This window comes from Heloderma suspectum, chromosome 4 (genome assembly GCF_057233095.1).
Source record: "Heloderma suspectum isolate Gila_16-S chromosome 4, 16-S_ref, whole genome shotgun sequence".
Classification (NCBI taxonomy): domain Eukaryota; kingdom Metazoa; phylum Chordata; class Lepidosauria; order Squamata; family Helodermatidae; genus Heloderma; species Heloderma suspectum.
Genome location: NC_139461.1, coordinates 302372219 through 302516397, shown reverse-complemented (window position 1 = coordinate 302516397; position 144179 = coordinate 302372219). Strand labels below are relative to the sequence as shown.

Below are 144179 nucleotides of genomic sequence, written 5' to 3'. Positions count from 1 at the left end.
AGAGATCTCTAGTCTTCCCCATTCTGTTGTTTTCCTCGATTTCTTTGCATTGTTCATTTAAGAAGGCCTTCTTGTCTCTCCTTGCTATTCTCTGGAACTCTGCATTCAGTTGGGTATATCTTCCCCTTTCTCCCTTGCTTTTCGCTTCCCTTCTTTCCTCAGCTACTTGTAAAGCCTCATCAGACAGCCACTTGGCTTTCTTGCATTTCTTTTTCTTTGGGACGGATTTTGTTGCTGCCTCCTGAACAATGTTACGGACCTCCGTCCATAGTTCCTCAGGCACTCTGTCTATCAGGTCTAATCCCTTAAATCTATTCCTCACCTCCACTGTATATTCAGAAGGGATATGACTGAGGTCATACCTGAACGGTTTAGTGGTTTTCCCGACGTTCTTCAATTTAAGCCGAAATTTTGCAAGAAGCAGCTCATGATCTGAGCCACAGTCAGCTCCAGGTCTTGTTTTGACTGACTGTATGGAGCTTCTCCATCTTTGGCTGCAAAGGACATAATCAATCTGATTTCGATATTGATCATCTGGTGACATCCATGTGTAGAGTCGCCTCTTGTGCTGTTGGAAAAGAGTGTTTGCTATGATCAGCATGTTCTCTTGGCAAAACTCTATTAGCTTTTGTCCTGCTTCATTTTGTACACCAAGGCCATGCCTGCCTGTTATCCCGGTGATTTCTTGACTTCCTACTTTAGCATTCCAATCCCCTATGATGAAGAGGACATCTTTTTTTGGTGTTAGTTCTAGAAGGTGTTGTAGGTCTTCATAGAACCGATCAACCTCAGCTTCTTCGGCCTCAGTGGTTGGGGCATAGACTTGAATTACTGTGATGTTGAATGGTTTGCCTTGGATTCGTACTGAGATCATTCTATCATTTTTCAGATTGTACCCCAGTACTGCTTTTCCCACCCTTTTGTTGACTATGAGTGCTACTCCATTTCTTCTAAGGGATTCTTGCCCACAATAGTAGATATGATGGTCACCTGAATTAAATTCGCCCATGCCTGTCCATTTGAGTTCACTGATTCCCAAGATGTCGATGTTCAATCTTGCCATCTCATGTTTGACCACCTCCAGCTTACCTTGATTCATTGATCTGACATTCCAGGTTCCTAAACAATATTGTTCTTTACAGCATCGGATTTTCTTTTCACCGCCAGACACATCCACAGCTGAGTGTCCTTTCGGGTTTGGCCCAGCCGCTTCACTCTTTCTGGCGCTACTTGGAAATACCCTCTGCTCTTCCCCAGTAGCATATTGGACACCTTCCGACCTGAGGGGCTCATCTTCCGGCGTCATATCTTTTAGCCTTGTGATACGTTCCATGGGGTTTTCTTGGCAAGAATACTGGAGTGGGTTGCCATTTCCTTCTCCAGTGGACCACATTTTGTCAGAACCCTCTGCCATGACCTGTCCGTCTTGGGTGGCCCTGCACGGCATAGCTTATGGCTTCACTGAGTTACGCAAGCCCCTTCGCCACAACAAGGCAGTGATCCATGAAGGGGAAAGAAAAGTAATTTGCCCCAAAACCTAGGTACAAAGCAGAGGTGTGGTCTCAGCTTCAAAACACAAAACCACTCTTACAAACCCAAATGAAGACAGCGCAGGGGGAAGGGGGGGTAGCCCTTCACTTTGCAGCATACCAGTTTTTAAAAAATAATTTTAAAAACTTAAGAAATAAAATGAAAACCAGGAGGGGAAGGCCTGGCAGGCACCAAGAAGCATCAGCAGACAATTAGTGCCCACAGGCACCACACTGCGGACCCCAGCCGAGTCCATTTCACTCCTACAGGAAAGCCTTGGATTGCGGTTTTCTTTTTAGAGGGCTGAAACAAAGCCAACAGCTGAGCTATGCATGATTGGTTTATTTACTCCAGAGTAAGCATGTATGGCCTCACTTCGGATCAGGGCTGCCGTGCTCCGGGAGGGAGTGTTTAAGCTTCCCTCCACTCTGTTTTTGACCTGGAGTTCCTCACACACACACATACACCCCACAGGGGTTTGAAGAAAAGGAAAAAAACACTTTTATTGCCTCCAATCAAAGCATAGTTTCTACCTCCACCCCACCTTGTGGGGGATGGAATTTCAGGACAAAAGCAGGTGGGGAAAACTTAACCCTGGACTTTCCCAGAACACCATGGTCCCGTTCTGAACTGGAGTCGTGCATGCTTACTTTGGAATTAATAAACCAATCATACAAAGCTCAGCTATGCATGATTACAAGAGCATTTAGTTTGGCCCCAAACTGCCTTCAGTACTTAAGACCTGGCAGCATCCAGGCCTTGAGTAGGCTTACCAAAATTAATAAGCATACAGAAGGGCAAGGCCTGCTGAAAAAGAATCAACATGGCTTCTGCAAAGGTAAGTCCTGTCTCACTAACCTTTTAGAGTTCTTTGAGAGTGCCAATAAACAAGTGGACAGGAGTGATCCAGTAGACACTAAACAATGTTAGCAAATGTAACATTTCTACAGCTTTTCAGAGCATTCAGAGCATTTCACATATATTATCCTGTTGTAACCCTTATTACAACACAGTAAGATAGCTCAGTATTATCTCCATATTAGAAGTGGGAGGCTGAGAGAGATTGGCTGGCCTGTGGTCACCTTGTGACTTCACAGCAGAGGCAAGATTTGAACCAAGGACTGCTTTATTCACAGCTGATCGTCACAACCATGGCATGATAGCCATTAAACAAATGTGTGATCCAGGGATGTGCAAGTATTGTTGTGGTCACATTTGGAAGATATTAAAGCCACCAGGCAAGCTAAGCCAAGAGCCCAACATAGGCTGAGTCTTTGGATCATGGGCAGGGGGATACAGTAGGGATGGCAAACCCCCTGAAGTCCAGACTGGGTTTGGGGGTCCAATCCGGGCCGCTTGGGCTTACCAGATTTCCCCAAAGGGGGCGCCTTTCTGGTTTTAAAAAGACAAGGTCCGCGAACGGCAGCTGCCATTCACAGACCTTGGGAAAATCATACACATAAAATGCAGTTTCATGCCATTTGCAGACATAATGCACTTACATCTACGTAAATTGCAGCCTTAAAAACACTTTTGCAGTTGCAATTTACATAGATGTAAGTGCTTTATGGCTGCAAATGGTCTACAATATGCAATTTACAGCCATGATTTTCCCAAGGTCCGCACATGGCAGCTGCCATGCATGGACCTTGCCTTTCCAAAACCTGGAAGCCATCCTGTGCAGATGTAAGGGGAGCTGGTCTGCTGTGGACTTTGCAGGTTGGATTCCTGGGAATCCGGCCTTATTTGAGTCCACAGTGGATTTCTCCAGCACCCCTAGAAACAAGCACAGTCCCAGGAATAAGGGAAGGGACTACAGCTCAATAATATAACACAGTCAAGAGCCAGTGTGGTACAGTGGTTAGAGTGTTGGACTGGGACTTGGGAGATGCAAGTTATAGTCCCTGTTCTGCCATGAAGCTCACTGGGTGACTTTGGGCCAGTCACTGACTCTTAGCTTAACTACCTCACAGGATTGTTGTGAGGATAACATTGAGAGGAGGAGGAGAATCACGTATGCCACCTTGGGCTTCTTGGAGGAAAAGGTGGGATATAAATGTAACAAATGAACTAATAGTTTGGGTGGGTTCACACAACACACTAACCCACACTCCGAGGTTGAGCATGGGTTGTTGCTGAACCATGGGTGAGCATGTTGTCTGAACCCAGGACATTTTCCACAGGGTGGCTTGTTAACCATGCAGTGCAACTTATTAACGAGCCTGAACAACACAACAACAAACCATGAGTTCTCAAGGTGGCTTGATCAAGAAAAATAAGCCACAGTTAACAAACCACCCTGCAGAAAATGTCCTGGGTTGAGATAACACGCTATCCCACGGTTCAGTAACAACCCACACTCAACTACTGAGTGTAGGTTAATGTGTTGTTTGAACCCAGAGATCCAATACAGAAGGTACCAGGTTCAATCCCTGGCATCTCCAGTTCAAAGATGGGCAGGCAACTTTGGGCCTTCCAGATGTTTTGGCCTACAGTACCCATGATCCTTCACTCTTGGCTGCGCTGCCTAGGGCTGACATGAGTTGCAGACAAACAGATCTGGAGGGCCACAAGTTGCCGAACCCCAAGTTAAAAGAACCAGGTAACTAAGCTCTGCTTATATAAAGCAGCTTTCCCTAATCTGGTGCCCTCCAGTTGAAGTTCCAGTGCAACACAGCTGGAGGGCACCAGGTTGGGGAAATGCTGATACAAAGCCTTAATGCCTAACACCAGTGGAGGTTGGTGGCTCCAATGTCAGTGGGGCAATGAATTTGCTCTGGATTTCAGTCAGAACTCTAAAGGCGCTCTCCAAGGTGCAGAAGCACCTTGGACAGCTCCTTTAGAGTTCTGACTGAAACCCAGAGAGGATTCACCACCCCACTGACATTGGAGCCACCAGCCTCCACTGCCTAACACCACTCATTTCATTTGCCAAGCCCTTAACTTGGCTAGACAATTACACCAACTCCTCCCATTTTTGACCATATCCCACATACAGAGACATACATGTTTTCCCTTTCCCTCTCTTTAAGGAGATATTTATGATGTCTTTGATGTTCCGATTATATATATTTATATATCTATTGCATAGCTTCTGCTTATTCTCCGCCATCCCATTGACAATTGTTTATTCATTCTGAAATAGCTGAAATTCATGTCAAACATTCCACATGTTAGGAAAATGTTTATGAAGTTGTTATCACAGTTTATTTAATGTTGAATGTTTGGGGGGAAAACCAATATAAAATGATGGACCACACAGAGTTGCATGCGGAGTCTTCTAAAAACTACAAATACACACAGTGATGTGTTGTTGGGACAAACCTTGAGCTCAACATGGCCAAAAGGCCTTGAACATTACCAGGCAGAACTTATGATCCACCAAGTTGAACACAACTCCCCAGCCATGAATAGCAGGCTGCCACAGGCTTGATAAATATCCTGTTCTTCTGCCCATCTTGGGGCAAGGGTTTCAAATACTTGGCAAGCCACAATGCAAGCCTAGTAGGTCACGCAGCATGCAAAGTTAATGGATCACCGTCTGAAGCAGGGATGAGTGGGACAAAACCTACCCATCATCCTAGACCATGGGGCAAATTCCATTTCGGAGAAGCTCTTCGGGATGAGGACAAAAAAACATAAATAGCAGCCATTAAGCTCGCTGGATGACTTTCAGCCAGTCCCTGACTCTCAGCCTCACAGGATTCTGGATAGAAGACTACAAAATTATGCATGGGGTGGAGAATGTACATAGGGAGACATTTTTCTCCCTCTCTCAAAATACAAGAACCCAGGTGCATCCCATGAAGCTGACTGGTGGGAGATTCAAGACAGATAAAAGGAAGGACTTCCTCACACAGCACATAGTTAAACTATGGAATTCGCTACCACAGGATGTAGTGATGGCCACCAATTTGGATGGCTTTAAAAGGGGGTTGGACAAATTCCTGGAGAAGAAGGCTATCAATGGCTACTAGTCCTGATGGCTATGTGCTACCTCCAGTACCAGAGGCAGTGAGCCTGTGCACACCAGTTGCTGGGGAACGTGGGCTGGAGGGTGCTGCTGCGCTCATGTCCTGCTTGTGGGTTCCTGGTCAACAGCTGGGTGGCCACTGTGTGAACAGAATGCTGGACTAGATGGACCCATGGTCTGATCCAGCAGGGTTCTTCTTATGTTCTTATGAGGATAAAATGGAGAGGAGGAGGACAATGTAAACTGCCTTGGCTTTCCCCACGAGGAATAAATGTGGGGTATAAATGTAATAAATAAGTCAATATTTTAGCTTATAGCTCTTCATGCCAGTGAATAAGCCTTAAAAGAGGCATTTCAACCTTTTAAAGGGAAACGCACACATGTGCAAAAGCTGAGAAACCACCAAACCACTGGCGGTCAGGGAAAATGAAGCGAGGCCAGGGGAAGCAGGCTCAGCCATCTGGGGAACCCCGGAAGGATTTGGTTCTAAGATCACTGTTGCCAATACACCAAAGATGCCCTCAGATACAACCCTTTACTTTCTCACATGTAAGTGAATGCATGCCATTCACCCCGACTGACTGATTGCTCCCATACACACCTGCCCATCAACTGTGAGCTTTTAAGGCCCTTATCTGGGGGGTCCCCACCTCCAAAGGTTACATGGGTGGCTACCAAAGATTAGACTTTTTCTGCAGTTGCTCCCCATTTATGGAGATCCCTCCCGAGGGATGTTCACCTGGTCCCATCCCTGTTATTTTCCAGGCGCTTCTGTGCAAACCCTGCCCTGTTTCTATGTGATGTTGGTGGCTAATCCTGTTTTCTTTTTGATGACTGTAAATGGTTTTTAAGTGCTGCTTGATTAGCTGGTTTATATGAGAGGCTGGGTGCTTTTATTTCTCTAGCCCCTCTTGGTTAATTAGAACAGGCTGTTCTGAGCTGCTGTTAACTGCGGCTTAATTTGTCACTGGGTTGTGTAATTGTTTTGATGGTTTTATGCATTTCACTAGCCAACTTCAAGGCCATTATTTGGCACAAAGGCGGAGTAGAACTTTTTTTTTAAAGGCATAAATAAATACAGGGGGAAGAGGAATAAAGGGATCACATTGCAGTCAGAGCAAAATCGGTTTTATACTCCTGACAGTGGGTGGCCCAGCCTCCAGAAACAGAAACCCCACATGATCTGGGGCCCTTCCGCACACGATCCATCATGATGATGGGCATTTTGCTAATGGTTATGGAGTCATTGTCACAATCTGTTTATTGACAAAGTTTAGTGATTGGGAAGAAGTGATAGCGGAACTGTGCCAGCAAGCATTGGCATTGCTACCCCCCAAAGGCAAGCTCAGAACCTCAAAACCAAGCTGCTTCTGCCAACAGCTCCTCCCAGTAGTCCAGTAGTCCAGTGCAATTGGCCAAATTTTAGGCCCAACCTGAACATTTAGACTCAAAAGCTGAAAATTGCAGGATATGTTCACTTCATAGCTGTGATGTTTAAAAAAAAAATTAAAGTCCCTGAAAATTCAACTTGTGGAAACAGCATATTGGGAAATGGGAAATGTCTTTCTGTTTCACTAAAATCAGCCATATGTCTCTGAAACTAACAGGACGTATCTGAAACTACTGAATCTAACTGAATATTCTTGTACTCAGATGATCATAGAGAAAAACAGTAGAGAGAATCTTAAAACCTAGGATTTTGTGGAAATTTCTGTATTTTTATCATGGCTATCAAAGCGACATACTGCAACTTTCAGCTTTTTATTCTACATGTCCATGTCAAACATTAAGCTCATTGGACTACAAGTGAAAAACAGTGGTATAAGGGCAGTGGAACAGACCATGCACACACAAAAAGGGAAGTGTGAAGTATTTCAGGCCCACAGTTAATGTGGGAATAAATTGCTGCCATTTGTTGGAAACAGAATGTATGAACACAGCCATTTACCCAAGTGATTTGGTATGCTTGGAGGAAGCACAAGGAGAGGACAGCAACATCTATTAATATCATCCATTATAAAAAAATCCATGTGAAAATCGCCAGCATTCCTCAAAGGCAACTGTGGCTTACAGCACGAATATTAACGCCTCATTAATATTCACTATATGCAAACATAGTTTACTCCACATTAATATTTATAGTAGCCACATCATGTTATAATATTAGTCTTTCTCCCCCAAAAGTAAACTAAAGACTAATTTATACCAACAAGCTGAATTTTTATAAGCAAATGATGCTTTACAACCTGCTTGCCTACACTGGCTCAGCAGATCTCTCTGCCCAGTATGAGGGGGTAACAAAAAGGCACCAGGTCCTTATTGCAGGCCATAGCTCAGACAACAGTGAGGTGCCCATTACTGGTTCTGACATGGCTACAGTTCCTACATTCCTGACATAGCTAAGTGCCAATCACATGCCTTATACTTCTGTGCATGCATGTGCCCATACACACACACTGTGCCTAGTGCTGGAATGGTGATGACAGTGGATCATTCCAAAAAAGGTGTCCAGGCTAAGGGTTAATTTGTTCTTGGGTTTTTAAAAGTAGATCCAAGATCTCCACAGACGGTGACTGTAGCCATGAAATTAAAAGACGCTTGCTTCTTGGGAGGAAAGCTATGGCAAACCTAGACAGCATAGTAAGAAGCAGAGACATCACCTTGCCAACAAAGGTTCGTCTAATCAAAGCTATGGTTTTCCCAGTAGTAACGTGTGGCTGTGAGAGCTGGACCATAAGGAAGGCTGAGCGCCGATGAACTGATGCTTTAGAACTGTGGTGCTGGAGAAGACTCTTATGAGTCTCCTGGACTGCAAGGAGGTCAAATTAGTCAATCCTAAAGGAAATCAACCCTGAGTGCTCATTGGAAGGACAGATACTAAAGCTGAAGCTCAAATATTTTGGCCACCAAATGCGAAGAGAAAAGTCACTGGAAAAGACCCTGATGCTGGGAAGGATTGAAGGCAAAAGGAGAAGGGGACGGCAGAGGATGAGATGGCTAGATAGCATCACTGATGCAACGGATATGAACTTGAGCACACTCTGGGAGAGAGCGCAGGACAGGAAGGCCTGGCGTGCTATGGTCCATGGGGTCACGAAGAGTCGGACACGACTTAACGACTGAACAACAAAAAGGTACAATAGCAAGGGTCGCTCAGGGTGAAGACCACCTTTAACAGGTCTGGATGCATCAGAGAGTCTTGGATGCAAACAGGGGTCCCAAGGGGGCGGGGGGAGAGGAATATTGCCTAGCAGCCAGATAGAGCCAAATATGTTTCCTTTTTAGCCTGAGTTTCTTGTGTATAAAAAGACTAGCATGTTTAGTATGTTCCATAGTATTATTATTATTATTATTATTATTATTATTATTAAATTTATTAATCGCCCATCTGGCTGGTCACCCAGCCACTCTGTAGTGGTCTAGTAGTCATGATAGTGATGGTTTCATTCTGTTAGAAGCCTGCTGTTTTATACTTCTGGCTGCTTTACGAACAGACTATCTGTTTATGACTCAGTCAAGCTTGCCAAGCCCTTCACTTTCTGGATTCAGTCTGCTTGATTCAGCCATGCTTCTACTAACACCTAGAAGGTTTAGTGTGAACCCAGTGAACTTCACGCTAAAGTACATATATGCCCATGCAATCCATCCCCACCACTTTCATTACTGACCTATGAATGTATATATCTAAGGCCAGTTCATAAAACTGCCCAAGGCTTACTGGTGCACTCCACTGCTATACACTACCCATTTGGTCTACAAAGGTGAAAATACCAAGGGAGGTTCCAGATTAGAAGCTCTGTCTGTGGAAAGAAAAAGACAGAAGGAGCAGCAGGAATACATAGGAGGGTTACAAGTGGAAGACAATGTCATCTGGACACGCACACACCCCACCATAAAATTCTGTGAATGAGGCAGGCCAATTGCATGATAAAAGCCTCATCTGAAGGGCTATTCTTGTACAAGCCCAAGTAAAATTGCGGGGCTCACAAAAACATTTCCCCAGCTGAGAATGTTAAGGCTATCCTCCAAAAGGTTTGCAGTCCCATTTGGTTTTGTTTCAGCTGCACATTGAATATGCAAAGACAGATGAAGAACCTGGCAGCAAGCTGAGCAATTTATATTGAACCATCCAAAAGGAGTTGTTTGGGTAGTTGCTGTTGCGTGCCACAAAAGCCTTGCAAAAAGGTGCTAGGACGAATGTCGAAGCCCTAAAAATGCAATCCACAACCTGATTGCACTTTCATACTAACTTAAGACCAGGTAGTCCTAATTGCACATGCCCTGTACTTAAGAGTAAACTCATTAGATTCGGTAGAACTTGGTGGGAAATGGAATGAGGCTGTTAATTAAGTGGGTTGTGTGTAGCAGGCTGACAATATAGCTGAAAAAGAACACCTCCAGGTCACCTTCACAGCCAGAAAGAAAGAGACCACAATTTAGTGGGGATGGGGGACAAAAAGAAAACTCTCCTGCAACACTTTAAAAAAAACCTGAACTGTGATTGATTAATCCCAAACTCAAGCAAATGCATTCTTTTGGCTATGAAGCCTTGGCACTTTGCTCACAACATTCGAGTAGCTATATTAAGACCTTTAAAAATATATATTTTAGTAGCTTGCAATTTTGTAAAGGATTGCATAAGACACGAAGAAATCTTCCCCAAAGGCATGACTTCATTAGTTATGAAGGGAGGGAACACAAGGTGATTTATAATAATAAAGCAATGGCATGTTATCACCTAACAAAGAAGACACAGTAGCTGCCGCTTTTGCTAAATTTGCTTCCCAGGTAATAGCCAGCATCATTAATCTACTGAACACCCATCTCCCAAGTGGGGAATTGGCAGTTTATCTTCCTCAGTCCCCCATCAGCAACTTGGGGATAATAATACTGACCTACCTTACAAGGTTGTTGTAAGGATTTTTGACAAGGTGAAGTATCTGAAGCATTTTGAATCCTCCAGAAATGCTACACATGTGAGTGTGTTGTTGTTGCTTTTATCTTCCCATAGAGGCCAAATGTGTTTTCAGTCAACATGATTAGAGTTAGGGGTCATTTCTTTGGTTTTTACTTTGCTTTACCTTGTTAGAGTTCTCTGGATTTCTTTCTTTTCTTTTTTTATGAAAAGATTCTGCCTCAAACAGAAACATTCCATAACCTGCACTTCTGGTCAGTTTGGCATTATCAAAGAAAGGCTTTCCTTGTTTGTTTGCCTAAACATTTCTGTTTTACCCAGTCTCAAAAGATTCAGGAGAGTTTGAAAATAACAATGAAATCCAATAATCTGTTTTTAACAATCATTTAAGAAATAACACCACTTAAATGGATCCTTTGCAAGTAGTGAGATGAAGGGGGAAGTATTCATAGGCTTGAATCGAATCCTTATTCACACAAGTATGTTCAAAGGGGCGTAAGGGGAGACATGATGGAGGTGTACAGAATTATGCATGGTGTGGAGAATGTGCATAGGGAGACATTTTTCTCCCTCTCATACAACTAGAACCCAATGGGATCATCCCATGAAGCTGATTGGTGGAAGATTCAGGACAGATAAAAGGAAGGCCTTCTCCACGTAGCACATGATTAAACTATGGAATTCGCTACCACGAGACGTAGTGATAGACACCAATTTGAATGGCTTTAAAAAGGGACAAATTCTGGGAGGAGAAGGCTATCAATGGCTACTAGTCCTGATGGCTCTATGCTACCTCCAGTCCTATAGGCAGTATGCCTATGTACACCAGTTGCTGGGGAACATGGGCAGGAGGGTGCTGTTGCACTCATGTCCTGCTTGTAGGTTTCCCGTTGACAGCTGGTTGGCCACAGTGTGAACAGAATGCTAGACTAGATGGACCCTTGTTCTGATCCAACACGGCTCTTCTTAAGTTCTTATATTCTTATCATGTTATATGAAGTGAATTATACTGAGTCATACCATTTTATTATTCGTTTGTTTTTTACATTTATGTCCCACCTTTATGTCCCAAATGGCACCCGTAGACCATGGATCCCTCTCTCCCATTATTGTATATACTGACAGTCAGAATAGACAATACTTGGGTTAGATGGACCATGGTCTACCCCCAACCTGGTGCCCTGCAAATTTCTTGGACTAACACTGCTATAAACCCTGGCCATTGGCTGTGCTGGCTGGGGATGATGGAAGTTGTAGTGCACCATATCTGGAGGATGCCAAGTTGAGGAAGGCTGGTATAAGACACTTCACATCAAGTCATGAGTAAGCCTGTCTTAATATGGTAAAATGCCTGGAGGAATTTGATATGGCGTTTAATAACTTTAATAAAGAAAGAATATAGGCTTGACACAAGCAGGGTCCTTCCCTGCTTACAAATCCTTCTAACTGGAGATTCAGAGGTTTGAACCTGAGACTTTCTGCATGCAAAGCATATGCTCTACCACTGAGCTACATCCCCTCAACCAAGTCGTGACTTGGGCTGGATCTACACTTACCACCTTTTTTCGCTTCCAATGAGGTTTCACCGCCCACCTTTCACACTACGCAGTACCCACCTCGAATTGGAACCAGAATTTCCCACTTCCGTGCTCCCACTTTCAATACCCTAATATCCCAGCATTTCCCCTTAACATGCTCTGATTTTCTGCCTTTGCTACTGTATCCGGTCGTAGTCCCCTCCCCCGCCTGTCCATATATGGCGGTGTTTGTATTTTCCTCCTGTCCAATCACAGCTCTCGACGGCCCCATGTCTTCTTCCGGCTACTGATCGCATAGCTTCCTCATAGCAGCCCCCGTTTCCTCAGCAACAAGCAAAGGGCTGGATGTGCGTGCACTTGTCTGATCTCGGAGCTTCACAACTTCGAATCTTTCAAGATTATGCCTGAGTTAGGGAAAAAAAACATTGCAGAGAAGCCCGATTCTTCGAGGATAACGCCTTAATTTTAAAAAAAATCCAGAGCGGGGGATGGGGAAGTAAAACTTAGTCTCATTTGAAGGGATAGAACAATCCCTTGCTCAGTGCAGGAAGCCTGATTCCCAGGCGGTCGCCCATCCAACTACTGACTGGGGCCGACCCCGCTTAGCATCTGAGATCAGATAAGCACGCGCAGGAAAACAGCAGGAAAACAGCACAGTGCTCGAGTGTGAACCAAGCTCGTGCATTCGATGATGCACTGCAATGGGGAAAATGGGTGAATGTGAATAATCATGTTTTAATGCGAGAGCTTTTAACCCGACGGGACACCGAATTCATTGCGATGGCAGGCGCAATGTAGATCGGCCCTTGTAGGAACAAACTGAAAACTTTTGTTCAAGTTTTGGTTCTTTGGGGGTTACCTTTTGCCCCTTTCACCCCTGTTGTTGCCACCTTTGCTGCTGCCACCACAGTGGCAGCAAGCAGTTCGCCTGATGGCTGCCAGTTGGTGACTACCATTTTCCTCCCCATAAGCCCTGCTGCACAATGTTTCATCATGATGTAGTATCACAACCAGGAGGCTTCTGGGGGCAAATGGTAGCTGTCAGTGAAGAGCTGCCATTTTTTTCCCAGAAGAGGTGGGCATGGGGAACAAAATGGGCCCACCAGCCAGCACTCACTGGGAGAAGCGCTTGCTGTCACTGCCTCAGATAAGGTCCACAGCCACCCCCACATTTTGAATCTCCGCCCCCAAACGGAGCACTGAAATCCCCTCTACTTTTCATAGCCTTCAAAGTGAGCAAAGCTGGTTCAAGACATTTTTCTGCTGGAGGTGGAAGAGCAAATGACAACGCACAAACACACATGCACCCCGCAAGTCAAGCTGCACATTGCCCAAGACTGGCCAAGTTATTTTGGCACCTGAAGCAGAAAAAATACATTAAAAATCAATTAACTAACAATGTGCTGCCCTTTCATGATATTCCAAATCAGGTACCTGAGACAGCTGCCCCGCACTGCCTAATGTTGGGGTCTCCAAAATGCTGCACATGGACACCAATGAGCCTGCAGGCATGCCTCTTGGCACCTGCCCGGCTCCCTGCCCATCCTGATTTTTATTTTATTTCTTAAGCTTTTTAAATTCTTAGTTTAACAAAAAGTCTACTGTTGTACAGGTCTTGTAGTATAGGTCTTATTGTGAGGTCTGTTGACTAGATCAGTAAACTGATTGACTGATATCACAACCAAAAATAATTTTAACTGGGAGGCTGGCAAACTCAAATCAAAGGGTTGCCCGTAATCAACATATCTATTTGGTTTCAAAAGGGTGGTTTTGTGTTTTGGAGCTCAGACCCCACTTCAGTCATTTACTCTGGGTTTGGGGGAAGTTACTTTTTTTATTATCACCAGTTTGCCTTCTGGGAAATGGTTGTTTTGTAACTGGCCATGCCCACCATGGCAGCCTTTTTGTGAGAGCACCCAGGACACTCTCAAAATTCCAAATGTACCCACTGACCTAAAATGTTTGTGGACCCCCAGCCTAATGATATGACTGGCCATGCTAATGCCTTGCATGTGTGAATGAGCCATTAGAAATCAAACTTAGTGGACAGAAATTTCACCTCACCTCAAACACAAGGGTTTTCAGTGGAGTCAATTCACACTTTCAGCTGCGTGTCGGGTTATCCAGTGTTGAGCCCTTCGATTTGGCATCTGAGGAAAAGCTTTAAAAACCTACATGTCCAGAGGCCTCTTTAGACTTTCCAAGGGATATTTAAAAGTAATCTATTTTTCTTAAACCTCTTATTTTTTTTGGAGTGTGTGTGTGGGGTGGAGGATGGGGAAAGGTTCACATGAGCTAATCCTTTTGTCCTTGCTTTGCTGTTTCTGTGTCATTGTAATCTTAATGTTTTTGTTCTTTCCCTCTCATAAATGACCTAATCTTTGTTTCTCGTAAAATGAAAACAAACAAACAAACAAAAACCCAGTCAGGAGGGCTTATGAGCAAATGTACCACGAATGTATCTTTATGAAGTGAAACTGATCCCTGCAGCATGGCTGGTGACTGTTTTATGTGGCCAGCTTGGCTCTTGAGGCATCTGTTGTTGTCAGGGTTGGGGGGGGAGGTTGTTGTTGTTTATTTTAGGTTTGACAGGATGCCCATATATGTTAAATGAAATCCTTTCTTTGTTATTATGTGTGATGTGCCAACACGTGCCTGGGTCTTGTTACTTTTGTGAGTCTGATGATCTTTTCTCCTATCATTTCAGGATGCCTCACCACCACCACCTCCCAACTTCCCTCCTCCCGCTTGCTTTCCCCTACAAAAGAAAAGAGGGGGAAGTGGAACATGGATCAAGTTATCCAGACTGACAGCAATTTAGGATCTCCATTAACAGTCAAATAAATTCCAGTGGATCAAGGAAGCCTCTAGTACATTTGATTCAGAAGTAGCTAATAGGTCTGGGATAAATGCTATCTCTTGTTTCTGTATAATGGCTGCTTACATCAACAGAACTGCTGATATCTATGGCACTACTATACCATTAAAACAAGGTTCTGCACCCTCAAAGTCGCTCAAGGAGACCCCCATCCCCTCTGTCACCATAGCAGCTCAATCACTGATGCCATTTAGAGAGGGCAAATGGGACTAACCATCCCACCTTGCTCTCTGTATTTCAGACTGTCTCAGGAGCACAATATTTCTGGCCAACGTACTAGTCATACACAATGAGTGATTGTTGGTTATGGATGAGCCTAAATGAGGGAGCACATTTTACAGACAGCATTGCCCCTTAGGAAATACACACCCATTTGGGGCAATTTTGGCAAGAGGCAAAGAGGAACAAAAGTGTTGGTAATACAGCTCCTTCCCCAATACCCATTCAGAATGAAAGCAATGCTTTCTGCCCTCATTCTGAATTGGCTTTGTGACAATTTTATGCACTCAATCAGATTGATGATGTAGCAATAGCCCTGTTCAGATATTTACCTGAACCCATGAGGGCTTAAAGGGGGTAGAAAGTTGGGCTGTACGCACTGACCCTGCCCCCTACATCTACGGGGACGGTGGTCCTGCTCCCTTCAGTTCAGACCTTGCTGTGTTGAATCGGCAACATCTGAAAATAAGTTCTATTTGCGTTGGCTTGAGCACGAGTAGAACTGCCCATGTAATCGGGAACCCTGATCAGGCAAGGTCCGCAATCGCAGACCTGTGGAGAGTTCTACTTGCATTCAAGAAACACGAATAGCGCTCCTTTTCAGACGTTGTGGATTCAACATGGCAAAGTCTGAGCTGAAGGGGGTGGCACCAGTCTCCCCAGAAATGTAGGGAGCGGGCCATCTGCACTTTAAGCACTCACATGTTCAGGGAAATGCCTCAAGAGGGCTAAGGTCATCATCACATATCCAAACCTGATTAGCTCTGTGCCATCGTAACATGGTCTTGTTTATTACATGAACCCATCTTGGCTAGGATTACTCATGGAACGAATACGGCTGTAGGGAGGGGGTAACCATTGCCATAACCTGGGGCGGGGAGAAACACCCCAAGCCAATGTACCCCAGTTTTCATGGCCAAACATTCAGCACAGCCCTGGTATTTTTGTGAACAATTGAATGGACCGATGTGCTCGGTATATGTGCCAAAGTTCAAAATAATTTCACTTTAAAAGAAAAAGCAACCTGTATAGAAAACGTGATTACAAGGTATGAAAAACTAACCAGACAAACATTTATGAAATAGCATATGCTGCTTCTTCCTTTGCAATTTAATCCTGAATGTAATGCATCCCTGGGGACAATATTTGCTCCTCCTCCACTTCCCCCCAAAAGTACAACCCCAACTACCATTCCTCCTGCTTCTGCCACTGTAGGAGTGTTACAGTGCAGATACAGCCCAAAGGACAGTTTCCCTCATCACAAAGCCAGTCTTGCACATAATTTCTGAGTCTAAAAATAAAATGTAATAAGAGCATGGGGACATCACATCTGCAGTGCAAAGGGAACTCACTTCTGTTTGGTGTCACATTGGCTTATTGGATTTGGCTCCATCCCATGACCACATGAATGTGATTGCCTGTTACTAGGATTGCATCCTGTGCCCTCATGCAGTTAAGTTACAAAGCTGATACCTGTCCATGATTTCTTTCACCTTAGATCAGGGATGGGGACCTCTGGCCAGCAGGCTGGATTTGGCCCGTGAGGCCTCTGCTTCCAGCCCATCAAGGACCTGATGAAGGACTAGTTAATATATTTCTTAGAAACCTCTCAAGAACAGTAGTGTAGTGGCAAATTCAGAAGTGCAGGCTCCCTTCGTGACAGTCACAGCCACTCCCCCTCACACCCACACACCCTTCTAAGATTATACAACCTTGTAAGATATACAGCCTTCAACTGGGATCCAAAAACAGTGCAGCTGATAGTAAGGCAGGGTTATTTCAATTGGACGTCTGAGAAAAATGCAGGGGTGTTAAAATCTTTTTCACCCACGCACTCACTCGCTCACTCAAACACAAATGTTTTAGGCTTTCAACATATGATACTCTATGGAAATTTCACCCCCTCCACTCAGCCCTCATGGACAGACCCCTTCTCATTTAAACAGCCTCCTTGCACACTCCCTTAGTGCCCCAACATTACCCATTATCCTTCCCTAAGCTCCTTCATTATATGGCTTCTAGTGTGCCCGATCTCGTCTGATCTCAGAAGCTAAGCAGGGTCAATCCTGGTTAGTACTTGGATGGTAGACTGCCTGGGAATCAGGCTTCCTGCATTGAGCAGGGGGTTGGACTTGATGGTCTTGTAGGCCCCTTCCAACCCTATGGTTCTATGATTCTATCTCCCCTCTCCCCCTCCAACAGAAACATCCACACACCCAGCTGGATTGAACTACACACACACACGCACACACAAGTGGTGTAGTGGTAAATTTGGAAATGCAGGAGCTCACTGTGACAGTCTCCAAGGGCAGTCCAAAAATTTCAAGCTGCTGTGTCAATCCATATCAACACACCAGTTCTAGGAGTTTTCATCTCCACCAGGAGCACGTCTTTGGTAAAGTGAATAGGTCTTAATTGCCCATTCCAGACCAAGTCATCCCAAATACTTTGCATTCCAATATGGAACAATATATTGTTGCTTGGAAAATTCATTCCCCCCACAGCTACAGTGAGAATCGCAGCTAAGCTCAGAAGGAACAGGGAATTCCGAGGGGGTGGCAGATGACATCAGAGTCCCTGCTAATGAAAAAGTGCTGAGGATGCGTCCCTGCGAGCCCTGCCTCCACTACACCACTGCTCAAGATCATACTTTTCCCAAGGTGGCTTACAGTACAAAGCAATAAAATTCAATATCAGCAAGTTATAAAACCATATTAAAATCCTTTATTCTTTCTCTCTGTGTGTGTGTTTCAATTAAAACCTAGCCATAATTATGTAGTTATTATAAGTAATATCTTTCTGTTTTTATTTCCCCAAACAAAGCCTAATATGGCTTCATTTCCCCAAATCAAAAAGGAAAACACATGTGCACGTACACACCCACACTCTCTCACACATTCAAAATACCCCAAAACTAGTGATATGTAACTTGGGTGTTTTACTTTTTATAGTACATTTGGGTAAGAAGAGTGACTATGGTGACTGCAAAACTTCTCTCATAATACTACAACCTAACGGGGTCATCCAGATCAGATGAAAGGAAGTACTTCTTCACACAGCGCATAGTTCAACTATGGAAGTCACTTCCACGAGATGTAGTGATGGCCACCAACTTGGATGGCTTTAAAAGGGGATTAGACAAGTTCCTGGAGGAGAAGGCTATCAATGGCTACTAAGCATGATGGCTATAAATTACCTTCAGTATCGGTAGCACTGTGCCTCGAAAGAGCAGTTGCTGGGGAACATGAGTGGGAGGGTGTGCTTACACTCATGTTGTGCTTGTAGGCTTCCCATTGGGCATCTGGTTGGCCACTGTGTGAACAGAATGCTGGACTGGATAGGCCTTTGGTCCAATCCAACATGGCTCTTCTTATGTTCCTGAATACCTGAAGAACTGCCTCCTTCCATACTACCCTGCCCATGAATTAATACCATCATATGAGGCCATTCTCTGAGCTCCAACCATAGCAGAGGTGCATTATGTATAAGGTGGCCACTTATGCATCACTATAAGGAGGATAAAAGAGGCATGGATTTGCATAAATTTAGCATGTGCTATTGTGTGCATGTACACACACACACATTTAGAAATAATTACAATCATTTTAAGAGGAATATAATACATTTCTCCATAGTGGAGGAGACTGTGACCAGATGACCTATGTGCAAACTGTTGATGGGCAACTTCAAGGCCCCTGGTCTCCCTTCTTATGTTCTTTATCTTTAAACCAAACTTGGGCTAGACAGCTCTTCAAATACAGAGTGCTTTCAGACAGAGGACTGCCCTCTGTAAAGTAGGACACACGGCAACACTATTATGGATGCATGAAAGAAAAGGCCTTTTCTGTGGTGGCACCCCGATTCTGAAATGCAGTCCCTAAGGAAGTTCAAATGGCATCAATATTACACTCTTTTCAATACCAGGTGAAAACATTTTTAGTCGCCCTGGCTTTCATAGAATCATACAAAAGTAGGGTTGGAAGGGGCCTATAAGACCATCAAGCCCAACCCCTTGCTCAATGCAGGACTCCAAGTCAAAGCATCCCTGACAGATGGCTGTCCGGCCTCATCTTGAATGCCTCCACTACCTCCCTAGTTAATTACTTCCATTGTTATATTGCTCTAACAGTCAGGAAGTTTCTCCTGATGTTCATCCAGAATCTGGCTTCCTGTAACTTGAGCCCATTCTTCCATGTCCTGCACTCTGGGATGATCCAGAAGAGATCCTGGCCTTCTTCTCTGTGACAGCCTTTCAAGTACTTGAAGAGCGCTATCCTATCCCCCCTCAGTCTTCTCTCCTCGAGGCTAAACATGCCCAGTTCTTTCAGTGTCTCCTCATAGGGCTTTGTTTCCAGTCCCCTGATAATCTTTGTTGCCCTCCTCTGAACCCTCTCCAGCTTGTCTGCATCTTTCTTAAAGTGTGGTGCCCGGAACTGGACACAGTACTCAAGATGAGGCCTGACTTTCAAACTGATTGCACTGGGGGTTCTTTATCTGGTTTAATACTTTTCTTTATTGCCTCTCAACTTTACTGTTATGTTTTAATTGTTGATTTACTATTGTGTCTGTAATGTGGTATTTTTTATGTTTGTACCTCTCTGGAATCCATTTCTTGGATGAAGAGTGGTCTAGAAAAATTTAAAATAAATAAGTAAATAAAATACTTGCAAAGAGTAATGATAACCCTTAGCATTTATATTAATAATCTTCAAAGCAGGGGAGGCTGGCAGATCCTATTTCGGTGGGGTGGAGAGTCCATTCTGGGTTTTAGTTACAGCCTGCCAGAAGTCTAAAGGAGCTATCCAAGGTCCTGAAACCATTTTAGAGACAGGGTTTGGCACCTTGGATGGCTCCTTTAGACTTCTGGCTGGTTGTGACTAAAACCCAGATTGGAATCTCCACCCCACTGAAATTGGATCCACCAATCTCCCCTACTTCAAAGCCTTTCACCTACCTTGTCTCAGCAAACCTTATGCCAACCCTGTAAAGTAGGATGGTTTTATTATTAAGCAGGTGGCAGGGCTGAGGTTCCAAGACAGCAGTTTGCCTAAGGGCACAATCCTATGCATGTTTAGATATTTTTAAAGTCCTACAATTCCCAGTATTCCCTCGCCAGCCATGGTGTAGGACTTTTCTCTGTCTAAACATGCATAGGATTGTGCCCTAAGGCAGCTTTCCTCAACCTGTTGGTCTACAGATGTGTTGGACTACAACTCCCATTATCCCTAGCCAGCATGGCCATTCTAAGATTTGAAATAAGGACCTTCTGGCTCACAACAGATAGTCTTAGCTACTATGAACCAGCAGTTCTTACACAGTGGCTGATATATGCATACCAATTGCCTGTGATCAGCATTCGCAGTGTGCATTTATTACGTAGTATCACCCACAACCGGCACAGAGGGGAGACCCATCCTGAGCAGAAGCGTCCTGTAGTTCCATTCTGTTTGAGTCTCTCATCGTTGAGACACTGAACACTTTTCGAGAAGAGAAGGAAGAAGGATGGGAGAGACACACAAGAGCGCACGTGCTTTTTTTATCACGTAATGCAAACGGCAGCCCCCCTGGGACATTTTGCTCTTTGAAAAATGCAAACCTTTCAAAATCCAGCAGCATCTCACTGTGTTCCAGGGAGTAATTTTGTTACGGCACAATTAAGCCTGACAAGGTCAATGCATGTTGTCTTTGAAAGCTTATAAAGTACTTTCTTCTCCTCCACAACCGCAAAATAGGCAGATGAGCCTGTCCCTCAATGGAGGACCAGCAACAAAAACAGGATGATAACCAAGCCAAAGATCGAATACGTGCCACCTCGCCCTTGTTCACTGCTAGCCTCCAGGCATGGCTAATATCAGTTCCCTCCTGCCTCACTCTTAACAACTGAATTTCATGTCCGCCTTGTGCTTCATTCCTACAGCTTATGCCATCGGAGTGGTTAATTCCTCCGTTGCTGCTGTTGGCATAAGCAATTCACTCTCAGCATCCTAAGACTCACTTCTTCCTTGATGTCCTCTTACAATCGCTAATGTCAGCTGAGTGTTCCCCTTAACAGAACCATCTATGCGCTGCATTCAGTCAGCAAATAGGCAGGCAATTGCTATGGTTGCCTTACAACAGGAATGGACAACTTGCAGTCCCAGAGCCACAAGTGGATCTTGGACTACTGTCTGCACGTGATCAGTTCAATTGTGGTGAGAGCAATCTGTCTCTTCCCTGGCAGCCTGCCTGGCAGGAAGGAAGGAAGGAAGAGGGAGAGGGAGAAGGGGGTGTCACAGAGAGAGAAATGAGAGGGAGCGAGAGAGGGGTGTCAGAGAGAGGGGAAGATAGAAGGGGATGTCAGAGAGAGAGAAACAGAGAGGGAGAGAGATCGGGGTGTCACAGAGAGGGAGAAAAGGGTAGCACATGCAAAGAAACAGAAAGAAAGGGATGGCAGAAAGAGGGAGGGAGGGAGAAAAGAGGGTAGCACATGCAGAGAGACAGAAAGAAGGGGATGGCAGAAAGGGGCAGGGGGAGAGCCACATCCACTTTTAGCTCTTGTTCTGCCCACTTTTGGTTCTGGCCTTGCTGAACATTTACCCCCAAGGAAATGTTGTTCTTGACAGAAATACATTTCCCTGCCCCTGCCTTACAACAATGGGACTCCCTTTCCTTGGAGTCAGTCATTCAAGCCTACCTCTGCAACAGGATGACTGAGTTTCAGATCTCAATCTGGGATCACTGTGGTCCTTTGGACAAGTTATTCTCTTTCAGTCTCAGTTCTCAGTCAGTAAGGGTGCGATCCTATTGATTGCGCCCTCAGTGACTGGAAGCCCCTGAACTTGGAGGCGTCCAATCATCTAATGTAGGGCTAAACGGGCTTTTCAGCCTATCTAGTGAGGGCGCTTCGAAGGGGGAGGGAAGGAGGCTGGAAGAGGTTCTGGATAACTCGTACCCTGGCCTCTCCAGTCTCCTCCCCTCTCTGCCCACTGGAAGACTCCCTTTCCTCCTCCAAGGTCACTTTTCTGACCTTGGAGGGCAACCAGTGTGGCTCTTTCTGCACCAGCTGCAAGGGGGTTGGGGAAGAGGGCTGGATCTCCATCTCCCCTTTCTGAGGTTAGAGCACTGACTCTGACCTTAGAAGGGGGAATCCAAACAATGCAGAGACCATGGGATTGCTCTCTAAAGTGGGAATAAGAGAGGCCCCTTTTAGAGGTTTCTGCCAATTTTACATTAAAATCCTACTCATTTTATTTCTTCCTGTTGAGCAGAGTTGTGGGATTGCTGATGAATAACTGATTAATCCCAACCCCCCAACAACTATGTGTGATATTAGCCCTTGCATGATTTATTTATTTTTAATCAGGCACAGGTAGACGACCCAGATTGACACTGTGGTTTGGGGGAAGGTGGACTGCCATGGTCCCAATCCAAAATGCCCTCACACACACACCCCTCCATGCCTGCTATTTGCCCTGGGAGTAAAGCTTTCATTGACACCATTGGGATTCCTCCCATGGCAAAAGGTAGGCAGGGGGAGGGGAGTCGGTAGAGGCAAATAGTTAAAGCCCCCCATGGTCCTGATCTGGTCACCCCCTTCAGGGCTACAATTTTTTAATAGGAGTGATGGTTCAAAGTTGCCCCAGTGTCCATTTCCATTCCTGCAGGGGAAAGGACCTTTGCTGAATGGGACTTACTCATGAGCAAGCAAGCTCTGTAAAAATGTTGCTTCTTGGGTCAGTTTGGAGTAAGAAAGCTCTGGTTAAACCAGGGCTCCATCTACATGGCACCACTTTCACGCACCCCACCCCATCGCAACTGCGCAGCATTGCAGCTTCAAATTAGCTTCTGGTGGTCTACACTCATGATTTACTGCGCACTTCCCTAACAGACTCCGCCGTATGAGGGGACGGGGGGAGTAAAGGGCCATCACAGAGTGACGCAAGCACTATGCATGCCTACAACACGCCCACCGCAAAATATGAAGTCGGTTTGGGGAAGGGACAGACAGCTCGCAACTGCAGGGAAACTCTGCAGCATATGAAAAATATCGCAGCAAAACACCTCCTTGGAAATCCAAAGTTTCCGGGAGAAAACCATGGATGGCTGCGAAGTGGCGACTATGTCATCTGTCCTGAGGGACCTCGACTCGCAGCTGCCCCAGAGTAAAAGGCATGTGTAGATGGGACCCCGCAAAGGGTTGAAACTTCAATAACTATTTTAGTCCCTTGACTGGATTTCATTTTATTCAAAGGGCTATCCAGTCTAAGTCTGGTTTAAAGATCAACTGCCCTAAGAAGGGAGAGCAGCAAGGCCCTCAAAGTGGCCCAACCACAGTTAGCACTTGGTCCTGGACAGCAGGCTGAGTGGGTGACACACAGAACACCTCACTAGGCTGAGATGTATTGTATTTCTGTTTAAACCAGAGGTGTTGAACCGCTTTTTCTATTTTGAATAAGCTCTCGAGGGCTGGGTTTCAATTGAGAGTGGGGCAAAATAGAGGGGTCAAATACCAAAAATACCAGCATATTTTAGTTTAAAGCTCTTACTGCCTCAGGAGTGGCATTTAAACCTCTTAAACTGGGTGGGGAGGGGGGATCGGGGAGCTGCACAAAAGCCAGGAAATTAATTCTAATTTTTCACCTCTGAATATAAATTAACCTGTGCAAATGTTATGCAAAACAATGTCCTCTTTTGTCCTCTTCTTTTAGTGATGCACTTCCTCTATTGGGGAGATGTGTAAGTGGCCACCCTATTTCTAGGCCATTTCCAGATTCCACTGACCCTCCTCATGAGTCCTGCCCCAAATCTCCAGGATGGAACCTGATAATTTGCCACCTGAATCCGGCTTTTTTGGATTTCAGCAGCATCCCTAATCATTTAGAATCCCCCGCGCTTTGATATAAAGAGGGCTATACTGCTGGAAAAAAAACCTAGCAGTAAAATAAACACTGTGTTTACCAATTACTCATCCATATAACATTTGTGGTATTCATTTACATTCATTTAAATCTTGCCATGTATCTGGGGCCAACTTTGGTCCTGCCAGAATGCAATGTTTGAATAAAGACAACATTTCTTTAGATCCCTCCTAATTATATATAGTTACATCCTTCACATTCGCCTTGGCTTTCACTGTGGAAGTTAAAAGGCCAGGGTAAAACACTGTAGCAGATTCTAGTGACCTTAATTAGGCAGAATTATAGCAGTGCCCTATATCACTCACGCCTAGCGTCCCGGCTGTTTACTCAGAGGTTCCTCCACAAATCTGGATGCCTGACAGCCACTGGATCCCAGGAAGGGGGTGTTAAATATGGTTCCAGTGTCACCTCGTCAATAAAGGGCCACTGGAATTATGTGATCGCCCAGATAATTTTGGTCAGTTCTGCATTCTGGAACTGCCCAGTTTAAATTTCTTGGACATGGGGAGGATTTATTTTGATTTCTTTTTCATTTGTGTCTTTAAACTATATTTAATATTTGGGAAGTAAAAGGGATGGTGTGCTTGTGTACACTTAGAGGTCTCCATGGAGCCAAAACAGAAACTCCTCAAATACCATGTAAATCCAAGAAACTGTCAGTGGGGGAAGTGAGACTCTGGAACATGAACTGCGGAACCTGGATCAGCTGACAGGCAGCTCTCTATGACAACACCCACCAAAGGTGCAATCCTATGCATGTTGAGGCAGAAAAAGTCCTACAACTCCCAGCATTTTCCAACTAGCATATGCATTTTTTTCTGTCTAAACATGCATAGTGTTTTTAGCGCTTCAGGTTAGCCGCCTTGAGTGCCATTTTTTGGCAGAAAGGTGGGGCACAAATCAAATAAATAATACTTAAGATTAGGGTTGGGAGGGGGACTGCTTAACTCAACTATGAGGTTTAGTATTCATAGTAACAATGTTTCATTGGCCTAAGCTGTAATTATAAAAGGGTGGCCACTTAAGGCACCCTACTTTTTCAACTGAAAAAAAAGGAAAAGAAAGGAAAAGCATCACCAAAACAGAGGACAAAAGTGGGCAGAGATTTGCATAAGCTTTGACTGTGTATCTGTATAGATACAAATTTAGAAATAATTACTAAAATTTAAATAGATATACAGTACATCTCAGCCTAGTAGGGAAGACTGTCACCAGGTGACCTGTGCATTGCCCTGCTCAACCTGCTATCTGGGACAAGGTGTGGATGGGTGACCTCAAGGCTCCTCCCTGCCCCTCCTTCTTATGTTTTATTATCTTTAAACCAGATATACTGGTTGTTGTTCAGTCGTTAAGTCGTGTCCGACTCTTCGTGACCCCATGGACCATAGCACGCCAGGCCTTCCTGTCCTCCGCTCTCTCCTGGAGCATGCTCAAGTTCATAGATTTACTGGACAGCCTTTCAAACAGACGATGCTTTCAAATAGAGGACTGTCCCGTGTGATGTAGGATACATGGCCACCCTACACCTGGCCTGTGGATCTCTGACATACTAACGCTGCATGTATAGGTGACTTGACCTGGATTTTTTATTTTTTTTTTAAGAGATGCTGTTTTTGTGAACCACCCAGAGAGCTCCAGCTATTCGTTGGTATAGAAATGTAATAAATAAATAAATAAATACACATGGAATGCCACATGGGTAAGAGGGAAAGGGGAGAGATGCATGGAAGGAGGCCCTCCTTAAAGTGGGAATAGGACAGGTCTCCTATTCCAAGCAATGATCCCTCACTACTCAGTGGAAGAAGAGCATGATCCCTACTGTATACTTGAACATCTGGGCTATGTCCTTTCATGTGCCCCTGTAAAGGGAAGCAGAAAGATCCGTGCAAGTTGTGGGCAGCTCATAACAGATGTTTAACAAGACGGTGTTCTCACAAGCTGTCAGTTGGAATGACATCTGCTCCGGGTAAGCACGCTTTGGTTCCTCTTACCGTATTGACTGGGAAATAAATAGAACCTGTTACAGGAGAACAAATTCAGATTTTAACTTCTCGATTTTGCAGTAAACCTCAGCTCAGTAAATTGATTTTCATAGCCATAAAAGCTGAACACTCATAACCCCCAAAGCGATAAACATTTTATTGCTGTTTAGAATTTATATTTTATTACCGGTCTCTCTCTCTCTCTCTTTTCTCCCCCTGTTGGATATACCATAGAGGGGGAATCGGGGGGAGTCTTTTTATGTGCAGTTGTGGAAATGAACTTAGTGCAAATATTTTTATCATTTGCCACTTGGCATCAACATTTCCATGCATTCCCCGAGGACTAAGCATATTCTGTAAATTATTCAGCATGATCTTATGGAACGTAGGAGATTTCCTAGGTAGCTTGGTCCTTCAAATCACTGTTCTCTTGATCTAGTAAGCATCAATGCAGGCAGTAAAGCAGTGTGCATATAGATACACAGAGAGACACAGAAATCTGGTCTTGTTCCAGCAAGCTATTTTCTTGTGCCGTTCCCCCCCCCCTTTATGCATTTATAGCACTCTAGAGCTTTCAGAGTTCTTTGCTTGCATATTATTCTATGATTCTATGATTCTTTACAACAACCCTGCAAGGTCGGCTGGTATGATTAGGCTCATATTGCAGAGAGCTGAATAAGAGAACAGTGACTTTCCTAAGACCATCTAAGGAAGGCCAAACAAGACATGTGATGGGAGATCTGTGATTGGATCTCCTGACATCTTTTTCTTTAAAATTGTGGTGAGAGGGTAGAGCCAGCTTCAGGGGCTGGCAGCATTAGGCATCAGCTGAGGTCCACACCCTGGAGCCGTGCTGTTGCTCCTCCTCCATCTCGATTTTCACCTGCTTCCTTATTGTCTTGCTACCTTTTCACCTGCCCTCTCCAAGCATGCAAACACTCTGTCAAGGTTTCCCTTATGACCTGGACCCCCTGAGCAACCCCTTAAGGATCTCTTGCATTCTTAAGAGTCCCACTTTCCTTCTTCTAAACTTCCCCTTCCCAGTAATGTGGGGTTTAGGCTGTAGACATGGGGTGACTGACACTCAAGACACAGGGTTTAACCACAACAGTTTACTAGCAAATTAAAATAAGCAAATCACAACCAAAGGTATTTACACCATACAGCTGAGTGATACAAAAGGCATTAAGAGAAAATAAAAGTTGCAAAATGCAAATTCCTTTACCCTAGCTGTCCTTAGACTTTTCTAGTCTGCTTCTTCCTGCTCACTCTTCAGACTCTGCCCTCACTTCAGGCTCTGGCTGTCTCTGTACTTACTGGCTCTCTCGCTCTCTTTATATACCCTCCTGTCAGGGATGCTTTGATTTAGATTCCTGCATTGAACAGGGGGTTGGACTCGATGGTCTTGCAAGCCATTTCCAACCCTACTATTCTATGATTCTATAATTCCTCCCTCAAAACCGGAAGTACTGCTTCAAATCTGAAGAAATTAAATTTAAGTGGAGAAATGAAACTGACACTCAACTGGAGAAATGAAACTATTCCTCTCAGGGTTACCCCCTCCCAAGAGAAAACGTCAGGCCTCTAAGCCTGACCATATTTCCCTTTGCCTCTGTAGACCTCAAACCTTCACACATGTTCAGACAGAAGTGAGGAGATGGAGCAGTACCGTCCAGTTGCTCTGCACTCTCCTTGGGTGCCTGCACAGATTGGGACCAGAGGGAGTGTGCCAGTAAGTGGACAGTGGTGACAAGGGCAAGGAGGAAGTAGGCCAACTCAGAGAAGGGGACCTACTGCAGGCATCTTGCCCAAGAGCCTCCCCACTCCCCCAAAAAAACCCTGGAGCTAGCACTGGTGTAGGGAGCAGGGTTTAGCCCTTTTCTCCATGCTGTGTTCCCAACTTAAATTACTTCCCCAAAACTCCTCTTAGCCAGGTTACCTGAAGGAGCATCTCCTCTGATATTTACCTACCTGGACTATAAGGTCATCATCCAAAGCCCTAGTCCAGGTGCCCAGCCAAATGATGCCAGGCAGGTAGCTACAAGAGGCAGGGCCTTTTCAGTGGTGGCACCCAAAATGTGGAATACCCTCAAAGAGGCTTCCCTGGCACCTACATCATGGTCTTTGGGGCATCAGGTGAAGACCTCCTTATTCTTCCCAACATTTGAAGAACTCTTTTAGGGTGCAATCCTATGGGGATAGTCAGCCACCTCTGAACTCGGAAGCGACTGACAATCCAATACAGGGTGGGCAGAGAGAATCTTCTCCTCTGTGCTCCAGCCACCTTGCATTTGCAGCTAGATGGCTGATTTTGGCTGTCTAGCCAGGGCACCTTGGAGCGGGGGGGACCCCGGACGGTGCATAGGAAGTGTCATAATGGTGCTTCCGTCATCCCCTCCCCACCACACCCCCAGGAATGCCCCCTTTTCAGCCATTCTGTGCTGCTCTTACTGGTGAGGAGCTGGGGATGAACCATGGCAGCTACGAGGGGGGGGGGGAAGGGAGTTGGTTTTCTGGGAACCGACCTCAGAGCACTGACTCCGAGCTCAGTTCCCAGAAAACGAAAAATCCTATGGCCACCCAGATGCTGTCTAGCAGCCATAGGATTGTGCCCTTAGTACAATTAGACCTTTGCACTGTTTTATTCTTTTGCTGGTAGTTTTACCTGATTTTTATTCTGTGCTACACTGTTTTCAACCCCCTGCCAGTTATTTTACTTTGCGCTGTTTTATTTAGTGTTCTTTTATTATACTTTTAGTGCGATTTTATATATTATGTTTTTAATTTAATTTCCCTGTATACCTCCTAGGGACCATTGGTTATTGGGCAGACTAAAAATGTAATAAATAAATAATCAAGCCGTGGGAGCGGGGAAGGAGACAGATACAATGTAGGTGCCTGTCTTTCTCCTCTTCCATGGCTAATCAAAACTTTGGCTGGGGAAGGGGGTAGTTTAAGCTGAGGATCCAAATCAGGTGGGGGCAGTGGAGGCTGGTAGCGCTGATATCAGTGGGGCGGTGACTCGGCTCCAGGTTTCAGTCAGAACCAGTCAGAACTCTATAGGAGGCAGCTCCTGTAGAGTTCTGGATAGCTCCTTTAGAGTTCTGACTGGTTCTGATTGAAATCTGGAGTGGATTCACTGCGCCACTGACATCAGAGCCACCAGTCTCCCCTGGCTGACGCTTGCAGCTCCTTTGAACCAAAGAAGACTGTTGTGGAGATCCCATCATGGATCTTCCATCCTACATTTTGTCCAACCCTGTTGAATGTCTGAAGTGAGATTTTGACTAGAAGCTTTCTGACTCACTGTTCACAGCTCCCACTCTTAATGGCTGCACCAGCCCTCAGGAAGTGGTGTATGTAAGGCTTAATTTGAGCCAAGATGTGCCCAGACTGCTCCCTCAAACACAGAAAGAAACAATGAAGAATGTCACTGAGCTGGTGCAGAGTGCGTTTTGCTCGGCACCAAGTATCCACAGCCAAGCTCTACGGTTAAACCAGTGAGCCTTGAATAGAAACAACATGTTCCATGAGTTTGCAGCATCAAATATTTATTGCTTCTAAGATGAATTATAGTTGCCTGATGGAGAAGAACAAGAGAATCTTTCCGATTTTGTTTAGGCATTGAGTACTGTGGGCGAATTTGGCCAGTGCGCAAGTATGCATATATCCAGCGGGCTTGAGTTGACACCCATTGTTAGATTCAAGGGGGCACTGTGCTGAAGAATATACTGGAGGCTCAGCTCTGTGACCCACGACCTGTGCACCACATCCTTCCTTGCTATCTAACAGCTGGGAGAATAGATGTCAAGAAATTGTGACTTGCTAAAGGCTGCCCAAAAGACTTGTGGGGAAGCCAGCCAAGGCAAACACTGACACACCGACAACAATACCTATAACACAGCCGACTTCAACCTGGCACCTTCCAGATGCGACTACCAATCCCATAATCCCCAGCCAGGTTGGGGAAGGCTGCTATGACACCTGTCGATAGGTTATTCATTCATTCATTCATTCATTCATTTAATATCCTGCCTTTCTGCTAGAAATGGCACTTAAGGCGGCTAACAGTAATAAAATACAGGTTAAAAACCTGCTCCTCTCGGAGTCGGCCAAGTACATTTCTCTGTATTGAGAGACGCATGGAATTCTGTGCCTCTGTCAGTGGAGAGAAAAGCTCAAATGGGCAGGGCCAGATGATGTCAATGGGTGTGGCCATGGCCACTGGTGTCACCCAGTCTTCAGAGGGCCTGGTGGGGGGCAATCCAACCCAGTCACCCCGCCTCCCCCGCTCCAACCTAGTTCTGTGCCCCTGCCCTATGTTCTATTGTAACTAAGCATGCAACCAAGCCTGAATGTGTGTAACTGAAAAAATCGTATATTATTTCCCTGTTTACTGCCCACTGCCCCTTCCTTTTTTAGACTGTAGGCTGCTTGGGGCAGGGAGCTGCCCTCTTGTACTCTGTAAAACACCATACACACTGATGACTACTGTTAGTGTGTGTATGTAGTTCAAAGTGGTAACCAACGTTGATACACCTGAAGAAGAGTTCTGTATAATTCAAATATTTACTTCTGTTTTTAACGTTAATCTGTCCAATCAAAGGTTTCACCTTACTTCCTTTATCTTAACGTATCTAGACAATTTTGTAGGCAACCAGTTTTTGGATCACAACTCCATAATCCCCAGCCAGTCTGGTCAATGGTCAGGGATTAGGGGAGTTACAGTCCAAAAATCTGGATGGAAGCAGGTTCCATATCACTGATCATGGCTTTTACATATACAGGGTGGCCCAAAAGTAGGTATACAGTTGTTTAGAATGTTGATGGCTGGGAGGGGGGAGAATTTTCAGTCTTCCAGTACTGCTTTAGAATCCACTTTCTTTGTTCTTGACTCAAGTTCGCTGCCATAATTCACAATATCAGTAAAAAAAAATAACTAAACAACTAAACAACTGTATACCTACTTAAGGGCCTCACTCCCCTCACTCTCTACACTTAACTAATTTAACTGTCACTCCCTGTCACTCACTCTTCTGAACTGTCATTCTGACTCCACCCACACATCTTCTACTCACACGTTCTCTCCCCCTCCCATCAACATTCTAAACAACTGTATACCTACTTTTGGGCCACTCTGTGTGTGTGTGTGTATATATATATATATATATACACACACACACACACACACATCTCCTGTTCTTGGGCCTTTATAGCAGGGGTGCAGAAATAATCTTCGACAGGGGGCCAAAATGCCCCCCACACTAGGTGACATCAATGGGTTTGGCCAAGCACACTGAGGTCACTGCCCACCCACGTTCACTTTCTTGGAGATCCTCCCTCAGCACGGAGAAAGGGACTTGGTCGGCACACGAAGGAAGACTCGGAGATAACCACAGGAATCCTCCAGGAGACAGTGAACCCATGGCAGCTCCACCGGCCAGATTGGGGAGCACAGCAAGCTACTTTAGGTCTGCTGAACGGAGGTGCCACACCCCTGCTTTATAGCCTGATAAACGATTATTAAGCAGGTGAGCTTTTTTCCCTCACGTCTCCTGCCAGGAAAAGCTTCTCCTGTTAAATGTGAATGTGCTAGGGTGTGGTAAAAGCCATGCAGGGCCAGAGCTGGAAACACGGTTACCTATAGCGCCTCATGCCCCAGACCTGCACCTCACGTCGTGTACAGAAGTCCTAGCAGCTTCACTTGGATCAACAGGACTGGCGGCAAGGAACAGCCCGCTGCCCCGAGAGCCAGGAAGCACAAAGGGTGGAAATATTGGCTCTGAAAGAGTGAATTCTACCATATTCAGAAACCCATTAATGAGTAACCCATTCATCTGATACCGACAACAAATACTGTTTGCAAGTATTTGGCGGGCAGCAATTCAATAACACCATTCCATGTTATCTGTTAATCACGTAACACAAACATTTATGAAACTACATTTTTGAAGGCTTTTAAAGGTGTATTTAAAATGTGTTTGGCATTGAAGGCTTATCTTTGCAAGCTCACATATGCCGATAAGGGCCACAGTGGAGCGCTGCCCTCCGGGAGCCAGCTCAAAGCCTGTCTGTGCCAAAGATATTTCATTCTCTCAGGTTGGAATAACAGCACCGAGGAGCAGCTCACATGCAAGGGAAAGCTGATAAAGGAATCTCTTTGAAGGGGCATGGTGGTTCACTATAGACCAGGGGTGTCTAACCCTTTTCTGCCCATGGGCTGAATTCATTTTCGGAGAAGCTCTCAGGGGATGTATCCCAGTGGTGGGTGGAACCAAAGGCGAAGGGGCAGGACTAAAGGTGAACAGGGCAGGACCAAAATTAAAGGTGAACAGGGCAGGACCAAAACTACCAGCATATTGTAGCTTAAAGCTCTTCCTGCCTGTAACTAAGGCCTAAGAGAGGTATTTCAACTCGTGCTGTGCCAAAAAAAGTCCCACTTTTTTTCAACCGCTCTCATTCGACTGGATAGAAAAGAAATGACTTTTGAAAAGAAATTCAAAGGAGGAGAAATTTCAGAGAAATTCTCATGGGTTGGATTTGAGGTTGTTGTGCTTACCTTACTTATGAGGAGGCCGAGGAGTGCGCATGAGTGTCCTGTCTGTCAGGAAGGATGTGTAATAGAGAGAGAAAACACACACAGCACGCTCGGCCACCTTGCAGGGATTAGGTAAGCGCAAAAATACCAAGGCCGAAATGCACTGGGCTTCTTACAATAAATTCGATTGGATAGAAAAGAAATTGCTTTCCAAAATAAATTCAAAGAAGGAGAAATTTCAGAGAAATTTGCATGGGTTGGATTTGGGGTTCTTGTGCTTACCTTACTTATGAGGTGGCCGAGGAGTGCGCATGAGTGTCCTGTCTGTCATTATACAGTAATCTCTGTGGCAGCCTATAGCCTCCTCAGCTTCCCACACTTCAATTAAGCTATCATGAGGAAGACATCATGAGGTCTTCCTCCCATGGGGCTTTTTCAGTCCAGAAAATGCAGGTGGCCTGGGAGGCTGCAGAGCAATGGAAAGTGTGTAATAGAGAGAGTGCACACAGCACCCTCAGCCACCTCACAGTGATTAGGTAAGCTCAAAAATGCCACCAAAAGAAATTCAAAATTCTACCTCAAAAAAGTGGAAGCCTCAGAACAGTTGATGCTGTTGCCACCTACAGAAGCAGTGCAGTAAAACAAAAACCCTGAGGAAAAAAGAACCTGTGGTACAACCCCTGCCAGCAGTGAGCCCTCTCTGTGAGAAACTGTCAGAGAATTTCTCCTCCCCTAGGAGAAATTCGGTGAAATTGTCCCCCCATTTTCTCTGCCCACAAATAGGCTGGAGAATTCTGAGGCCATGTGTGTATAGCTCTAATTTCAACCTTTTAGAATAGGGAAAAGTACACAAAAACCAGAAAACCACCCAATTATTGGTGGTCGGGGACCAGGGGTGGGACCAGGGGTGGGACCAGGGGAAGGGTGCTTGGCCACCTGGGGAACAATTAAACATCATGAAAAACAAACAACCCACGGGCAGATACAGCACAACCCTAAATGTGCCTCTTCAGAAATATGTCTCATTGAATCCAACAGGGCTTATACTGCCAGGTAAGTGAATACAGGATTGCAGCCTTTAAAGAACACTTTGAAACAGCAGCACTTCAATCTTAGTAACCTCCAGGTTCAGTTGACAACAGAAGAGATCCCAGGATTAAGACACCCTGGATCAAGCAGACAGGGGTAGGCACTCCAATGCCCTCCAGACGTTTTGGACGACAGCTCACAGCATTCCTGACCATTGGCCATGTTGTCTGGGGCTGATGAGAATTGAAATCCAAAACATCTGGAGGGTACCGGGTTGGGGAAGGCTGAGCTATATGGAATTACTAGGTTATTCAGAATCTCCATGTTCAGGGGCAGTATATCTCTGAATACCATTTTTTGTGGGACAAATAATAGAAGAGGCTGTTGCCTTCATGCCACTGGACAGCTGGACTAGATGCATCCTTGTGTGGAAATAGCGATGGCAGGAAAATGGAAACCCTGCGGGGTTTAAAACAGTAAGTGCAGAGCTAATTAACAGCTCTGAATGCATCAGAGTGCTTTGGGCGCAAACAAGGGTCACAAGGGAATCTTGCCTAGCAGCCAGGTTTCCTTTTAAGTTCTCTTAAGTTTCCTAAATAAGTTTCCTTTTAGCCGAGGTTTCTTGTGTATAAAAAGACTAGCATGTTCAACAGTAGTGGTGGTGGTGGTGGTGGTGGTGGTTTCATTCTGTTAGAAGCCTGGCCTAATTTGCTCTGATGTTTATGCTTCTGGCTGCTCAGCCAGGGGACTGTTTATGACTCAGAGGGCTGGTTTTCACGATCAAGCAAACCACCATGGCTTATTTAAGCCACAGTGGGCTGAAGCATGTGCAGGAAGCCATTTTGAATATTAAACAGGCCACCACAGCTTGTCATGTCATCTGAACTCAGCAAGGGTGGAGGGCAGGCTGTTGGCATGGGTAACAAACAACCTGTGGGCTGTTTTTTATGGGTGGTTTGTTAACCACACCAACAACCCACCCTCATCTGGTTCAGACAACACAACAAGCTGCATAAGAGAGATCTTTTTATATCTTAATTCTTAAACTGCCCAATTGTATATCTTTGCAGCCTATTTATACTGAAAAGCTAATTCCAGTACTATACAATTTGGAAATATAATAATAATTCTAATGATGATGATGTAAAGAGTTCAGATTTCTCAAACTTGGATTAAAATGATGTTCTTGAGATTCCTGCCCCCCTCCCTTCAGCTTCACCTCAGCTCTTAGAAGAGACTGTACTCATTTGTATATTACAGCATGCAAAATTATTATAATTAGGCCTGTGCTAGCACTGAGGCTGGGCCACATCCACACACAGGCACATTATTTCACCAGTCACCCTTTTGAGTGTTTGCATTCATTTACTTCCCCCAAAATCATGGGACACAATTTGTCTGAACATATGCTCTTCCTGATAAGCCTTTGACAGACCTGGGAATAAATTGGTTTATTCACAATGAAAGCTTTCTTTATTATTATTTAAGGGAAAGGAAGGGATACAAAGTGGAGAGGTGAGGACTGATGGATGAATCCATAGGCAAATAATAAAATAATGCATAGGCAACAATGCATGTGGCCCATTCCAGCAAATCATCTCTTAGATCCACCTAAGCAATCAAAATTGGTGCCTGCCAAGTGGACAGCAATTAAAATGTTCACCTTGAGTTTCTGTTTACATATTCATTGATTTCCAGAATTACAGGCATCAGCTGCATTTGCTGACAAATAAGAAAGACTAAACATGAACAGAAGGCAAAAATGAGGAGACCGCCCAAGGTTATCCTTTAGCCCACTCACACACACCGAGAGAAAACAACTTTATGGCCAGAAAGAAACATTTTTAGGCCTCATTTACACAATCAACGTCCCCTTATTACACCTGGATTAACAACTACTGAGCAAGTTCAGGAGGAGAGTACTGGTCAACCTTTGCACTAATGTGATTTCCCGGGAGTTTCCTGGCATGGATAATAGGCTGATCCTGCTGCTAGCACCACATTATTTTTTAAATAATAATAAATCAAATAAAATGCTGTGAAAAAGCCACAGTCCCATAGGGCAAGATGCACCGCAGTCAGACCTCAGAGTAGTTTCATGCGGATCCCAACCTAGTTTAAACCCCACCCACTTTGGAGCACACTCCGCCCACTTTGCACTCCAGGCCCTGCCCACTGCTGGAATGTGGACCCCGACAGGTTTCGACCAAGGAAATGGAGACCCCAACAGGAAATAGGTCCCCAGCCCAGCTAAAGACTTTCCCAAGTTCCAGGAGCACACTCGTGTTGACAGATATAACATGCCGATTTGGCGTTCATGGGTCTAGTGTACAACAATGTCTGTGCTAGTCTCAGCATTTTTTTGCAGCATTGGTCACAATCACAGGAATTTCTGCCAGTGATATCCACCTATGCCCAGTTCACACAGCACATTTGTCCATGCAAGCAAGTGCTCAGGGATGTTATGATTACATCTGCCTTAGGGCCATCATTTTTTTGTTTCTGATCTTCCACACAGGGGGAAAAAATGCTGTGTTCACATTGTCCCCATGCTCTCCATCTTTGCCTTTAAAGTTGTGTTCCCCTCCCAGCTTTCTTCCCTCATTTCATTTATTATATTTCTATACCGTCCCATAGCCGACGTTCTCTGGGTGGTTCACAAAAATTAAAAACCATTAAAATACATTATATAAATTATAAAACCGTTCACATTACGACATAGAACAAACAGCACACACAATAACAACATATATCTAAAACAATTTAAAAACGATCAGCCAAAGACAAGAGACTCATTATACGCTGCCAAATGCCTGAGAGAAGAGGGCAGTTTTAACCTGGTGCTGAAAAGATGACAATGTTGGCGCCAGGCAGGCCTCATCAGGGAGATTATTCCATAAATGGGGAGCCACCACTAAAAACAGAACAGACCACGGAACAACGGACTGGTTTAAGATTGGGAAAGGAGTACGACAGGGCTGTATACTCTCACCCTACCTATTCAACCTGTACGCAGAACACATCATGCGACGTGCTGGGCTTGATGAAGCCAAGGCTGGAGTTAAAATCGCTGGAAGAAACATTAACAATCTTCGATATGCAGATGATACCACTTTGATGGCTGAAAGCGAGAAGGAGCTGAGGGACCTCATGATGAAGGTGAAAGAAGAAAGTGCAAAAGCTGGGTTGCAGTTAAACCTCAAAAAAAACAAGATTATGGCAACCAGCTTGATTGATAACTGGCAAATAGAGGGAGAAAATGTGGAGGCAGTGACAGACTTTGTCTTTCTGGGCGCAAAGATTACTGCAGATGCTGACTGCAGCCAGGAAATCAGAAGACGTTTATTTCTTGGGAGGAGAGCAGTGACAAATCTTGATAAAATAGTGAAGAGCAGAGACATCACACTGACAACAAAGTTAAAGCAATGGTATTCCCCGTAGTAACCTCTGGCTGCGAGAGCTGGACCATAAGGAAGGCTGAGCGAAGGAAGATAGATGCTTTTGAACTGTGGTGCTGGAGGAAAATTCTGAGAGTGCCTTGGACTGAAAGAAGATCAAACCAGTCCATACTCCAGGAAATAAAGCCAGACTGCTCACTTGAGGGAAGGATATTAAAGGCAAAACTGAAGTCCTTTGGCCACATCATGAGAAGACAGGATACCCTGGAGAAGATGCTGATGCTAGGGAAAGTGGAAGGCAAAAGGAAGAGGGGCCGACCAAGGGCAAGATGGATGGATGATATTCTGGAGGTGACAGACTCAACCTTGGGGGAGCTGGGGGTGGCGACGGCCGACAGGAAGCTCTGGTGTGGGCTGGTCCATGAAGTCACGAAGAGTCGGAAGCGACTGACCAAATAAACAACAAAAACCACTAAAAAGGCCTTCTCCCTTGTTGTTACCCTCCAAGCCTCCCTTGGAAGAGGCTCCCAAAGGAGGGCCTTAGATGTAGAGCGTAGCATACAGGTCAGTTCATGCTGGGAGAGGCGTTCCGTCAGGTACTGTGGTCCCAAGCTGTGTAGAGCTTTATAGGTCAAAAGCAGCACTTTGAATTGGGCTCGGAAGCATATAGGCAGCCAGTGCAAGCTGGCTAGAATCGGTCTTATATGTTCAGACCTTCTGGTCCTCGTTATCAGTCTGGCTGCCGCATTTTCACAAGCTGCAGCTTCCAAACCATCTTCAAAGGCAGCCCCACATAGAGTGCACTGCAGTAATCTAACTTGAAGGTTACCAGAGCACAGACAACTGAAGCCAGGATATCCCTGTCCAGATATGGGCGTAGCTGGGCCACCAACCAAAGCTGGTAGAAGACTACTTGACCTCTAGTGACAAAGATGCCTCCAGAGGACCCCTAAACTACAAACCTGCTCCTTCGGGGGAGTGCAACCCCATCCAGAACAGGTTGAACACTCTCCATCCGGTCAGCCAAACCACCCAACAACAGCATCTCAGTCTTGTCTGGATTGAGTTTCAGTTTATTAGCCCTCATCCAGTCTGTTGTTGCAGCCAGACACCGATTTAGCACATCCACAGCCTCACCTGAAGAAGATGAAAAGGAGAAATAGAGCTGTGTGTTATCAGCATACTGATGACAATGTGCCCCAAAACTCCAGATGACCACGCTCAACGGTTTCATGTAGATGTTGAATAACATGGGAGATAAAACCGATCATGATTTATATATGCCTGTTACCACTGCTGCTCCAATTCTTACCAGCCTGAGATTGCCTTTACATTAAAGAAAAACCCGCAGCCCTCCCATTGTGGAGCCTTTCTGCATTTTGAGCGCGCTCCCAGACAGCGACCATGTGATTGCTGAGAGGGGAAGCTTTTATTTTTCAAAGCTCCATAGAACTCAATGAAACAGCGCCATCTAGTGGCTGTTTTAATTGTGTAACATTCCGAGTTTAAAAAGATAGTTCATTAGTTCCAAATCTTTTTGAGACAGAATAACCATGAAATACCTCTGGATGTGCCCTCGAGGTTGACGACATCATGAAAAGGACCCGCCAACTTCCATGGGTGAGCAATCTCAATAGCAGGATAAAAGTTCCATGTGAAGGAGCCCTTAGTCACCCAAAGATTTCCTGCTCCCTTGAGCAATGGTACTCATTCATCCTAGCCGCTTCCTTTGCCCAGAACTATCTCCCAGATCCCCAGCCTGATGCCACTTCTGTTGAAATTTGTCTTCAAAATCCACTTCCATGATGCTTTTGGCTTAATGACTTGCTGAATTCCAGCTTCCTCACTTGATCAGGCACAGATACAATATGTATGTATGTATGTATGTATGTATTTATTTAGCACCATCACTCTGCATGTTGCTTTACAGAGTACAAGAGGACAGGTCAACATAGGGGACACAGAGGGAGGGGAGGGAAGACATGGATAAACAGGGAAGCAATGTGCAATAGTTCTTCAGTGGCATGCACTTAGGCTTAGAGCTAAACTAAATGCTACAATAAATACATTGCCCTCATTTTTTAATTTCCAAGTAAGCATGTAGAGCCCCAGTCCAGACTGAGACCACCACACACAGGCTAGGGAGGGTTAAACCTTCCCACCCAGCTGCTTCCCCCCTTAAATTATCCCCACCCCACCCCACACAGGAGCTAAGGAAAGAAAAAATCCATTGGCACAAATGGGTTCCCCCCCCCCCCGTTTTTATCCTCCATGCGGAAGAATTTAGGGGGGAGTAAATGGGAAGCTTTAGACCTCCCCTACCCAGACTGGGCGGGGGGCATGCTTACTTGGAAGTAAAAGCCAAGGATCATCTGCATACTATGCATTTAACATAGCATGTGGTTTCACCCTTAGTTACAGTTTGAGTTACAGCAGGGCATGGGAACTAGGAGACTGTGCCAAAGGCATCACGGAAAGCCATGAATATCTGTGCAAAATGTTGCAGGAAAGGTCTCCTGGCAAATGAGTAATTGCTTTGGCTCACAACTCTTTCCTACAAAATCAAAGACTTAAAGGCTGGTCTTCTTAGGGCAGCTTATCTTGAGTTCTTCTATTCCGCATGGTCAGGGAAATGGAATATATATATATATATATATATATATATATATATATATATATCTCGTCATTTTATGGCAAGTACATGTCATTAACCTCCAAAGGTCAAGAAGGCACACACACTGCCTCCCTTGCTGGGTGGTTAGTCACTCTGCATCCTACCGAAAAGCTGTAGAAATTGAGTTTCTATGAAACAGTTCTGAACTGGTTTGTGCTGCCCATCCAGCATTTCTCTTCTGTGCCTGATATAATCTCACTCATAAAATAGTACATCTTTCCACTGGTCTTGGAGATCCGTGGGAGGGCACCATGTTCAAGATCCTGCAAGAAAGAACAGTTTTGCTCTCTTGTCCTTCTAAGATGCATCCCACACATACATACAATTGTTCCATTCCACTACCCATACCGCTACAAGTGGGTGTCTTTAGCCAGCTTATGCATGAGAAAGCAAACTTCGCAGGGGGCACGCAAAATAAATAGAGCTCACAGGACACAGTGGGAGGGGCTCATAGTAGGAGGGTCTGTGGCTCAGTGGTAGAGTACATGGTTTGCATGCAGAAAGTCCCAGGTTCAATCTTGTCATCTCCAGGTAGGACTGGGAAAATTGTCCCTGAAACCCTGGAGAGCCACTGCCAGTCAGCGTCAATGGTACTGGGCTAGAGGGACCCATGGACTGACTCAGTGTAAGGTGTCTTCCTATGTGCTGAACATCCCTGAGTCACAGGGTGAGCCTTGCTTCCTGTGTTTTAGAGCTTTTCTATACGAGGCATTTATCATGCACTCATCATTCCCTACTCGCAGTTGTTTATGGCTTCTTTAGATGACGTCATGACCATCCAGTTTTGCTTCTGTTTGTAAACAGCACTCTCCGTGAGTTTTTTTGGAGCAAGGAAAATGGGGTATTATTCCTGATGGCGAAAGAAAGCATGATTTCCTCTTATGTATTTGCACTATTCCATTATGCCACTGTGCCACCTAAAGGTTCTGTAGCAGAAAAGGAAGTGCTCCTTGTGTAGTGCTCAGATCTCAATTCTACAATGAAACTGAAAGTAGATGCAGCAGATTTACAGCCTCACGCAGAAAAGCCCTTACAAGAGAAATGACAGGCGTGCATTTAAAACACTGCCACTCTTTCCTTTCCCTTCATACTTCAAGAGAGATGGACACCGTGTGCATGTACATTTTTATAACGATTGTTATTTTTACTGCAAGGGATTGGAAGGGAAACTTCTGGGTAGCTAACCACTGAGTGGTAAACCTGGAGTGCTTCTACTTGAAACAGCTCTAAAAAAAGAAAAGAAAAAAAGTTACATCTGTCTTCACCCACAGATTAGCCAACGTAATATTGTCTGGCTTATTTACATTAAAACACACCCACATCATAAATGCTGCCACAGTAATCAAGATGCTAGAAGAGACCCAAAGCACAGCCCACTGGGAAATTGTCTTGCTCAGGTCCCACTGAATGGAAGCTGTGGAACAGCATATGTATTGTGCAGCTTCCATTTACTCCAATGGGATTTGACCAAGAGAACTTCCCAAGTCAACTCAACCTCAGTTGATCTATCAAAAGAACATAAGAAGAGCCATCTGGATCAGACGAAACACCTATGTAATCCAGCATGCTGTTCCCACAATGGCCAACCAGATGCCCCAATAGGAAGCCCACAAGCAGGACATGAGTGCAACATCACCCTCCCACTCATGTTCCCCAGCAACTGGTGTACATAGGCCTACTGCCTCTGATACTGGAGGTAATATACAGCCATCAGGACTCATAGAATGATAGAATAGTAGGGCTGGAAGGGGCCTATAAGACCATTGAGTCCAACCCCCTGCTCAATGCAGGAATCCAAGTCAGAGCATCCTTGACAGATGGCTGTCCAGCTTCACCTTGAATGCCTCCAGTGTGGGAGAGCCCACCACCTCCCGAGGTCATTGGTTCCATTGTCGCATTGCTCTCACAGTCAGGAAGTTTCTCCTGATGTTCAGCCGGAATCTAGCTTCCTGTAACTTGAGCCCATTATTCCGTGTCCTGCACTCTGGGATGATCGAGAAGAGATCCTGGCCTTCCTCTTTGTGACAACCTTTCAACCTCTGTGACTAGTAGCCACTGATAGCTTCCTCCTCCAGAAATTTGTGTAATCCCATCTAAAGCCCATTTATAGCTACTTCAGACACTGGTTGTTCATCATAATGGGAATGAGCTGTGATGAACCTCAGTCTTGGATGCCCCTCTGTCCTAGGGGTGTACCACTTACTGTTCTGGTCCAGGACGTCCGCGGGGGGGGGGGAGGCGATCTGTCCCTCCCCCTGTAATCCTCCCCAGCTGGCTCCGGTCTGCAGCAAGTCCGCAGAGCCGCCAGCTGGGCCCGTCCGCAGCTGAACTTCCATCCACACCGGTCTGCAACCGCAAATGGCATCTGGCGTAGCAGATGCCATTTGCGTCCCGGCTTTAGCCGTGATAGGCTACGTAAATCTTTATTACGTAAAAAGATGTACGTAGCCTATCACGGCTAAAGGAGGGACACAAATGGCATCCTCTACACCGGACGCCATTTGCGACCGCAGACCAGAGCAGCGGATGGCAGTGGACGGACCGGACCAGCCGACGGCAAGTAGGGTCCGTCCGGGGAGAATTCGCGGGGTGGCAGAGGGGAGTGCTCCATTCCACCATGGACTCTATGTCATTTGAGTCCATGGCGGAATTCTCCGCCTTCCCTACTCTGTCCCCTCCCCTCCTCTGGTGCAGCAGAACCATGACACCTATAATATGCCTCCACCAGCTGTCACACAGCAGCAGCCATTCTATGAGGGTGCAGTGGAGGGAGAGATAGGAAGCAGGACTACCCCATCAGCTCTGCTCAGAGAGACCAGCAACTTCTGGCTCTTCCGCTCCTGGAACTGTTTCAATTCTAGCTGGTCTTTACAAGAACTTTATAATTAAGAGCTACTGGTTGAGTTTGCGTCTTCTTTTTTCCTCCTCCCTCTCAGTTCCTTTTCCTTTTGTGTTGTTAGATTGTAAGCCTGAAGGCAGAGACACTGTTGTTTCTGTTCTTTTTAAGCCACTATTTTTCAAAGCCTTCAAATAAATAAATAAAATCTTATTGTTACCTTGTCTACCTTGCAAGGGATATTGTAATGGGAATTGTTGAGATCATTTATCTAGAGATAATGTATCTAGACTGAACATTTAGGAAAAGTGCTAAATAAATATCTAAGCATTATTATTAAGGGTTGGGCAAGCAAATACAGGAAATTCCGTATGCCCTGGGAAGATGCTAGTATCGTAGCGCTGCTGGTCTAAACAAGAAGGAAGGAAGGAAGGAAAAAAGGAAGGTATTTTCTTGTAATGTGTACATGCAGCCACTAGGGGAGTTTCTGCTTTGCATGTTTCCACTCTGTCCTTCCCAGGTTTCTGGAGAGTCCTTCTGGCTCAAGCCACAGTGTGGTAGTTTAGTTTGTGTATTGTCCTCAGGCCTGTAACCAAGTCACCTGTAGCCCCTCTGTAGCAGAGGAGCCTAGAGATCCATCATGTTTTGCTTAGGTTAATTATTGGTGCAATTTCCTTGCTAGTGGGCCTCTGAGCATGTGAGATGAGTCAAAGATTGATAGCGCACCCGCAGCACATTCCATGCTAACGAAGGCTAGTATCTTATCAGGGCCTAGGATGTGCCTGAGAAATGAGACTATGTTTATGCCGAGTTACAGGTGGCTGTGCTGGGAAAGGTCTGATTGTTTTCCTTCTGAGCAAGCACTGTTAGTCTATGCTGGGAATGAACGCGAATTAACGCTTGCTTCTGTCATGCTGCCTCACTGCTGACATGTATGGTATAAAACCCATTTTACCCCATGGCTCTGGGTTTAGAGAAGCTGTCTGATCCAACCATTAGGCACACCTGTGTGCTGATTGTACTCAGTAAAGTACTCCTTGTAAGTAAACCTGGATCTGATTTATCATTATCTTGGCACCGCTAAATTAAGGGACCTACTGCAGGGGCAATACAGTTTGCTAAAGCTCTTCTGAATAGTCTTCTTACATTACTGAAAGACCCACAAAGTGTTGGATAATAAGAACAAGTCTGCATGCTTCCAGCCACTAGGGGGAGATAGAGAATGTCCTGTAGCTTGATCAGACAGTTCCTACCTCCTACTTCCTCTTCCTTCTTCCTCTGCAGAAAACAAGAGCCATGTGGCTCTCTCATCCGGAAGGAAGCTTACTTAGACTCATACACCCAACGTTAGGGAATGCTTGCAATTAAACAGTGTTAGCCTTCTCTGACGATGTGTATAAAAGCACTAATAAAGTAAGTTGATTTGAACTTCTTTTAAACTGGCTCTAACCTGCGTTTATTGCCTCCAATACTAAATGCTGTGTTGCCATGCTTTCTCTGTATAAAGCAACTCTGCTGTAAGTCACAGACTTTCCTGGGGGTGGGGGAGAGCACTAGCTTGCAAAATCTGGTGACCACAGACAGCCTTCAAATTCTCATATAAAACACCAAAGACAGCACCATTCAACACAGAAAAAAATGAAACCCCATAAAATGTTGCATCCCTTCTGTCGTGTCGATACAAATGTCTAAAGTCCAAAACAGCATTGCATAGTGTTGAATAATGCAGCACTGTTTTGGACTTTTATCCATTTGTGCTGACCCAACAGAGAAGGATATGATTTAGCTCTTGGTAGTGAATTCCTGAACTGTTTTACAAATCGATAGCGTTTTGCATTAGAATCTGAAGCTCTATAAACATTGTCAGGGTTTGCAAGCCAGCGTTGCACCTTTTTCTCCTATGTGGCATTGCTGATCTGTCAAAGTGGTAAAACCTGGAAAGGACCTGGTGGTGCCGCTGGTATATTGCTCTTTCAAATACCAGTGGTCAATAGAGCTTAATAACCATTATTTCTCTGTTCACTGGACACAACAAACCATTATTATTGTTTATTACTATTTCATAGATGTATATACCACTGTCCTTATTTTAAAATATATCTAGGCGGCTATTTCTCTGTTCATTGGACACAACAAAACATTGAACAGTATTAAAAGGAATTGTCACAGAAAATGTCTTGCTTGCCTTGGTTTTCATTTGCCGGCTTTCTACCAAACATATTCTGCCATTTGCAATGTGGGCAAAGAAATCCAAACCCTTTACAGTTATTATAGTAATTACACACAGAAACGGTATTTCTATTAAGTGCACAAAATATTGCCTAATTCTCCGGTCCCCTCTACCACCTCTTTCCACGCCCTCCTGTGTTTCCCTGGTCCCACCCACCCACATTTTAAAAAGGAAAGGAAACTAGACTCATTTGTTCCCTAAGTGGAGGGGGGAGAAGAACAAATGGGTCCTTTTTTAGCCCCTGCTGCTGCCACCTCCCCACTTACCAGGCAACAGAAAAGGAACAAATGGGTCTCTTTTTCTTTCTTTTCTTCCTAAACTTTTAATAGAGTTCATTGGGCATGCAGGCTTCGCCCTGGAACCAGTGCTCCCAACCACGTCTGAAAAATGTTTTGAAAAATAGAAAAAGGAAGGGACCCGTTCGATCTCTTCCGATGCTGCTGCCTGCCTGATCAGCAGCAGCAGCACGTCTTCCCTTTCTTTTTTCTTTTAAAAATCTTGCCGCAGGGCAAGCAAAGCTCTACAGCGGCCTTCCCCAACCTGATGCCCTTCAGATGTTTGGGATTGCAATTCCCAGTATCCCTGACCATTGCCCAAAAGAAAAAAGGAAGATGTGAGGACTGCCCCCAAATGGGCACTGTTGTTTAGGGGACTCCCAGCCTCTGGGGTCCCAGGCCGGGTCTTAGCGGCACCACTGCCTGGCTTCATCAAGCTCCCTGCCTGCTCTCCTTGTAGTCCCATCCTGAAGCCAGCTGAAGATAGATCATACTGGGGAGGAAGGAATCCATATCTTACTTATTTTCTTTATTTATTTAATGTATATCCCAGCTTTCTTCCATCATGGAACTCAAGGTGGGTACGTGGGCTTCCCAGGTGGTCTCCCCTCCCAGCACTGACCGGACTCAGACCTGCTTAGCTTCAACAAGATGGCTGCCTCATGTGCCTTCAAGCCATGCCCTTGGACCTATCAATCTCCGGAAGCAGAGAAACAACACCTGTGGCACAGTCAAAGCCTTTATCGATTGGATCCAGGATGGAGTAGATACTGACACATGGAGAGTTGCCAACCAGTCACTCCAGAAGGCCTCTGTATCTTGGACAATGGCTCAAAGACAGCAGGGTAGCAAGTGTAGTGTCCCCTAAGGCACCAGCTTCATGTTAGGAATACCTTCACCTGCTGCACAGCTGTCATACAGCATTCGAGGGTGCCAGAGCCTGCCTGGGGCAAAACAGGTTGAAAATCCCATGGAGGAACAACCAGGAGCATCCCTGGACACCACTTCTAGTCATCATTATCATCATCATCATTAGTTTAATTTCTATACTGCCCCATAGCTGAAGTTCTCTGGATGGTTCACAACAATTCACACACAGAAAAAAAAAAAAAAAGACAAACACAACATTATACAACATTATAATAAAACATAGTCTAAAAATTGTTGAACATACAAAATTTAAAAACAGTTTAAATATCTAAAAACCATTTCTGCAAACCATCTCAATAACAGACCTGTTCAAGACGACTGACAGAAGTGCCCCATCATATGCCATGAAATGCCTGGGAGTAGCGGGCAGTCTTACCCTGGTGCCAAAAAGATGACAGTGTTGGCACCAGGCAGGCCTTGGTGGGGAGCTCATTCCATAGTTGGGAGCCACCACCAAGAAAGCCCTGTCCCTTGTTGCCAGCTTCTGAGCCTCCCTCAGAGGAGGCACTCGGAGGAAGGCCCCAGGTGTTGATTATAGCATCTGGATAGGTTTGTGTCAAGAGAGGCGTTCCATCAGGTATTGCTGTCCCAAGCTGTGTAAGCCTGTATAAGCTACAATCAGCACCTTGAATTGGGCTCCAAAACATTAAAAAAAGGTAAAGGTGTCCCCAACCAGTCCCCAAAAACATATGTCCCCAAAACATAGAAGCAGCCAATGAAAGTAGGCCAGAATTGGTCTTACACTCCCTTTTTCACCTGCATCCTTTCCCCCCTCCCCTTCCCCCTCCTTCTCCCACTATCTGAATCGTCCATTATCTTGCATTGATCTCACTCCTCTTCTTGTCACATTTACTCTTTTCACAGAGGAAACTGAAGCGGACCACAACAGGGTAATTTGATAGCTCATTATCTGCGATCTATCTAAAAACGGAAAAAAGGGCATTTAGTGCAGGAGACACGGGGTCATGTAAAGAGCCTGCCAACTTCTGTGAATGAGCGATCTCAATCGCAGGATAAAAGCTCAGTGTGAAGGAGCCCACAGGATAAGTTGCTTGAGGGTTTGTTGGGACTGTATAGTTTTTGCGTTGTTTTCTGCAAATTCCATTTAGCTCTGATTCTATTATTTATTTATTTATTTATTTATTTATTTATTTATTTATTTGGGCAAATTTGTGTTTCAGCTTGGGTGCCTGGGGGCAGCATCCTTCAGAACAGTTGAGAGAGAGAGAGTTATTGACTAATCTCCAGTCTGGTGGATCTACACATACAAGGCAAATGTTTGTTTGTGTTACATTCCTATACCGCCCCATAGCAGAAGCTCTCTTGAGTCTGAGGTACTCAACTAGTTGTTTCTCTCTTAATGCCAATAGGGAGAGGGGACCATTGGCAGGAAAAGATTAGCAGGAGCGGGGGTGGGGGATATGTAAACCTTCCCTTGCTCACCAAATAATGTCTGTAAATGGGGAAGGGCTGTGGTGTAGAGGCAGAGTGCCTGCTTAGCAGGCAGAAGGTCCCAGGTTCAGTCCCCAGCATTTCCAGTTAGGGCTGAGAGAGACTCCTGTCTGAAACTGGAGAGCCACTGTGAGTCACTAGGCAATACTGAGCTAGGACCAATGGTCTAACTTGGTGTAAGGCAACTTCCCCCATTCCCTCTAAAGTTGGTTTTAAATTCAGCCTTGGCAAATAAGAACATAAGAAGAGCCCTGCTGGATCAGACCAAGGGTCCATCTAGTCCAACATTCTGTTCACACAGTGGCCAACCAGCTGCCTGCGGGAAACCCCCAAGCAGGATAAGAGTGCAGCACCACCCTCCCACCCATGTTCCCCAGCAACTGGTGGACACAGGCATACTGCCTCTGATGCTGGAGGTAGCATTCAGCCAGCATCAGGACTAGTAGCCATTGATAGCCTTCTCCTCCACGACTTTGTCTAACCCCCCTTTAAAGCCATCCAAATTGGTGGCCATCACTACATCTTGTGGTAGCAAATGCCATAGTTTGACTATGTGCTGTGAGAAGAAGTACTTCCTTTAATCTGTCCTGAATCTCCCCCCAATCTGCTTTATGGGATGACCCCGGGTTCTAGTATTTTGAGAGAGGGCGAAAAATGTCTCCATACCCACATTCTCCACCCCATGCATAATTTTGTACACCTCTATCATGTCTCTCACCCTCCTTTTTTCCAAGCTAAACAATCCCAGCTGCTGTAACCTTCCCTCATAGGGGAGATGCAGGGTTGGGACACACGTTTGCCAGCATAACATGTCCTTTTGCCCTGACAAGCATGGAATGCAGTTGCGCACACCTCAGCTTCCCAACTGGGAAGCACTTTTAGCAAAACAAACCATTGCTTTGCACTTTGTAAGTGACCATGTAGTGTAAATTCTCACCACCACCACACTGAGCTCTGTGTGGAACTAACATCAGGTGTGACTCGGCTCTAAAACTGGGGATTCAAAATGTGGAAGACACACACATGTTTTGGGGATGGCAGAGTCTGTAGGTAGATGGTGCTCTCCTTTCCTTTCCCCCACCTCCATGGCTGCGAGGCCTTGATTACTCTTTAGTATAATGATAAACAGCCTCCTCTCAGACACACTCTTGAAATATGCAATAACAACCAAATATTAGCAATTCCAGCTGGCTTTGAAGCTGATGAGTGACCCCTGGTGGACAGTCATGTATAGGCCACCCTCAATGCTCTGTGTTATTAATCTTTGCATTCATTCGAATAATATTCTCCAGTGCCAGATTTCAGAACAAGCCAAGTAAGCTATGGCTTAGGGCCCCATGTTATGAAGGGACTCCAAATATGTTGGAAATAACTAAAAAGATGTATTATAATTGAAATTGCTTTGGCTTAAATATGTTGGAAAGTCTGGTGTGACTTACAGCAGAGTTGCCTTATGTAGAGAAAGTGTGGCAACACATGGAAGAATGCACTCAGCTATCTGGGTACCCACAAAAAAACAACCCACGCTCCCTGTTCAGTCATGGCTTCATTGCCCGATCATAGGCAAGTATCCTATCACCTCAATACCTCATCTGTAAAATGGGTATATCAGTGACCTGACTCGCATTTTTCATGCAGAAATATTAAAAGGCTGCAAAATACAATGCACATGAAAAGAGCTAATAGAACTGAGGAAATGTTCAAAAAGAAAAGCCCCATTAGCCCAATGGAAAGATTTGGGGGGGGGGGTTCTGAGTAGAGCAGCTCAACATTTCTCTGTATACCAAAAAAAAAAAAACTGTTGGCAATATTTTATATGAGGTTTAATATGAGGTTTAGACTCCTGGCAGCCTTCCCCCTCTGCAAGGGTGGGGGACCTATTAAAATGGTCCGTCCCCGGAGATTAATGGATTCCGATGGATTCCAGAGGGCTCTGGGGGATTTTCCTGCTGGTATGGCTGGTGCTCGTGTCGAAGCCCAGGTCGCTCTGTGGAATGCAGAGATGACTCGGGCGGTTGACACGATCGCACCCAAGCGCCCTCTCCCTCTGAGCAGAGCCTGGCCAGCTCCTTGGTATACACCTGAGCTGAGGGCAATGAAGCAAGAGGGGAGATGGCTAGAACGCAGGTGGAGGAAAACTCGTGCTGAGTCTGACCGAACACAGGTAAGAGCCCACTATCGAGCCTACTCTGTGGCGGTGAGGGTGGAAAAGAGACAGTTCTTTGCCACCAGCATTGCATCTTCTCAGTGTCGTCCAGCAGAGATTTTCCGAGTGGTCTGCGGCCTGTTACATTCTGGGCCAGGGAGAGAGACGGTGGAACCCTCGGTGGCACGCTGTGATGAGTTTGCACGGCACTTTGAGGATAAAGTCGCTCAGATTCGTCATGAATTGGACACCACGATTAATGCAGTTCCATTGGTAGAGGCGTTCAGAGCACCGTCTGGTCCAGTTTTATTGGATGAGTTTCAGTTACTGAGGCCTGAGGATGCGGACAAGGTGCTTGGCCAAGTCCGATCGACCACTTGTGTGCTTGACCCTTGCCCTTCATGGCTTATTAAATCAAACAAGGAGGGGATGTCTGGCTGAGTCCAGGTGGTTGTAAATTCCTCCTTGAGAGAGGGAGTGGTGCCTGCCGCTTTAAAAGAGGCGGTAATTAGACCACTCCTGAAAAAGCCTAACCTGGACACAGAGGATGTTAATAATTATAGGCCAGTGGCCAACATCCCCTTCCTGGGCAAGGTGCTTGAGCGGGTGGTTGTAGGACAGCTCCAGGCACTGTTGAATGAAACGGATTATCTAGATCCATTTCAATCGGGCTTCAGGCCTGGTTTTGGAACGGAAACCGCCTTGGTCGCCCTGTGGGATGACCTCTGCCGGAAGAGGGACAGGGGGAGTGCGACCCTGTTGAATCTTCTGGACCTCTCAGCGGCTTTTGATACCATCGACCATGGTATCCTTCTGGATAGGTTGTCTGGGTTGGGAGATGGAGGCACTGCACTATAGTGGTTCCGCTCCTACTTGGATGGCCGATTCCAGAAGGTGGTGCTGGGGGATTATTTCTCTGTGCCATGGCAATTGTGCCATGGGGTTCCACAGGGCTCTATTTTATCCCCCATGCTGTTTAACATCTACATGAAACCTCTGGGGGAGGTTATCCGGAAGTGTGGGCTAAGGTGCCATCAATATGCGGATGACACCCAGCTCTACCTCTCTTTCTCATCAAAACCAGGTGAAGCAGTGGCTGTTCTGAATCAGTGCCTGGGCATGGTAATGGACTGGATGAGGGCCAGTAAACTGAGACTCAATCCAGACAAGATGGAGGTACTGTTAGTGGGTGGTTCGTCTAGGTGGGTGGCTAGGTGATATTCAACCTGTTCTGGAGGGGGTTGCACTCCCCCTAAAGGATCACATTCGTAGTTTGAGGGTGCTCTTGGATCCAAAACTGTCCCTTGAGGCACAGGTGAACTCAGTGGCACGGAGCACTTTTTATCAGCTTAGGCTGGTATACCAGCTACGCCCTTATCTGGACAGAGATAGCCTAGCTACAGTTATCCATGCTCTGATAACTTCTCGTCTGGATTACTGCAATGCGTTATACGTGGGACTGCCTTTGAAAATGGTCCGGAAACTTCAGCTGGTCCAAAATAGGGCTAACAAAATAAGATTGTTAACAGGGACTGGCCAGCGAGCTCATATTACGCCAGTACTTTTTCAGCTGCACTGGCTGCCAGTCCATTTCCAGGCCCGATTCAAAGTGCTGGTATTAATGTTTAAAGCCCTTAACGGCTTGGGGCCAGGTTATCTGAAGGATCGCCCCCTCCCATACGGGCCTGCCCGGACCTTAAGATCATCCTCAGTGGCCCTTCTCCATGAGCCCCTGCCAAAGGAAGTGAGGCGGGTGGCTACTAGGGGGCGGGCTTTTTCTGCTGTGGCACCCCGGTTCTGGAATGAGCTCCCTAGTGAGGTTCGCCTGGAACCTACATTGTATTCATTTCGGTGCCAGGTGAAGACCTTTTTATTTTCCCAGGCATTTTAGCTTTCTAAACTTTTAGCTTTGCTGTTTTAAATCTGTATTTTAAACTCCTGCACTGCTGCTAGGTTTTATTGTGGTTGTATTGTTATATTGTGGTTTTAATGTTCTATATATTTTAAATTGTTTTATTGTGTGTTGTTTGATTTTAATTTTTGTGAACCGCCCAGAGAGCTTCGGCTATTGGGCGGTATAGAAATGACATAAATAAATAAATAAATAAATAAATTTTTCACATGCTGTCAAGGCAGCACAGAAGATTCCAACACTTCATAAACTTGGAAACTTCTCTCTCTTCCTTCCTAAGTACATTTCCTTTTCTAGAAACTGTTTGCAGACAGAATTGCAAACTCCAGATCTCTGGAGAACAGCAGCAGCCAGTTGACCATTGGACTCTTTACAAACCTACTACTTACATAAGGTATATGACATATATATGTAACGTAACAGGTGGTTTTTCCTCACCATCCTGTATAACTGGCTGAGGCGAAGACAGTGAAATGCCAAAGCCAAGAGGTTTACATCAGAGTATTGCACAAGGAACAACCAGGAATTCCTCTAAGGTGTTTCATGAAGAATATATAGAATATGCCCAGCAGCTAGCTCTACAACAGGTGTCTTCCCAACACTGTCTTAGGCTTTATAGTTAGGCCTGTGTGTATTTATGATTTCTGCAAGAAGCGCAGAGTTTGGTACTCAGTACAGGATTAGCATCACAGACTTGAGTTGCTTGAGAATCTCAGTCTTCCTTTTAAAACAACAAAAAACTGAGTCTCTAGCCCTTATGATAGGGTTTAAAGCAGGAGGCCCCAACCTGTTGGGGTCATTGGGCACCCTTGGAATTTTGAGAGTGTCATGGCTGCTCTCACAAAATGGCTGCCATGGTGGGGGGGGATGACAGGAGGGACAGAGAGCCTGGTGGGCACCAAGAGAGGTGTCCACAGACACATTGGCACCCATAGGCACCATCTAGATTTAAGGGACGTGGGCTATGAGAGGTGAAATTTCAAAACACAGAGAAGCCAGGGTTGGGTTTTGCAGGGCCCTGCATACTCCTTGGTCCTCCATATGATCAACAAAAGCAGAATAAAGTAGTCAAAATAAGCAAATATATATAGTCAGCTTTTCCTAATGAAAATAATTTATATAGGCTACAGGATCCAGCTTTTCTTGGTTAGAATTTTGAGTTGTTTTTAAGCTCAGATTGCACATTAAATCTTAAGTACCTGACAGAATGCCTCTCCCAGCGTGAACCGATCCAGACACTACTCTCTGCATCTAAGGCCCTCCTCTGGGAGCCTCCTCTGAGAGAAGCTTGGAGGGCGGCAACAAGGGAGAGGGCCTTCTCGGTGGTGGCCACTCATTTATAGAATAATCTCCCTGACGAGGCCCGCCTGGCACCAACACTGTCATCTTTTTGGCTCCAGGTTAAAACTGCCCTCTTCTCTCAGGCATTTGGGAGCATATAAGGAGTCTCTTGGATTGTCTATGGCTGATCGTTGTACATTCTTTTAGATATATGTTGTTATTGTGTGTGCTATTTGTTCTATGTCGTAACATGAATGGTTTTATACTTTATATAATGTATTTTAATGTTTTTTAAATTTTTGTGAACCACCCAGAGAGCTTCAGCTATGGGGCGGTATAGAAATATAAGAAATGAAATGAAACGGAACGAAAATCAGCATCATAAAAATGGAGGACCAGAAGGGGGCATGAAGGAGGCATCTGCTTTGCACATTCCAAGGAGCAGCTGTGCATGTGATTTGTGCTTTTAAGTCATGTGCAGAGTGGGAGTGTCCCAGAGTGGCCATGTGTTCTTTTTCAGAGGACTGCCCTCTATTTGAAGGTGTCCTCTATTTCAAGGGCTCTCCTGTCCAATTCCAGTTTAAAGATAATAAATTATAAGAACTGCTGCCTATCAACAGTTAGCACCCGGGCAGCAGACTGAACAGGCAGGCACATAGATCTCCTGGTCACAGTCTTCCATAGTATGGTGAGACGTACTGTATTTCTGCTTAAATTATAATGATTATTTCTAAATTTGCATACATACATATAAATGAGCACTGTCCTCAACTGTCCTCTTTTTTGGTGATGCATTTCCACTTTGGGGGTGATTCACAAGTGGCCACCCTAACTGATATGTAGCTTTTCCACATAGGAGTTCCTGCTTCATAACCAAGCAGCAGGAAAAGTGTTCACACCACCCATTCACACATAATATTTTTTAGCATTTTCCTGCAGTGCTTTTCACACCTCTTTTCCCAAGGTCTGCCTTTAGCACCTCCACTTAAAGGAGCAGATGCACGATCAGGGCCGGTTCAGCCATTAGGCAGAGGATGCTGAGGGACAGAGGTGCCGGTGAAGTGTTGGAGGACAGAGCTGTGTGTGCCACAGCAGCGCTGGCCTGCTGCGCTGAGATGTGGTGAACAATGCTGTTCTGCCACCAGGGCCAAAGAAACAAGATTCAGCTGCCAGCCTGGTCAGTTTCTGTCCATAGAAGGGGGGAGCAAGATCTTGTCCTTTACCGCAGGCAGCAAAATGTCTTGATCCTATCCTGCCATTTGCACTTACAGAGCATCAGAAACTAAACTGTGAAAGCACATTGTGCCAACGAACTAAGTGGACTCCGCCCGACTCAGGGCTAAACTACACAATACATTAAATATGTAGTGTGCAAATTAGTCTCTGTCTTTCTTTTAAGCATGTGTGTGGGACCTGATCCTTATTGGGACCACTGTGCAAAGAAAGGGGAAGTTTAAACCTTGCTTTCCCAGCCACTTATTTTGCTATATCCCCACTTACTCTGCATGCACGCATGTGCACATGGACTAAAGAAAGAAAAAGAAAGCCTCCATTGATGCCAGTGAAGGCTTTGCTTTTTTTCTTTTTTGGCCCCTGCATAGGGGGAGGGGGCAAATTTAGAAAAACCACCAACTGGGAGGGAAAATGTAAACCCTCTCAGGCCCTTTAAACCTTCTCAGGTTTAAAGGACCTTCTCAAAGCTTTTCTACATGAGGCTGTTAAACCATCAGCTATTAATCCACTGTATCTACTTTCAGTTTCGTCGCAGAACTGAGATCCAAGCACTACATGAAGAGTGTTCCCTTTCCTCTTTTTCTGCAACATTACCTCTAGGTGGCACTGTGGTATAGCAGAATAGTACAAATACACAAGTAAAAAGAGTGGTTTCTTTTGCTTTCACAATTAAAAACTGCATTTTCCCTGCTCACCAAAAGTGCTGGTTAGGCACAGAAGCAAAACTGGAGGGTAACGACGTCATCTAAAGAACTCATAAACAACTGTGAGAAGGGAATGACGTGCGCACAATACATGCCTAAAGTAGAAAGGCCCTCAGTGGTCACTCCGAGGCTCTGGAACTCCATGCCAAGGGAGGATAAGTTGACCCCCCCCATAGTCCCTCCACCGACAGGCAAAGCAGCTTTTAGTCAGGCAGACCTTTGGCATGTAAGCTGCTCTCATTCTGAGGGAGTTTTTAATGGGTTGGGTGCTTTTTATTTCTTTTATTGTTATGTTTTTAATTGTGCTTTTAATTAATTTGCTTTTATGTTGTGTTTTAATTAAGTTTTTGTTTTAAACCTCCTTTTTGTTAACTATCTTGAGCACCATTTTTTAACTGAAGGGCAGGATATAAATTAGATAGATAGATAGATAGATAGATAGACAGACCTTCCCCACCTGTGGCGTTCGTGTAAGTAAAAAAAGAAAGAAACACTAAGCTAATGTGGAATTTTATTGTTTTAAACTGTTGTATTATTGTATATCTCCCAGAGTGACCGGATGACCGTTCAGATGGGCGATTAAGAAATTGAATAAATAAAAATAAATAAATAAGCTGCAAGCAACATATTTAACATATTGTGTAGGTCTCAGCCAAACCAGATCGATGGGAATTATCAGTGTGCATAAACCTGATCATATCGAAAGCCACAAAGAGCATCTGCATGTACCTTTCCTGGTTACTTTACTGAATTATTCAAACATTAATTCTTCCTCCACCAACCCCGCCCCACTCTTCTGCTGTCACTCCATACTTTTAGCTACCAATCCTATACATACATTCCTGAGAGTAATCCCCATTGAACTCAATGGGATTTACTTCTGAGTAGACACGGAAAGGCTTGCACTGTTAGTTGCACATGCCTCACCCGCTTATGACCTGCACGCAGGCAGTTTTTCTGCAGTTGTTCTATTATGTCTTGTGGCATAACTCTATGCATGTTTAGACAGAAAACAGTTGTAAACTCGCAGTATTCCCCAGCCAGCTATGCTAGGAACTGTAGGACTTCTTTTCTTTCTGAACATGCAAAGATTGTGCCCTTACTGTATTTTACAGTTCCATTGACATCAGCTGCCTTCTTCTGGCATTCTGCTGAAGGACAGACAGTAGAATTTTAAAACTGAGTATATACATTTTCACATGATCCCACCCACCCGTACCTCTCATAGTAGCTTGTAGTATAATCCTCCATTAGCAAAAATGGTACTCAGATCTCAAGCATGTTAATAGGAAAGGGCTCCTCATATACCCAGATCCCAGGCCATTTAAGGCTCTACAAGCCGAAGCCAGAAAATCGGCTCTACAATTCCTGCAGCCAGGAAATCAGAAGACATTTACTTCTTGGGAGGACAGCAATGACAAACCTTGATAAAATAAAATAGTGAAGAGCAGAGACATCACACTGACAACAAAGGTCCACATAGTTAAAGCAATGATATTCCCCGTAGTAACCTATGGCTGAGGGCCGCAGTGGCTTAGTGGTTAAGACGCTGAACTGCAGACTGGAAGGTCGGCAGGTCAGCAGTTTGAGACCCGAGTGCTGCGTGACGGAGTGAACTCCCAGCTTCTGCCAACTTAGCAGTTCGAAAGCAAGAAATTGCAAGTAGATAAATAGGTACCACCTCGGTGGGAAAGGTAACAGCGTTCCGTGCACCTCGGTGTTCAGTCATGCCGGCCACATGACCACGGAAGCATCTTTGGACAGCGCTGGCTCTTCGGCTTAGAAACAGGGATGAGCACCGCACCCTAGAGTCGGACACGACTGGTTGGGGACACCTTTACCTTTTTAACCTATGGCTGAGAGAGCTGGACCATAAGGAAGGCTGAGCGAAGGAAGATAGATGCTTTTGAACTGTGGTGCTGGAGGAAAATTCTGAGAGTGCCTTGGACTGAAAGAAGATCAAACCAGTCCATACTCCAGGAAATAAAGCCAGACCGCTCACTTGAGGGAATGATATTAAAGGCAAAACTTAAGTCCTTTGGCCACATCATGAGAAGACAGGACACCCTGGAGAAGATGCTGATGCTAGGGAAAGTGGAAGGCAAAAGGAAGAGGGGCCGACCAAGGGCAAGATGGATGGATGATATTCTGGAGGTGATGGACTCGACCTTGGGGGAGCTGGGGGTGGCGATGGCCGACAGGAAGCTCTGGCGTGGACTGGTCCATGAAGTCACAAAGAGTCAGAAGCGACTGACCGAATAAACAACAAGCTGAAGCCACCACCTTGAATTGAGATGCCTGGCAGAAAATGTAAGCTATTGAAGTTGGAACAAATTTGGCCTAATATGGTTCGTCCAGCCAGGCTCAGACAAAAGACTGCTCATCACATGCTGCACTAAGTGAAGTGTGCAGACAGTCTTCAAGGACAGCCCCACAGAGACTGTATTGCAGTAATCCAAGCTGGAAGTGATCAGGGCATGATAACTGAAGCTAGAGTGCATATTTCCAGGAAAGAGCACAGCTGCCCCCACCCCACTTTAACCATCTCTGATATCAAAGATGCTTTCTCAGCTATATCTTGTTACATATGTTAACATTTAAATTGGGATCTAACTAACTGATATGCCAAGATCTATACACATAGCCACAATGTTTATTTGTTTATTTGTTTCCACTGCTGAAGAGAAAAGCTGCTGTTCAGTTCGAAAAGGGGTTGGCTCTCCAGCGGTGGGAATAACAAATGAACCATTGCCTTGTTGGATCAGATCACAGTATCTCTAATCCAGCATTCTGTTTCCAACAGCAATGAGCCAGATGCCTCTAGAAAAGCCTTCTCCAACTTGGTGCCCTCCAGATGTTTTAGACTACAACTCCCTTAATCCCTGACCATTGGCCAGGCTAGCTTGGGCTGATGGGAGTTGAAGTCCAAAACATCTGAAGGGGCCCAGGTTGGGGCAACTGCTTTAGAAGTTCACATCAGGGTATAAAGGCAATGGAGATCTGGGTATACAGACAATGGACATTGCCTGTAGTTTATCTGAATCAGGTACTCAAAGGTGCACTGCCTCATTCTGAACCCTGGACCTGGACTTTTCTCCCTGTGAGCATATCACATCACTGGAGCCTTGCCTTAAAAACACATCCATATACCAAATGTTCACATATTTCATAGAATCATAGGGTTGGAAGGGGCCTACAAGACCATCGAGTCCAATCCCCTGCTCAGTGCAGGAAGCCTGATTCCCAGGCGGTCTCCCATCCAAGTACTAACCAGGGCTGACCCTGCTTAGCTTCCGAGATCAGACAAGATCAGGCACATCCAGCCCTTTGCAGACATCCAAGGTGTCACATCCCTCATATGACCATTTTCAGAATTCCAGAGCTCAGTAAATCCTAGCAAAGTTTGGTACCAAGGTAAGAAAGCTGGTCTTCTTCTACCCAATGATGAAAGAGTGCAGAAACAGGCAAGACCAGAGTACCAGCCAAACATTATGGGAGTTAACATGTAATCCACTTTGATCACTGATTCTTCAAGTCAAACAGGTACCTTCGGAGACTATGTTCCAGTATTCAGTATAAATTAAAACCCAGCTGCAAATGATACACACAGAAGAAGAGATTCAGTAGTGCTCAACTTGGCTGATTTTGGTTTTCCGCACTAAAGCAGTGCTTTCAGGTCCCACAGAATGTATGGCTCCCCTCAGAAACCCCTCCCTCTAAGAAAGTTCATATTTTTTTTCAAGCCAGTCCACATACCCACTGGTTTCCCAATCTACTATTTCCCAACCAAATGCACAGTTACAAGATGGGCGATACTTGGCTCAACAATACTACAAGCGAGAAGGATCTTGGAATTGTTGTAGATCACAAGCTGGATATGGGCCAACAATGTGATGTGGCCGCAAAAAAGGCAAATGCTATTTGGGGCTGCATTAATACTAGTACTAGCTCCCCTCTGGGAATGATATTAAAGGCAAAACTGAAGTACTTTGGCCACATAATGAGAAGACAGGATACCCTGGAGAAGATGCTGATGCTAGGGAAAGTGGAAGGCAAAAGGAAGAGGGGCTGACCAAGGGCAAGGTGGATGGATGATATTCTGGAGGTGACAGACTCGACCTTGAGGGAGCTGGGGGTGGCGATGGCCGACAGGAAGCTCTGGCGTGGGCTGGTCCATGAAGTCACGAAGAGTCGGAAGTGACTGACCGAATAAACAACAAAAGCTCCCCTCTACTCAACACTGGTTAGGCCTCATCTGGAGTATTGGGTTCAGTTCTGGGCACCACACTTTAAGAAGGATGCAGACAAACTGGAGAGGGTTCAGAGAAGGGCAACGAAGATGATCAGGGGACTGGAAACAGAGCCCTATGAGGAGAGACTGAAAGAACTGAACATGTTTAGCTTGGAGAAGAGAAGACTGAGAGGAGATATGGTAGCACTCTTCAAATACTTGAAAGGTTGTCATAGAGAGGAAGGCCAGGATGTCTTCTCAACCTTCCCAGAGTGCAGGACACAGAATAATGGGCTCAAGTTGCAGGAAGCCAGATTCCGGCTGAACATCAGGAAAACCTTCCTGACTGTTAGAGCAATACGACAATGGAACCAATTCCCTAGGGAGGTGTTGGGCTCTCCACACTGGAGGCATTCAAGACGAGGCTGGACAGCCATCTGTCAGAGATGCTTTGACACAGATTTATGCACTGAGCAGGAGGTTTGTCTTGTAGGCCCCTTCCAACCCTACTATTTTATGATTCTATGATACTGCTTCTGTCCCAATTTTTTTCCCTTTAGAGCTTCTTTTTCCTTTATGGGGTGATCCCAACCAATCAGGGACCAAGTATATACTGTATGTGTTGGCTTCATGGCATTATGAAAGTGGTCAGATTTGGCTACATCCTGACATCAATGAGAGCAAACAAGGCAAATTAAGAGTGAGAGCAAAGCTTCCTAGACTGGAACCCTGGCCATTCTTCCTGAATAGATGAGTACCTTTGTTCTTATGTAGAAATCTATGAAAGACCATTAAAAGCAGGGAGGTGCCTTTCAATGCCATGTTGGTGAATATCACACCCACCCACCCCCCTTTCAGCTCAGCCCTAGATTAAATGCTTTAAAAGGAATCATTTTGTGAGTGATTGATACCCTAAAACAGACAGACAACTTGAGTGGTGTGATCTGCATTCTGATTGCTCCTCATACACCCAAAACAACAGGATCAGCATAAGAGAAAAAGAAGTGCCAGTAGCTGGAAGGAATGGAAATATTACCATTGTAGCCACTGTGACAATGCAAAATATTGCACTACTTCAGACTTGGCAACATTTCAGCATTCAAATTCTATTGCTTGAAATTTGAATATTTTGGAGCAAACTTTTTTTAAAAACTTCAATCCTCTTGATGAGCATTTTTGTTGTCACTTTTCCAAACAAGGTAAGTTTTGCTTGAGAATTTTCCCTCCCCAAATTTGAGCAACAGCTGACAAATGCTAAGCTAAAGTACACAATGTCCTTCCTTAAAAGTAAACTGACAAAACGCAAGAAATTAAGGGTTAATTTCTCAGTGGTTAGGAATATTTTTTTTTCTGTATCTATAAAAGCTACAATTATGTAAAAGGAAACAAGATTTTCCATCTTAATAGTAGATTTCTTGGGGGGGGGAGACAGAGAGAGAGAGAGAGAGAGAGAGAGAGAACTGTTTTGTTAATGTGATTGACTGACTTTGACCAGCTACACTAAGCTGTAATTATGGGAAAACAATCAAATCTCTATGTGGAGTTTGTGGCAAACTTGTCTGACCACTTCTTTGTATTATGGCAGAACCAGTTTGGCAGATTCAGCTTCAGTGAACCACCTTCCTGCTGATGGGTTAAAGAAATGCAAACTGGTACAGCGAGTTTGACTGAAATGCAAAAAAAATTGGCTTATTGTCTCTGCAAATTTACCCACACTGCTCCTTCCTATCTCTGCTGCAGTTCCCTAGCTTTTTGTTTCCCTATCATGACTTGATAGTGACAAAGGTGCAGGGATCGAAGAGGGGAGAGAGGGAGAGAGAGAGAGAAGACTGGGAAAGAGACTGCACCAACTTGATGTGAGTATCATTACCTTGGGATGGACTTTATCTAGTGTCTTCCTGTACTAGCATAGCATATGGCTTGGAAGAGTAGAGCCAATTTTTGGTATTGTTCCCATGCAATTAAAACATATCCAGGAAAAAGGGCTTGTGTGTGCACGCAAGGCATAGGCCCTTAAAATTGCTGCGTGGAGATTTTATGTGCATGATTTGTTCGAGTGGTTCTGCAGGAGCTTGATACAGTTGTCATATCAAATATTGCTCACTGTGTGTGTTTTTATATGTTTTGGTCATGTATTGTCTGGCTAGAAACAAGAGACTGGACTAGCTGGACCTTGTTCTGATTTTGCAAGGCAATTAATCTGTTCTTATCTTTTATATATGTTTGGAGAGCGACATATTTCCTGATTGTGCCACTACCAACCTTAAGTGATTGAAGAAAGCTGTGTTTTAAAGCAATCTTGCCTCCCATGTACTATGAGGAACTAGCTAGGTTTTCGACTCTGCCAGGAAATGAATTCTGTGCCATACAGAAGTCCACATACTCTTAAATGAGTGGAAGGTGGTGCTGAAAACGATATTGTGCTGCCTACTCTGTGTGTCTGTAAATGGTGCAAATAATCAGGAACATAAGGAGAACCCTACTGGGTAAGACAATGGGTCCATCTATTCTAGAGTTCTGTTCCCTAGAGGAGCCAGTCAGAAGCCTCCAGGAAATCCACAAGGAAAGCATGAAGGCAATTGCTCTCTCCCATTATCCCCCACCCCTGCCAGCAACTGGTATTCAGATTATTCTGCCTCTGAACATGGAGGTTCTATTTAAATATCCCAAAGCCCTAATAAACAAATGGTCACAAATCATTCTTTTTTTTTCTTTTTCCCAAGAAAGACAGAGGGCCATATTAACATGAACCGTTTGCTGGGGCCAAAATCAATCCTGACTGGTTTCACTGAGTTTCTGTATTAAAAAAAAAAGTATTTACTTATTTACTGTATTTTTATATAGCTGCCCCACAACACAAGTTCTCCAGGCAGGTCACAAAACAAATATGACATAATCAAATACAATACAATAAAGTTTATAAGGGAGCAATCCTATAGCTGCTAGACAGTGGCTAGATGGCCATAGATATGTTGTTTTCTGGGAACCGACCTTGGAGCCCGCACTCCGAGGTCAGTTCCCAGAGAACCAACCTCCCCCCACTTCCGCACTGCCTCCGAGGCAGCGCGGAACAGCCCCGTCCTCCGCACTTGCAAGAGGAGCACGGAGCGGCCAGAAAGGGGCGCGGGTGGGGGCGTTCCGGGGCGGGGAGGGCATAAACCCCTGCACAACACATGTGTCATACAGCAGCCTCCTTCCCCACTCCATCCTCCCACGGCTAGACAGCTGCAATCAGCTGTCTAGCCAAAAAAGCTGGGCAAGAGAAGCGCGGAGGGAACGATCCCCTCCGTGCTTCTCCTGCCCTGCTGGATAGGCAGTCACCTCTTGGTTTGGAGGTGGCTGCCAATCTAGATAGGATTGCGCCCTAAAACAATTAAGGCTAAGGGCATTATGCCGGCTGGAGCATGCTGGGAGTTGTAGGACTTTCTTCTGTCTAAACGTGCGTAGGATTGTGCCCCAAGACAATTAAAACATGCCCCCGACGATAGGACAAATGTTATTTAAAAGGCCTGGATAAATAAAAAGATCTTGACCAGGTGCCAACAAGACCATAAAAATGGTAACAGGTGAACTTTTCTGGGAAGGTTGTTCCACAATCAGGGTGCCACGACTGAAAAGACCCTCTCCCTAGCAGTTACCTGTCTCACTCCATTTGGTGGGGGTACTTGGAGCTTGGTTAGGTAAGCAAAGAAAAAAGGCAACGTTTTTTAATATCAGAATTTGACACAGTGCACATTGAACAATACTGTGCCTTAATATCTGTTTTGTGCTAGCACTGTGTTAGGTGCTGTGCAGAAAAGAGAAGGGTGACATTTGCAAATGTAAATATGTTCCATGGATAAACAGAGCATATGATGTTGCCATATGATGTTGCCTTATACTGAGCCAGACAATTGGTCCAAATACTGTCCACACCAACTGGAAGCAGTGCTTCAAAAATTCAGACAAAGATCTTCAGCTCCCTGAGATATTTTTAAGTGGATGTAGCTAACTGAACCCAGGAATACCTACATGTAAAGCATATGCTCTGTATCTGATTTAAAGCTCCTCCTTAGCAATCAGCCAGAAGCTTCGAAGAAGCCCACAAGCAAAACATACAGGCAACTTGTCTTCTCCCAATATTTAGCCCCAGCAACTCATATTCAGTGGTGCACCGCCTCTGCACATGGAAGTTCCATATAGTGTGAGTGTGGCCGTCATAGCCAAGTGAATTCCCTTTCTTTCTTTCTTTCTTTCTTTCTTTAATAGTGGTGTGCAGGCATTAGCTAAAACAAGCCGCGCACTTTAGCTAAAGCAAAGCGAATAAACACGGGAGCATTGCCGTCGGCTGGACTCCATCCCTTTCCATTCGTCACCTTAATATCTGTGATGGATCGTTGCGTTGTAGCCACGCTGCCCATCTCTTTGGCTTTCCCGGAGCCTGATTTCGGAAGCGACCAGGCATTCCACGTTGTGCATTAATGGGGGATGCATTTTTGCAAGGTGATGGTGCTGCTGGCGGTGGTGCCTATTGTTGGAACGCTTTTGCTTATGCTGGATTTAAGACCGGCCACGCAACTTTTCTCCGGCTCGCCCCCTTGGCTATCGTTAAGGCGAAAGCTTGCCCTAACGCTAGAGCAGTGCAGCGCAATAGCAAATATGCTGGGTGGGGACTCATGAAATAAGGCTCTGGTAGTCTCTGCTATACCTGCTTGGTGACTCGGTGCACACTGCCTTGATCAACGGCCCCGGTGTCATCTGTCTGTGCGCAGCTGTCCAGAGGTGGGCAGCCAAAGGCAAGCCAGCTCACTCGCCTAACATGCATTTTCTTTTCCCAAGTACAGTGAGTGCCAGCAAGACACTCTGGGGAGGCGCTGTTCATTCCACAGCATGCTGATGCCAGAACTCTTTGCCATGTGGAAGGAGACTTGCCCTGAGCATTGGAAGCCTGCTCTCAAATTTCCCCGTCCCAGCCTTGAACACATGCTGGCTGGACTTGGGCAAGGTCCCTTTCCCTCTAGCCATAAAACGGGGGAGAAGTGAGCGGCAGCATCTCCTTTGCAGGGTTGCTGTGTGGGTGAATGCAAAAGGTATTCAAAGTTCTTTGCCCTTTGACAGTTATTACAGAAATGACGGTGCACAGTGAGGTTCCAGAAATGGCCAATTGGGTTGCACTAAGAAGGTATAAGGAACCTATAAAGCCCTAAACAGCTGGGGACCTGAAAGTCCGCCTTCTCCCAAAGGTCTTGCCCTATGCACTCTGTTCTACATCAGAGGCTTTGCTCCACGTGCCTCCATTGAATGAGGCTCAGTGTACATCCATTTGGCGCAGGGCCTTTTACACTGTGACACCAAATGCTGTAGAATGCACTCCCCAGGGAGGTCTGTCAGGTCCAAATGTTATGTGCGTTCAGGTACCAGGCTAAATCCTGACTCTTCGAGGTAGACTTTGGGCTAATTTGAATTTTTATTTTGGGCTTCCTCCCATATTGTGTGCCGATAAGCTGTTAGGATTTTTAAGGGTCCCGGTGGAGGTGTTTGATTGTCCTGCTTTGGATTTTTGTTTTGTCCTGATGGTTTTTCACTTGTTTATTTTTGTACTGGTTATTAGATTGTTGCATTGGTTTTAATTACATGTTGTTAGCTGTGACAGATTATATTGCAAGAAAAGCAGAATTGTTTTAACATATGTGAATAAGATGTCACTCAAAAGTGTCTGGCCTGCAGGAAATACTTATTTATCAAAAGTTGCCGGTGGACCTGCTACCAAACCGATTTAGTGCTGTAGTGCTAAACTGGAATCTGGGGCAGTGGGGGGCTGGAGGCATTGCAAGGGAGGAAGTACCAATGAGCCAAGGGTTTGGGGTTTGTTTAGGAACAATATCTCCTCTAAAGTGTGTGACTTCCACTGATGGTACTAGTCCTCAGTGTGCCAATCAGGGCACCCAACAGTTGGAAATGTCTCCACCTAGAAACAGACAAGGACTCAGCTTGTATTGTAAACGCAGATTTTGCAAGGCAAACCCAAGAAGATAATTTCCTGCTCAATAAAACTGAAGGGAAATAAGAGATCAGGACAAAACTATATATTGTATGCACAAGTAACAATAATGTCATAATTACATTTATAAAGTATTTATAAAAATAATTTATAAAACATAGCTAAAACTGCACAATAGAAGGTGCAAGTAAAAGTCCATTTTAGAACCAACTTCTCAGGAATATACAAGAGTTATACAGACAGACAAAATATTTCACAACCCTGTTACAAACTTCGTAGTCTCAAATTACAAGGGCAATCAGTAGAATTTAACATTGTTGTTTGCCAAATGCATTTGGACTTGATAGTTTCTTCAGATTACAAGAGTTCAGATGTCTGCTTCAGCATGGATCCAAAACATCCAGTTTCCAAAATAGTATCACTCAGGACAAATGCTTTTGGGGGTAAAATAAAGAAATATTGATTATACATTTTAGTGGTCTTTTCCCATTATCTGCAAAAATCCCATTGCCATTGTTTCAAATAAAGCTCACGATATACTTAGAGTGGATACTGTGAAATACTCCTCTGCTCAGACCAGTATGGCCTGAACAAAAGTTTTAAATTCAAAGCCGAAGCCGCAAGCATCTATAAAAGTATATTAAACCAAATTAGTTTCTGGGCTCTCCCCATAGATTCAAAAAATTTAAATAACCCTGTTGGGGGACTCACCACTCCAGTTAACATCCACATTCAAGAAAAATATCTCCACTGTAGTTCTTCTCTCTTTCTAGATCCATACAAAAGAGACAGAGGGAGCAATCCTACTGGGATAGGCAGCTGCCTCCAAACTTGGAGGCAACCGCCTATACAATGCAGGGCAGGAGAAGCACGGAGGGGATTGTCCCCTCCACACTTCAGCTGCCCTGCATTTGTGGCTGGACAGCCGATTTTGGCTGTCTAGCCGCGGGAAGGCGGAGTGGGGGAGGAGGCTGCCAGACAACACATTGGATGTGTCGGACTGGCATTTCCGCCTTCCCTGCCCCAGAATGCCCCCAGGAAAACCCTGTTTTCACTGCTCAACACTCCTCTTCCGAGTGTGAAGTGCGGGGCTGTTCTGAGCTGCCTGCGAGACAGCGGGAGGAGGGGAGGTTCTCAGGGAACCAACCTCGGATCACAGGCTCCAAGGTTGATTCCCGGAAACCAACGTATCCTATGGCTGTCTAGCCGCTGACTAGCGGCCATAGGATTGCTCCCTTAAGCTTTGTTGTTGTTGTTGTTCAGTCGTTCAGTCGTGTCCGACTCTTCATGACCCCATGGACCATAGCACGCCAGGCCTTCCTGTCCTGCGCTCTCTCCCGGAGCGTGCTCAAGTTCATATTCATTGCATCCGTGATGCTATCTAGCCATCTCATCCTCTGCCGTCCCCTTCTCCTTTTGCCTTCAGTCTTTCCCAGCAAGCTTAGCATTAACCAAAAAGAATTCTCCCAAGAGGTATTGACCATTAGACTGACTCCTAAACAAGTAGGTCAATTGCATTTAAAAGCCTTTGTCTCTTAAGAGTGAAACTCACTGTTAAGCTGTCATAAACTTGATCCCACCAAAAGAAGTGATATTATTACACTATTGTTACTTGTGTGTAAAATTTGCAATGCAGATTTTGCATCAAATATGGCATGGACTGGTCCAAACCAAAGCTACCCCCTTCGGGATAAGGCTGTGTTTACGTTCATGCAAGGCCCCATGTCAGCTGCACATGGGACATGCACTGAAGCCCCATTCACACGACTGCAACAAAGTGCAAGCTGGTTCCCCATGGTGTGAATCCACGTTGCTGTAGCATGATATGTGTGAGGACCAAAACTATGTGGGTGAGGGCAGTTGTGTGGGTCTTTCCCATCCAGTTGCCGTGTAGCTTGAAGCTAGGGGGAGCAATCAGGCAGGTAAGAGGGGCCATGTAATTAACCCTGTCCACATGATTCCAGAAGGCCACCACTTCGGATGGCCTTAAAAAGGAACTGGACAAATTCGTGGAGGATAATGCTATCAATGGCTACTAGTCCTGATGGCTATGTGCTACCTCCAGTATCAGAGGCAGTATGCATATGTACACCAGTTGCTGGGGAACTTGGGTGGAAGGGTGCTGTAGCACTCATGTCCCGCATGTGGGTTTCCCATGGGCATCGGGCTGGCCAGTGTATGAACCGAATGCTGGACTGGATGGGCCCTTAGTCTAATCCAGCAGGGCTCATCTTATGTTCATAGCAGTGTTAGGATCCAATGCGGAAGTGGCTCACATACCCCTCTGGCTGGGTGTGATGGCGGATGTTTCCTTGATGCATAGTCAACCACAGCACTGGGTCCTGCTAAACCAGAAACACTTGTGGCTGTGGCATCTTTATTGCATAGTCAGGTAGCCAGATGAATGGGGCTGGGGGGTCTGCATCTTTGCTGGTTAAAAAAAGTACCGCCCATATCCCTTCCTCCTCCTGGCTCTAACCCATGAGAACCAGGAGAATGAACATGGGTTATCTCATTCCATCCTGCCATGGAAACAGGGATATTGTTGCTCAGTTCTTTTTCTCCCCACATTCTTAAACCAGTCCATCTCTCTTCCTGTATGAGATCATGTTGCTTTACCACCCCATCTCTCTTTCTCTCTCTCTCTCTTTCACACACACACACACACCAGGAATCAGATTTCAGTGACCTCTGTTACATTCCCCATTCAAAAACAACCACTGCATATCCCTGTACAGGATCTGCTAGCTACCAAGGACAAGTAGGGTGGCCATGTATCCTACTTTACAGAGGACAGTCCTCTATTTAAAGGGCTGTCAGAGGACAGTCCTCTTTTTGAAAGTACCCTCTGTTTGAAGGGTTACCAACCTGGTTTAAAGATAAAAAACCGTGAGTAGATGTGTTGTAATTCTAGTTAAATTACTTCTTTCTAGATTCACATCTAGACCTATACATTAGCACAGGCCAATTTTATGCAAGTCTGTGTCCTCTTTTGTCCTTTCTTGGGGATGCATTTCCTCTTTTTTTGGAGCAGTGGGAGTGGCCACTCTAAAGAGAGAAATAGGTTGGTGTGCATGGACCTAAGCTGGCTTTCCCAACCTGGGGCCCTCCAGATGTGTTGGACTGCTGTGAGTTGTAGTCCAGCACATTTGGAGGGTCCCAGGTTGGGAAAGACTGGCCCAAGCAGACATCTGCCCCCATTCTATTAACTGCACTGCAGATGAAAAGTCTTGTATGCCTCCTATATGGGATGTATTCAGTAGACTTGGAAAGGATGGGTGGACGGAAAGAAGGACAGGGCATTCTGTTGCCCGCACCCTGTCAAGAATCTTGCTGTGTACCTCCCTTACCACTGCACACCTCTGGGTCCAGTTCAGGCCGCTCCAGATTCCCCAGACTCACTATGGTTGCAATACTATGCATACTTACCTGGGAGTAAGGCCCACTGAAGAAAGAGGGGGTGTACATGCATAGGGCTGCATTGTAAGTGATGCAAGAAAAAGAGCGGGGGAGAACACTCTGAACAAAATGCAAAAAGAGATCTGGGCAGATTCCGTATAAGGCAGCTTCCTCTGTTCAGCAGGAACATAGGAAGTTCCTGCCAGCAGCAAAACTGCATCTTGTCCTCCATCAGGCGCAGCTTTGCTGCTGGCAGGCCTGGCTTTAAATTGCTTGTTGCCCCAAGTGAGCACTTTGGTGTAGGCTAGGGCGGCCACATGCCCTACTTTTCAGAGGACAGTCCTCTGTTTGAAGATGTCCTCCGTTGGAAGGGCTGTCCCATGCAAAGAATCCTAAGAGGCTGCGAGAAGGGAGAGCAGCAAGGCCCTCGAAGTGGCTCACCCACAGTTAGCACCTGATCCTGGACAGCAGGCTGAGCAGGCAACGCACAGGTCACCTGGTCCCAGTCTTCCCCACGAGGCTGAGCGGTATTGCATGTCTATATAATCTACGGAAAGGGCCCACAGCTCACGGGGGGGCGGGGCGGGGGGCTATAGCTCAGCGGTAGAGCCCCTGCTTTGCATGCAGAAAGCCCCAGGTTCAAAACTCCCCAGCAGCTCCAGGTAGGACTGGAAACATTCATGCCTGAAATCCTGGGGAGCGGTTGCTGCCAATCCGGATTGACGATCCTGGGCTGGGTGGACCGATGGTCTGTCTCGGGATAAGGCAGCTTCCTCTGTTCTTAGTAACTTGCCACTCAAAACATCCAGCTTGCCGGGTTAAGAGTTGCCACATCACTACCAGAGATCCTGCCTCCCTACCTTTTAGAAGTTCTAAGGCAGAAGAGGAGGACGCAGTGGCTGTGCCTTCCACAGCGTTCCTCTCCTGGTCTCTTCACCAGGACCCATCGCCAGAAATGTGGTGTTGGTGAGGCCCAGGACTTATACTGCAGGAAGGGTGTGAATTTAGAAGCCAGCGTGAAAGTACAAAACCCAAAATACCAGTGGTCTACAATGTCTGAAGTTAGTTAATTTATGAAATCAGTTTAATTAAAATTAATCAGACCAAAGGCCTACCTAGTCCAGCATTCTGTCCCCACAGTGGCCAACCAGATGCCCTAATGGGAAGCCCACAAGCAGGACATGAGTACAGCACCTCCTGCCCATGTTCCCCAGCAACCGGTGCACATAGGCGCACTGCCTCTGATACTGGAGGAAGCACGTAACCATCAGGACTAGTAACCATTGAGAGCCTTCTCCTCCAGGAATTTGTCCAACCCCCTTTCAAAGCCATCCAAATTGGTGGCCATCACTACATCTCGTGGTAGCAAATTCTGTCATTTAACTATTCGCTGCATGAAGAAGTGCTTCCTTTTATCTGTCCTATTTGACTTCATCACCCTGGGTTCCACTACTATGAGAGAGGGAGAAAAACTTCCACCTGCTTCAAATTAATACCATTTGGTGTAGTTTAAGTAAGTGCCGAATGCTCAAGAACCATCCCTTTCCAGAAGAGAGGCAGTGTGGTCTAGGAGTTAGAGTGGTAAACCAGGATTAGGGAAATGTGCATTCAAATCAACGCTCGGACAAGAAGCTCACTGTGGGCTAGTCGTTCAGCCTAACCTACCTCACAGGGTTATTGCGAGGATAAAAAGGGGGGGGACAAACAATATATACCACTTTCAGCTCCTTTATTGATTTAAATGTAATCAATAAATCAGTGCCTTGACATGCACTGGCCAGAATACTGTAGGTAGGAGCAGTTTTCTTCTTACTGAGCAACTAGTTATGCTATATGAGCTATGTTCATGTTCCATCATCATCACCATGGCGATCACTTGTGACCGAGTAAGGTTGTCTTCCAGGCGTAGAGTCTTAGCAGTGGGTCTGCAGGTGGCTGTAAAGGCCAATTCTGGATCCACACAGCCTGCCACGGTGAGGACATAGGCTTCCAGGTGGAAGGCGACCACAACGAGGTTTTGCTCATGTTCCATGTTTAATCATGTTCTTTATTTAATACCGAAGTGGCACTGGGGCAGCGTGGTCCATGCAACAGTAGAACAGGTGTCAGCAACCCGGTGCCCTCTAGATGTTTTAGATCCCAACTCCCATAATCCATTATGTTGGCTGGGGATGATGGGGGCTGTAGTCCAAAACTTCTGTAGGGCACCCGGTTGCCTACCCCTACAGTCAAAGGAATTCAGTGGTGGCAATAGCTGTAAGCCACGGGGTTGCCAACTTTTCTACTGGCCCCCACTAGCTGTGCCGTCAAAGCAGCCCCTTGCACAGACATTAGCAGCTAATAAAAGTTTTATCTCCTCGCTGGGAGCAGGGAACCCTTCACCTGTTTATTTCTGCATGTCGAGCTACCGGCAAAGTGAACACGCACACCAGGCTGGTGGGGGTTGCTTTTTGCTCCCAACTGTTGGCCAAACCAGCTTGCAAAGTTAAAATGCAGCCTTTATTTGTCCAGGGCAGTAAGAGGCTCCTGTGTGGATGTGGAACTGGAACACGCAGTTCTTCGTTCACCTGATTAAACCACACCTCAGCCACCTATGCCCTCGAGGCAACCTGCGGTAGGGCAAGGACAGCGGCACTGATGGGAACCGTTTCTTCACTCCGCTTCTCCTGAGCTGTCGCTGCATGCAAGTCACAGCAGAACACATGTGCGTGCATTTCTCTGCACACCACTTGGCAGACAGAGACTTGCCCAGCAATTCCTAGGCTTGTGGGGCTTTATCTGAACAAGAGCAGATCCTTATGGCTTAGCCTTGGGTCCCATTTTACATGCTGTCCATTTCACATGCTGTGGCCCAGCCTTGGAAAAACTGTGAAGGAAAGCTAAAGAAAAGAGTGTCTTTGAGCACATGCAGAACAGATCTTGAGTGAGAACTTATTCATGCACTTCAGATTAGTCATGCTTCTAGAGTAGGGGTAGGCAACCGGGTGCCCTCTCGGTGTTTTGGACTACAACTCTCATCATCTCTGTCCATTGGCTATGTTGGCTGGGGCTGATAGGTGTTGTCCTCCGGGTGTTTTGGACTGCATCAGATTGCCAGGATTGTCCCTGCTCTAGATATTTTTCTAAATTCCAGTTGCATAGTGTCTCTCCATTGAATAATCATAACCAGCCTTAGCACAGCCTGGATTAAGAAAAAAAAATGGTTGCAGGCCAGAGAGCAATAGTTTCCAAATGGCTTGAATCCGGGTTCTTCCTCATCTTTCAAATTGTTGTTGTTCAGTCGTTCAGTCGTGTCCGACTCTTCGTGACCCCATGGACCATAGCACGCCAGGCCTTCCTGTCCTGCACTCTCTCCCGGAGCGTGCTCAAGTTCATATTCATTGCATCGATGATGCTATCTGGCCATCTCATCCTCTGCCATCCCCTTCTCCCTTTGCCCTCAGTCTTTCCTAGCATCAGGGTCTTTTCCAGAGAGTTTTCTCTTTGCATTAGGTGGCCAAAATATTTGAGCTTCAGCTTCAGTATCTGTCCTTCCAATGAGCACTCAGGGTTGATTTCCTTTAGGATGGACTGATTTGACCTCCTTGCAGTCCAGGGGACTCGTAAGAGTCTTCTCCAGCACCACAGTTCGAAAGCATCAATTCTTCGGCGCTCAGCCTTCCTTATAGTCCAGCTCTCACGGCCATACATTACTACTGGGAAAACCATAGCTTTGATTAGACGGACCTTTGTCGGCAAGGTGATGTCTCTGCTTCTTACTATGCTGTCTAGGTTTGCCATAGCTTTCCTCCCAAGGAGCAAGCATCTTTTAATTTCATGGCTACAGTCACCATCTGCTGTGATCTTGGAGCCCAAGAAAGTAAAATCTGTCACTGCTTCCATTTCTTCCCCTTCTATATGCCAGGAAGTGATGGGGCCAGATGCCATGATCTTCTTCGGCATCAGTGGTTGGGGCATAGACTTGAATTACTGTGATGTTGAATGGTTTGCCTTGGATTCGTACTGAGATCATTCTATCGTTTTTGAGATTGTACCCCAGTACTGCTTTTCCCACCCTTTTGTTGACTATGAGTGCTACTCCATTTCTTCTAAGGGATTCTTGCCCACAGTAGTAGATACGATGGTCACCTGAATTAAATTCGCCCATGCCTGTCCATTTGAGTTCGCTGATTCCCAAGATGTCGACGTTCAGTCTTGCCATCTCATGTTTGACCACCTCCAGCTTACCTTGATTCATTGATCTGACATTCCAGGTTCCTAGACAATATTGTTCTTTACAGCATCGGATTTTCTTTTCACCACCAGACACATCCACAGCTGAGTGTCCTTTCGGCTTCGGCCCAGCCGCTTCACTCTTTCTGACGCTACTTGGAAATACCCTCTGCTCTTCCCCAGTAGTATATTGGACACCTTCCGACCTGAGGGGCTCATCTTCCGGCGTCATCTCTTTTAGCCTTGTGATACGTTCCATGGGGTTTTCTTGGCAAGAATACTGGAGTGGGTTGCCATTTCCTTCTCCAGTGGACCACATTTTGTCAGAACTCTCTGCCATGACCTGTCCATCTTGGGTGGCCCTGCATGGCATAGCTTATGGCTTCACTGAGTTACGCAAGCCCCTTTGCCACAACAAGGCAGTGATCCATGAAGGGGATCTTTCAAATTAGATTCAGACAATTTTGAAGCAACCTAGAGTAGGAGGGTGGCAAGTAACACATCCCTCCCACAAGAAGGGGGGAAATACATCACCAAGACAAGGGCAAAAAAGAGGAGACATTTGCTTAACATTTGCAGGTGCTAATTGACATGTATAGATGCAAATTAAGAAATAATTGCTGTGATTTAAATAGAAATACAGTACATCTCACCATAGTGGAGATTAGACTATGGCCAGGTGACTTCCTGTGTACCTGCTCAGTCCAGGTGGTGTTGATGGGCAACTTCAAGGCCCCCTGGGCAATCCCTTCTTCTGATGGTCCTTTATCTTTCAAACCAGACTTGGACTGGACAGCCCTTCAAATGTGTAGCTAGTCACAGTATTTTTTATCCCACTCTTCATCCAAAGAAGGCTCTCAAAGCAGTTTACAAAGATTAATAATGGGACAGTCCCTACCCTCAGGCTTACAATCTAAAAGACATGTCACAAAATGAAACGGGATTGGGAGGGAGGAGGGGGGAAAAGGCAAAATTCAGGCACCATTTTTTAGCTCCAAAGTTCTTATAGGTGTTCTTTCTGTCAGAGAAGAGAGGAACAAGCTCCCTGCAGCTGTTCTTCTCTGGCCAATGGATGGGGCCAGGTTGGTCTCCCCCTTGCCATGATGATAAATGACTGTACTAGTTTACAGAGGAGTACACAAAGCTAAAGGTCCACCCCAGTTACCTTTCTTCCCCTCCAGGTAGAGAACTGGAGGAAGCATGCCATCCTGCCAGGTCCCCAGCAACCCCTGCCTTAGAAGAACATGTGAAACCAAGACACTTTGCTACCTGTGTAGCAGAGTCCAAATGGTACACGTGTGCATTATTATTTATTTATTTAAAATACTTATATACCACTCCATATCTCGAACAGATTTTGGAGCGGTGAACACGAAAGATAAAACAGTAAAAGCATAAAAAGATTAAAACACCACTTTAGAATTACGCTTGTTTAAAAGCAGAGTGCCAATGAAAACCATAACCGGTCAATAAAGGAATGCCTCCTGAAAGAGTGCTGTTTTCAGGAGACGCCGGAAACAATGCAGGGTTGGTGCCTGCCTGACCTGCAGGGGCAGGAAATTCCAAAGAAATGGGGCCACCATGCTGAAGGCTCTTCTCCTGGTGGACTCTAATTGGGCTATAAGTCCATGTGGAAGTGGAACCACCAGGAGCAAGCCCTCTGATGACCTCAGTGAGCGGGTATACATACAGGTCAACACTATGTATATAATTTTTATTTAACTTTTACAATTTTTTCAAATAAAATTACTCACACGCTCATATAAAAAACGCAAAGCAGAGATAGGACATAAACCAACATACAATAAAAAAAATAATTACAAAATAACATTTAAAAACATCATCGTCATCATCATTTTTTTTTATAAAGCTCCTGATCCGAGTCACTCATATATAGGCTGAGGCATGCCGAGCAAATGTCAGAATGCTTATTGAGACAAACCTGTCACCAGGAAGAAAGGCACTAACAACGGGGCTTACTCCCAGGTAAGTGGGTATAGGATTGCAGCCTAAGAAAATTACAATAGGATTATGCATCTGCTTTGGGGGCTTTCTCCGCAGCATACATAGTGTAATGATTAACCCAGGCCTGCATGCTCAGTCTAGATGAAGGTGGAAAACGTAGTATTGCCAGTACCCTGCAGCCACGAACTGGTTTATGACTGACTCAGAGGAACGGATGCCACATGCCCAAGGAGAAATGCTACATCCGCCAGCATTCCTGGGACCAGCCCGAGGCTGTCCTGACCTGACCCTAACTGCACATGTGAGGTCTGACAAGAATCACAGAGAGCAAGGAAGGAAGTCCTATGGGCAGAGGGCAGAAGCATGAGAAACAGCTCTGTAGTGTCTTGGAAATGCACGCTTCATTCAAGGATCCTGGGCTTTCAGGGTGAAGACACTTCATAAATCACCAATTCGAGGTTTATTCATTTCAGCTGTTGTCTGTGGGGGCATGCAGGAAAGGGTGGCCGAGGGATACAGGCTCCACAGAAGTGGTCAATTTATCTCACTCAGGGCCAGTTAGAGCTGAAATGAGCTGACCTCATTGCACAGACAGAGTTTAGCTATGTGGGTGCTTTGGTAAACTTCCAAACAGGCTTGGCCAAGGAAATAGCTCCAGAATAAGTTCCTTCAAAGACTGAGAGTATGGCCATTTTTTCCTCCTTCGGCCCCTTGTTTCTCCATTACATAACCAATAGCGTAGCTATTTGGCCCACTGGCATTTTGCAAAAGGGGAGCATGGATTAATAATCCAGCAGCTCTCAAAATTTCAGAAGGAGGGACTGAATCCTGAATTTGCTCAAATAATCATAAAACTGCAAGGTTATTAGGAAGGAGCCTTGAAATCACTGATCACCCCATGCAGATGGTCGTCCAATGCTAGCAAAATTCTCATCAATATGATAATACGTGCGTGCGTGCGTGTGCGCACGTGTGCAAGCATGTACATACACAGAGGGCTTCTGTAACAAGGATGAGCAGAAGGTAGATCAGGAGCTACTGGTAGATCACTAGATGATTTGCAGAAGATCAGCATGGTTTCTGACACTGAATTATTTAAAAATAGTGACAAAAGGTTCCCTCCCCCGCCCCTTTAAAGTCAGGCTGTTAGAATCACTGGTATGTAGTAACCCAGGGGCAAATTTGTATTTAGGGAGATGATCCCGGTAAATGGCTCATGAGGTGCAGTAGGCGACTGATTACTGGTGTCATGGAGCCAGGATTTGCAGGACTGCAGGACCGTTTTAATTATCACTTCACCTGCCACCATCACCCCTCAGAATTCCCTGTTTCCTCTTGGCTTTGCTGCAATCCTCACAGTATCTGGGGGGAAATGCATTTCCTCTCCAACAATATATTGTTTCTGTTGTAACGCAAAGTATTTTGGAGTGGCTTGGTCACCAAAGGGCAGTTCAGGCCATTAGCTTTGCAGAAGACCTGCTCCTGGTGGAGATGGCAACTGCTAGATTTGTCAGTATGGATCAGCACAGCTGCCTCCGTTTTTGGACTCTCCTTGGGGGTGTGGCTATGGAGACTGTCATGGTGAGTGCCTGCACTTCAAAATATACCACCACGCCACTGCAGCGGATACCACCTCCTGAGCCACCATTTTGCATCTGGCTCCACCCATCTCCTACTCATTATTTTGTGCCTCGCTCCAGGTGGTGGATCTCAGGGCTTTAATTTGAAAAAACAAAGTAGATCCCAGAAGCCTGGAATCTTGTGAATTGATGTATCTTTCATCCTATGAGTGAATGGCAGGCATTTACTTGATGGGGATGCAAATCAAGGGGTGATTTCTCTATAACCCACAGAACCAGGGCAATAAAATATTGTGGCTGATTTTCTTTTCTCAGATAAACCCAGGAGATATTCCTGATTATATTTTGGAGAGGAATTAATGTAATTTCTGTAATGGACTTCTGAATATGTATTAAGAATGATGAGTGGTTTTTGTAGTTTATATATTTGTATATTATGTAAGATTTAGTGTTAAATGAAAATTTATGAGACCTTGGATATTGGCATTTTTTGACAAGACAATTTGTGCTGAGGAGATGGGGGTGACCATAGCTCAGCGGTAGATACTTTGTATATAGAAGGTCCCTAGTTCAATCCCTGGCATCTCCATATATATGGCTTATATGTATAATCAGGTGCTAAATATGGGAAATACCTTTCTCTACCCAAGACTCTTGAGAGCTGCTGCCACCAGTCAGAGGAGACAATACTGGGCTAGATAGAGAAACAGTGTGACCTGGGGCCAACCTGCACTAGCGTTTCATCCTAGAACTGTAATGTTAGGCTCACTCCTGCACCACACAATACAAGCCCCATTGTCCTGACACTATTTATCCCTCAACATTCCATTTTTTCCAAGCTATTACATCATCACCATTATTATTATTATTATTATTATTATTATTATTATTATTATTTATAATATTTATACCCCGCCTTTTTCCCAGTACTGGGACACAAGGCAGCTTACAAAAATTAAAACATATACAATTAAAACATATGAAAATATACAAAAGTTAAAATATAAATTAAACAACAGTATAATTTAAATTATATTAAAACATTAAAACAGCATTTTAAAACAACATTTTAGCAGCTTACCCCCAGGTGCCAACTATGTCCCAAAGGCCTGATGGAACAAGAATGTTTTAGTCTGCCTCCAGAAACACATCAAGGAGGGAGCCATCCTAGCCTCCCTGGGAAGGGTGTTCCACAGCTGTGGGGCAGCCACCGAGAAGGCCTTCTCCTGGCTTCCCACCAAACGTGCCAGTGACAGTGGTGGGACTAAGAGAAAGGCCTCCCCAGAAGATCTCAGAACACGGGCATAACTACTTCTATGGTAACTTTTTTTTCAGTAATTCCAGTTTCCTTGTGGGACTACATCCTGCCTGTTCCAATCTAGCAGTATTATGACTCTTAGTTGTGGGAGTAACTTTAAAGCTGTGCAATCTGTTTTGCAACATTTTCCCCTACTCCTTCCTCCACCTCACCCCACCCATCCCACATCTTTCTCCTTTTCCTCCTTATTCCATTCTCTGCTTTTTCCTTACATGGATTTTGATGGGATTTGCAGGCAGAAACTCTCTGCTATTTTTGTTAGGCTATTTTTCATTGTGCAGAGCTGCACAGCTGTGAATAATTATATAATTTATTTTTAAGACCGCATTCCTGCACAGCTGTCAAAGTGCACATGCAATTATCAGACTTTTTTTTAAAGCAAGCTGAAATTATTTATTACTTATTTATTTATTGCATTTATATCCTGCCTTTTTTCCTCTTGCAAGGAACCCAAGGCGGCTTATATTATCCTCCTCCTCTCTGTTTTATCCTCACAACAACAACCCTGTGAGGTAGGTTGGGCTGAGAGTCTGTGACTGGCCCAAAGTCACCCAGTGAGCTTCCATGGCCAAGTGGGGACTAGAACCTGGATCTCCCGGCTCCCAGTCCGTCACTGTCACCACTACACCACACTGGCTCAGTAACAGTATGACCTCTCTCCAGCCACTCCACCCCCATGTCTTTCTCCTTCTCTTTCCTCATATGGATTTTGATGGGATTTGCAAGCAGGAAAATGTGTGTGTGGGCGGGGGGGGAGTTATTTCACTGTACACTACAACGCTGCACAGTGGTGAATAGCCACAGAATTTATTTTTAAACCTGCATTCCTGCATGACTGTGAAGCTGTGCATGCAGTTACAAAACTTCTAAAAAGCAGTTTGAAACTGCTGCAATACCTCCCATTTCTCCCATAATTGCAGCATTATACTGTGGCTTATGTCATGTGCTCATGCCACAAACATGCACAATAAAACACACACATGATCCTTCAAACTCCTCCTACGTCTCCCACAATTCCAGCCCTATACATTGCTGTGTGGCATTTGATTATGATATAAACGAAGTGGATACTGTGCGACGTTCATTAACATGAACCCACACAGCAGTCTGGAAAACGATATCGCCTCAGCAGTGCCTCATAAACAAAAAAGATTCCACTCTAGATCCCACCCTGGCATGAGGCAGCTTCCTATGTATCCTTAATGTGGCAGAGCATAGTTAACCTCTCTTACCATTGTGGGTTTGTTTGGGTGTTAAAATATTAGGGTGGGGCAGTTAATATTATTTTTCATTCTTTAAAAAACACACACACACAGTCTCTGAATATGTCAGATTTGACTTACAAATCAGCTAATTTCAAATGTTACTGCCATCACTACTTACAAGCAGGGCTTGCAACAAAAAGTTGCAGTGCTAATGTTTCAGTCAGGCTGCTAGTGGAGGCCGGTGGCTCCGATGTCAGTGGGGCAGTGAATCTGCTCCAGGTTTCAGTCAAAACTCTAAAGGAGCTATCCAAGGTGCTTCCGCACCTTGGATAGCTCCTTTAGAGTTCTGACTGAAACCCAGAGTGGATTCATTGTCTCACTGACATTGGAGTCATCTGCCTCCACTGCATGCAGTCATGATGTCCTCCATGATACTCCGTCCCATCTGCTTTACCAGCACACCACACATGTCAGTCAGTATTCCATACCTCCAGAGTATACTCAATCCACATTGGTCTATTTTGGGAGGTTCCTCGCCCTTACATTTTTTTCATACTTCTGCCAACCTTGAGGTTGTTTCAGGCCTGCTGCCACCTCCCATTAGTGCATGGATGGCACGATGCGTAACTCTCTGCACTCACCTCCAAAGGTGAGAAATAGAAGGAATGGAAATATTTTTTAAATGATGATGATGATAGCAGGGCTCAGTTCTAAGAATGTATCTACATAGCCCCACTCTGACATCTGCATATCCGCATGCTTGTTCCCTTTTCTAGGTGTGACTTGAGTGCGACAAAACACTGGGACCTGGAATTGATCTATATAGAAAACAGCTACCACACTGCTTTGCTTTGTTTCCTGTAGGTACGGGGGGCTGGCGCAGAATGTCTTTTAGAAAAGCTTTACTTTTTTATATTCTTGATTTGGAAAATTCCATTTAGGCTTAGATGGCCAGCAAGACAAAAGAGTCTGGCTTTGTTTTTCTGAAGTAACTTACTGCACCCATCTGACACCATTCTTATAAATAAAGCTTAAGACAAAGGCCAACTCAATTAAGGACCTCATTATTTGCCTTGTACACAGAACTCATAAATAAATTCTCTTTATTTGCATGATCATTATATAAAATGAAGAAGCACTGACCCATCATCACTCAAGACAAGTTGCAAGTAGATGGTGATATCACTCCGATGCATTTGCAGAGATAATTTGTTTCCTGTCCATTAAAACGGTCCTGTTATCCTGATTATTTTGCAGCAGGCCAAATAGAAGGGATGAATAAAGGGAACAGCATTCTGGAATTTCTTGGTATCTCTAAACGAAATACTTCTCTGCCAGTTTGCCAACATGTCTGAAAGCAGGAATCTCTCCATGCTCCTCCTCTGGTCCAAGGGATGGAACACAGACAGCTGCCTTATATGAGTCACATCAACGATCCACCATTGTCTACAACAGCCTTCCCCAACCTGATGCCTCCAGATGTTTTGGACCACAACTCCTAGAATTCCAGACCATCGGCCACATTGGAGGCTGGTGGCTCCGATGTCAATGGGGTGGTGAATCCACTCCAGGTTTCAGTCAGAGCCAGTAAGAACTCTAAAGGAGCTATCCAAGGTGCGATTCACCGCCCCACTGCCTTCGAAGCCACCAGCCTCCACTGACTGGCCATGTTGACTGGGTCTGATGGGAACTGAAGTCCAAAACATTTGGAGGGCATCCAGCTGGGGACGGCTGGCCTACACGTACTGGCAGTTGGTTTCCAAGGTTTCAGTCGGAGGACTTCCCCATTATGCGTTAGCTGATCCTTTTAACTAGAGATGCTAAGCACTGAGCTTGGAACTTCTGCATGAAAGCAGGTGCCCCCCCCCCACTGCACTACGACCTCTCCCGTACTGGTGGTGTGGAAGAGGAGGAGGAGAAGCAGCAGCGGCTATGACTGCCCACTTTCCCCTTTCTCTCTGGGCAGTCATGGGAACAGGAACCATCTTGGCCCAACTGGCACTGCCACCTGGAGGGAGAGGGCAGGTGAATAACTAGGAGGGATGTACAGACTGTGTAAAATCCGTTCCGACTATGTTTCACAGTGTTGCTTTTTGTTCATTGTCTGTTCACATACAGATTCTTTCTTTCTTTTTCATTATGCGGAAAAATATGCAAATAGTTCTGTAAGAAGGTTCGCAACAATTTACAAAGTTTACCTTAGTATGTAACGATTAGCATATCGCCCCCCATTCCATTCAACTTTTCCGCAGCAGACACGTGCATATTTTCCTACAAATAAATATGCATAAATTTCAGGAAAGTAAAAAAAAGATCAAAAGTCCACGGACTCCACACAGCCTCAGAAGGTCAGTCCGCAGTGGGTTCTGAAGGTTGGATTCTTAGAAATCCAAGGTCATTTTAGTCCATCTCGAATTTCTCCAGCATCCCTAATAATTAGACAGTGGCAGCAGCTGCCACTTTCCACCATCTGCTTTTTCGCTCACTTGCCCATCCTCTCCCTGATGCCCGCCTCTCCTACTTTTGGTGAGGGTGGCCACATACCCATTGCCAAAAAAGAAGGAAATGCATCACCAGCAAACAGGACCCAAGGACGATGCAGATTTGCATAACTTTTGCATATGCTAAATTTTATTTTATTTGTGCACATTTAGAAATAATGACTATAATTTAAATAGAAATCCAATACATTTCACTGGGGCGGGTGGGGAGATGGTGCCTAGGACTGTGTCTCCACGACAATGGAAGAAGAAGCAAATGAAGGCGTACTGGATTTTTTAAAAAAGGAATCAGCTTTGCTGCGCTTTGGTCCATGCAGGGCTCCATGAGCAAGTGCTCCACACCAGCAAAAATCACTTCACAGAACATACTTCCTGGTGGGGATGGGGGTTGGAGTGAACGCCATCTGACTGCTCAACCAATAAGAGAGGCTTCCCCTCTCCCCGCTTTCCCCTGAAAGCCCAGATGCACTTGCTTTTGAGGAGCAAGCCTCATTGCGCACAATGGGAGTTACTTCTGAGTAGACACACATATGCTTGTGCTGGGAAAGACAGGAGGGACACAGGGATGGGAAACCAGCCCCCTTTCTAACCACAGGATCTTTATAATGAAGGTGTAAAGTAGTTACTTCCTAAGGCAATAAACCAAGCCATGGAGAATCGCAGGTTCGGTAAAGCGCTTTACAGGCATCAGGGAATCGGTGCTTTAAACTCTGTATTCAGTTCACGGGGATCTCTGTAAATTCTGATGTGTGCAAGCCTCATTGAGCACAATGAGAGTTCCTTCTGAGTAGACACTAATTGGTTTGTGCTGGGAACCACAGGGACAGGAAACACCCCTTGACCAGGATCATGATGAAAGGCACACCCCTGGGCAGGGCTAGCATACCCAAGGTAAATGCAGGGGTTGGGGCATACAACAGCTATACCATGGAGAACCGACTTAAGGAAAAGAATCGGACTTTAAATAGTCTCAGGAAATCCGGGTTTTCCCCGATAAGCTCCGGGGGTGGCTGCTGGATGGTCATAACACCATGTATCCCCAGTGACCTCCAAACACAGCTAGTTCAGAGTAAATCGCTCATGGAGACACCCCCCAGGTGACCTCCGGTGTGCCTTGCTCAGGCTGCTGTCCAGATGCTTAGCTGCTGCAGGCAGCTTCAAGGCCCCTCTTCTTCCTTCTTGGGCTTCTTTGTCAGAGGACAGTCCCCGATTTGAAGTCCTCTGTAAAGTGAGACAGATGGCCTCCTTATTTCTGGTGTATGTGAAGAGGTTGGCATGAGCTGGGGGATGAGCCCACCTCTCATATCTTAAAGGGGAGACCACTTGAGAGGATTTGGCTCAAGGAGCCCCCAAAGCCAGATACTGGCTACTCCTCTCTGTGTCTGTCTGTCTCTCTCAAACCCACCTCTTTGGCTTACCCTCTGAGCCCTCATCTCCCATTGAAAGCAAGCCTACATTCATGTAACAGCTTTGGAACACATTCTTCCCCTGTTCCCCTTGCTTCAGTCATTCCCTTACACACACACACACACACACACACACACTCCCCTGGATGTCAACATATGGGGTTAAATCCAACATTACACAACCAGTGAGAGAGCGCAGGACAGGAAGGCCTGGCGTGCTATGGTCCATGGGGTCACGAAGAGTCGGACACGACTGAACGACTGAACAACAACAACCCCAAACCCTCTGGAGTAGATATGAGGGGCATGCAGGGGGCTGCAAGGGAAAGAGAACATTTGATCTGCCAGCACTATCTGTTCTGCTGGTGGAAGACACCATTGGATACAACCCATAGACTGTAATCTCCTCAGGGCAGGGACCTGCCCATTTGTTTATATTAAAGCAAAAATAATTAGTACATTTAAAGTACTATGTGCATTGATGGTAATAAGTGCAACCAAACTTGGAATACTGTGTACAGTTCTGGTCAACACACCTAAAAAAAGATATTGTAGAGCTGGAAATAGTGCAGAAAAGGGCAACTAAAATGATCAAAGGGCTGGAGCATCTCCCCTATGAGAGATGGTAACAACAGCTGGGATTGTTTAGCTTGGAAAAAAGGAGGGTAAGGGGAGACATCCCCTTCATGGATCACTGCCTTGTTGTGGCAAAGGGGCTTGCGTAACTCAGTGAAGCCATAAGCTATGCCGTGCAGGGCCACCCAAGACGGACAGGTCATGGCAGAGAGTTCTGACAAAATGTGGTCCACTGGAGAAGGAAAAGGCAACCCACTCCAGTATTCTTGCCAAGAAAACCCCATGGAACGTATCACAAGGCTAACAGAGATGACGCCGGAAGATGAGCCCCTCAGGTCGGAAGGTGTCCAATATGTTACTGGGGAAGAGCAGAGGGTATTTCCAAGTAGCGCCAGAAAGAGTGAAGCGGCTGGGCCAAAGCCGAAAGGACACTCAGCTGTGGATGTGTCTGGTGGTGAAAAGAAAATCCGATGCTGTAAAGAACAATATTGTTTAGGAACCTGGAATGTCAGATCAATGAATCAAGGTAAGCTGGAGGTGGTCAAACATGAGATGGCAAGATTGAACATCGACATCTTGGGAATCAGCGAACTCAAATGGACAGGCATGGGCGAATTTAATTCAGGTGACCATCGTATCTACTATTGTGGGCAAGAATCCCTGAGAAGAAATGGAGTAGCACTCATAGTCAACAAAAGGGTGGGAAAAGCAGTACTGGGGTACAATCTTAAAAATGATAGAATGATCTCAGTACGAATCCAAGGCAAACCATTCAACATCACAGTAATTCAAGTCTATGCCCCAACCACTGAGGCCGAAGAAGCTGAGGTTGATGGGTTCTATGAAGACCTACAACACCTTCTAGAACTAACACCAAAAAAAGATGTCCTCTTCATCATAGGGGATTGGAATGCTAAAGTAGGAAGTCAAGAAATCACCGGGATAACAGGCAGGCATGGCCTTGGTGTACAAAATGAAGCAGGACAAAAGCTAATAGAGTTTTGCCAAGAGAACATGCTGATCATAGCAAACACTCTTTTCCAACAGCACAAGAGGCGACTCTACACATGGACGTCACCAGATGGTCAATATCGAAATCAGATTGATTATGTCCTTTGCAGCCAAAGATGGAGAAGCTCCATACAGTCAGTAAAAACAAGACCTGGAGCTGACTGTGGCTCAGATCATGAGCTGCTTCTTGCAAAATTTCGGCTTAAATTGAAGAACGTCAGGAAAACCACTAAACCGTTCAGGTATGACCTAAATCATATCCCTGATGAATATACAGTGGAGGTGAGGAATAGATTTAAGGGATTAGACCTGATAGACAGAGTGCCTGAGGAACTATGGACGGAGGTCCGTAACATTGTTCAGGAGGCAGCAACGAAATCCATCCCAAAGAAAAAGAAATGCAAGAAAGCAAAGTGGCTGTCTGATGAGGCTTTACAAGTAGCTGAGGAAAGAAGGGAAGTGAAAAGCAAGGGAGAAAGGGGAAGATATACCCAACTGAATGCAGAGTTCCAGAAAATAGCAAGGAGAGACAAGAAGGCCTTCTTAAATGAACAATGCAAAGAAATCGAGGAAAACAACAGAATGGGAAAGACTAGAGATCTCTTCAAGAAAATTGGAGATCTCAAGGGAACGTTTTGTGCAAAGACGGGCATGATAAAGGACAAAGAAGGCAGGGACCTAACAGAAGCAGATGAGATGAAGAAGAGGTGGCAAGAATACAGAGAAGAACTATACAGGAAAGATCTGAATGTCCCTGATAGCCATGATAGTGCGGTCACTGAACTTGAGCCGGACATCCTCGAGAGTGAAGTCAAGTGGGCCTTAGGAAGCATTAGTAACAACAAAGCTAGCGGAGATGACAGTATTCCAGATGAGCTATTTAAAATCCTAAAAGATGATGCTGTTAAAGTGCTGCATTCAATATGCCAACAAATCTGGAACACTCAACAGTGGCCACAAGACTGGAAAAGGTCAGTTTACATTCCAATTCCAAAGAAGGGCAATGCCAAAGAGTGTTCAAACTACCGCACAATTGCGCTCATTTCACATGCCAGCAAGGTGATGCTCAAAATCCTACAAGCTAGGCTTCAGCAGTATGCAAACCGAGAACTACCGGAAGTACAAGCTGGGTTTAGAAGAGGCAGAGGAACTAGAGATCAAATCGCCAACATTCGCTGCATCATGGAGAAAGCAAGAGAATTCCAGAAAAACGTCTATTTCTGCTTCATTGACTACGCTAAAGCCTTTGATTGTGTGGATCACAACAAACTGTGGCAAATTCTTAAAGTGATGGGAGTACCAGACCACCTTACCTGTCTCCTGAGAAACCTGTACGAGGGTCAAGAAGCAACAGTCAGAACCAGACATGGAACAACCGATTGGTTCCAAATTGGGAAAGGAGTACGACAAGGCTGCATATTGTCACCCTGCTTATTTATCTTATATGCAGAGTACATCATGAGAAATGCCGGGTTGGATGAATCACAGGTCGGAATTAAGATTGCTGGGAGAATTATCAACAACCTCCGATATGCAGACAATGCCACCCTAATGGCAGAAAACGAAGAGGATCTAAAGAGCCTCTTGTTGAGGGTGAAAGAGGAGAGTGCAAAAGCTGGTTTGAAACTCAACATTAAAAAAACGAAGATCATGGCATCTGGCCCCATCACTTCCTGGCATATAGAAGGGGAAGAAATGGAAGCAGTGACAGATTTTACTTTCTTGGGCTCCAAGATCACCACAGACGGTGACTGTAGCCATGAAATTAAAAGACGCTTGCTCCTTGGGAGGAAAGCTATGGCCAACCTAGACAGCATAGTAAGAAGCAGAGACATCACCTTGCCGACAAAGGTCCGTCTAATCAAAGCTATGGTTTTCCCAGTAGTAATGTATGGCTGTGAGAGCTGGACTATAAGGAAGGCTGAGCGCCGAAGAATTGATGCTTTCGAACTGTGGTGCTGGAGAAGGCTCTTACGAGTCCCCTGGACTGCAAGGAGGTCAGATCAGTCCATCCTAAAGGAAATCAACCCTGAGTGCTCATTGGAAGGACAGATACTGAAGCTGAAGCTCCAATATTTTGGCCACCTAATGCGAAGAGAAAACTCCCTGGTAAAGACCCTGATGCTGGGAAAGACTGAAGGCCAAAGGAGAAGGGGACGGCAGAGGATGAGATGGCTAGATAGCATCACGGATACAATGAATATGAACTTGAGCACGCTCCGGGAGAGAGCGCAGGACAGGAAGGCCTGGCATGCTATGGTCCATGGGGTCACGAAGAGTCGGACATGACTGAACGACTGAACAACAACAACAAGGGGAGACATGATAGAGGTGTACAAAATTATGCATGTTGTGGAAAATGTGGATAGGGAGACATTGTTCTCCTTCCCGCAAAATACCAGAACCCGGGGTCATCCTATGAAGCTGATTGGTGGGAGATTCAGGACAGATAAAAGGAAGTACCTCTTCACACAGCGCAGAGTTAATCTATGGAATTCCTAACCACAGCATGTAGTGATGGCCACCAATTTGAATGGCTTTAAAAGGTGCTTAGCCTGGAGGAAAAGGCTATCAATGGCTACTAGTCTTGATGGCTATGTGCTACCTCCAGTACCAGAGGTAGCGAGCCTATGTACACCAGTTGCTGGGGAACATGGGCGGGAGGGTGCTGTTGTGCCTATGTCCCGCTTGTGGGTTCCTGGTCGAAGCTGGTTGGCCACTGTATGAAGAGAATGATGGACTAGATGGACCCTTGGTCTGATCCAGCATGGCTCTTCTTATGTAAACGATATTAATAACAAAAGTAGCTTCTCATAATATCTACAGTGTAGGCACAACATGTTTGTGGAGACAAATTGAGGGCAGAAAAATCCGTCTTTCCACGGCTAGGCTCGATCTCTGTCACTCTTTTTTTCTTTCTCCCTTTTTCTTTTTGCAAGAACATTTCTCAGTTGACAAGAGTTGTCGTTCCTGTTTAGCAAGCAGGTATCAAATGACTTATCTGTGTAATATTACACAGCGGTTTTATTGAGAAGTCAAGAAACTCCGCTATGGCAGATCAGGAAAGATTTGACTAAAACGTGGCAGGGAAGAAGCGATCCCTTCAAGATGTTTAACACTGCTCTCAGTTTTGCAAAACTTCAAGGTGCTTTGAAAACAAAAGGGGTTTTTTAAAACAAAAAACAGCCAAGCCACATACACATATTGAACCCACAACACACAGGTTGCTTTTAGAGAGCCAGTGGATGTCGTGAGGGTGGAGTTCTAGCCACAGGTATTAATGCAATTTGAGCTTCCTGGAAAGATTTGCCTTCATAAAAGCCTTTCCCATCTGACCCTGCCCTGGTCCTGAATGGAACTGGCAAGGCCTCAAACTAATGACACCTTTGGAATATCACCAGGGAAATAAAACACCACTGAATAGTCATGATTAAGGCAGGTGTTTAAAGGACATCTGTGCAAACGTGATTAATTGCCCATGACAAGTGGGTAGCTGAGAACATAATCCCTCTTCCTCTACCGACCCCAGGCATTCAGTTTATTTTGAACTTCTAAAGAGCCATTTTCCTGTTCACCTATGGTGAGTAAAACACTTTCTCCAGGGAATCAGACAATACAGTAAGTCTTTCTTTGCAAGCTGGACACCAGTGGGTTTAATTTTCCCTGGCTTCCCTCTGCAGATTACTTTTAATTTTAACTGCTGCTCTTGTCTGTTTTTAAATTATTCAGCAGTGCATTAGATTAGAATCATAGAATAGTAGGGTTGGAAGGGGCCTACAAGACTATCGAGTCCAACCCCCTGCTCAATGCATGAATCCAAGTCAGAGCATCCCTGACAGATGGCTGTCCAGCCTCATCTTGAATGCCTCCAGTGTGGGACAGCCCACTACCTCCCTAGGTAATTGGTTCCATTGTCGTATTGCTCTAACAATTAGATTAGATTTGTTTGTTTGTTAGTTTTAAAATGTTTCTGTTTGTTTTTAATCCAATTCTTAGCCACCTTAGAAATGTTTGTAAAAATAGAAAGGTGGGATATAAATGGTCCTATAAATTAAATTCATCATTTTATTTATTATATTTCTATACTGCACAACAGCCGAAGCTCTCTGGGTGGTTCACAAAAAATAAAACCACAAAGTACAGAATAAAAACAGTATTAAATATAAAAGCTTAAAAATGCAGTATAAAAATACATCCAGAATAAAACCAAAATAAAATAAATCAAAACAAAATCAAAAACCCGGCATCGAGGGTCATACACAGAATGCCTGGAGAACTGCTTCTAGACTGGGGTGGACAGCAATACCAAAAAAAATTCCTACTAGGAAAAGATCCTACTAGGGCAGTTAACCAAGTGGGAAAAATAAAACCAGACAGCCCATCTGTTGTTATGGTCTCCAAGACAAGTACAAGGTTATTTTGTACAAAAGTCAGCATTTGAGGCTGGCTGCCAGAATTTTTTGAGTAAACCAAGAATTTATTTTATTTTAAGCAGCGTTGTTTTCACTTCGCACAAAAGCTTTTTACTGACTGAATGCCATACATGCGCACTAAAGAGTCAGGCTGTTGAGCTGAGCATCAGGACACCGTTTCACATGCTACTGTGTGAGAAACTGCAATGTGCATGTTTGTGCTTCCCTCACCCCCACCAGCATCGCCATGAGCTCTCTTGAAGTGAGGAAGTGGAGTGCGTGAGGGCAAAGAACTGTGGCAACTTTGCACCTCATTCACCACACACTAGACTGTACGTACAAGTTCCATCCCAGAACGAGCCCAAGACATTTTTGTTGTCTGAGGAAGAGCAGAAAATAGTGTCCCCCTCCATCATGTCAAGATGTATCCAAGGCTGGTCAAGCTATTTTGGTACCTGAGGCAGAAAATCCCCTGAATGTCTTTCCCCTCGCTGGCAATAAAAAATACTCCAATAGTAAATTGTTTGTTGCCCTTTTGTGACACCAAATATTGGGTGCCTGAGATGGCTGCCTCACTCTACCTAATGGTAGGGCCGGCCCTCTGCCCACCTTATCTGCCAGTACCAATCACAGGAGCACAGAGAAAGGGTTTGCTACTTGCTGGGTTCGCACCAAAGTATACTAGACTCTATCTCCTTGCCCCATCCACAAGCATTTCTTAAATCAAATGTTGGCAACTGGAAATACCATTACAAAACTTTTCACATGAAATTCTAAGATAGGCACCTATAAGCATCCTCTTTTGTGAGTGAAATGTGTGTATACATTAGTTTTTAGCACCAAAAGAACCACCATGCATATCTTTATTAAGTGGCAGTGGGGAGGAAATGACAATATTAAAATACACACTGACTGGACTGATACATCTATAATACTTTGGTTTTAGACTACAGACTGAACAGTGAAAAAAAACTCTGATCTGGGAGCAACTGATTTCATTGCTGACCTGTAGACGTGAACACACCCATGTGACAAAACACAGAACATGGCTACGGAAACTTTTGCTGAATTCTTGAACAAACTCAAAGAAATACATGAGAAAGAAGTCCAAGGTAAGATGAAAATTGGGAAGCCATGTTTAAAAATAGGGCTGCAATATTTAAGCGATTGTTTAGGTTATTAGACTTCGTCACCTGATGTGCTCTAGTTAGACCAGTGTACAAACTTGCATGTGTTCTAACACAACTCACACATCTGCTTATAAGGAATCTTTAGACGTTGGCAAATAGAGTGTCTATAGCTAAGAAGGCGATTCCCACCCAAAGAGATCTACACTGAGACGCTGTGGAGAGGATAACACCACAATGGCAATTTTATTGAGGTTTACAAAAATTCAAATGCACAAGCTGGTTTGGGGGAAATTAGCTGAGCCAATGGGTTTGTTAACACTTAGACCAACTGGGGATGCTCCAGCCTTCACCAAGTTATGCTTTGGTGGGGAAATTAGCTGCATTCTTGGTGAAGCTGAGCTCCAGGCCTACAAGGAGCTTTCGAGACTGCGGGAAGGAGTCTTCCAGAGGCTTGAAGCATACACACACAGAGAGAGAAGGGAAACAGGCAGTGGAGGCTACAGTTTGTACTAAGAACCTCCAAAAGCAATATACCTTTCCTTGGGCTGAAGCCCTTTCCTGCATACAAGAACTAGCTAGCATTGCAACTTCTGGTCTCTGGTAAAGGGGAAGGAGAGCAGGAAGCCTTGACTAGGGCAGGCAAGGCACCCACTGTTGGCAACTTTCTCTGGCAAGCAAGGCACCCAGCCATTCCAGCGGGAAGGAAGCTAGTCCTTCAGGGATTTCAGCATGAAGCCTTTCCTCTGAGAGGAGAGACTCCGTGATTTCAGCAGCAGTGTGGCACCTTGCCCCTGGGGGGTAAGGCACCTCATGATTTCAGCAGCATGGCCCACACCTCTGGGAAGAGGGGGATGGGGGACCGGGGACTGCCAGACATGAGCATTCTTATACAGTTCAGAGAAAGACAGCGACATCGCAACTCTGATGAGCCCACACTGCTCATAGGCACTGGAAATGGTGCTACTTGCTATGGGATAAAGACTGAACTGGACTTTCATCCTGTATGACAAAAGAGGGTGCTTGGGGAGGATGGCTGTACTTGCTGGAAACAGTCCTGCTGGGTTCTTCTTTTCACTATTCCTTTAACAAAAGAAGACTGTACATGCTAATGACCATCTCAATGACAGGTGTTAAGGCTGGAGTTCAACAACAGGAACACATTGCAGGTAGTTGACTAGGTAACTTACACAAGATATCACTCTTGTTATCCAGCATATTCATGCTTTGCTCAGTTTTTTTCCCCACCTTTGCCTTTGGGGAATGCATTTTAGGAAGCCCGTTAGAAACTGAATTGCTTGATCTAGCCTTGCATAATTGCTCTCAACCCCATTCCTGTGCTTTTCTCCCATCTTTGCTAAAACTGGGAGTGAAGATGCCTAGCTTTGGGACTGTGTCTCAAAATGGAGTCAGTACTGTTCACTCAAAGGAGAGCTACTTCGTAACAACTTTTTAAAAAAATGACTAAAAAGGCCGATAGATAGTCAGGTTCCTGGTCAGCGGAACTACAGATCAGGACTCAGTCTTCCCCAACGGGTCCCCGTTGTTTTGGACTATCAGAGCTTGGCCAGTGGTCAGGGATGATGGAAGCTGTAGTCCAAAAATCTGGAGGGCACCAGGTTAGAACTCAGTCTGTTTTGGATGCAGTTGCACTTGCCCTGAAGAATCAGGGTTGCAATTTATGAGTGCACCTTGGTCCAGTTTTACTCCTGGCAGTGGCTGGGGCTAGGAGTGCTTTTGTCTGACTTAAGATGATGAACCAACTTAACCCATTGCTGGAAAGAGCAGATCTGTTTCTTTGCTTATGTATCAATTTAATATTTGTATCCCACCTTTCTTTTTCAAAAAAAGGCCCCCGAAACTGCACCATAACAATAACATACAATTGCTTCACCTACCCATTAAGACAAGTGTTGGACCACTTTCAGCCAAATTCATTTTCAGAGAGGCTCTTGGGGGCCACATTCCAGTGGTGGGCGGGGTGGAAGGCAAAGCAGGCTGGGACCAAATTACCCCAAATATCGAAATATTTTAGCTTAAAGCTTTTACTGCCAGTAATTAAGTCTTAGGAGAGGCATTTCAAGCTTTTGAAATGGGGGTAAACCTGTGCAAAAGCTGAGAGACTGCCAGATGATTGGCTGTCAAGGGCAAGGCCATGTTGGCGGAGGAACAGTGTGTGGCCATCTGGGAAACCCAGAGGTCCTGATTAGGAGCCTGGACAGGCCAGTTTTGGCTCACACACCTGAGGTTCTGCACCCCTGCATTAAAATCTTCATGTGCTACAGAAGCAGAGATGGGCTTTTATCTGATTCTCTGCCCAGTTAGAACTATAGAGTAGTGAGACGGAGGAACCAGAATATCTGAAGCCTCACCTCCCCACCACCACTATACATATCTGCCAATGTACTGAAATCTTCAGCTGAGGCCTGCTCCAGGTACCCCCACCTTTGGTGATTAACTGGGTAGCTTACAGCAACAGAGCCTTTTCTGTCACAGCACCCCAATTCCAGTACACCCTGCTCAGACATAATTGCTGGTTGCCACCTTATCATGAAGGTTCCGGGAGGAAAAGGTTTTATTCTCCCAAGCTTTTAGCAGGGCATTGGGAGTGAACTGTTTTCTGTGTCTTTCAACTTGTTTTTTTTATTATTTATTTTACTTGTCTGTTTTTTTACTTGCTTTTAGTTCCCTTTCTTTTGTAAATAATAGTAATATTTTTGACTTTCTGCATGTTAAGTCACCTAGGAGACCATAGGGAGAAACAGAATTTTAATATTGTAGAAGAAGAAGAAGTTCATTTATTCCATTTCTGTTCCTTCCCCATAACCACCTCAAAGAGCTCAGTGTACGTAGCTTTCCCACTGAAGTTACCACAATCTTGTGAGGCAGCTTTAGGCTGAGAGTGACTGACAGTTGCAAGGTCACCCAGTAAGCTTTGTGGTGGAACAGGATTTGAACTCAAGTCTCCCTGATACAAATCCAGCAGTCTTCTGGGATTCTTTGCCACCAGAAAAACTCTTTGCCACCAGAATGAATGAATGGAGAGGAGAGGAGAGGAGAGGAGAGGAGAGGAGAGGAGAGGAGAGGAGAGGAGAGGAGAGGAGAGGGAGAAGTTAGTCCAAACAAGCCAATGGAAAGTTAGCCCCAACTACCTTTCCTGCTGCTGACTGCAAAGTGAACTGTGGCCACAGATGGAGTCTCTGGGGGTGACTGTATTTTGGCAAACAGAATTAGTAAGTTGTATAGTAAACCACACCTAAAAAAAGGATATTGTAGAGCTAGAAAAAGTGCAGAAAGGGGCAACTAAAATGATCAAGGGGCTGGAGCATCTCCCCTATGAGGGAAGGTTACAACAGCTGGGATTGTTTAGCTTGGAAAAAAGGAGGGTAAGGGGAGACATGATGGGGGTGTACAAAATTATGCATGGTGTGGAGAATATGGACAGGGAGACATTTTTCTCCCTCTCTCATAATACTAGAACCCAGTGGAGTCATCCCATAAAGCTGATTGGTGGGAGATTCAGGACAGATAAAAGGAAGGACTTCTTCACACAGCGCATCGTTAAACTATGGAATTCACTTCCACAAGATGTAAAGATGGCCACCAATTTGGATGGCTTTAAATAGGGGGTAGACCAATTCATGGAGCATAAGGCTATTGATGGCTACTTGTCGTGATGGCTATATTACCTCCAGTCTCAGTAAGCTTGTACACCAGTTGCTGGGGAACATGGGCAGAAGGGTGCTGTTGCACTGATGTCCTACTTGTGGGTTCCCAGTTGACAGCTGGTTGGCCACTGTGTGAACAGAATGCTGGACTAGATGGACCCTTGATCTGATCTTCCTATGTTCTTCCAGTCTGTTTCCCGCCTCCCAGCTGAGCAGAGCAGAGCAAGCTGCTCCAGCTGGTCCAGGGACTACAGAAGCAAGCAAGCTTCCAGAGAGTGAGCGACCAGAGCGAGTGGACAGGAGGAGCAAACAGGAGTTGGCCAGGGGAGTTCGGCAGGGGAGGTCAAGAGGGAGGCCCCTAACATTTCTTTTCATTTTTTATTTTATTTTATTTTTAACTAACTTTTTTCCATTTATTTGTCTTGTAACACACACTTTCACACAAGTGGGACTCTGCTTTTAACCTCTACTGAGTAGAGGAACAGGCACAGGCTAGTCTAGAACAATCACAAAGCTAGACACAAAAAGGGAAAAGAGGCTATGGAAGGACAAGACTCTCCAGTGGTGGTGACCTGCAAGGTGTGTGCAATGTTTGTTTTCTTGCCTGAGAACAACATGGCCTGCACCTGCAACAAGGGCAAGTTGATCACGCTGCTGGAAGAAAAAGTAAGTGGACTGGAGCGGCGACTGTCGACCCTCCGGGGAATAAGAGAACACAAAGAGTTCTTGGACAGAATGGGGGAACTACAGCAGCAAAGGGAAGACCAGAAGCTTCAAGAGCAACAGCAAGATGAGGCAGTGGGAAATGCTGAGGTGAAGAAAAATGGAGTAGATGATACTCCTTGGAAAAGGGTGACAGTTAGGAGAAGAACTAGATGCCACCCTGCACCAGTGGAAGCAGTGGAGCTGTGGAACTGATTCCAGGTACTTGCGGATGAGACTGGAGGACAGCCTGCAGAGGGAACCTACATGAGAGTGAGCAAGAGGCTGAAGGTCAGTCAAACAGAAGCGATGAAACCCAGGCCTACAACAAGAAGAAGAGAAGAGTGGTAGTAGTGGGAGACTCCTTGCTGCGTGGGATCGAGACCCAAGTATGTCACGAATACCCGTGGACTCGCCAGGTATGTTGTCTCCCAGGAGGACGAATTAGAGACATGACTGAAAGGTTGCCTGCACTCATAAAGCCCGCTGACAGGTATCCCTTTTTTCTCATCCATGTGGGAACAAATGATACCGCCAAGCGGAGCTACGAAGAAATCACGTCAGACTTTGAAGCTCTGGGAAAGAAACTCAAGAACTTTGGGGCCCAGATAGTTTTCTCATCCATCCTTCCAGTAGTTAGAAGAGGGATAGAAAGGGAACGAAAAATACTCTGGGTGAATGAATGGCTACGAAGGTGGTGCCGACGAGAGAGATTTGGATTCTGGGACCATGGGCTATACTTCCTGGAAGATGGCCTGTTGGCAAGGGACAGGTTGCACCTCACAAAGGATGGGAAGGATGTGTTTGGCCACAGCATGAAGAACTTCATCAGGAAGGCTTTAAACTGAATCCTACGGGGAAGGGAGATGTAATGTTGGGGGTAACAATGGACGTAGGCGCATGCACTGCAACGGAGAGAACAGCTCTGATAGCGCCCAATAATAGTCTTCAGACACATGTAGGAAGAAAGCCAGACTATGAAGCACATGGTCTTTGATGTCTATATACTAATGCCCAGAGTATGGGAAACAAACAGAACGAACTTGAACTCTTAATACAGGAGGGAAATTATGACTTGATAGGTATAACTGAGACTTGGTGGGATGACTCTCATGACTGGAATACAGCAATTGAAGGATATAACTTGTTCAAAAAGAACAGGAGGAACAGAAAGGGAGGTGGGGTTGCACTGTATGTGAAAAATACATATCTCTGCACAGAAATACAGGAGGATGAGCTTGGTAGCCCCATTGAGAGCATCTGGATCAAAATAAATGGAGCAAAGAATAAAAGGAACCTGGTGGTCGGAGTCTACTACCGGCCACCCAACCAAGGAGAAGACAAGGATGAAACATTTGAAAAGCAAATAGCCAATGTTTTAAGGAAGCATGATGTAGTAGTAATGGGGGACTTTAATTTCCCCGATATTTGTTGGGAGACAAATTCTGCAAAACATGGCCCCTCCAGGAAATTCCTGACTTGTGTGGCGGATAACTTCCTCCTACAGAAAGTAGAGGAAGGAACTAGAGGATCGGCTATCCTTGACTTGATCCTAACCAACAGAGATGACTTAGTGGATAAAGTAGCAGTTACAGGAACTCTGGGGGAAAGCGACCATGTTGCACTTGAGTTCTTGGTTCTAAGGGAAGCAAAAGCCGAGTGTTGTCAAACGTGTACCCTGGATTTTAGGAAAGCTGATTTTAATAAACTCAGAACAATGATCAGTAAGGTCCCATGGCAAGCAACGCTAATGAGAAAAGGAGTCCAAGATGGGTGGGATCTTTTAAAAAAGGAAATTCTCAAGGCACAATCACAAACAATTCCAACAAGAAGAAAAGGTGGAAAACAACAGAAGAAGCCAATGTGGCTTCACAAAAAGCTTAGGGATGACCTGAAAACAAAAAAGGACACATATAGGAAGTGGAAAGAAGGCCAAGTAACAAAGGAAGAGTACAGGCAGGTAGCACAGAATTGCAGGGATGGCGCCAGGAAGGCTAAAGCTGAGAACGAGCTGAGGTTAGCGAGGGATGCTAAAAACAACAAAAAGGCCTTCTTCAGCTACGTGCATAGTAAAAGGCAGAGGAAAGAAATGGTTGTTCAGCTATTAAATAAGGATGGCAAAACGAGAAGACTGAGGGGAGATATGATAGCGCTCTTCAAGTACTTGAAAGGGTGTCACAGAGAAGAAGGCCAGGATCTCTTCTTGATCATCCCAGAGTGCAGGACACGGAAGAATGGGCTCAAGTTACAGGAAGCCAGAATCCGGCTGAACATCAGGAAAACCTTCCTGACTGTTAGAGCAATACGACAATGGAACCAATTACCCAGGGAGGTGTGGGCTCTCCCACACTGGAGGCGTTCAAGACAAGGCTGGACAGCCATCTGTCAGGGATGCTCTGACTTGGGTTCCTGCATTGAGCAGGGGGTTGGACTCGATGGCCTTGTAGGCCCCTTCCAACCCTACTATTCTATGATTCTATGATTCTTATGGTTTTGTACCTGACATGTACAAATGAGGACGTCATTTAGCCAAGTCCAATGAAAGCCTCATTAACTGATACGCTTAGAAAGGGTAGGCAATGTGTTGCTATGGATACCAATGCATCCACAGACACCTTTCCTGGGCCTCACCAAGGTGCCCTACCTCTCCCACATTTTTTTTTAATTAACAAGTTTTTTAAGGGCAGCTGGAATTGCTGTGAAATAGGTTTCTGTTGGTGCTGAAAACTGTGGGTCCAATGGAATTGATTAGTGTGCTGGGGTTCAGACCCCACCTCCACCTTATGCTTTGCGACACCTCCCATGGCAGCCATTTTGTGGTGGTGCTCAGGACAGTTTTTCAAATTGCCAAATGTGCCCACGGCCACAAAAGGTGGCATTTATCATGTCCTGTGAGGTTCAGCACGAATCCCAGGTCTTATCTGTACTTTCTTTAACTCTTTCAGGGCTGCAAACAAAACTAAGTGAGCTGACCAATGAGAGATGTCGGTGAGTGAAGTCGATCATTATTGCATTTTGTATACTGCGGTGGTTGGGGTTAGATTGCTTGAGAAAAGGGGTGTTGAACCTTTTTGAGCCCGAGGCTCAAAATTCAATTTCAGAGAAGCCCTCGGGGGCCACATTCTGGTGGTGGGTAGGGCCAAAGCCAAAAGAGGCAGAGCCAAAAATACTATCATATTTTAGCTTAAAACTGTTTGTGTCAGTATCTAGGCCTTAGGAGAAGCATTTCAGCCTTATCGAATGGGAAAGAAACTATGCAAAAGCTGCACACCAAACACTCGGTGGTCGGGGGAAGGGTTGGCGCCAGGGGAAGGGGAGTGGCCATCTGAGGATTGGGACACCAGGTGGGCCAAGTTTGGTCCATAGGCCCGAGGTTCATCACCCCTGTTATAGAACATTCAGAATTGGTTCACACAGAAGCCCCTCAGTACAATCGCCGTTGGAGCACAGGGGCTGCCACCTAATTCACAGTCCTGACTGGGTTCCTGCGAAGCCGAAAGAATACACCGCTGCCCTATCTCCTTTGGCAGCAGGACACACTTTGTCAGTGCCTGCTTCTAAGCACTCTCTCCAGCACGGACATCCTGTAAGCCTTCACTATGCTATTTGCCTGTGTACTTAACTGCATATATGGCAAAGAAGGGAAGTGTTTCGGGGGTGTTGGAATCCACCAGTCTTCTCATTTTGCTCCTTGTTCTCACCCTGAATTAGAGACACCCAGCGAATCGAAGAGCTGTTTGCTAAAAACCACCAGCTGCGAGAACAGCAGAAAGTCCTTAAGGAAAATGTGAAAGTGCTGGAAAACAGGTAAACAGATTCATGTCTGCTGCAGCTATGCCCCCACCAAGTCTTTTCTGGTTCCCTTCAGTGACCCAGAGTGGAAATGGACTGTTTCATCCATCCCTTATTGCCATGGCCCTCATAATATTGCCATGGCCCTCATAATATTGCCATGGCCCTCATATTTTTCCCATCAAGCTTGACAGGTTCTCCCACCCTCGCTCACACCACAACCCTCAGGCATGACATTGGGCCGAGCCTCTTCCCGAATTCCCAACTGAAGTGACAGCCATGCATGTGAGCAAATCAAACACTAGCTCATCCATCAGTCTTGACTTTCCAGCCACATCTCAGGCGGGCCATGAGCAGGGCCAGTAGCCAGGGTAGGCATGGTTGGGCACTTGCCAAGGGCCCTCACCCCAGCAGGGGTCCACTGTCAAAAGTTCCCTGGAGTTGCTTTTCCTCACCATTGTAACCTGCTTGTTCACCGGCCTCCTGATGGGATATTCATACACCTGGATTCTGGATTCATTTGTCCTGACACACACTGACTTTTGCTTGACTTTTGGCCTCACTTTGTAAATACGTACACACACACACACACACACACACACACACACGTCTTCTATCTGTACGCAAGGTATATAATATATATACCTTCTGAATTAGATGGCACTTCATGCATCTGATAGTGGGCTCTATTCAATAAGAGAGCAATCCTAGAGCCCCTAGACAGCATCTGAGGGGCTGTAGGATGCTGGAGATTTTCTTCTCTGAGGCCAAAGTTTCAGAGCTTTTCTACATGAAGCTGTTAATCTGCTGTATCTACTTTCAGTTTCATCGCAGAATTAATATCCGCGCACTTCACAAAGATCATTTCCTTTCCTGCTTTTCCACAACGTAACCTCTTGGTGGCACTGTGGTATAGTGGAATAGCACAAATGCACAAGTAAAAAAAAAGCTTTCTTTCGCTTTTACAATTAAATACTACACTTTCCTTGGTCTAAAAAAAAAATATCTGACGTGCTCTTTAGGCACAGAAGCAAAGCTGGAGAGTCACAACATCATCATGAATTGTTGTGAACCACTCAGAGAGCTTCAGCTATTGGGTGGTATAGAAATGAAATTAATAATAATAATCTAAAGAATTCAAAAACAACTGTGGGTAAGGGATGAGAAGCTCACAACAAATGCCTTGTGTAGAAAAGTTCTTAGTCTCAGAGGTGGAGATCCAACTGTGGATTTCCCCACTCCCAGCCACCATGGAAAGTTCTACAGCAGTTCCTTTCCTGAGGTCGGCATTGCCACTTTGGGAGGGGAGGAAATGGGTGTTTGGGGGGCAGAACAGTGGGTGGGGATGTAGATCCTCTCAACTCCTGTCCCCACTCACAGCAAAGTAGGCAAGATAGACATGCTCAGAGACACGGAAGGAGGATCAGGAGGCGGAAAAGACTGTGTTGTTCCTCCCACCCTGCAAGGTTCTTGCCGGCAGAGCATAGGACAGGAGATCAGAGCCTTCCACCTGATGGATGTCCAATCCATAGGATCAAGCCCTAAGGGCGCAATCCTATGCATGTTTAGACAGAAAATAAGTTCTACAACTCCCAGCATTCCCCAGCCAGTATGGCTGGCTGGGGAATGCTGAGAGTTGTAGGACTTTTTCCATCTAAACATGCATAGGATTTGCGTCCAAAATTTATTAAGTCTTAAATGTCCTACAAGACTGTCTTTTGGAACGTTCATGCATGGATACGTCACAATGTTACCTTTTTAATTTCAAAAAGGACACTTTTTAAAGTGCAAAACCGCTCTGGGGGATTGGGGATGGAGTGGCTTCTTGGTGAGATCATGGAAGGCCAGCCAATCAGAACTGTGCAGAGGCAGCTTCTGCTTCAAACATGAAGAAACCGTTTCATGAGCACTGCGTCCTGGTGAGGAAGAGATCCATTGGATTAAACAGGCAGTGGCTGCAACAGCGTGGAGTGTGACTGTTCAGGATCCCAGCTACTCTAGTCCACTCGCCCTCTCCCATTTTCCCATTTTCCATTTTTTCCCCCAGCAGCCTGTCAGTATTTTGCAGGCGCTGAGCATGCTCAGTCCTCCGTGGGCTTTCCTCCCTACCTTCTGGGTTTTTTTTCCCCTAAATATGGTTTTGTACTTACGCAAACCTCAGGATTTCCCCAAGACTGCCAATACCTCCCTGTTGTTTGTGGCTGCTGCTGTTTCAGCTACGTAAGCAGCAGCACACACAACTTGGACATCGGAAATTTTATTTTATTTATTTATTTATTTATTTATTTCTATACCACCCAATAGCCAAAGCTCTCTGGGCGGTTCACAAAAATTAAAACCAAATGGCACACAATAAAACAATATAAAATATATAAAACATTAAAACCACAATATAACAATACAACCAGAATAAAACCTAGCAGCAGTGCAGGAATTTAAAATACAGATTTAAAACAACAAAGCTAAAAGTCTAGAAAGCTAAAATGCTAAAATGCCTGGGAAAATAAAAAGGTCTTCACCTGGCGCCAGAAGGAATACAATGTAGATGCCAGGCAAACCTCACTAGGGAGCTCATTCCACAGCCAGGGTGCCACAGCAGAAAAAGCCCTCCTCCTTGTAGCCACCCGCCTCACTTCCTTTGGCAGGGGCTCATGGAGAAGGGCCACAGAGGATGGTCTTAAGGTCCGGGCAGGTCCGTATGGGAGGGGGCGATCCTTCAGATAACCTGGCCCCAAGCCGTTAAGGGCTTTAAACATTAATAACAGCGCTTTGAATCGGGCCCAGAAATGGACTGGCAGCCAGTGCAACTGAAAAAGTACTGGCGTAATATGAGCTCGCTGGCCAGTCCCTGTTAACAATCTCATTTTGTTAGCCCTATTTTGGACCAGCTGAAGTTTCCGGACTGTTTTCAAAGGCAGCCCCATGTATAACGCATTGCAGTAATCCAGACGAGAAGTTATCAGAGCATGGATAAATGTAGCTAGGCTATCTCTGTCCAGATAAGGGTGTAGTTGGTATACGAAATAGAGGGAATGGTGCAGCGAAGGTGCTTCTGAGTGGCCCCACAATTCTAAGAACGTCCCATCTCCCATTATTACTCTTAAGATTGCGAGCTGGTCTCTGTGACAGATGCCAAGTCACCCAAGAACTTGCAAAGAAGAAGCAACATGAGTTTGGGAAGGCCCATTTCCAGAGTCTTCAACACATCTTCATCCTCAGTAAGTAAGCACAGCGGGAAAGCGGAGTCCTCTCAAGCTTGTGGTGGTCAGAGGATGGTGAGTCGGACATTGGTGGGCGGGGCCAGGACACACAGACTGGGTTCATACAACACACTAACCCACACTCAGTGGTTAAACCATGGGTTGTTGTTGAACCATGGGTTGTTTGTTAAACTGTGGGTTAGCGTGTTGTCTGAAGGCCCACAGGGTAGCTTGTTAACCATGTAGTGTGGTTTATTTTTCTCAAACATGCCACCTTGAGAATCCATGGGTAGTTGTTCGGTTGTTCAGGGTAGTTAACAAGCCACACTGCATGGTTAACAAGCCACCCTCTGGAAAATGTCCTGGATTCAGACAACCTGCTAACCTACAGTTCAACAAATAACCCATGGTTCAACAAACAATCCATGGTTCAATAACAATCTACACTCAACCACTGAGTGTGGGTTAGCATGTTGTGTGAATAGCCCCACACACTTTCACACATTCAGGAGCAGATCCACTGGGAAACTGGGCAAAGCCTCTTACTGCCACCCCACCCCAACGATCCTGATTCAGGATCACTGGAGAAGGGGAACAGACTTTAACCTTCCCCCACCAACAACAACCATCCTGATCAAGGTTGCCGGGAATGGGTGAGGGTAAATCTCTTTCTCCCTTTCTCCAGTGATCCTGATCTGGTTCCCTGGTTCCTCACTGCTATCAACACTGGAGGAACTGCGATCTGGATCAGGATCAGGATTGCTAGAGAAAGGGAAGACACTTTAACCTCGTCCCCCCACACACACACTCCACCCCAGCAATTCTGATCATGCTGGGTGTTTCCCTGCTGCTAATAGCAGCAAGTAAACTGTGATCCTGCCTGCGGGAATTGGTGGGAGGGGACAAGGTTAAAGCCTCTCTTCCCCTTCCCCTGCTCCAATACCGATTGCGTTCTGTGCAGCTCAGGTGATGGTGGTTCAGCGAGGCTGTGGGGAATAAGAGGCAGGGCTCCCTGAAGCTCCACCATCTGCACAGATACTGGGGACTACTGAGGCCTTCAAACTAGGTACATTCTACGAACATGGAAAGCAGCTGGCTGCTATGTGTACGTGCCTGGCCTGTTCACAAATGCAAGGGCTTTCCCCCCACACGCACCACCACCACCACCTGTATTTTGAGGTACATGGTTCTGTTATGCAGAAACACCCGGGGCCAATGTGCAAAACAGATAAGTTGATGGTGAGTGTGTTTCATGTTTCTCCAGCCATTCGCCCCAATCCAGGAAGGACCCACTGGGGCACAGAAGCACTTCCCTAGGTGGCTGGGCAATTTCCAGTGGTGTCGTGGAGCCGGGGCTCACAGGGTCAAAGCGCCGGCACTTGCTAATAAGCAGAGACGCTGATGTCATCTGCCAGCACCAGCCCTCCGAAGTCCCTCTTCCCTCTGAGCTTAGCTGCAATCCTGGGGGGGCGTGAGGATGGATTTTCCCAGCAACAATATACTGTTGTGAGCTATCCCTATTATAATGCAAAGGTCCAGTATCTTATCGTAAATATATCAGCTGTTTAAATTGTTTTAAGTTTTGTATGTTAGAGATTTTATATTATATTTTTATTATCTTGTATTATGATCGGTATTTTTTAATGACGTGCCAGGATAGCTTTGGCTATTGGGCGGTATAGAAATTAAATCCAATAAATAAGTAGTAATTATGATAATATTGTGGGGTGGCTTGATCCTGAATGGCCAATCAAGACCATTCGCTTTACAAAAGACTTGCTCCTGGTGGAGATGAAAATGGATAGAACTGGTTTGCTGATATGGCTGCCTGCCATTTTTGGACTCTCTTGGGGGCGTGGCTAATGGGGTCTGTCATGATGAGCACCTGCACTTCGGAACTGACCACTACATCCCTGGCAATTGCATGCACAAACAGATGCCACACACGCAGTTCTCCAGCTTCATCCAGCAGCGGGGGCTGCATGCACAAAGGTTTCTTCTTCATGTGGGGATGCTATAACCAGGTTTGTGGATGCATCAGCATCACTAGAGAGTGCTAGACTGATGTGCTCCTTCTATATATTTATTTATTGATTGATTTGATTTATTAGCTGCCCATCTGGCCAGCTACCCGGCCACTCCAGGTGGTGTACATTACTAATAACAAATTTACATAATCAACTGAACAAAAAACACACACACTGCTCTAAAAAACCCTAACCCACCCCAAATGCCTGCCTGAACAGCCAGGTTTTTAAAGCCCAGCAGAAGCTCATCAAAGAAGGGGCATGGCAGAGGTCACTAGGGAGAGAATTCCATAGAGTGGGGGCCACCACAGAAAAGGCCCTCTCCCTAGTCTTCACTGGCCTAATCGTCCTGGCTGATGGGACAGACAGAGGGCCTACCGAGGCCAATCTCATTGAGAGGCATCCCTGGTGTTGTTGGAGGTGCTCTTAAGATAGACTGGGCTGGAACCATATAGGGTTTTAAAGGTCAATACCAACGCCTTGAATTGGGCCTGAAAAACAACTGGTAACCAGTGCAACTCCTTCAGCACTGGAGTGATGTAGTTTCGCCGATGGCTGCCTTTAATCAGGCGGGCCGCCGCATTCTGCACCAGCTGCAACTTCCGAACTGTCTTCAAGGGTAACCCCACATACAGCACATTACAGTAGTCTAGGTGAGAGGAGACCAGGGCATGAACTACTGATGGGAGCAGATGGTTAGGGAGATAGGGGCGCAGCCACCATATCAGATGGAGTTGGTACAGTGCTGCCCAGCTCGGCTGACACTTGAGCTTCCATGTACAGCTGGGAGTCTAAAATGACCCCCAGACTGAGGACCTGGCCCTTCAGGGGTAGCTGCACCCCATTAAACACCAGGTCAACATCACCCAACCTCCCCTTGTCTTCCACAAAAAGTACTTCGGTTTTGTCGGGGTTCAGTTTCAGCCTAGTCCTTTCCATCCAGCCACTCACTGACCCCAGACACTTGGACAGGGTTTCTACAGCCAACCTTGGCGAGGATTTAAATGAGAGGGAGAGTTGTGTGCCATCCGCGTATTGGTGACACTGCACTCCAAACTTCCTGATGATAGCCCCCAGTGGCTTCATATAGATGTTAAATAACATCGGGGAGAGAATAGAACCTTGTGGCACCCCGCAAGTGAGCAGCCAAGGGTCTGAAGTCTCCTCCCGCAGAGGTACCTTCTGGTACCTGTCAGAGAGGAAGGAATAGAACCACTGTAATATGGTGTCCCCTATGCCCAATCCCTCCAGGCGGTCCAGGAGGATTCCATGGTCGATGGTATCAAAAGCCGCTGAGAAATCAAGGAGAACAAGGAAGGAGCATTTGCCCCTATCCAGAGCTCTCCCCATATCATCCACCAAGGCAACCAAGGCTGTTTCTGTCCCATGCCCAGGCCTGAAGCCTGATTGAAATGGATCCAGATAATTGGCTTCTTCCAAGTGTGCCTGCAACTGCAAAGCCACCACCCGCTCAATCACTTCGCTCTAAAATGGCAGATTCGAGACCAAACGAACGTTATTCAACACTTGGGGATCCAAGGAGGGCTTCTTTAACAGTGTTCTTATCACCGCCTCCTTGAGGACTGATGGCATCACTCCCTCCTCAAGGGAGACATACACCACTGCCTTGATCCCCTCCCTAAGTCTCTCCCTGCAGCTCATAATGAGACAAGGTGGGCAAGGATCGAGTAAGCAGGTGGTCGGCCTTAAAGATAAAAGCACTTTGTCCACTTCCTCTGAAGGAAGAAGCTGGAACCAATTCCACACGACTGGTCTGCCACTGGCTGCCGCTCATTCACTAACTGCATCCACAGCGCACGGAATAGCACTCCTGATCTGGTCAATTTTATCTGCAAAGTTCTTTGCAAACTCATCACAGGAGGCCTTAGAATGCTCCATTGCTTCCGGAACAACAGGACCGACCAGGTTCTGGACCACTTGGAACAGCCTCTTGGGACAGCACTCTGCAGATGCAATAGCGGCAGCATAAAAAAGTATAGATAGCCTTATATAGGAATTATGAGCATTTTCTGCACTGTTTAAGTGGAGTAGTTGGGAGAATATTATTTCTGGGGGTGGCTGTAGCATGATCAGCTGAAAGAAACAAATGACTGGCTAGGGCTGTTATAAGGACAAGAAGGAGAAATGGTGGGAGAATCTGGAGCAAATGTGAAAATATGGGAGTAGGTAATAATTAATGATGATTTGTTGTTGTTCAGTCGTGTCCGACTCTTCATGACCCCATGGACCATAGCACGCCAGGCCTTCCTGTCCTGTGCTCTCTCCCGGAGCGTGCTCAAGTCCATATTCATTGCATCGGTGATGCTATCTAGCCATCTCATCCTCTGCCGTCCCCTTCTCCTTTTGCCTTCAGTCTTTCCCAGCATCAGGGTCTTTTCCAGAGAGTTTTCTCTTTGCATTAGGTGGCCAAAATATTTGAGCTTCAGCTTCATTATCTGTCCTTCCAATGAGCACTCAGGGTTGATTTCCTTTAGGATTGACTGATTTGACCTCCTTGCAGTCCAAGGGACTCGTAAGAGCCTTCTCCAGCACCACAGTTCGAAAGCATCAATTCTTCGGCGCTCAGCCTTCCTTATAGTCCAGCTCTCACAGCCATACATTACTACTGGGAAAACCATAGCTTTGATTAGACGGACCTTTGTCGGCAAGGTGATGTCTCTGCTTCTTACTATGCTGTCTAGGTTTGCCATAGCTTTCCTCCCAAGGAGCAAGCGTCTTTTAATTTCATGGCTACAGTCACCATCTGCTGTGATCTTGGAGCCCAAGAAAGTAAAATCTGTCACTGCTTCCATTTCTTCCCCTTCTATATGCCAGGAAGTGATGGGGCCAGATGCCATGATCTTCGTTTTTTTAATGTTGAGTTTCAAACCAGCTTTTGCACTCTCCTCTTTCACCCTCAACAAGAGGCTCTTTAGATCCTCTTCGTTTTCTGCCATTAGGGTGGTATCGTCTGCATATCGGAGGTTGTTGAGAATTCTCCCGGCAATCTTAATTCCGACCTGTGATTCATCCAACCCGGCGTTTCTCATGATGTACTCTGCATATAAGTTAAATAAGCAGGGTGACAATATGCAGCCTTGTCGTACTCCTTTCCCAATTTTGAACCACTCGGTTGTTCCATGTCTGGTTCTTACTGTTGCTTCTTGACCCTCGTACAGGTTTCTCAGGAGACAGGTAAGGTGGTCTGGTATTCCCATCACTTTAAGAATTTGCCACAGTTTGTTGCGATCCACACAATCAAAGGCTTTAGCATAGTCAATGAAGCAGAAATAGACGTTTTTCTGGAATTCTCTTGCTTTCTCCATGATCCAGCGAATGTTGGCGATTTGATCTCTAGTTCCTCTGCCTCTTCGAAACCCCGCTTGTACTTCCAGTAGTTCTCGGTTCGCATACTGCTGAAGCCTAGCTTGTAGGATTTTGAGCATCACCTTGCTGGCATGTGAAATGAGCGCAATTGTGCAGTAGTTTGAACACTCTTTGGCATTGCCCTTCTTTGGAATTGGAATGTAAACTGACCTTTTCCCGTCTTGTGGCCATTGTTGAGTGTTCCAAATTTGTTGGCATATTGAATGCAGCACTTTAACAGCATCATGTTTTAGGATTTTAAATAGCTCATCTGGAATACTGTCATCTCCGCTAGCTTTGTTGTTGCTAATGCTTCCTAAGGCCCACTTGACTTCACTCTCGAGGATGTCCGGCTCCAGTTCAGTGACCGCACTATCATGGCTATCAGGGACATTCAGATCTTTCCTGTATAGTTCTTCTATGTATCCTTGCCACCTCTTCTTAATCTCATCTGCTTCTGTTAGGTCCCTGCCTTCTTTGTCCTTTATCATGCCCATCTTTGCACAAAACGTTCCCTTGAGATCTCCAATTTTCTTGAAGAGATCTCTAGTCTTTCCCATTCTGTTGTTTTCGATTTCTTTGCATTGTTCATTTAAGAAGGCCTACTTGTCTCTCCTTGCTATTCTCTGGAACTCTGCATTCAGTTGGGTATATCTTCCCCTTTCTCCCTTGCTTTTCGTTTCCCTTCTTTCCTCAGCTACTTGTAACGCCTCATCAGACAGCCACTTGGCTTTCTTGCATTTCTTTTTCTTTGGGATGGATTTCGTTGCTGCCTCCTGAACAATGTTACGGACCTCCGTCCATAGTTCCTCAGGCACTCTGTCTATCAGGTCTAATCCCTTAAATCTATTCCTTACCTCCACTGTATATTCATAAGGGATATGATTTAGGTCATACCTGAATGGTTTAGTGGTTTTCCCTACGTTCTTCAATTTAAGCCGAAATTTTGCAACAAGAAGCTCATGATCTGAGCCACAGTCAGCTCCAGGTCTTGTTTTTACTGACTGTCTAGAGCTTCTCCATCTTTGGCTGCAAAGGACATAATCAATCTGATTTCGATATTGACCATCTGGTGATGTCCATGTGTAGAGTCGTCTCTTGTGCTGTTGGAAAAGAGTGTTTGCTATGATCAATGTGTTCTCTTGGCAAAACTCTATTAGCTTTTGTCCTGCTTCATTTTGTACACCAAGGCCATGCCTGCCTGTTATCCCGGTGATTTCTTGACTTCCTACTTTAGCATTCCTATCCCCTATGATGAAGAAGACATCTTTTTTTGGTGTTAGTTCTAGAAGGTGTTGTAGGTCTTCATAGAACCGATAAACCTCAGCTTCTTTGGCATCAGTGGTTGGGGCATAGACTTGAATTACTGTGATGTTGAATGGTTTGCCTTGGATTCGTATTGAGATCATTCTATCGTTTTTAAGATTGTACCCCAGTACTGCTTTTCCCACCCTTTTGTTGACTATGAGTGCTACTCCATTTCTTCTAAGGGATTCTTGCCCACAGTAGTAGATATGATGGTCACCTGAATTAAATTCGCCCATGCCTGTCCATTTGAGTTCGCTGATTCCCAAGATGTCGATGTTCAATCTTGCCATCTCATGTTTGACCACCTCCAGCTTACTTTGATTCATTGATCTGACATTCCAGGTTCCTAAACAATATTGTTCTTTACAGCATCGAATTTTCTTTTCACCACCAGACACATCCACAGCTGAGTGTCCTTTCGGCTTTGGCCCAGCTGCTTCACTCTTTCTGGCGCTACTTGGAAATACCCTCTGCTCTTCCCCAGTAGTATATTGGACACCTTCCAACCTGAGGGGCTCATCTTCTGGCGTCATCTCTGTTAGCCTTGTGATACGTTCCATGGGGTTTTCTTGGCAAGAATACTGGAGTGGGTTGCCATTTCCTTCTCCAGTGGACCACATTTTGTCAGAACTCTCTGCCATGACCTGTCCATCTTGGGTGGCCCTGCACGGCATAGCTTATGGCTTCACTGAGTTACGCAAGCCCCTTCGCCACAACAAGGCAGTGATCCATGAAGGGGAATGATGATTTATTTACTTATTTATTTATTACATTTATAACCCACCTTTCTTCCATCATGGAACTCAAGGTGGCTACATGTGGTTCCCAGGTGGTCTCTCCTCCAAGCACTGGCCAGACCCAGAGCTGCTTAGCTTCAGCAAGGTGGCTGCCTCATGTGCCTTCAGACCACGTCCTGGGACCCTGTTATAATGATAATAACAGGAAAGAAGAAGCAGTTTTATAACACTGCAGAACAGCCTTCTGCAACCTGGTGCCCTTCAGACATACTGGATTTTAAATCCCATAATTCCCAGCCGGCGTGCCCAACACAACTTGAGGGCACCAATTTGGGGAAAGCTGCTGAACGGTATTCAAAGCACTTTGCAGAGTTTATCTCAGCAATCCTGATCATGACCCTTCCTTCCAGAAACTCAGAGGAGCAAACATGGCATTTACCTTATTTTAGCTTCACGGCAACTCTAGGTGGTTGGTTAGGCTGAGTGAGAATGACCAACTCGAGGTTACCCAGGAAGCTCCATGGCTGTGTGGGAACGTTAAGCCAACTGTCCTTGGCCCAGGTCCTATACTCAGCCTTTCCCCCCACCAGATATTGTTGGACTACAACTCCCATAAACCCCAGCCACCATGGCCAATGGTCAGGGATGGGAGTTGTAGTCCAACAACATCTAGGGCCCAAGGTTGGGGAAGGCTGCACTACAGACTGGATTTCTGCCACAGATTCATTTTATGTCCTTGGGCTTATTGCTGTCTGTCACCTTCCTTTCCCCTCAGTCAAACAGGAGCAGCAATGACCCACTTCACAGGGGTGTTGTGAAGGTGAGCGCCATAAAGACCACACAGCATTGTGGCCATTTAAATGATGTGATGTAAATTGCTGTGAGGAATATCCAGATGTGTGACCTGGCATTCTTTTGAACTTGCTTTCTCGAGGGAGTGCCGGGTTCTGCTCTGGTTTGTGAAATACCCGATCCCTCCCATCGCATTCGTATCAGTCCCACGTAACCCAGAATTCTGTTTTGTACTTCCATTACAGCTAATGAAATGAATAAACTGAGGGAAGAGAACAAGAGCCTGAAAGAAGACCTGAAGAGGCTCTGTGGCACAGAGTAAGATCTCCTCACTCTTGTTTATCACTTGGTGTTTTGGATTCCTGTTGGTCAAATCCAATATGGCTGACCCCCTGAAAACAGCCAGTTGGCCAGCACAGAGCTCCTTCTCCCTGGGGGCTGTGATGCTTCTCATGAGAGGCATAAGAATTCCTTCATCATAAGGTAGCCTCGCCCAAGCTGGTGCCCTGCAGATGTATTGGACTGCAATTCCTATCATTCCAGCCAGCATAGCTTCTTTACATGGAATCATATCTTGAGATAACAACCTCAAAATGTCTACAGTTGGACAATGGCTTTAGGACCAACCAGAACTGTAGAGAGAGCAAAGAGCTGGATGTGCCTGATCTCGTCTGATCTTGGAAGCTAAGCAGGGTCAGCCCTGGTTAGTACTTGGATGGGAGACCTCCTGGGAATCAGGCTTCCTCCATTCAGCAGGGGGTTGGACTCGATGATCTTGTAGGCCCCTTCCAACCCTATGATTCTATGAGTCCTCCAGAACTCTTCATCAGACTAGATGGTAGAAAAAGCAGGAGATGGGGGAAGAAACACTTATCCCAGAATCTGGCCAGGTAGCCACGAGTTCTGCTGTATAGATAGACCCAGTCTCAAAACAGAGATTTGCAGTGGGAATGAATTAGTCAGAGGTAGATGTTGCAGGAATCAGAGTATACCTAGCAATGCATTTTAGCCCTGGCAGTTGAGAGCTCACAGCAAGATCAACGGGGAGTTTTTGACTTGTTGCACACATCAGTTCAAGAGAAAACACCTTCCCAGCCCCGCTGGGGAAAAAACCGAGTTCTCACAAAGTGGCAAAGCCCATGACTGGGCTGTACCACTTCAGACTGGTGGTGGGAGCTCACATAATTGATTGCTCTGATGATGATGATGATGATGATGATGATGATAAATAATCCTTCCACATAGAAAACTAGCAGGTCAGGGAGTTTTCTATTGGAGGGATTGGTTGATTTTTAATGTGGATTTAATGTGAGCCATTGCGATTGCATGTACTCAAATTTGCTTACAGTTGGAGGTGAGGATTAAGGGGTTGTGCCAAAGGCTTGTCCTACAGAATCATTAACTTACCACCAGGCAGTCTCCACAAAAGACTTCCATCAAAGTGCATTAGAGTTAACTCCGCAGCACTAAGGAGCACTGAAGTGCATTTTGTGGGGAAGATCTACTGCTGACAGTAATTTTACTGCCCACAGGTGAAGCTGTTGCTTTACTTTAATGCATCAGGATAGCAACCCTAGGGTGAGGAGACCCCCTATGTGGTTGGCCAGTTACCCAGGCTTGCTCTGTGGTTAATCTGGTCACGGTCCTCTCTCTGCCCCATATGATGCTAGTGGGGAAGAGAATGGCCAGTGTGGCAACAGAATGCTGAACTAGTTAAGCCTTTGGTCTGGTCCAGCACACCTGTTCTTATATTTATAACCTGCCCATTCTACTAAGATCCTTCTCCGGGTGTCTCTATCTTTGAGGTGAAATGGGCACCGGCTGGAGATGAGGCCTTTTCTGTGATGGTGCCCCAACTGTATAAGACTCTATAGAAGACATTGCTACCACGTAAACCAGGGGTGCAGAACGTCTTTCAGCCCAAGGGCCAAATTCCATTTTGGAGAAACTCTCTGGGGCCGCATTCCAGTGGTGGGTAGGACCAAGGGCAAAAGAGGTAGAGTCAAAACGCCAGTCTATTTTAGCTGAAAGCTCTTCCTGCCCGTAACAAAGCCTTCAGAGAAGCAGTTCAACCTTTTCGAATGAGGACACAATCTGCACAAAAAACAGGAAACCACCAAATGATCAGACGCTGGGGCCAGGGGAAGGGGGCATGGCCTTCTGGGGCCCCCCAGAGGGCTTGATTGGGACTCCTGGACAGCCATATTTGGCTCTGGGCCTGAGTCCTGCACCCCTAAACTAAACACTGCTTTACTTACCTGGAATTTGGGCAGCACTGAATTTTCAGTGGTCTTTCTTCAGGATTTATCTGCTGTTTCACTGATTGCTATTTCTGGTCTGTCGTTGCTTTTACTGTAATAGAAAGGGCGTAAAAAAAATCTGTTGCAAGCTGCTGGGGGCGGGGGGAATACTGATGGAAAAGCAAAATATAAGCTTCTCCACACAGGGCTTTTAACCTGCTATTGAGATAGGTTACTCATGGAAGTTTGCGGGTCCTTTAGATGATGTCGTCAACCTCCAGGACATCTCCCATGCTAAATGACCTTTATCCCATTTTTTAAAAAATTGGAGATAATGAGCTATCAAATTGAAGCACATCGAGTTCCCTCCTGAAAAGTGGAAATCCAGCAATAAGAGGAGTTGGACCACAGCGCCATCTAATGGCTGTATAAGGAAACATATAGAACAACACAGATAAAGGGGGAAAGTGGCGGGGGGCGGGAGGGAAGCACATGTAAAGGGAGCCCATGGTGATCCTGCATTTAAAATGGAAGCAGAAAGCCCGGGTAAAATTAGCCTGGTGTAGGAATGCTCTATGAATGCTAAATGGTAATAGGATTTCACCTTTTGCCTCTCGTGCAAAGGGGGCATTCAGACAGCTGCTCTCATCCCCCACCCCTCTAATTTCTGTGAACCACCCAGAGAGCTTCGGCTATTGGGCGGTATAGAAATGAAATTAATTAATTAATTAATTAATTAGATTTCTTCCTACCATTCATTCATTTCCTCTGTGTTGCGACAGGGACAGGGCAAAGTCTCTAAAAGGACTGTCTAGAGAAGGAAGCGCAACCCCAGACTCACCACTGCCCCTGCTGTCCACACAGAACAGGAGATCCAGCACCGAGAAAACCACAAACCAGGAAGCAGAAGACGAGTATCGAGAATCTCTTGGTCATCCGTTGGGAGGAGGCGAGTTCTTCTAAGGCTGAACCTAGTTTCCTCTATAGTCAATTCTGTATCAGGAGGACAGTTAAGCCCATCAGAACCTCCATTCGGTGGAGGCTGGTGGCTCCAATGTCAGTGGAGTGTTAAATCTGCTCCGGGTTTCATTCAGAACCAGCCATCACTCTAAAGGAGTTCTCCAAGGTGCAGAAGCCTTGCCCAATGAAAGCCTCGTTAACTGATGTGCCTTAAATAAACCTTGCCCCCCACCAGATATTGTTGGACTACAACTCCTATAAACCCCAGCCACCATGGCCGATGGTCAGGGATGGGAGTTGTAGTCCAACAACATCTGGGGCCCAAGGTTGGGGAAGGCTGCACTACAGACTGGATCTCTGCCACAGATTCATTTTATGTCCTTGGGCTTATTGCTGTCTGTCACCTTCCTTTCCCCTCAGTCAAACTGGAGCAGCAATGACCCACCTCGCAGGGGTGTTGTGAAGGTGACACCATAAAGACTACACAGCGTTGTGCCCATTTAAATGATGTGATGTAAATTGCTGTAAGGAATATTCAGATGTGCAACCCGGCATTCTTCTGAACTTGCTTTCTCGAGGGAGTGCCAGGTTCTGCTCTGGTTCGTGAAACACTCGATCCCTCCCATTGGTATCCATTGGTTCTGTTTCTGACTGAAACTCGGTATGGATTCAACGTCCCACTGACATCAGAGCCACCATACTCTGCTACCTCCATGTCCACAGGAAGACTCCCCCTTACTTATATTCGATATGGGAGAGAATTCTGTTCAGTTTGTTTTTTTTATAAAAACTTACCCAAATTTTGCAAAGTTCTTCATAAACAGGAAGGAAAGAACTTGTAATTTAAAAAATTGAATGTGTGAAAAACCAAAACTGACATATTTGCCCATCCAGGCCCAGGGCTTTGAATGCTTAGCTCTTCAAAGTCTGGATTTGAATCCCTGTACATTCAGCCATGTTTGTGGGGTGGAATTGGGTTGCCACCTTTTTTTTCTGACAAGCTCCTCATCTTTAACAGCTACATGGCAGGCAGGTTCATCATGGTCCACTCCATGCTGGGAATATTGGTACCTATTGATTTTGGCTGGTGCCATGGGATACGAATTTAATTTCGGTTCTTTTTTTATCAGAACATATCAACATTCACAAAGGTCTTCGTATGCGGAATGGAAATAACGTGAGATTTAAACAATTGAATGTGGGAGACAACAAAACTGCCAGATGTGTCCATCCCTCTCTATGACTCTCAAATTCAAAATCCTCTTTATGCTGAGAACAGCACTAGAGCCGATCTGGATTTTACCCCAACAACCATTTCTTGAGGGACCTAACCAGGGTGGCCATGTGACCTACTCTGCAAAGGATGCTCCTCTATTTAAAGGACTGTCTAGAACACGATTTTGCTTTACAACAAGGCTTTAAGGGGGAAATTGAGCTTTTTTTTTTTTTTTTGCCAGCACCGCACCGCCAAAGGTTGATGGCAAATTCAGCAGGGGCGGCAAAGGCTGTAAAAAAAAAAAAGGCCAGGGGGCTGAATGTAGTCCATTCCTGGCTTAGAGCATGACATTTTAAATATCTGAACATGCTTAACCTGTAATAAGTGACAGTGGTGCTGTCTCCGTCTTCTAGATCAGTCTCCAGGACAGAGAAGTTCTCCACGTACCAGGATCTCACCTAGCATTATTCTCCAGAACGAACATGCTCTGGAGATGGTAAGTATTTTCCTGGCTGGTCTATCCTTATCTATCCTTCCTCATCAAATTTGATTTTTGACCTTATGCTGAGAGCTCTCCGGATATATGCAACTACATTTAATTTCCATGTTTAACACTGGTTGGAGAATTCTACTTGTTGTATCACAGAATTGTTCTTTCAGCACGGTGTGTGGCCTTAGCATTGGTACTTTTTTTTTTTTTTAAGTGCATTTGGGGGGTTTGTCTGGATGCTATGGCAGGGTCCCTTTCAACTCAGTGGCCAGATTCACACAACTCGACAATCCAGAGTATGGGTCGAGGGTGGGTTGTTGTTGAACTATAGGTTGTTGTTGAATCATGGGTTGTTGTGTTGTGTGAACCCAGCTGCACTAACAAACCATGGTTTGTTAACCATGAACATCCCATGGTTTACAACCCAACAAAAAAAAACATGGGTTCTCTTCATGGGTTATTCATGGTTAACAAACCATGGTTTGTTAGTGCAGCTGGGTTCACACAACACAGTGATCCATGATTCAACAATAACCCATGGTTCAACAACAACCCACACTCAACCCACACTCTGGCTTGTTGTGTTGTGTGAACCCAGCCACTGATTCTTGACTTTGAGATTTCTGTGAATGCGCTTTCTATCAGTGTAGAATACCTGAAGCATACCCACTTAGAGCCCTGGGTTTTCTAATAGTCATGGCAAAGTGCCCAGTATCTTCCTTTTGTTCTGGAGGGTAGGTTGATGACTCTCCAACCCTGATCTCTTGGATGACGAGAAGGAGGTGGCCATGAACTGTTCTGAAAAGAGGGCTTACCTCCCCTCCCCTCTCCCAGCTGTAGGATGTGCTAATGCAGAAGTCTGTGACCTGGTTCACATGATCACCGTGGCTTAAATATCTGAACCTGGCAAGGATGGGTTGTGCAAGGGTTAAACAACCCTAAAACAGGCCATGGTTTATGCAAGTGTTGTTTAACCCTCAGACAACCCACGCCTGCCAGGTTTGGATAACACGACAAGGCACAGCCGTGGCTCAAATATTCAGAATGGTTGCACGCACACACCACAGCCCACTGTGACTTAAATAAGCCATGGTGTGTTGTTTGACTGTCCAAACCAGGAAGTCAAAAGATGAGCCAACCATTTTTGGAAGTGAGACTGGTAAAGACACACAGGGTTGTTCCAAATGAGGCTTTTATTGTGCAATTTGCCCTGCCTTGTTCACAGAATTTTATGGGGGGGTCCAGACAATGACATCTTCAGTTTAGAGCCCTCCTGCTGCTACTTCAGTCTTTTTTCTTGCAAAAAAAAAATCCATTAAGGAAGAAAAGATGGAATAGTTGCACAATTCCTTTTGATGGTTAGTGCTAGGAGCCCTCTGTCTGGCACCACTCACAGAGGCCTGGGTTGATCTCTGCAAGAATCATATAGTGGTTCCCATGGAGATCCGATGGGGGGATCAATGTCTATTGCGTGGTTTAAACTGTGATACCCTACTTGTTGTTGTTGTTGTTGTTCAGTCGTTCAGTCGTGTCCGACTCTTCGTGACCCCATTGACCATAGCACGCCAGGCCTTCCTGTCCTGCGCTCTCTCCCGGAGCGTGCTCAAGTTCATATTCATTGCATCCGTGATGCTATCTAGCCATCTCATCCTCTGCCGTCCCCTTCTCCTTTTGCCTTCAGTCTTTCCCAGCATCAGGGTCTTTTCCAGGGAGTTTTCTCTTCGCATTAGGTGGCCAAAATATTGGAGCTTCAGCTTCATTATCTGTCCTTCCAATGAGCTCAACCAATATGTTTGCAAATAAGCCAAATATTACAAAATGTCAGGTAGAGCTTTTCTATACAAGGCTGCTAATTGCTGTATCTACTTTCAGTTTCATTGCAGAGTTCTACACAAACAGCTTTTCCTTTCCTGCTTTTCTGTTGCATAACCACTAGGTGGCACTGTGGTTCAGCAGAATAATGCAAATACACAATTAGGAAAATATATTTTCTTTTGCCATCAGAAATAATACCCCATTTGCCCCACTCTATTTTTTTTTATTAAAAAAGGGGGAAGTGCCCTTAAAAAACAAGCAAAACTGGAGGATCATGACATCTTCTAAAGATCCCATAAACAACCACGCTCAATAAATGCCTTATGTAGAAAAGCTCTAAGTGTCCAGTCTCTCTGCTCAGAGAATTGGGGTGTAAATATGTAACAATTAGTACCAATGTGCAAAGCCTTTGCAATTGATGGTAAGCCTGGACACTGTCCCTTGGGAACTTTGAGCAACCCTTCACCACTTCCCTCAGGCTGCTCTTTATTTCTGTCCATTGACACAACACAAACAAGAAATAATCACGCATTCCCCTCTTCCTTTCTCCCCTCTGTTGTTAGAGTTCTCAGAAGATAGCAAACCAGTTGCATGGAACAATCGCGTTAGTGAGGCCCAGCTCAAGATCCTGCTCTCAGGAAAGAGATGGCCCAGGAAATGCCACCCCACCCCCTGTGAGCAAAACCCCGCCATCCCCTCAGCCTGAGCGAACTCCCACCTTTGAAGCGTAAGTAAAAACTCAAGAACAGTCCTGCTGGCTCATGCAAAAGGCACATCTGCAATTAGACTCAAACTGGACCGGGGGGTCATCTAAATGAACAGCTGGAGTGGGTGGGCTGTGAAGGATTACTGCAGACCAAGCCTCTTCCCTGATTTTTCAGCTTTTATTTAAAAGGGAGGGAACAAGTTTCTAGACCCTCTGCTTATGGTGAAACATAAAAAATGGAAGCCCTGTTCTCCGCCCAGTTGATCAGAAAGTAAAATGTCATACAGTCCTCTGGTCAATAAATGTATGGCATTGGAGCGATTGACAAAACACTTCGTACCTGATGTTTAATTATACTAAAACTAAACATGTAATAGATTCAGGACAAATGACTGTATGAACTACCTTTTCATTGGATCTAGATTTGAGTTTAGTGCTCTACCACACAAAGCTCCCTGAAGTGTTTTCAGTGGTATGTGTTTTGTCTGTTGAACCTTGACTAGTGAATTCAAACTCCATGCAGGTGTTGGTAACTTAGATAGCAACCCTATGGCCGTGAGACACTGTCTAGATGGCCATAGGATTTTTTGGTTTCTGGAAATTGAGATTCTCCAACTCGTTTCCAGAAACTGCGCTCCCCTGCCCGTCCCCTTGTAGCAGGCGCGCTTCTTTCCACACCTCCATCTCCGTGCTCATAAACAGAGTGCAGAGAGGGTGAAAAGGGGGTGGTCCCAGGGGCGGGGAGGGGAGGAGATCACAGAAGCTGCTTTAGACAGCTTCCTATTGGGTCTCTGGGCCCCTTCCCATCCCCTTCCCAAAGCCGCAGAGCGGCTGGAGCACGGAGGAGAGGATCCCCTCCACACTCTGTCCTCCTTGCATAGGATAGTCGGCAGCCTCCGAACTCGGAGGCTGCCAACTATCTTGATAGGAATGCACCCTTAATTGGTTTATTAACAGAGGTTATATACAGCTCTAGAACAGCACTCCTAATATGAGCCTGCAGCAAGATTTCTCCTACTCCCAAAGGAAAAAGGGAGAGAAGTCCAGGGACTGGTTGTCCATATGGGGCCAATGCACAGTTATTTCATTGTGCCTGATTACAGCACAGTATGCAGGATCAGGATTGGACACTGTGGTGGAGCACTCAGGTAATGGCTTCACCACCTCAGTATTGTGCTCAGGCAACCAAAAGTGGTCAGCACAGATGGAAAATAGGCATCTGAAATTGCGACTTTTGATCGATATTGGAGCAGGGGTGACAGTGATGTTTGTTTTAGCTATTTAAGAGCCAGCAAATTGGACTGCCGTGAACTTGCTTCATCTTATGAGACTCTGAAGCTTGCTACCAGAAAGGAGCAACTCTGCTTCCTCAACCAACATTTTACCCTGCGCCGCCGTGGACTCCGGAATAACTCCAGCAGCAGAGGGGGTGGCTTCCCGCACCACTTGCTAATGGCCAAAGAGGCAGGAGGCAGAACGAGGTCACAAGATGAGTGGGAAGAGCAGGCTGCCATCTTGGAACTGCCTGGTGCCATGGTATACATGAAGGACCGTCACTTGGAGAATAGACTCCAGTTTCTTAATCACCAAGAGAAGCTCCACTATTTATTGATGCAACAGCAGCAAAGCTGTCGAGCTGGAATGGAGGACAGCTTAGATCGCACTGAACGTCGATCACCCCCATTGCCAAGGGCTGGCCAGGAGTGCAAATCAGAGAGGCCCTATTTAGAAGATTCAACTGATGGAACACTAGGGAAATTGCTTTTGATCAACAGGGAAGACCTGGAGCAAGGAGAGAAGGCCGACGCCATGAGGGAATACCTCACAGAAGCACCTCTGGACCTATCCGATTATGGAAGAGGAAGAGAAAACTTGAAGCCAGACAACTGGCAGAAGCCCTCCACAGAGCATAAGGCTGGAAGTCCAGGTAAAGGCCAGAACGAAGACTCTGCTCTTCAGAAAGCTTGTTTGTCCAGCTGGCTCCATGTGGCGAAACATCTCCATGGGAGCAACGAGTCCGATCAATTCGCCCTCAAAGCCAAGGAGAACGTAGCAGCAGCGTTTCCGGTAAGAAAAAAAAGTTTTTGTCTTAGGCTGTTCCTGCACCATCACCTTCCTCTGTATGATTAGCTGTTTTGCATTTATGTCTTTACTCGACCTTATGTGTTTGCCCTCCTAACAACCCTGTGAGGTCAGTCACAATTCGCTTGGGTCCATTTCACAATTGACACAGCTGCATTCCCTGTTTTGCTATTGAGAAGACCTTTGCCAGCCAATCCCGGCTCCTTCATTCATTCATTTATTTCATTCATTTCATTCATTATATTTCTATACTGCCCCGTAGCCAAAGCTCTCTGTAGCAGTTCACAAAAATTAAAAACCATTAAAACACCTTATACAAAGTGTGATGGACTTTGTATAACCATTAATGTAAAGGCATAGAAACAGATAGCACACACAACAGACAGCACATCTAAAAACAATTTTTAAAACAATCAGCCAAAGACAATCCAGGACCTGGTTAAAACTCACTATATGCTGCCAAATGCCTGAGAGAAGAGGGGAGTTTTAACCTGGTGCCAAAAAGATAACAATGTTGACACCAGTCAGGACTCATCAGGGAGATATTTCCACAATTGGGGGGGGGCACCACTGGGAAGACCCTCTCCGTTGTTGCCACTCTCTGAGCCTCCCTCGGAGGAGGCACCCACAGGCTCCTGTGTATTACATGAGCTATATAAATGGTTGCACAAACTGAAAGCAAGCTTGCACAACCAATCTTTCCCTTCCCTTCCTCCCCGCTCCTCGCAGTCTCCTGTACCAAAAGCCTCTCCAGAGGTCAGGGGGCTCCATTGAACATTAGGGCTATGTAGGAATGTACAGATTGTTTAAACTTCATTCCATCTGTTTTTCACAGATTGTCAGGCGTATTTTGTTCCGTCATCTGCCCATTGACGGAATTGGATTTTGTAAGTTCCCAAATTAGTGTAAATTCGCATTTGCACAATTTTGCATGTGAAAATGTGCAAATTCCTCAAAATGTGCAAATTCCCCCAAAAATTTGCATTTTCATGCTTTAGCTATGGGGGAAATACACATTTTTGGCCATGTTTTAAATATTTGCATATTTTTCTACAATGAAATTTGGTCAAAATTCCCAAAGGTTAGAAAAACGGCCTGCAAGTCCATGGAATCTGCCCAGCAATGGAAAAGCCAGTCCTCTGCAGAATGTGCAGGTCAGATTCATAAAAATCTGAACTCATTTGCTTCTGTTGCAGATTTCTCTGACATCCCTACGTCCGTGTGGTATGGAAATACAGTGGGAGAGGGGAATTGCCTGAATTCAGGCAGTGGGATCCTAGTCCAGTGGTCAGAATGTCTGTAAGGGGCTTGATATGGTTGATATTTCCCACATTAAACAGATAAAGTGTTGATGACATATTCACATCTTTGAACACCCATGCACACCATAGTGCCATTCTGAGTGCCTTTTTTCTTGGTAGAAAGGCCGGGTACAAATCAATAAATCAATCAGAATCAGAGTCCCCAGATACGGATATGGATATTCAAAGATGTGGGCCCATCTTCTACACCCCTGCAGGAAACACCTGTCTACTGCATCAGTCATGTCGCCCTTGACTGGGTGTATCCATCATTCAGGCCATGTGGGTTCATGGTGCTCAGTCAGTGAATCAATTGGATTCTCTCACACATTGATGCTTGTGCTTTTGATGATTTTCCATCTGCCCTCTTTTCTGCTAATGTGTGGAGACCCTCTCAGTCTAGAGGTGGAACCTGACCCCAGGACTCATGAACAGATGAAACTACCATATATTGGGTCAGACCATTGGTCCATCTAGCCCAGGAATGTCTACTCTGAGTGGCTGCAGCTTTCCGAAGATTCAGAGAAGGGTCTTTCCAGCACCACTACCTGAGATTCTTTTCAGTGGAAGCAGTGGAGGCTGGTTTCTGCACCTTGGAGAGCTCCTTTAGAGTGTTGACTGGTTCCGACTGAAATCCAGAACGGATTCACATTGGAGCCACCAGCCTCCATTGAGTGGGAGATGAACCCAGGACTAGCTACATGCAAAGCATGTGCTCCACCACACAGCTACAGCCCCTCCCTATCTACCTGTAAAACAGGAATAGACAGGTAGTGTCAGATGTCCCGCCCAGGCTGAGCATTATTGGGGCCTTGAGGCTGGGTGGCAACCTGCAACATCTTTGGCCTCAACTTCTGTTTCTGATTTCTGCAGATCTCTTTACTACAAGAACTTCCCGTTTCTAAGCCAGCCTTGGGTAATGCCGCTGCTGATTTGGAGACAAAGATGTCTTTTGCAACAGAGAAGCAAGAAACAGACCAACCAGGTAAAATGGAGGAATAACTTGTGCTTTCAGAAAGACAGAGCAGCATTTAGCTATGTGAGTTGCTTTTAAGACACGGATGTCAAAAAATAATAGGCATTTCAACCTTTTAGAATGGGGAAAAAAAAACATGCAAAAGCCAGGAAACCACCAAGTGATCAGCTTCCAGGGAAAGGGGGCAGGGCCTGGGGAAAGGGGCTGTGCCATGCCGGGAACTACAGAGGGCAATTCGGACCCCTGGTGGACTGGATTTGACCCATGGGCCTAAACTTCAACACCCCTGCTTAAGGACAGCAATTCCCAGGGCTTCTCTCTACACAAGTGATTTATTGCATGCTCATGATTGGCCACTCATGATGTCATCAACCTCCAGGACATCTCCCGCGCTTTCCCCAGTTATCCCATTTTCAAAAAGATCAGAGATAAGCTGAAATAAAGATTTACGCAGTGTATCAGCAGTGTGTGTTGCCAGCATAGCACTATAATTCAGCCACTAGGTGGCGGTGTTTCATTGACCATATAGAGCATTGCTGAAAAAGGAAATTTTCAATTCCAAGTCACATGCTCTTTGTCTAAAGGAGCCCATTGTAATGCTGCAAAGAAAATGGAAGTAGAAAGCCCAAGTTGTGGGATTTTAGCCTTATGTAGGAATGCTCCCAGAGGGGTAGATGGGGTTAAACACTGCAGGACCCACATTAAACATTCAGCATCACATATTAGGGCCAAACTAGACAGGATGCAAGAGGTCTATAATAAGGATATTTGTGGGGTTTTAAACAATTAATACAGCTGCAGAGCAGGGGTTGGATCACTGCCATGGCTCTGATGGAGTGGAGCTTAATCTTTTTGGACCCTCCATTTTTTGTAATTAAATTGTGGCATTCCTCCAGAGCATTTCTTTGCCCTGTGGAGGGAAACATACAGGGATCCTACAGGTTCCAGTAAGTTTTCCTTTGCAAGGCAAAAAAGAAACAGCTGGGAGGGATGCAATTTTTAATTGGGGGAATAAATCAGGAATAGGTTCCTGTTGTTTTAACTCTAACTCCCCCAGCACCATGGCTGTGATCCAGTTGCAACTCACTCCTCCAGCTACATGTTCAAATGTCATACTTGAGCTTGCAAGAAACAATCCATGAACTCAGAGGTCAGTGATTGGCAAATCCTCTTAATTAGTTCACATGAACAAGAGACGTGTGGCACCTTACATGCTAAGGGTGTCATCCTAGGCATGTTTAGACAGAAGACAGTCCTACAACTCCCAGCATGCATCAAACCCAGAATGGATTTACAGCCCCACCAAAATTCAAGCCACCAGCCTCCATTGCTGGACTCTAGACTACCCTTCCCGTCCAGAGGTTTTGGACTACAATTCCAGGATAACTGACCATTGGCTGTGCTGGAGGCACAAAGGACGCCAAATTGGGAAAAGCCCTGTAATCCATGAAAGCTTGAATCACAGTACATGTGTGAGTTTTTATGGTGCCTCAAGACTCTACTCTATGTTGCTACAGACTAGAGCCCCCACCACTTATTGAGTAAGAAACACACACATCCTGCATTGACCAAACCACTTTTAAATCAAACCACAGTTCAAAACAAGAGGAGCATCTTACCTAACAGTCCTAATTAATCCGATCAGTAGCAACGTCTCAGTTCAACAGCTGCTCAGGAAATGTCTCTGTTGATCAACCAGTAGCTTCACCCCGTATATCCGGGATGACTGTGTGCCATAATCCTGGAGGTGGGCAGCTTCCGGTGGGCCAAGGGCCAATTTCGGGGAGAGAGGGGTGCAGAAGCCACCAGTGTCCGCATCCCTGCCACTGAATTCACCACTGAAATTTAGTGGCCCAATGGCAGGAGCAGAAGAAAACTGGCGATTCGCTGCCGAAATTTGGTGGCCCAGTGGCAGAAGCAGGAGAAGACTAGTGATTCGCTGCCGAAATTTGGTGATGGGGCAGTGGCAAAAAAGGGCCTATTTAGATTTAAAACGAAACTAAATGGGGCCGTTTTTGCCACCGTCACATTGCCGAATTTCAGCAGCAAACCGTTGATTTGTGTGTTGTTTGCTGCCGCCACTGCAGCAAATTCAGCAATGGGGGGGGCAGTGGGAGGGCACCCAGAATGGCAGGGGCGTATTTGGCCCATGGTCCTCGTGTTGCCCACCCCTGCATAATCCGTTCAAACAAACTGGGTCTCCTTTTTAAGCCCTGGTTGTAGCAGACACTGGCCCTTTTGTGCTTGACAGAAACCGCCAGCATGCTGTGTCCTTCCCCCAGCAATGCTAGAAACATCTGGCATTAGCCTGCAGCCATGCTGCCCTGAACGAGTCTCACTGTCTGACTGTTTGTCCATCCAGCCCTGTATTGTCTACTTTGTGTGGCAGCAGCCCTCTGCGGTCTTCTGCATCCCTTGCTACCTGATATTTTAACTGCAGATGCCAGAGATTTAACTGGGACCTTCTGCATGCCAAACAGGTACTCTGCCAGTGGGACATGGACGCACAACAGAGAGTTGTGAATGATCCTTGATCCTTGGCAAGAAAACCACAAGCTTCTTTGATTTCTTTGCCTTTAAGAGAAAATATTGCTGTGTTTTCAAGTTGCCTCTACTTCCTTGAGGACTAGGAACTTCATATTTTTTCCCCTTCTGAGTGCTTCAGCAAAATGTCTGGATACCCCTCTTTCGTATGAGAAAAATAGAGAAGCCACTTCAGTACACCAGCTCTACTGGCTGAGCTGGAAAGTAGAGCTGGCCTGCATGGCTTCGTTTTTGCATGCGTCGGAATGTTTTGGGAACACCTAGTCTAGACCAGAGAATCAGGACGATGCACTAGTGGGAAAGATTATTGTTTTAAAAAGCACCTGTGTGTTGATTTACATATAAGGAGATTTAATCAAGGCAGAAAGATCTCTCAACGGATAGAATTCTGGGTGTGAGAAAAACACAAAAGTTTTTATCTGGTTGCTGTTTGCATATTGACACAAAGCTCCAAAAGCAGCCTCGTGTTTCCTGGTGTACCTTGGCACTTTCTGACTTCTAGATGACTCCATGTGTGGAAACTGGAAGGCCTGTAATGCAGGCTAGACCCAGGTATACATGGCCCGTGTTGGCCCCTGCATCTTTAATTACATTCCTAGGAGCATTGTTGTCAGTGCTGATCTGTTGTGGGCAGAACTAAGCCCCAAATCCTAGTCACAGGGCCCCTGTTCAAACCTTCCCCTTTCAGGAAGTCCTATGCTGGAGGAACTGGTCTCAGCCTTTGCCTCAGGCTGAATGGGTCCCTCCCCAGTGCTAAGAATTTCCAGGATCTGTGCCATCTCTTTTGCCAACTCTCCTCTCAGCTGAGGTCTCTAGCTTCGCTTCTGTTTTCCTGAATAAGCTCAATATCACCTTTTGTTCTCCAGTAAACATCTGCATGCTAATCTATTTTTTATAGTAGTCCACCTGGTTCAAACCAGTTAGCTCTTTGAGGATGTAAGTTTAGGGTCATTACAAAGGTGGGTCCAGCCACTCCGTAATTTCCTGCATTGCTGGCTAGACCGCTGACATCAGAACCGGGGCGTATTGCACTACTGGACAAACAACGATCAGTCCCCACTACAGGGGTGGCTTTTACTGAACTCAGATCCCCATAAAAGTGAGAGTTGGTCAGTCCCTGTGGTCTTCCTAACAGCATCTTATCAGAAGACCACAGATGTGCACTCTTTCTCTCTCTCAGCCCATCCTATCTCCAATGAACTCTGCGCATGCTCTGTAACCCAAGATTCTATGCAAGTAGGTAATATGTAACTAGCAAACTTAGATTGACTTACTTTGTTTTATTTCGAATTCTGTGTGTGTGACGGTTGCCTTCCCTTGTACTTCCCTTTTTCCTTTGCTCCCCCCACCCCAATTAAATTCCTTTTAAATATTTAGGCATTTGGCTGTCCTGTTTTAAAAAGGGAATTTCTCACTAAAGCTTTCCCTGCTTGAAGGACTGCACAGCTGTGAAGCTACTGCTTTTGTGTGTTCTTAGGATTTTCACACGTTTTTATTGTTGTAAAGTTCTGTGTCTTCTGGGCTTTGGGCAAGAAAATATAAGCTACCTTTGTTTTTGTTTTTTCCTAGAGCTGGGCTAAAGTGAGCGGTCCTTGGCAGAAGGGCTTAGGACTTTCCAGCTGGACAGACTACTTAGGGTGTGTCAAGAGGTTCATCCGGGCTGGTGACAGCCTATCAGTAATTCCTTGGGGTGGAACACTTGTAAAGAAGGGGTCCACCAGTAGAGAGCGCCATCCCTCCTCCCAAATCAGTAACAGAGGCTTTCTGCTCAAGGCCACCATATGCCTGGAACATACTATAAGACCCAGACCTTCTAAGATGACTGGCATTTCATTTGTCAGCATGTCTGGCTTTGGTTTACGCACAGTAAATTTCATAGAATCATAGAATAGTAGGGTTGGAAAGGGCCTACAAGGCCATCGAGTCCAACCCCCTGCTCCATGCAGAAATCCAAGTCAGAGCATCCCGGACAGATGGCTGTCCAGCCTCATCTTGATTGCCTCCAGTGTGGGAGAGCCCACCACCTCCCTAGGTAATTGATTCCATTGTCGTATTGCTCTCACAGTCAGGAAGTTTTTCCTGATGTTCAGCCGGACATTTACTGCTTGGTTCTCAAGGACAGTTTCTGTGATGCTGACTGACGTCTCATCTTGATCTGATCTTTCACCCACCTTTGCTTCCTTTAGATGACGGAGCTTCCGATTCCGTGAAGGAAGAATCTGATGAGCTCGACACATCTGACAGCGAGGTGTGTTCCCTTTCCCCTATCCATTCTTCACCCCATGCACGCACTTCCTACATAGCTTTCCCCAGCACCACTGCAGCCACTGTCATCCACAGCCTGTTCTCACTGTGGGGTTCAATAAGGAAGCAACTGGACAATACATGTCAGGGCCGGCATCAAGGTAGGCATGGTTGGTCATCTGCCAAGGGCCCACACCCCAGCAGGGGCCCACTGACCAGAGCCCACTGGAGTTGCTTGTCCTCTTCACCGTTGCAACCTGCTTGTTCACCTGCCTCTCACTCTGGCCCAGACAACAGTGGTGGTGAGAAGGAGGAGCAGTAGATGCCACTGCCGACTTGCTCCCTGGCTCTCTGCCTGTCAAGCAAGCAAGTGGTAGCGCTGATGGAGAAGAGAAGGGGGAGCAAGAGCTGCTGGTGACCATGGTGGTGAGAAGGTAGGCTCACTGGGGGAAGGGGGCCCATTGAGGGTGTCTTGCCCAAGGGCCCTCCAAAACCTGGAACCGACCCTGATGCTTCTCATGCGCTGGGTTCACATGACAAAATATGAACTCGGGGGATCTCATTGGATGAAATCCAATGAAAGAGAATATACTTCTTCACACATTAGAGAACATACTTCATTATTCATACTTCTTTGACACAAGACATGCCACTAGTTTAAATGGCTTTTTAAAAGGATAAGACAAATTTGTGAGAGATAGGTCTATCCATGTTGATGGCTACGTGAACCATCCATGTTCAGAGGCAGCATGCTGCTAAATACCAGCTGCTGGGAAGCAACAGCAGGATGGGGCTCGTGACTTCAAGCCTGTGCTTGGCCACTGTGGGAAACAGGATGCTGGACTAGATAGACCTTTCCTCTGATCTGGCAAGATAAATAATATATTATGTTCTCCGTCAGTATGGGAGAAGCCACTTGAAAAAGAGGTTTCCATTAGCCTAATTCCAGTCTGTGTCGGTTTCATATGTGTTTGTTCATAAGTCCATTCCATCCATGATTTCACATCATTCTGCAACAAAACACACACAGATGCTTAAAATTTGCATTATTTTTAAATATTTTATTTATTTATTCATTCATTCATTCATTTCATTTCATTTCTATACCGCCCAATAGCCAAAGCTCTCTGGGCGGTTCACAAAAATTAAAACCAAACAACACACAATAAAACAATTTAAAATATATAGAACATTAAAACCACAATATAACAATACAACCACAATAAAACCTAGCAGCAGTGCAGGAGTTTAAAATACAGATTTAAAACAACAAAGATAAAAATTTAGAAAGCTGAAATGCTAAAATGCCTGGGAAAATAAAAAGGTCTTCACCTGGCGCCGAAAGGAATACAATGTAGGTGCCAGGCGAACCTCACTAGGGAGCTCATTCCAGAGCCGGGGTGCCACAACAGAAAAAGCCCTCCTCCTAGTAGCCACCCGCCTCACTTCCTTTGGCAGGGGCTCACGGAGAAGGGCCGCTGATGATGATCTTAAGGTCTGGGCAGGCACATATGGGAGGAGGTGATCCTTCAGGTAACCTGGCCCCAAGCCGTTAAGGGCTTTGAATGTTAACACCAGCACTTTGAATCGGGCCCGGAAATGGACTGGCAGCCAGTGCAGCTGGAAAAGTACTGGCGTAATATGAGCTCGCTGGCCAGTCCCTGTTAACAATCTTGCTGCCTTATTTTGGACCAGCTGAAGTTTTTGGACCGTTTTCAAAGGCAGCCCCACGTATAACGCATTGCAGTAATCCAGACGAGAAGTTATCAGAGCATGGATAACTGTAGCTAGGCTATCTCTGTCCAGATAAGGGCGTAGTTGGTATACCAGCCTAAGCTGATAAAAAGTGCTCCATGCCACTGAGTTCACCTGTGCCTCAAGTGACAGTTCTGGATCCAAGAGCACCCCCAAACTACGAACCTGATCCTTTAGAGGGAGTGCAACCCCCTCCAGAACAGGTTGAATATCACCTAGCTGAGCAGACGAACCACCCACTAACAGTACCTCCGTCTTGTCTGGATTGAGTTTCAGTTTATTGGCCCTCATCCAGTCCATTACCGTGCCCAGGCACTGATTCAGAACAGCACTTCCTCACCTGGTTTTGATGAGAAAGAGAGGTAGAGCTGGGTGTCATCTGCATATTGATGGCACCTCAGCCCACACCTCCGGATAACCTCCCCCAGCGGTTTCATGTAGATGTTAAACAGCATGGGGGATAAAATAGAGCCCTGTGGAACCCCATGGCACAATTGCCATGGCACAGAGCAATAATCCCCCAGCACCACCTTCTGGAATCGGCCATCCAAGTAGGAGCGGAACCACTGTAGTGCAGTGCCTCCAACTCCTAACCCAGACAACCTATCCAGAAGGATACCATGGTCGATGGTATCGAAAGCCGCTGAGAGGTCCAGGAGAATCAACAGGGTCGCACTCCCCCTGTCCCTCTCCCGGCAGAGGTCATCCCACAGGGCGACCAAGGCAGTTCCGTTCCAAAACCAGGCCTGAAGCCCGATTGAAATGGATCTAGATAATCCGTTTCATTCAAGAGTGCCTGGAGCTGTCCTACAACCACCCGCTCAAGCACCTTGCCCAGGAAGGGGATGTTGGCCACTGGCCTATAATTGTTAACATCCTCTGGGTCCAGGTTAGGCTTTTTCAGGAGTGGTCTAATTACTGCCTCTTTTAAAGCGGCAGGCACCACTCCCTCTCTCAAGGAGGAATTTACAACCACCTGGACCCAGCTGGACATCCCTTCCTTGTTTGATTTAATAAGCCATGAAGGGCAAGGGTCAAGCACACAAGTGGTCGATCGGACTTGGCCAAGCACCTTGTCCGCATCCTCAGGCCTCAGTAACTGAAACTCATCCAATAAAACTGGACCAGACGGTGCTCTGAACACCTCTACCAATGGAACTGCATTAATGGTGGTGTCCAATTCATGACGAATCTGAGCGACTTTATCCTCAAAGTGCCGTGCAAACTTGTCACAGCGTGCTACCGAGGGTTCCACCATCTCTCTCCCTGGCCCAGAATGTAACAGGCCACGAACCACTCGGAAAAGCTCCGCTGGACGACACTGAGAAGATGCAATGCTGGTGGAAAAGAACTGCCTCTTTGCCACCCTCACCACCACAGAGTAGGCTCGATAGTGGGCTCTTACCTGTGTTCGGTCAGACTCAGCACGAGTTTTCCTCCACCTGCGTTCTAGCCGTCTCCCCTCTTGCTTCATTGCCCTCAGCTCAGGTGTATACCAAGGAGCTGGCCGGGCTCTGCTCAGAGGGAGAGGGCGCTTGGGCGCGATCGTGTCAACCACCCGAGTCATCTCTGCATTCCACAGAGCGACCTGGGCTTCGACACGAGCACCAGCCATACCAGCAGGGATATCCCCCAGAGCCCTCTGGAATCCATCGGAATCCATTAATCTCCGGGGGCGGACCATTTTAATAGGTCCCCCACCCTTGCAGAGGGGAAAGGCCGCCAGGAGTCTAAACCTCAACAGGAAGTGATCTGACCATGACAAAGGGACAGATGTTAAGTCCTCCACTTTCAGATCACCATCCTCCTGCCCAGTCGAGAAAACCAGATCAAGCGTGTGTCCTTTTATATGCGTTGTGCCGATGACATGTCGGGACAGCCCCATGGTTGTCATGGCGGCCATGAAGTCCTGAGCCGCCCCGGATACAGCGGCCTCGGCATGGAAGTTGAGATTCCCCAGGACCATCATCCTGGGGGTCCTCAACACCAAGTCCGAGACCATCTCCGTCAGCTCAGGGAGGGAGTCTGATGGGCAGCGGGGTGGGCGGTACACCAACAGAATCCCTAATCTGTCTCGGGTACCCAACACAAGGTACAAACACTCAAGATCTGCACTCGAATGAGCAGGAAGCCTGGAGAGGGAGATTGAATTCCTATAGACCACGGCAACCCCCCCCTCCCCGACCCTCAAGTCGGTGTTGGTGCTGCACCAAGTACCCAGGAGGGCACAACTGGGAGAGAGTGACCCCTCCCAGTTCCCCCACCCAGGTCTCAGTAATACATGCCAGGTCAGCCCCCTCATCCACAATCAAATCATGGATGAGGGAGATTTTATTTTGGGCTGACCTGGCATTCAGCAGCAGCACCACCAGACCCAAGGGCAGACTGGTAAGGCTGCCAGGAACCATCAGGTTGGGGGAAGAACCAGAAGAGGGGACAGCTGTAAGGTATCTAGCCCCTCTTCTCCTCAGCTGGCCTGTTAATCCCCCAACGCCATACCTCCCCCTGCCCGTGAGCACAGTTATGCTGGCACCTCCCCGACCCCCTGAGTTGCCCAATAGTCCTCCCAGGCACATATTAAAATGTTAGGATATAAAATGTACAAGTTTAAAAGAATATAAAAGATAAAAGAGATAAAAGAGAACAGCAGCTAAGAAGGAGCAGATAAAGTCCACGTTTGCCCCTTTCCCCTTGTCTTTAAAGCTGCTGCCCTCTGCTGCTGCTATTTGCTGATGGTATTGTGGCTGCTGGTGTCTCTGGAGAGGCAGGTGGATAATGTACTTTATCGTAAAATATGCATTTTTGCATGCATTTTTGCATGCATTTTTGCATGCATTTTGGTACCTTTTTTGAGCTGAGAACAGTATCGGAAAATTCAGAGAAGTGCAAAAACGGAAGAATAACTACGTTCTGATCCACAAATTAGTATGGGAAGTGCAAATCGGGGCAGTTCACTTATAAATGCGGACTGAACAAAACCCCTGAACAACCCTAGTTTCTGTGTGCTGTGGCAGAACCCTGCTGCAACATCATACGTGGCCTGTTTAATGAGGAAGCCTCCACTGGCCTCTCTTACCAGCACCCTCCACTGGGCAGACAAGTGTGGGGGCAGCGGGGGCTGCTCTTAAGATGCAAGTGGCTTTTGAGACTCAGCTGTGCTGGATGAGTTCATTCAATTGCTAAAAGGAAGCCTTCCAGTAGATGTGCTGACAGCGTTTTTAAAATGCAGGAGAAGGCAGTTTTTGGGGAAGGAATCTCTCTTTCCATTGCTGAGTTTTCAAAGGAAGGGCTTTGTTTCCAAACAGTAGCACCATCAGGACTTTGGGACAGAGGTCCAGGCCCCACTCAGCAAAATGAACAGGAGGGCCCCCAAACACAGCAGAGCTGGTTTACTGCATTTTGAAGCAAGCGAAGTACTGCACATTACCATCTAAAGAGGGGGTCCCCTGTAAGACCACTAAGTCCAGAATTTTAAGCAGGGATGCAGAACCTTCAGGCCCGGGGACCAAATCAGGCCCTCCGGTGTTCCAAAGATGGCCACACCTCTTTCTCCTAACCACCAGTTGTTTGGTGGCTTCCCAGCTTTTATGCAGTTTTTCTCCTATTCTAAAGGGTTGAAATGCCTCTCCTAAAACTTAATTACTGGCAGCAACAGCTTTAAGCTAAAATAAGCTGGTACTTGTGCTCTATTTTGTTTTTTGACCCTGCCCCATTTGCCTTTAGACCCACCCATCATTTACGTATGTATGTATGTATGTATGTATTATTCCATTTTCATACCGCCCAATAGCCAAAACTGTCTGGGTGGTTCACAACAATTGAAATGCTAAAATGCAAGAAAATAAAATACAGACAATAAAATACAATATAAAAGTTTAAAACTACAATATAACAATAAAAATGACCAAACAGGAGCTAGTAGCAAGACTTAAAATACAATACCAGATATAAAACAAACTGAAAAACTAAAATTCCTGGAAGAATTTTTAAAAAGTCTTTGCCCAGCACCAAAACGAGCACACTGTAGGTGCCAGGCGAACCTCTCTAGGAAGCTCATTCCTCAACTGGGGTGCCACAGCAGAAAAGGCCCTCTTCTTAGTAGCCACTCACCTTGCTTACTTTGGCAGGGGTTCCCAGAGAAGGACCACTGAAGCTGATCTTTGGAATGCAGCCCCCAAGAACTTATCTGAAATGGAATTCAGCCTTCGGGCTGGAAAAGATTCTGCACCCCTGGCCTAAAGTTACCTAACTGCACCACTGTTTTGAAACCCAATACACTGTCCAATAACTAGGACTGAACTTTAACCCCAAATAAACTATGACTTACTTGTGGTTAGGTTTGAAAGAAGCATCTGTTTATTCTGGGAATACACAAAGAGGAAAATGATGTTTTCTGAGTAGACCTGATTTGGCCCATTTTCTGAGTTTAAACCTGACCGTTGTTTTCACTGAAGGGGGAAGGGATATTGGCAGAGCCAAACATTACAGGGCATTTATCTTGCATGCATCAAAAGCCTGCCAGAACCATTTTTCCTCCCTAATTTGCATAGATGATCAGGGCTTGTGATGATGAAAGCCTCCAGGAAGTTTCCGTGAAAGAAAAATATTGCTGCATCACTGAGAATATCCGGAGATCGCAAATGAAGCGGAAAAGAGGACAGGATTCATGGACAAAAGGTACAAACAGGAGGCTCAGAACTCTGCCTTGCGAGTCATACCAAATCTTGTACCCTGAAGCCCTCCAAATTATATGTCTGAAATAAATGAGGTAACTTTGCACCAGTTTACTTAATCTGGATTCCTGGTAGCCTTGATAAACCAGTACAAGATAACTGCACTTTTTAAAACTTAATATTTATGCGGTAGGTCTGTAGCACATGCTATCCCTGTGGCTTAGGCCATGTATTTCCTTATCTCTGCAGCCTCATAACAAACCGGTAGTGTTAAAAACAGGGAGGGGGCCCAACTACACACCCAGCAGAGACTTCATTCTGAGAACCCGGGTCTCTGCCAGACATCTAAGAAGAGCAGCAGGAGGGTGTGGTCTGAAGGGGAGAAGCAACAGCAGCAGGAAGAGATGGCTGCTTAACCCTTCCCCCCCCCATGCAACTTCCACTACCCCAACTGCTCAGGTGTGTGTTTGCCACAGCTGGAAAAAATAACTGGGAGAGAGGAGCGCGGGGGGAGGAGGAGAATGGGGTGGTGGGAAGGACCATGCCCTGATCCCTGTCGCTCTTTAGATGTTCACGGATTTGGGTCTCCACCAAATGTCTCATTTGGCTTTATGACAGACACAGGATTTCAGCTTCTGTGCCTTCTCAGAGATGCTATGTATTTTTTCAGACTCCTTTTCTCCTACCGAGTGCAGGAGGCCAGCCGGCCAGCACGGGGGAGGTTCCGCCTCTGGGACCGAGAAGGCTGTCTCCAAAATAACTTCCGGAGGAGGTGGGGCCTCCCCCATGCTTGCCAGTTGTACTTCCTGCCTCGTGGAAGGAGGTAGCTTCTCCTAGCTCGCACACGCGCATGCACGAGAGCAAGAAGGAGAAGAAGCAGAGGAAGAAGAAGAAGAAGAAGAAGAAGAAGAAGAAGAAGAAGAAGAAGAAGAAGAAGAAGAAGAAGAAGAAATGAAAGAAGAGCGACTTGCAGTCACAACTCAGGGGAAGCGACCGCTCCTCTGGCATACAGAGGCCCAGCTTGCAGTGGGGAGAAGGATCCAAGACCCACCCACCCCCGACCCCCGGGCTTCTTTCCTGCCACCACACAGGTGCTAGGGAAGCCCCAATACTCCGGCTCCGCTCCCGCGAAACGGGGAGAATCTTCTGCCGCAGGTGGAGGCAGGAGCTGCTGTCGGTCCCCTCCCCGCCAACGACCAATGTGGAGCGGCCGAGCAAGGCCTCACCAGGCATCGGGGCCTGCGAGGGGCGGCAGCAGCTTCCATTGCCCCCCCCCTCCAAGGAACACAAGCAGTCTGCAGAGGGTGAATCAGGTGATGGCAAGGCCCCTTGTGCCCCCCCCCGTGCCCCCCTGCCCACTATCTGATCAAGGGACTGAAAGGGCAGGAAGTCCAGGGCAGACCCCTCAGGCCCATGCCATCCTTTGGAGCCTCGGGAAGGGCGGGAAATGGAGGGCTCCAGTCCCCCCGCCTCCCCCATTGCAGGAGCCTCCGCAGGGGGGGCAGGGGGCCTGGAGCCCTGCTATAGGCCCAACCCGGAGGGCCAGCCCCCCCCACCCCCCAATCCAGGAAAGGGAAATATCCATGCTGGATTTACTGGAGGAGGCCATTCGCTAAATCAGACGCAAGCCCTCCCCCCAGGAGAGGACGAGACACCATGAGCACCCCCACAGGAGCTCATCCAGGGAAAGGGCCCACTCGCGCTCGCCCAGCTACAGCTCCACGGACATTTGGCGCAGCCGTTCACGCCCCAAAACGAGGCGCAGTCACACACACACCCTGCGCCCTCTCTAGGAAAAGCAGGCAGAGGGGGAGGAGGAGGGAGGCCTCAGGCAGGTCCTGCTCCGCCTCAAGTAGGGGCCCCTCTGGGAGGAAGCGCACCAAGTCCTCGTCTCCATCCATCCAGAGAAAGAAGGCGAGGAAGCATGGAGAAGGGAGCTGAAGGGCCAGATACCCTTCCTCATCCCCAGCCTACCTGTCTGACTCCCAAAGTTCCAGAACCCTTTCCCCCAGATCAAGCTCATCGGAGTCTGAGGGGGGAGACGCCTCAGAGGGAGACAAGCCCAAGGAAAAACCCCAGCAGGGCCATCTTTTCCCTGCGGAGGCATTTCCCAGATTGATCTCCAAATGCCTTAACATCCTGGAGCTTATAGATCAGGAAGAAGACGCGACACCCCTGCAAGGTCAGGCAAAGAGGGCAGCGGCAGCCTTTCTATTTCCCCGCGCCCCTCAAATGTGCCACTCCCACTACGTCTGGAAGAGGTTCTACACAAGGAGTGGTCTAAGCCAGCCAGATCTAAGACACTCCATCACCACTGTGAGAAGTTCTATTGCCTGCAAGAGGATGCCATGCAGGATCTGGTCACCCCGAGAGTAGACAAACCAGTCGCAGCTCTCAACTCCAGGGCCCTCCTGACCTCAGAGCAGGACGAGCTTCCCTCAGACCAGCACGATCGAAGGGCTGAGGCAGCCCTCCGCAGAGGCTTCGAGGCCTCAGCTACATCCATGCGGGAAGCGACCATGTCTACCATCATCGCCAGGGGCATCTTCATGATGGCAAATGGTCTGCTCCAGGGCAGAGACCTTGGGAAGGATGCTCGTAAAGCCGTACAGGACATGGCAATGGCAGCAGTGTTCCTAGCCGACGCGTCGCTAGGCTCCTTCCAGCTGGGGGCAAAGACCACAGCAGCCAATGTTGTGGCAAGGAGAAACATCTGGCTACACAGCTGGTGGGTGGACCCCAAAACCAAATCCAATCTGGCAGGCGTCCCCTTTTCAGGTAAGCTGCTGGTCAGGGAAGCCTTGGACAAACTGCTGGTGGAGACAAAGGACAAGAGGAAAGCCTTGCCAAACCCAGCAAAGAAAGAGGCAAAGCGCTTTCAGGCAAAGCCCAGGCCTTTTTGCCCCTTCAGGCCACCCTTCCCCTCCACATACGTTCCTAGGGAGGGAAAAGCCAAATGACAACACAACACCAGGGCCAAGCCAGGCAACTACAGACACACACACACACCCAGCAAGGCAAGACCACCAGATCAGCATGACTCACCGTCCCCCCTGTGGGGGGATGGGTGTGGGACTTCTCAAATGCCTGGCAGCGGCTCTGCTCAGACAGCTGGGTCCTAGAAACGGTAACAGAGGGCTATTCTATAGAGCCCCAGAGACCACCCAGGGAAGGACCCAGCTGGGCAGTTGAGAACTCTCGCAGCTATACAACACCTCCGTCAGATCTAAGCCATTGAGAAGGTGCCTCGGAAAGAGAGGAGATGGGGCATCTTCTCCCTCTTCTTCATAGTCCCAAAGATGAATCGGGGGTCCAGATGCATTTTGGACTTGAAGAGGCTCAATCGCTGCCTAAAGAAGCAGAAGTTCTGAATGGAGACGCTCAAGTCCATAAAGGAGAGCCCCTGAAGAGAGGACTTCTTAACCTCAGTGGATCTGGCAGAGGTCTACCTGCACATTGCCATCTAGCCATCTCACCGCAAGTTTCTGCGCTTCACCTACGGAACAAAACAATTCCAATGCAAGGCTCTTCCCTTTGGCCTAGCCACAGCTCCAAGAGCGTTCACAAAGATCTTCCTGGCCCCAGTGGCCTACCTGAGGTCAAAGGGCATCCAGCTACATCCCTGTTTGGACAACATTCTAATCCACTCATCGTCATGGGAACAGTGCATGCAGGACACCAGTGCCACTCTTTCAACCCTACAGCCCCTGGGATTCGTCATCAACGAGAAAAAGAGCTCCCTGTCACCCTCACAGTCCATACTCCACCTGGGGGTGACCCTGAACACGGCCATGGACATTATGACTCTATCCCCGGACAGGTAGACTACAGTAAGCAGGCTGGCGGCCCGGACCCAGACCAAAAAGAAATCCCGCCTCAGAGAGCTGGCAAAACTGCTGGGCATGATGGTCTCTTGCCAGGAGACCATCTAGTGGGTAAGGTTCCACGCAAGGCCCCTACAGTCGTTCCTCTTGGCCTTCCAGACAGAAATAACAGCCAACATCAACCCAGCAGTGCAAGTTCCAGCAGAATTCTCGCTCCCTGTCTTGGTAGTCACACCCACCGAACCTCGCAGAGGGTGTCCCCATCCAGACTCTGACGTTCAGCACCCTGACCACAGATGCTTGCCTCATGGGGTGGGGTGCTCTCTGTGAGGGCCACCACACCCAAGGCCTATGGACCATGGAGGAATCTCGCCTTAGCATCAACCTACTGGAACTGAGGGCCATCCGCTTGGCATTGAGACACCTAGCTCCACAATTAGAGTCCCAGGATGTCCTGGTCAGAACAGACAGTGTAGTAGTGAAGGCATACCTGAACAAACAAGGAGGGACTTGGTCCAAATCCCTTCAAAAGGAGGCCATGATGCTTTTCAAGTGGGCCCAAAAATACCTCCGCTCCATCAGGGTGGAGCACCTAAGGGGCATACTGAACATCCAGGCCGACTGGCTCAGCAGGACATCTCTAGACCCAGGGGAATGGTCTCTCCACCCAGACACGTTCATTTGGCTGACAAACCAATTAGGCTGGCCCTGCATAGACCTCTTTGTGTCCCAGCAGAACGCCAAGCTCCCCAGATTTGCCACTCGCTATACCACCCTAATGACAGAAAGCGAAGAGGATCTAAAGAGCCTCTTGTTGAGGGTGAAAGTGGAGAGTGCAAAAGCTGGTTTGAAACTCAACATTAAAAAAACTCAGATCATGGCCTCTGGCCCCATCACTTCCTGGCATATAGAAGGGGAAGAAATGGAAGCAGTGACAGATTTTATTTTCTTGGGCTCCAAGATCACCGCAGACAGTGACTGTAGCCATGAAATTAAAAGACGCTTGCTCCTTGGGAGGAAAGCTATGGCAAACCTAGACAGCATAGTAAGAAGCAGAGACATCACCTTGCCGACAAAGGTCCGTCTAATCAAAGCTATGGTTTTCCCAGTAGTAACGTATGGCTGTGAGAGCTGGACTATAAGGACGGCTGAGCGCCAAAGAATTGATGCTTTCGAACTGTGGTGCTGGAGAAGACTCTTACAAGTCCCCTGGACTGCAAGGAGGTCAAATCAGTCCATCCTAAAGGAAATCAACCCTGAGTGCTCATTGGAAGGACAGATACTGAAGCTGAAGCTCAAATATTTTGGCCACCTAATGCGAAGAGAAAACTCCCTGGAAAAGACCCTGATGCTGGGAAAGATTGAAGGCAAAAGGAGAAGGGGACAGCAGAGGATGAGATGGCTAGATAGCATCACCGATGCAGTGAATATGGACTTGAGCACACCCTGGGAGAGAGCAGAGGACAGGAAGGCCTGGTGTGCTATGGTCCATGGGGTCACGAAGAGTCGGACACGACTTAACAACTGAACAACAACAACACGCCATGAGAGGCGCTGAGTTCACAGATGCTCTGACCAACAGGTGGCTGGGGGTGGGGGGCCTTCTGTATGCCTTCCCTCCTCTACCCCTCATCCCAAAGGTGTTCTGGAAGGTGAGGGACCAGCAGGCAGAATAGAATCCTGATAGTGCCCAATTGGCCGAGGAGGTCATGGTACGCCAACCTGGTAAACCTATCCACAGCCAAGCCTCTGGCTCTACCACCCCGGCACGGCCTACTGATTCAAGGCCCGATCACACACCAGGACCCAGGTTTCCTGAAACTAACTGCCTGGAAGTTGAGCGGAAACTTCTAGGGGTCCAGGGCTACTCGTCAAGGGTGTTTTCCATCCTCCTAGCTTCCAGGAAGTCCTCCCCTAATAGATCATATGAGCGCACCTGGAAGGCTTTCATGATATGGGCCCAGACTACAGGGAAGGACCCACTAGTCACCGAGGAAAGGGAGTGGCATACTATGAATGCCAGGCGGGCCCTTGAGTTCTATCTAGATAGAACCAAGCCTCACAGGCAATACAGCACCATATTTGTGTCCTTCTGACCATCCTCCTTGGGCAAGAAGGTGTCAGTAGCCTCTTTGGCACGCTGGCTTTGCGAGTGCATTGCGCTGGCCTATACCTCAAGCAGCCTATCAGCCCCAGAGTGGATATTGGCCCACTCAGGGGGGCCGCCACATCAGCAGCCTTCTGGGGTAGGGCTCCGCTTGAGGAGATCTGCAGGGTGGCCATATGGTCGTCCATGCATACATTTACACGTCACTACAAAATCAACCTTTTTGCCTCTGCAGAGGGTACCTTCAGTAGGATGGTCCTCCAGAGGGTTCTACAGCTCTAGCAGGGGGCCACCCTAAGGGTTTGTTGACCCACCCAGGGGTGAACTGCTTTGGCACATCCCCATACTGGTTGGCCTCCCGCACTCAGGAGGAGAAACGGAAATTCTTTACTCACTGGTGAATTTCTGTTCTCGCTGAGTGAAGGAGGCCAGCCAGGCCCGCCTGGGCCAGCCTCCTTCTAGGCAACTCTTAGGCTAGGCAGGCTTCACCACTGTTGCTTCCTCAGCCGGATTGTCATTCAGGGTTCGCAATCAAAGACCGTCAGGATGGGGGCTTTTCAAGGAGTTTCAACAACTTGGAAGACTCAGTTGGCGAGCATGGGGGATGTCTTGTGGGGGGCAAACTTTTACCTTACTAAGCTTAACAATAGGCACAACTCCTGCCTGTGTGAATTCAGGTCATCCCAGCAAGCTGCCTTGACTTTCTGATTGTCCCCTTGGCCAAGTGATCAGAAGAAATAGTTTTCGATGCCTTTCCCCTGAGCTCCCCTGGGATGTTTTAAACCCTTGTTCCTGTCCGCTGAAGTCTGACAAATTGCTGGTGCATTGGTCCATTGGAAAAAGAAAGGATGAGTGGCATTCGTCCTGTTTTCCCCACCCAAATCAGACATACTCGCTTCTGCTAACTGAATTCCACACTGCGTAAATGTTTGTCCAAAGTGATACAGTTGGGTTGCGATAAGACACGCAGCACAGAGTCCTGGCTCTCGGGGCCCAGCTGGGCAGGCTGCAAATGGTTAGCCAAAGCCAGCCTGGGGACGGAGTAGGAGAGGGTGGCCTTCACAACACTTAATGTGAATAGGTGTAGTAGGTACACAATTCATTGTTTGCTTAGCCTTTCCCAAGAAATGTTGATTGACAAAGTAGACCAAATACTCCCTGCTTCGAGCTATTGACCTGCAGGGAGAGCAACTTTCACATAAATGGTGTTTATTTTTAAGCCGGGCCCTGGAGAGGTGGCAATCTGCTAACAATGGAATGTGTTGTACTGGTATTTCCTACAGGTGTGACTAAGCAGGAAATTGATAAGGTTGGGCATAAAAGCACCCTGGCCTGTTAACAGTTTAAACACTTCTCCAGTCCCAAACACCGCTACCCCTGGATCTGTTTGTGCAGTCAAAAAAGGGCCAGGCCAGTGTTGACCAACTGCAAGAGAGAGAGGGAGAGAGAGAGAGAGAGAGAGAGAGAGAGAGAGTTGTCGCCAAGCCTGAAAACAGAGGGCTTGTTTGACATGTTTTTGTTCCTGTCCCGGTGTCTTTCTGACATGTCTGATGAACCTGGACATAAAATGCTGAAAGCTCCTCTTTCTTGCTCTGGCCACACCCTTAGCCCTCCCCTACAAAGTGTTAAACTGATAGCACAAAAGAATTGACCGTGGCAGGAACCGGTAGACACAGATCTTTTGTACTGGCCTAGGTTGGGGTGGCCATTTCTACAACTCCCCTCCCCACCCTCCCAAAAAGAGGGCAAAAGAGGACACTGATTTGCATAACACTTGCACATGGTAATTTGTATGCACAGGTGAAAAATTAGAAGTAATTAACTATAGGTATACGGGAAGCTGCCTTATCCCGAGACAGACCATTGGTCCACCCAGCCCAGGATCGTCAATCCGGATTGGCAGCAACCGCTCCCCAGGATTTCAGGCATGAATGTTTCCAGTCCTACCTGGAGCTGCTGGGGAGTTTTGAACCTGGGGCTTTCTGCATGCAAAGCAGGGGCTCTACCGCTGAGCTACAGCCCCCCGCCCCGCCCCCCCGTGAGCTGTGGGCCCTTTCCGTAGATTATATAGACATGCAATACCGCTCAGCCTCGTGGGGAAGACTGGGACCAGGTGACCTGTGCGTTGCCTGCTCAGCCTGCTGTCCAGGATCAGGTGCTAACTGTGGGTGAGCCACTTCGAGGGCCTTGCTGCTCTCCCTTCTCGCAGCCTCTTAGGATTCTTTGCATGGGACAGCCCTTCCAACGGAGGACATCTTCAAACAGAGGACTGTCCTCTGAAAAGTAGGGCATGTGGCCGCCCTAGCCTACACCAAAGTGCTCACTTGGGGCAACAAGCAATTTAAGGCCAGGCCTGCAAGCCTGCAAGCTGCGCCTGGTACTCTGTCCTGACACTGCTGGACACAGGAAGCTGCCTTATACAGAGTCAGACCATCTAGCCCAGTATTGTCGACACTGACTGGCAGCAGTGGCTGTCCAGGGTTTCAGGCAGGATCCCTTCCTAGCCCTACCTGGAGATCCGGGGATTGAACCTGGGACCTCCTGCCTGCAAAGCAGGGGCTCTACCACTGAGCCACAGCCCTTCCCCTGAGGCAATGGAAGACTGGCCCAGTATCCTATCCCAGCTTTAAAGGGCACTTGGTGGCTGGTACAGTGGTCTTCCCAGCCAGGGAGAACAGCGCTGAAATTAAGGCGCTTGGGGAGGAAGAAGTGCTATTCAACTATTTGCAAGCAGTGACATGTTATTAGTATGACTGCATGTCCCCTTACAGCCTGCCTGGGCCGGCTGCTTTCAGCAAATTCATTTCTTGTGGTCCATATGCATAAGATGCTCCAGCCAGTGGTGGGAGACTATCTCCCAATAGTCTATGGGGGAGGATGCCAGAGGCCTGTGCAGGGAAGTGCCCAGTTCCTGGCTGCTGACACCAAGCAGTTCCTGCTTGGGCAGGGGGGGTGAAGGACTTGCTCTCCTGACCTTGATCTCATCACCACCCGCAGAACAGCACATGCACCAGGCAAATGGGGTGATTTATCTTCTTCACCACTTGTGGGTGGTGATGAGATCAAGGTCATGAGTCCAGCCCACCCCTCCTCCCTTTCTCTTCCACTTTTTGGTGGTTTGGGCCAGGAATGGCAGCCTGTGCTCCCTCCCACACAGGCGAACGTTGGCTGTTGTGGAAGCACCACCTAAACACACTCCCCCGCCATTTCTAGCTTTCAGCATGAAGTGTGTGTGTGGGGGGGGGGGAATAGCTGCAGGTGGCCACTGAACTCCACTGCTTTCTGTATCATTGGTTGTCCACTAATGGGTCAACTCCTACAACTGTGAGCCAGTGTGGTGTAGAGGTGAGAGTGCTGGACTGGAAACAGGGAGATCTGGGTTCTAGTCCCCACTTGGCTGTGGAAGCTCACTGGGTGACTTTGGGCCAGTCACAGACTCTCAGCCCAACCTACCTCACAGGGTTGTTGTTGTGAGGATAAAATGGAGAGGAGGATTATGTAAGCCACCTTGGGTTCCTTGCAAGAGGAAGAAAGGCAGGACATAAATGCAATAAATACATACATACATACATACATACATACATGCATAAATAACTGGACAAATGAACAAATAGCATTCGTTCCAGTCTACATTTAGGGCTTAAAATCATTGGCTGCTGCTTGTGTGTGTGTGTGTGTGTGTGTGTGTGTGTATTTAATTGTAATTTGTATGCTCATGCATTTGTAATATTGTAAGCCACCTTGTGAGGGCAGTGCGCCCTGAAAGGCAGGTTAAAAATACACAAATAAGATCAGATTAAAAGGGCATTTATTATTATTATTATTATTATTATTATTATTATTATTATTATTATTATAAAGAACAGCACTGCTAAAGATTGTAATAATTTAACAGTTTAACAAGAAACAGTATTTCTCAAGCATTAATTCTTATCAAAGACTTCTAGTTTTAATGTCTAAAAGGACAGCTTTCATCTGAGTACCAAGTTTCCCATTGAGCTCTGAATAGGCTATTCAGCTGACAAGAACACAGGCCTGGTGAGCTTCTGGTTAGAAGCTATTTCATTCCAAAATGAGAGCACACTAATACAGTTTCTGTGAAGAGATTACATCATAGTTAATATTATCCACTGCCCCATAAATTAGGGCTCACCATCTTAATTATCTCATTGCTACTAAATATGACTAAATAATTAAAAGACATCCAAAAAGAGAGAGGCTAAAACATACACTTTTCAGGCTAAAAATGATCAATTTGGAATCATACTTTTGGGAAGACAACTCCTTACCCAAAATTTACTTATTAAGAGTGCAACCCTATGCATGTTTAGACAGAAAAAGTCCTACAACTCCCATCAGTCCCCAGCCAGCCAAATTGATCATTTTTAGCCTGAAAGGTGTGTGTTTTAGCCTCTTTTTATGGCATCTTTTAATTATTTAATCTATATATCAAGCTTTTAGCGGCTTATACCTCATACAATGTTTCTTGCTCATTAATTGATAAGCAAACCCTTTAAGTACACTTTTGACCCCAAATAACTCTTTGACCCAAGTGACAGGGCTTTATACTCTAACGCGTTTTCTTCGGATACCATCCAGATGACCTTGCCGGTTCATTTTCATAAGTTAGCTGGAATTCATTGTGAACTTGCTTTTGTCTTTGTGTGTCTTCGCTTTAATACAATTGCTACTTTTTACCTATTTGCATCTCCAAATGGTTAATTCTTTCTTATTAAGGAGGGAGGGAGAGAAATGGAGAGGAAAAAGGAAGTGTGTTAAGAAAATAATAGCAATAAAGAGGGTTCCATGTTGCAGCTTGGGGTGGATGATGGGTCTCTGGCGATAACCATTGTTCTGTATTGTTTTCCAAAAGTCACATGAGTAAACTACATGATGTTTAACTGTGCTTCACCCATTAACTTGTAACAAAGATAGTGTATGAGGTTCCAGGGATTAGAATGCGCCACACACACACACACACACACATTTTCCCAGATGCATTGCTGTCTAGCTAATGCCTGAGTTTCTTTTCCTCCTTGCAGCCCATAAGAAGTCAGCACGAGGCAGACGGAATGGCAAGGCAACCCAGGTCCCAGCTGACTTACAAGAAGCTACAAATGAAATGACAAACCACAGCCCTGCTTTCAAGCACAGTGATAATGATGAGACATAGCTTGGGTGTGCTTTCTCGCTAGGACAGATCCTACAGCTTGAACGGTTGTCAGATATTTCTGCCTTTGATAAGAAGACCTGTTGTAGCCACAAAATGACTCAAGTTATTCTCATTGACCATTGAATGAGGATAAACAATCATCTGTATCCCGCACATGACAGAGGGGGACATCTGCAGGGCCAGCATGAGGAACAGCAGCTCCTAGCTGCACCCCAACTGACCCTTTTCCTAGGCTGTGGCCACCCTGTAGTAGTCCCAGGGCCAAAACAGCCCAATGATCTCCCTGGCAGCTTCTACATTCTCCTCCCTGTGGCTTGACAGCAGGAGTCTTCCTTGGCTGTGGTAGATGGGGGCAAGAACACTAGAACATTCCATAGGTGGTGGGACCTGATTCTAGGGTAGCAATCGATGGTTCCTTCCCAGGCATACCCCAGATGACCTACCATCCCCCTACTTGGAGGGTAATAAAGGGAAAGGCATTAAAACCAAATTCTGTGTTTGCATATGCTAAATGCCATGGTTAAAAAAAAACCAAACAAATGCTGTCAAGTACTCAGTTTTACTGTACATAAATGGTGCATTGATTAAATCTCTGCATAGTTTCATTGTGAATCGTTAAGTGAACTCTTTTTAAAAAAATCTAACTGTTAAGCATTCAGTGCCCAGGAAGGAAGCTTAGAGCTACTCCACATATGCGTTCCATATAGGAATAACACAAAGCCTGCACGTAGATCAAGGGTGCAGACCCAAAATTGGGTAGGAGGCCAGATGACACCCACCACGCAGCTCTCCGTATGATGTCATCTCCTCCCCAGCCGAAGGGCCAGATGGATCTTTCACCCGGTGCTTGGGCCAGGAACCAGCCTTTACTGCACTTTACCAGCCAGGGAGGCCCTGTGTGCAGCAAAGTGGCAGTGCTGGGAAATCCTTGTTGTTATCTATGATCGGAGAGAACAGTGAGGATTAGTTTCCTCCCACAAACCCTGGG

General features: G+C 46.1%; 1 protein-coding gene across 2 annotated transcripts; it reads left to right on the top strand.

Annotated features, from left to right (window-relative positions):
- The first annotated feature begins 60256 nt into the window (after positions 1 to 60256).
- Positions 60257 to 143801, top strand: RBBP8NL (RBBP8 N-terminal like). 2 transcript variants are annotated; one of them, XM_084848407.1, is made up of 15 exons: positions 60387 to 60657; positions 74263 to 74378; positions 89313 to 89478; positions 96809 to 96851; positions 97575 to 97670; positions 100761 to 100873; positions 109331 to 109403; positions 112108 to 112274; positions 113915 to 113997; positions 116370 to 116533; positions 117790 to 118579; positions 120769 to 120880; positions 125602 to 125663; positions 131965 to 132091; positions 143061 to 143801. In XM_084848407.1, exons 3-15 carry the CDS (start codon positions 89412 to 89414, stop codon positions 143189 to 143191), a joined length of 2028 nt encoding a protein of 675 aa, XP_084704533.1. In that variant the 5' UTR covers positions 60387 to 60657; positions 74263 to 74378; positions 89313 to 89411; the 3' UTR covers positions 143192 to 143801. The 2 variants fall into 2 exon arrangements, with proteins under 2 accessions (XP_084704532.1, XP_084704533.1); XM_084848406.1 differs by lacking the exon at positions 74263 to 74378 and having other exon boundaries at positions 60257 to 60657.
- Positions 143802 to 144179: the final 378 nt, after the last annotated feature.

Bases quoted from the DNA above. Each gene is read 5' to 3' on its own strand.
- RBBP8NL (XM_084848406.1), top strand. From the start codon at position 89,412: ATGGCTACGGAAACTTTTGCTGAATTCTTGAACAAACTCAAAGAAATA. The intron at 120,881-125,601 runs GTAAAATGGAGG...TGCTTCCTTTAG, and splicing joins GCAAGAAACAGACCAACCAG to ATGACGGAGCTTCCGATTCC. The intron at 132,092-143,060 runs GTACAAACAGGA...TCCTCCTTGCAG, and splicing joins ACAGGATTCATGGACAAAAG to CCCATAAGAAGTCAGCACGA.